The 144,179-nt window shown below is 42.9% G+C and overlaps 7 protein-coding genes and 1 long non-coding RNA gene across 12 annotated transcripts; 4 read left to right on the top strand and 4 right to left on the bottom strand.

The window, feature by feature from the left end:
• The first annotated feature begins 10,583 nt into the window (after window positions 1-10,583).
• Window positions 10,584-11,648, top strand: LOC134450286 (chemokine XC receptor 1-like). The gene has a single exon (XM_063200129.1). It carries the CDS (start codon window positions 10,596-10,598, stop codon window positions 11,586-11,588), a length of 993 nt encoding a protein of 330 aa, XP_063056199.1. The 5' UTR covers window positions 10,584-10,595; the 3' UTR covers window positions 11,589-11,648.
• Window positions 11,649-35,626: 23,978 nt separating this feature from the next.
• On the top strand, window positions 35,627-36,704 carry LOC134450285 (chemokine XC receptor 1-like). The gene has a single exon (XM_063200128.1). It carries the CDS (start codon window positions 35,627-35,629, stop codon window positions 36,632-36,634), a length of 1,008 nt encoding a protein of 335 aa, XP_063056198.1. The 3' UTR covers window positions 36,635-36,704.
• A 33,870-nt stretch (window positions 36,705-70,574) lies between these two features.
• LOC134450283 (uncharacterized) lies at window positions 70,575-71,973 on the top strand. Its single transcript, XR_010035061.1, has 4 exons — window positions 70,575-70,642; window positions 71,374-71,442; window positions 71,606-71,689; window positions 71,889-71,973. It is a non-coding gene; the product is annotated as an uncharacterized LOC134450283 (long non-coding RNA).
• An 8,484-nt stretch (window positions 71,974-80,457) lies between these two features.
• Window positions 80,458-88,234, bottom strand: si:dkeyp-82a1.6 (torsin-1A-interacting protein 2). Of its 3 annotated transcripts, none has more exons than XM_063200999.1 (10): window positions 87,702-88,234; window positions 87,023-87,142; window positions 86,630-86,806; window positions 86,465-86,488; window positions 86,210-86,368; window positions 84,226-84,510; window positions 83,445-83,531; window positions 83,290-83,334; window positions 82,430-82,866; window positions 80,458-81,767 (listed from the first exon to the last, which is right to left on the bottom strand). In XM_063200999.1, the coding sequence occupies exons 1-10, from the start codon at window positions 87,772-87,774 to the stop codon at window positions 81,378-81,380; spliced, it is 1,797 nt and encodes a 598-aa protein (XP_063057069.1). In that variant the 5' UTR covers window positions 87,775-88,234; the 3' UTR covers window positions 80,458-81,377. The 3 variants fall into 3 exon arrangements, with proteins under 3 accessions (XP_063057069.1, XP_063057071.1, XP_063057070.1); XM_063201001.1 differs by having other exon boundaries at window positions 87,023-87,115; XM_063201000.1 differs by lacking the exon at window positions 86,465-86,488.
• Window positions 88,235-89,046: 812 nt separating this feature from the next.
• Window positions 89,047-98,438, bottom strand: LOC134450939 (torsin-1A-interacting protein 2-like). Of its 3 annotated transcripts, XM_063200994.1 has the most exons (11): window positions 98,311-98,438; window positions 97,516-97,583; window positions 97,011-97,064; window positions 96,590-96,619; window positions 95,124-95,615; window positions 94,873-94,977; window positions 93,152-93,241; window positions 92,049-92,141; window positions 91,103-91,216; window positions 90,582-90,955; window positions 89,047-89,989 (listed from the first exon to the last, which is right to left on the bottom strand). In XM_063200994.1, the coding sequence occupies exons 2-11, from the start codon at window positions 97,529-97,531 to the stop codon at window positions 89,600-89,602; spliced, it is 1,758 nt and encodes a 585-aa protein (XP_063057064.1). In that variant the 5' UTR covers window positions 97,532-97,583; window positions 98,311-98,438; the 3' UTR covers window positions 89,047-89,599. The 3 variants fall into 3 exon arrangements, with proteins under 3 accessions (XP_063057064.1, XP_063057065.1, XP_063057066.1); XM_063200995.1 differs by lacking the exon at window positions 96,590-96,619; XM_063200996.1 differs by lacking the exons at window positions 96,590-96,619; window positions 97,011-97,064.
• A 5,070-nt stretch (window positions 98,439-103,508) lies between these two features.
• Window positions 103,509-113,441, top strand: psma8 (proteasome 20S subunit alpha 8). Its single transcript, XM_063200998.1, has 7 exons — window positions 103,509-103,706; window positions 104,360-104,486; window positions 109,438-109,562; window positions 111,382-111,504; window positions 111,964-112,083; window positions 112,961-113,023; window positions 113,205-113,441. Exons 1-7 carry the CDS (start codon window positions 103,605-103,607, stop codon window positions 113,298-113,300), a joined length of 756 nt encoding a protein of 251 aa, XP_063057068.1. The 5' UTR covers window positions 103,509-103,604; the 3' UTR covers window positions 113,301-113,441.
• Window positions 113,442-114,928: 1,487 nt separating this feature from the next.
• Window positions 114,929-132,389, bottom strand: taf4b (TAF4B RNA polymerase II, TATA box binding protein (TBP)-associated factor). Its single transcript, XM_063202035.1, has 17 exons — window positions 131,861-132,389; window positions 131,334-131,434; window positions 130,893-131,017; window positions 129,792-130,077; window positions 129,438-129,545; window positions 128,753-128,875; window positions 127,747-127,836; window positions 126,495-126,728; window positions 124,889-124,991; window positions 123,757-123,853; window positions 122,696-122,865; window positions 120,092-120,222; window positions 119,109-119,234; window positions 118,372-118,422; window positions 118,022-118,114; window positions 115,775-115,933; window positions 114,929-115,290 (listed from the first exon to the last, which is right to left on the bottom strand). The coding sequence occupies exons 1-16, from the start codon at window positions 132,387-132,389 to the stop codon at window positions 115,793-115,795; spliced, it is 2,508 nt and encodes an 835-aa protein (XP_063058105.1). The 3' UTR covers window positions 114,929-115,290; window positions 115,775-115,792.
• A 421-nt stretch (window positions 132,390-132,810) lies between these two features.
• LOC134451528 (uncharacterized) lies at window positions 132,811-143,906 on the bottom strand (the record flags this gene model as incomplete). The annotated part of the gene is made up of 7 exons (XM_063202033.1): window positions 132,811-133,002; window positions 136,057-136,237; window positions 138,451-138,555; window positions 139,272-139,472; window positions 140,476-140,620; window positions 141,461-141,645; window positions 142,404-143,906. Coding segments are annotated over 6 exons (2,310 nt in total), but the record flags the coding sequence as incomplete, so codon positions are not given.
• Window positions 143,907-144,179: the final 273 nt, after the last annotated feature.

Here is a 144,179-nt window from a genome sequence, read left to right as displayed (position 1 = left end):
TGTTGACTATCTATTTTAGTTGAACTGTATTGTTTATTGGGTCAGAGGTGGGCCACGAACAGTTATGAGACTTTCAAGTGGATCCCAAGTTGGAACAGTTCATCTGAGAGTTTTCTGTTTCTTTGGCAGCACAGTGAGGTACCCACATGGAAACAGGACTTTGCTTATGAGTTCAGCATTAATGCTTGATAAACAAAACGTAGCTGGTTATGGCTTACTACCAATATGTACACACCCATGAGTGTGAAATGGCAATCTGCTATGCTTGCAGCTACACACATGAAACTTGGTAGCCACAGCCAAAAGGAAGTGTAATATTTGGACCTCAGTGTGATTATCAACATAATGGAGACTAAGCACTCTTCCTAAACTGTACAGATCGATTTGTGTCAGTTTTAGTGACATGATCTCAGCATGATACCTGCATTATTGCAAATGAAGGTTTGATATTTATATGTAATAGCCTATTTATATATCAGATAATAAAATGGCAGGTTGATTAATTATTAATAAAGTATCCAAAAAGGAAACCACACATTTGTGACCATTTCATTGTCCTGTGTGTGAGAAGACTGAACACAGGTTACTGTGTATTGTGACTGGTCACTTCTACAGTATGTGAGTGTACTAGTTGCATTTTGGAATAGCGATCACCATGTTGTTGGTAAATTAACAGCTTGGAAATGCACAGCATGAATTTAAACTACATGCACAAAATTAGAAATGGTTGTGTATATTACACAGACAAACAAAAGAATTGTCAATAAAATTGCATGGGCATGCCCAACAGGAAGTGTGATGGGGCACCTAAGTCACACCCTCTACTTCCTAGTTCATGGGGCATGGGGAATCAAAAAATAATTACTGGGCTTGAAATGAGTGGTTTTTTGACACAGGTGGCCAGGTGCACTGTGTATGATGGTGGCCAGAGAAAGTATTACAACTATACTGCTCAATGAAACTGCTGCCTATTGCAATATTTGAACTTTTCATGAATATTTAAGTCTACTATATAATAGACTAATATTTACTAGTATGACCAATGTACATTACGTTTTTCAGCTAAAAATGTATATTTCTGAACATTCAAAATGGTGGAGAAGATGCCCCCTTTCATGAAAAATTGGAATTTAGAGGTGGTGGTAAGTATTTGTGGAAAAACTAACATTTGTGAATGGGTAGCATGAATTCTGGAAGATTTTTTTACACAGAGCACCTTTTAAATTTTGTTACCAGACAACCAGCCAATCCCTGAACAGTGGAGGGAGGGCGACACAATTCAACAGAATTCACCCCTCCCACCAGGAGTTGTTTTTAGATGTCAGATCCAAATGTTAGCGACTGCGTACAATAAGACGGGCATCTCAAATTATAAGGCAGTTCACTCCTCCCTGTAGATAACGCGTCTCAATTTGGCCATGCCAGACCCACTGTATGAATGACATTTACATGGATATGATGAGATGACCCTGCGCCTGCCTTCACTTGTGGCTTGAATTTTTCTTTTGTAGCCCCTTAATGCGCGCCGTACCTCCAATGGTACGCTGTAATACACATTGAAATGTAACTACCATAGCACTACAATACTATGACACGCCTCAGGCCCTTTAGTAATGCACCACGACTTGGTCATTACCATACTGGTAACAATGAATTTATAAAGCCGCGCCTTAAGGGGTTAAAGAACTGGATATAGCCAACAGCAAGTGTGACGTCTCCACACCTGGCAGTGGACAGTAAAATAAAACTATTGAATGCCAGGCAGAAGTGAAGAGGCGATAACAAGCAGAACTGAAAACCTCAGCGGAACTATGTATTACATGTTCATGGCTTTATGAATACAGAAAGTAGAAAAATGTTCTCTATTTGACATCACAACATTATTAATTTACCACTTGTGTCCGCAAAGCACACCACACAGTCACAACAACGATCAAATTTGAAATGAGACTCAGAAAGAGAGAGAGAAACAGAACTAGGGAGACAGAGAGAGTGGCTTCAGGTATATACAGCAGAGTAGAGTAGTGATTTTTGTTGTGATGTCACACCCACTCTCTCTCTCTCTCTGTCTCTCTCTCTCACACACCTACACACACACACACACTAAAATGGGGGAAGGACGAAGGGTGAAGTCAAACAGAAAACAAAAGACCAGTAAGAAAGTAAGCTAACATTCAGTGGATCCCTGAGATCAGGTACGAGATATTACACGTTTTTTTGCATCAGTTGCCTTTGAATTCCTGTGTGTCGATTGTGGTTTGTGTGAATTTTCACACAGTAACATACGCATCTTTTTTTTTTTTAATATCAAGGCAAATGCTCTTGAAAAGTGAATGATTGATTTGAGAAGCTGTAGCAACACAAAAAAGACGCCTTTTAACTGCCTGCCCTAAGAACAATTGGAAATTTGTAATGCCATGCATGGGCAATCAGGCATTTAAAGTGTGAGGATTTTAAAATACTCATGAGAAGTGTCTGGTTTTTGACTATGGTTTTTTTTTTGTTGAGAATGTTAACGTTATTTCGATGTTTTCTATCATTTCAAGCCTAGGACCAAGGGCCCAGATTGTAAATTTGGTGCCAAGGGCAGGTGTATTACAGAACTTGATGTATGCTACCCTCTGAGCTAACAACTCTGAGGCCTTGCAGAGCCATAGCATTTTCAAATACTGAGGACAAATACTGCATGCTGTACTGCATACTGTACATTTAGAATGCTTCAATCACTTCAGTCAAACTCTTAAGTTTGTTTTCATTAATAATAATTGTATTTGTATAGCACTGTATCATACACGGCATGCAACTCTTATCATGCACGGCATGCTTAACAAATGGGAAAAAAACATCATTGTTAGAGATGGATTTAAAAAGAGAGGTAGAGAGGAGAGGCAGAAATAGCAAGAAGGTAGAATAAGAAGAGATAGATAGAGATTGTAGAGTCATAGGGTCCACGTAGGTTGGGACCAGGATTCTTAGAGGCGTAAGGTCCATAGTGGCTGGGTCTAGCATAAGTCATAGATAGTCACACTGAATTTGGGCTCTCAGATGCGGCCCCTGGTGGCTTCAGGGGTGAAGAAAAACTCCCTTTCGCTTGAATCATAGTTTGTAGGGGGGAAAAGTTCAATGAGGTCTGAGGAAAAAAACCCTATAGCCAGGAAGAAACCTCAGGAAGAGACCAGCGGCCACCTAGGGGAGCCCCCTGCCAGAGCTGGTTGTGAACAAGGACGCTGCGGTAGCTGGGACACCATGACGCCTTGGCAGCTAGGAGTGGGCAAGGGTGAAAAGGTGGGTCTTCAGCTGCATCTTGAAGGAGTCGACGGAGCTGGCTGATCGGATCTCGATGGGGAGGGCATTCCATCTCTTGGGCGCATAGCAAACGAACGCGGCGTCGCCAATCTTCTTTTGCGGGGGGGTGGGAGTCCTTAGCAGCTTGGCATCAGTGGACCTGAGAGCTCGAGCAGGGGCATAAAAAGAGAGCATGTCAGAGATGTAACTAGTGGCAAGTCCATTTAATGCTTTAAATACTTTCAGCAGGTTCTTACAGTCAATTCTGTATGAGACAGGAGAGCTGTGCTCTCTCCTTCTGGTTCTTGTTAGGATTCTTGCCGCAGAATTCTGAATGAGTTGCAATTTGTCAATTAACTTTTTTGGCAGGCCAGAGAAGAGAGCATTACAGTAGTCTAGCCTACTGGTGACAAAGGCATGAATATGTTTTTCAGCGTCTTGTCAGGGGGCCAAGCTGCGCACTTTGTTGACATTTCTAAGATGGAAAAAAGCAGATTTTGTTATCTTGTTGATGTGAGGCTCAAAGCTCAAATCCGAGTCTATGACCACACCATGGCTAGAATCTTTATCTTTTATATGCATGCTTAGGTCACCTAGGCTTGAGTTTTGCACGTTTTTCCTTAGGGCCAATGAGCAACACTTCAGTTTTATCCTCATTTAATTTTAGGAAGTTACTGTTCATGCAATCTGTTATGGCAGGCATGCATTTAGTCAAGGCATGAATGGGAGTGGTTTGGCTAGGCTCAACTGAGATATATAATTGTGTATCATCGGCATAGCTATGAAAATCAACAATGTGCTCTCTGATGATGGAGCCCAGGGGTAACATATATAGAGAGAAGAGGAAAGGGCCCAAGCAACTACCCTGAACAACTCCAAAAGGCACATCATACTAAGATCACTTATTATTTTGGTTAGTGTTGTTTCAGTGCTATGATTGGCTCTAAAGCCTGATTGGAATTTGTCCAAGATATCATTCCCAGCCAGGTGTTGATTAAGTTGTTTAAATACAACTTTTTCTAGTATCTTGCTTATAAAGGAGAGGTTTGATATAGGTATATAGTTTTAAAAGAACTCTGATCTAAATTAGTTTTTTTTGGGGAGTGGCTTTACCATGGCTGTTTTGAATGAGCTTGGAATAATAGCCGTAAGAATGGAGGTGTTAACAATTTGCAGTAAAGGTGCTGCTAAGCAACCAAGTATGTTTTTTAGCAGATATGTGGGAATAGCGTCAAGGCTGCAGGTAGACTCTGGAATTGGACTAAAATCTTGGACGCTCTCAGGTCTTCTTGGGGGGTTTAACCCTCCCCTCGGTATGTCGCCTGAGTGGGCGCCAGAGGTTGCTGTGTTTTCACCTTGGATGCCTTCTCTAATGTCTGCAATCTTTTTATTAAAAAATTTAGCTAATTCCTCGCACTTAAGGGCGGGTTATGCTTCCTACTTGTGCCACAGAGTGAGCTTGTCGCAGCCATGATGCAGTTAATTCTTGTTTATGCCCTGTTTTGAAGCACGGTCTGCGCGATGTCATTCCACGCTGAAACTGCCTTCAATACAAAGAGTAAACTAGACGTGTCGGTTGTTTTTTAGCATCACAGACTCGACGAGAATGAAAATGAAACATTAAATCTTTATATCACGTGCATGTTTGATCGCACTGGCAGCCACAGTAGTAGTTTGGAACAAAGAAGTGGCTCATTTGTCGAGGACGAAGCGGAATGTTTCCTCGACCTCGGAACCACTGTTCAACTGTCCAAATAACTTCAGCGTCGTAACTTGCAAGCACATGTGTTGTCTTTGGTTCGTGTAAATAAATCAAACAACAAAGCACAGGCAACTTATTTAATGAAGAGCTCACAGTCCGTAGACCGACGAAGGTTAGAACAAGGAAGTAGCGCTTGTTCTCGACTCGAGGACAGAGCAGGCTGGTCGAGAGGACCAATCAGAGACCTATTTTCGCCCTTTCACGCCGTCGCTCCCTGCGTCGAGACACAATTTTGGGGAGGTGCCCCAGAGTACCTGCGTGATGGGGGGGGCTTCACTACGTTAACTGCGCGGCTCACTGCATCATGATGCAGTGACGCTGATCTCGAGGCATAAACCACCCTTTAGAATGCGATGCTGCATTTAGGTAGTTATTGCTATGTGTTGGATTAAGCAGGTGATCAATAGTGGAAAAAAGAACTTTATCATTATGCTGGTTGTTGGTTATGATTTTGGAAAAAATATGCTTTCCTTTTTGAGCATACCGCATTAATGTAGGAGGAAATCTTATCCCTAAGGGTTTGTCTGTGAATTTTGTTTTCCTCCAAAGACGCTCGGTAGCTCTGCACTTTCTTTTTAAGGCTCTAAGCGAGTCATTCATCCAAGGTGAATACCTAGCTCTGGTTCTTGTTGTCGTTATAATTGGAGCTATGTTATCTAGAATTCCTCCTAAGTTGTTGTTGGAGCTATCAACCATTTCATCAGGTGTGCGGTGACCATTTAGTTGGTCGCCTGATTTGATGAGGTCTGAAATCTTATGCCCAGCAGATGCATTAATGCGTCGTCTGTGAATGACATTGTTGGATGTACTAATTTGTGTTGAGATGTCAAAATCAAAGCAAAGAAAGCTCCCGCACACTGTTCACATTTGCATGGTTTAATGCAACGTTTCGGTCTACTGACCTTCTTCAAGCAAGTCAAACAAACAAATGGTTACAGACTTGGTTTAAAATAGTTTGGTTTGTGGTGTTGGACCAATCGTGTCCCATTCCTGAATGACGTCGGTCATTCACAAGAATAGAGCGCTCTGTCGGCGCGCTAGACGGCTGTCAGACCCGTCAGTCTCCAGTCTGGCCAATACCTGGAATAGGAGCGTGATTCAGAGCGTGCACCAAAGACAGAGAGAGATAGAGTGAGACCGCACGCGTGCGTTAGGGAGAGAGGTGGGGAGAGAAAAAATTCCTTTTGGAAGTGGGTTTAATAATCTCTGAGATGTGCGCCTCGGTTTATAGTGTGTGAAATCCGCGTGAACTAGCATGTCTCTTAAATTCTTTTCCGTCTTGTGGACAAATAATGGCATCTCTTGAATGGGACACCACAAACCGAACTATTTTAAACCAAGTCTGTAACCATTTGTTTGTTTGAATTGCTTGAAGAAGGTGAGTAGAGCGAAACGTTGCATTAAACGATGCAAATGTGAACAGCGCGGGAGCTTTCTTTGCTTTAACGTTGGTGACCTAGGGGTTCAACTCCTACGCACCTGACCAAGGAGGTATGCAAGAAATCTTCACTTACTGAGATGTCAAAATCAAAAAACACACAGTGGTGGTCGGAGAGTCCGACATCCGTGACCGATATATTGTTGATATCAAGCGCATGTGATATAACAAGGTCCAGTGTGTTGCCTTTCCGATGAGTAGGCTGTTCTGTAACATTCTGGACGAGACCGAATCCATTTAATATATCTAAAAAAAGACTTGGCTATTGTGTCATCTGATTTGTTTACGTGAATATTAAAGTCGCCAGCAATTATTGCTTTATCATAGTTAAGTACTTCAGACATGAAGGTGGAGAAATCAGACAGGAACAACTGAGAGAATTTCGGTGGGCGGTACAGAACAATAATAATCAGTTTGAGGTTTGCTTGGACCCTCATTGCCATGTATTCAAATGAAGAGAAAGAGCCCAAATAGTACAATAAAATTTGTTGGAGAAAATTATGGCTACGCCTCCGCCTCGTTTATTTGGTCTCGGGGTGCGAAGGAATTTGTAATCGGAAGGGCAAGCCTCAATAAAAGTCGTCGCCCCGTCATCTTTATGCCATGTTTCGGTAAGAAACATAAAACTAATGTTTTTGTCCGAGACCAGCTGGTTTATTACGAAGCTTTTGTTGGTCAAGGACTGCACGTTAAGTAATGCAGCATGAACATTCAAAGTAGTAGAGCTATTGTTAATGCGTTCAGGTGCAATCGTAATTAGGTTGTTGTGTACACAACCGGAGGGTCTACATCTGCGAGCTTTCCTACGGGTAATGACAGCGTGGATGACTAGTGGAATACTCTCTGTTGGGCACACAGTGTCTATGTTGGTGTGGTGCTTTGGATTTGAAACACCTGTTCAAGGACCAATGAGCTTCGAGGGTCAGCTCCATGTTGGGCGCGAGGAGTCGTGCGCCAGTTCTGTTCAGGTGCCTTCCAACTCGGGCGAAGAGGTTTCGACGGTTCCAGAAGGTGGAGAAGTTGTCTACGTAGGGAATTGCTTCTCGACGGCAGTGTCTCATCAGCCAGACGTGCAGTTGGCAGATTCGGGAGGACTGAAAGTCAGAGAAACAAACAGAGGGGATGGGGCCTGAGATAGCGTATTTTTCCCAGTGCTGTTTAGGGTAGGCTATTAATAAGGGAGAGGAAATCGGACTTAAGTTTTTCGGACTGCTGCAGCCGGATGTCGTTGGAGCCTGCATGGACGATGAGAGTTGTGGCAGTAGGGTACTGGGACAGCGTCACAGCGCGTCTCCCGACTGAACATCAGCTACGAGAGCTCCAGGGAGGCACCACGTCTGGGCATCTCGTAGGGTTACATGACGAACCATCGAAGATCCTATGAGGACTGTTGACGGTTGCCAGGGTTCTGAATGGGCAGGCGGCTCTCGGGCGATTTTCCTGGGGGCAGTGTGGGTCCGGCGGCTACTGGGTTGCTCCCTTGGTGGCAGGGGCTTGGGCACCTGGTGGGAGAGGGGGACAGGGTCAGTTTCTGATTCGGTGACTGTGTCTAGTACAGAAAAACGATTGCTAGTTTCCAGAGGTGGTGAACATTTCTGCGGTACTCCCCTGTCGCCATTAACCATGTCTGTTCAGCTGCAATGCTTTGCGACGGGAGTGGAGCACGCTGGATTTGGGGGGGACTTCGGCTGCTGTTTGCTGGGGAGAAAAGGTAGTGTAGTTAGGAGGTTGGCGCTAGTATTACTGGTTTGGTGTTTCAACGTGGTGTTATGGGAGTTTATGACTATCTCGCAACGTAGCCGACGAATGTCACTTCTAAGTGCTTCAATCGTCATGTTGGCTTTAGCTAGTCTTTCGTTAGCATTAGCTAGATCGCAGGTGCATGTAGGGGTGGCCATAATTAGGTTTACGGATGCAGCAGAAAAGGTTATTTTTGTGAGATAGTTGGCGTAGTGTTGTAAGATTGACTATGAGGTGAGGCTAAACTAAAGCCGAGTAGGGTTCGGCACGAAAAATATGGAGGCTAGCCTGGTGGAGAACAATTATCAATTTGGATGGTGAGGAGGTTAGCCTATGTGTTTATGTGGTTGTAAGAGTGAGAACAAGGTAACGCAAAGGTAACACAACAACGATTCAGTTGTTTGGAGTTGTAAATTCAGACGAAAATTTAGAAGAAAAACGAGAAGAAACTTAATTTGTCTGAGTAGCTCCTCGACAGGAATAGCTTAAACACTGCCTTGAGGATACATGGGGGTGGCGGTGGCGTATACAGATTGAATTTATCATTGTTGATAATAAAGTGGATTCCAAAAAAGTTAGGACACTTAGTATACAAAACATTCCATCCATGCATAAGATGCACAATGGCACAAGGTCAACATAGCAACAGTCAAAGTGAGGTTTTGTAAAGTATTGTTTTGAGGGAAATAGGCCTATGTGTTCATTTAAAATTCGACCCATGCAATAAAACTCAAAAAAGTTGGGACAGGGCCAAAACATGTTGTAATAGTTGGATAATTCTAAATATAACACAAGGAAGAATATTATAAAAGGAGCTGTATTGACTGCCAACATGAAGGCACAAATAAAATACCATCACAGAGAGGCTGTGGTACTCAGCAGGGAAGATTTTGAGGGACTAATTACTGATCTATTACACAGAAAGATTGAATTATCAAAATTGCAGGCATATGAGCCCTATTTCCCTAATGTAGAGTTATGTGAAATCATTGCACGAGTCATGAGATCATGACATACCCATCGTGAATAAGCAAACTATGACACATCGATCAACAGTGATTGCTGTTGAAAAAATGACCATAAACACAAAACTTTATTAATGCACATGGAGCAGACATTGAACAGTGTTGTATGCAGCAAAGCTCTTTCTAGATGGACCTAGGAGACTGTCCGCTGGTTACAGAATGGAAAATATTTCATGCACCCTCCAGGATATATAGAAAATGAATACTTCAGCGTGATTTAGTGGTCAGTCTGAAACACAGCATATATCATGGTAAGGGGGTGCAGAGGTGCCTTGGTTATGGTATTCTTACTTATGTAGAGCATTAAAATTAGTGCTGAATGATATATACAGACTTTAAACACCATGCATAGCTACCAATAGCTACCTATATTTTGGAGCACAGCCTTTAGATATAGCCCCATAACGATGGCAAATTTCAATCTGTACTATGTTCCAACAGTGTAGTTCCATCATAAGAGTAAACAGGTGACAAAATTGTTTTCTTGCAGTCAGGAATGGATATGCCACTTATTAAGCAAAACAAGAAGGTAAACAACACACATATCAGTTGAACTGCTGAAATCATGTCTCGCACATCAACATTTCTATGCATTGAATAAAATCATGCCATCAGTCAAAGTATTTAACTGTTAAGTCTCCTCCCTTGTGTTGTGTTTTGTCTTAACCAACATAAGAATCATTGTATTGGCCCTGGCCCTGTTCCAACTTTTTGGGGATTTGTTGCAAGGGTGACATTTTAAATGATCACATCAACTCAAAACAATAATTCTGCTTGACTTTAACAATTGATATGTTTTCTGTACACAATGCTCTACCTTATTAACATATTTAATGTTTTGAAAATGCCAGAATTTTTCACAAAACCCCAAGTGTCCCAACTTTTTTGGAATCCGCTTTACATATTGATTTTCATCATAGAAACATTTTACATTACTGACAAAAAGGTGAAGAGGACATCACCTTTGTGTCCTCAATGGTAGTTATGACCATGAGGCTTTGCATGGAGAGTTTGGTGAAATCACTGTCTGCTGGCCTATTTAGAATCCGCCTTTGCAGACTTTCAAAAGCGGTATTATCCATGAAACCAAGAAGTTTCCAAACCTACACGTTGTTATGAGTGGTAGTGTACCGTAGTGAATAAATTAAAAACAGCAGTTTGTGTCTGCAAAAAATTACCCATGGGAAGTCGTTTCATGGTTGAATGTCTTCTGCAGAGCTCCTAATGACACACAGCATACAGGGGTGAGTAGAACATGAGGTCATGTGAAATCAAGGGCCCAATGTAAAAATAAAAAAGCTTTTCTCCTTCAACTATCATTCTTTTTTTGTCTTTTAGGAAGGAAATGGAAAATACATCCAACTACAATTATGATACTGACTATGAAAGTGATGACTGTGACAAGAGTGATGTCATCAAATTTGGAGCCATAGCCACTACGCTGTTCTTCTGTGTGGTGATGGTCCTCAGCCTCATTGGAAACCTGCTGGTGATTGTGCTCCTGCTCAAGTATGAAAACCTCAAGTCCATCACCAACTGCTTCATCTTCAACTTGGCTCTGTCAGACCTCATGTTTACCTTTGGATTACCCTTCTGGGCATACTATCATTTGGACCAGTGGTTGCTTGGAGACTTCACCTGCAAAGCTGTCAATTTTGTGTTTTACGCTGGCTTCTACAGCAGCGTGTTGTTCTTGACTGTAATGACTCTGCGAAGGTACAGGGCGGTGGTGCATCCTCTGTCTGACCGGGGTGAGAAACGAACATGTTTTGCTCTGAGTTTGTCAGTCTGCATTTGGGTCGTCAGCTTTGCTGCAGCGATGCCGGCAACATTACGTAACACGGTACAGGAGTATTACAAAGTGATTCACTGCCAGTATGACGACGTTAATTGGAAACATGCTGCATCATTTCTACAAAATGTATTTTTCTTCCTTGCCTTTGGAATTATGTGTTTCTGTTACTCCAGAATATTGAAGACCGTCCTGAATTCACCAACAAGTAAAAGAATTCGGACAGTGAAATTGATTTTTGTCATTGTGGTTGTGTTTGTGCTAGGGTGGGCACCATACAATATAGTGATATTCCTCAGGACCTTTGCAGATCGTTACCCTTTCAATGAGTGCAATGTGAACATAAACCTGGATTATGCCTACTATGTTTGCCGACTAATAGCCTACTCACACTGTTGCCTCAATCCTGTGTTCTACGCCTTTGTTGGAGTAAAGTTTAGAAAACACCTTAAAGTGATGGCTCAGAAAATGACGCTGCCACAAGCCAGCGTGGAGTCTCAGCGCACCAGAATGGTAATCATGCCATCACAAGGGTCTATGTACTAGCCTGTGTGTGCCGCCACTCTATGACAAGGACTTGTTTGGAGATTCTGATGATATGCAGGACACATACTGTGAAGGAAAAATGTCTGTACACTTCAATCCTTTTGTTCATCAAATATCAAAGCTGTTGGTTGATTGACCTTCCTTGGCGCTCAATTGTTTGGATGCAGGACACATAGTGAAACAGGGATGTCGTTACACCTGAATAACTGGAGCTGGCAACACAAGGACAATCACATGATCTAAACCTTGTGAATTTAATCATCTGAAGTGTATTAAAGATGGCAAATGTGCATTAAGAATGGTATGTAGCAATGGTAATAGAATATGGGTTTGTCTGTGTATGTGTATGGGGCAATAGGTATTCTTTTGTGCTGGGCTGCCTAAAGGCCTCAGTTTACATGCTACGCCAATGGAGAGGCACATTGACGGGTGCATCTGTAATCCTCAAGTATTGGCAAAGGACGCGCTCAACTTCTTGGAAAAACGAAAGTCTTTGGGTGCGAGATAAAAAGCGTCAACTTAAGGAAGAAAAATCCGCACTCACAAACTGCGTCTCATTATTTATTTATATTACCACCATGTCCAAAAAGCAACCACGTACCACGCACTGATGAAGGCTTGTTAGCCGAAACGCGTTTGCTTTTTGGACATGGTGGTAATATAAATAAACTAGAATGGGCACTCGGTAGAGCGCAAACCTTCGCCTACGCCACTTATTTTTTTCTGGCCATCTTCAGAGTGTGGGACATAACATTCTCCAAATGTTGGTGTTAGTTTCATTGAAATCGGACCAGAATATTGTAATATTACATATTTGGCCCAGTCTTGACCTCTTACTCAATTCCGCATGCACACGTTGTTCTGGCATGTAGTGCTTGGCAAAGAAAAACGTTTTTGACCTTTTCGTGACCTTGACCTTTGACCCAATCACTCCCAATAAGTAATTGATTGTTCCTTGAGTCATGACCAATCATCCCAGTAAATTTCATAAAAATCGGCTGAATTTACGTTTTTGACCTTTTCGTGACCTTGAACTTGACCTTTGACCCAATCACTCCCAAAAAGTAATCGATTGTTCCTTGGGTCATGACCAATCATCCCACTAAATTTCATAAAAATCGGCTCAATTTATGTTTTTGACCTTGACCTTTGACCCAATCACTCCCAAAAACTAATCGATTGTTCCTTGGGTCATGACCAATCATCCCACTAAATTTCATAAAAATCGGCTCAGTTCTGACTGAGTTATACGAAGTACAAACAAACATTTTGACCTTGACCTTTGACCTTTGACCCAATCACTCCCAAAAACTAATCGATTGTTCCTTGGGTCATGACCAATCATCCCACCAAATTTCATAAAAATCGGCTCAGTTCTGACTGAGTTATACGAAGTACATACAAACAAACAAACAAACATATTCACAAATAAATAAATAAATACACGGCGGTCAAAACATAACCTTCGCCGACTTTGTCTTGGCGAAGGTAACAAAACATAACCTTCGCCGACTTTGTCTTGGCGAAGGTAATAATGAGACGCAGTTTGTGAGTGCGGATTTTTCTTCCTTAAGCATCTGTAATCCTGTCAGAAGCAATTGTGCAAATTTGCAAATGAGACCCTGTCTTGATTTTGCACAGTGCAAATGGGTTCCTTTCCAGCGCCCGGTGCTTGACTTGTCTACCACACTTGTGGTCTGTGCAGCAGCCTGATGTTTTTTTTTTTACTTGATCTTTAGTTTGAAAATGGATCGCACACAGTTTTTTCTTCTTTCTTGTTCTTTTCTTTTTATTTAAACATTGCAGGGACTGATATGATCCATTTCCTAACTACTTGATTACTACAGAGACGCACCAACAAGACGGAAGAGCGCGGTGTGTGGAAGATAACTTTTACTTGATCTTTGAAATGATGCAATGGAAGGCGGAGCTCAAATGAACTGAAAAATATGTTTTGGTTAGACATTTCATACTTTCCATCGAATGAAAATGACAAGACAAAAGGAAAGTGAAAATTTGTGGGCGTTTTGAAATTTTATTTGAAAATCTGAAGAAAGGAAATAAGAAAGAATGACAACAGGTGGTGTTTATGTTCCACTTACAGTAAGTCGCAGTGTCAGTGACTTATACAGTAACAATGGTGTTATGTCTGCTTTGCCTGTCATTACACATCCACACACCAAAAAGGTTTTCTGTGTGAATAACAAGGATGACAATCTCTTACAAAACATTTTACTTTTATGACTTAACAATTCTCAATGGTGACACACAACAATGTTTTTAACTTTTTGTACTATTAATATATTAGATTTGTCATGGATTCCCTCTGCCTGCCTGGTAACTACACTCAATTGGTTCCAATCATCTGTCACCTTGCTCTCCACTCTCTCTGATTACCTCCACCTGTCCCTACTCTGCTCCACTCTGCTCACTGCTCTGCCTAATCACCCTCACCTGTCTCCACTCTGCTCTCTCTCACTCAGCCTCGTTACCTCTCCAGCTGCACTGCATTTGCCAGTAACCATACTCTGCATATAAAGCCCTGTGTTTCAGTCATTCCTTGTCAGATCGTCTGCAAGTTCACACTCATGTTACCAGTCTGCTCCTGCTACCTCTGACTCCTGTACCCGGACCCGCCTGAATTCTGTTCTGTTCTCCAACCCCGGAAACCCGACCCGCCTTTGACTTCGACTCTGATCTCTCCTCTGCCCCCGGTAATTTTGACCTGCCTTCTGCTTTACACTTTTGACTTGGATTTGCCCTGAACTGTGCCGCTGCCCTATTTTCACCTGCTGTTGTGTGTGTGTTTTCCCCAGGACTCCCGGACTCCCCAGCTCCCGTGCTCGCTGCTCAGTTTCCTGGGGAGGCACACACACACAGCCCCTGGGACCCCTGGAGCCCCAAGACCCTGGTGACCCCCCGACAAACCCGAAACCCTGGTAACCCCCAGAAGCCCAGAACTTGGAACTCCTCTCCTTTCCCACTCCCCTTTCCCTAATTCAATAAATACCCTTCTGGGTTCGAACGCATCTGGTTCCTCCGTCTCGTACTTGACAGATTAGATTAGATTAGATTAGATTAAACTTTATTTATCCCCAAGGGGAAATTGTTTTTCCAGTTTGCTCTGTAGATTAAAAAGAGAAGTAAAAATAAAAATAATATAAAAATAAAAAAGTAAAAAAGTAGATACAAATAAATAAGGTGATCATGCAGAAAAGTCCAGGGGCCTCATTTATCAAGCGTTCTTACGAACAGATCTGTGCGTAAAGTGTGCGTGCGATCATTCCTGAGCAAAGTGTGGGATTTATGAAAATGTACTTGAACGTAGAAATGTGTGTTATAGACAGCCTGCCAAGACTCTAAATAAAACTTTTGATGGCATTTTTTGTTAAAAGTTGGCAACCATGCCAGAAGTTATCAGCATGGACTAAGGTTTCAGAATCACCTGGTTGCCAACATGGAACTTGACCTTTAGGGTCAAATTTCAAGGTCAAAAGGTCAAAAACGGTGTATTTTGTGGTTGTTCTTTTCTGGGGGCTTCATATTCATGGAATTTGTTTTTCAAAAGTTGGGAACCATCCTAGCAGTTATTAGTAAGGTCTGAGGTTTCAGAATATTGTGGTTGCTAAAATCATATTTCAGATTTAAGGTGAAATTTAAAGGTAAAATCAATAAATAAAGCAATAAAATGTGGAGTTTGCTTGTTTATAGGGGTCTTTTTTGTGCTGTTCTTTTTTTAAATGTTGGAAACTATGCTAGAAGTCATCAGTAGGGTCTGAAGTTACAGACTTCAGTGGTTGCCAAAGTCATATTTATGATTTAAAGTCAGATTTGAAAATAAATGAAAAAAATCAGTGTGTATCTTTGTCAACCAGTCAATGGCAGGTAGAGTGCTTAAATAGACTTTTGATTGTTAAGTCTTGTTAAAAGTTGGCAACCATGCTTTCAGGATGAACTAAGGTTTCAGAATCACTCTGTTGCCAACATGGAACTTGACCTTTAAAGGTCAAATTTGAAGGTCAAAAGGTCAAAAACAGTGTATTTTATGGTTATTCTCTTTTGAGGGGCTTTATATTTATGGAATTCTTTCCCCGATGTTGGCAACCATGCTAGCAGTTATCAACAAGGTCTGAAAATGCCATTTCAAATTTAAGGTGAAATTTGAAGGTATTATAGAGGTCAAACCGTCAAAAATATATACATATTGTGATGTGCTTTCATAAAATATAAATTGTTTGCAATAAGTATTGGAGAATTAGTACCTGGGGCATGGGGTTTTCAAATATATTGATGAATCATGTGAATTAATGAATATACAGTATTTAGAATCCACATGGCCATTATTATTGTGGTCTGAATTACAGATTGTTTCTTTATTTCAAGTCAATAATTCATTGAACTGTGTAGCGTTGCACTTACTGTTGCAGTCCTTACAAAACATTTATCTCATGCTGATCATGTTCCATCCCTGTAGTGTTTAAACAGCCATCTGCATTACAACCACATGCAGGCATACTGGGCAGTCCATTCTTCAGGCAACTGCAGGCATGTGTACGACACTTGGTTCTACAACCACATGTAATCAGTTCTAAACAACTCTGTGGAACTGGAGGCTTCCTTTGCCACACAGCCACCAAGTGTTGGTCTACCACTTTCCAACCACCTGTCTCCTCAGGGCTTTCATTAACATATACCTTGTCAGACAGCAGCCATACCTTTGCCTGATGATTTGCACATGCAAGATGCAATGCCAATGCATCACTTGTCGGTGGTAACATGTCAATTGCTCTTTTGCCTTTCTGAAACACAAACTCCTCCATCTACTTCAGGCCCATCCCGACCAACACCATGTAAAAGTTCTGGGTGTTGCAGGTATACAGTCCAACATGACTTTTTCCCATGTCCAGCAAAGGAGGAGACAGTATCACAACCAAGTATGTTTTCCACAATCTGTTTAGGAAGACTCTCATTGATAAGGTTTACTGGGTAGCTCTCATGTTCCTTGGAAGTCCCACTCATCATCCACACCTTGCAGGCTTGGTCCCTTGTGAAGTGAAGAAGCAGAGGGAGAACCTCAGTGTCACGGCTCTTCGCAATGATGTTCTCGTAACCAGAATTAATTGCTTCTAGCATATGCAGGATGATACGTGTATCAGCCTCTTCGTGGTTTACCTGAAGACCAGGAATAATTCCATGTGTCGTGGAAAACCCACTGGGGATGCTTCCACCAACAACAATCTCTTTGTTTGTCTCACTTGTTTTAGAAAGTCTGCCACTCAGGAACATTGCAAGATCCTCCTTGTTTTCATCCAGTGCAATGAAGTTCTTCCAGACATGGGGAAGTTGAAAATCATCCCTATCTATCACCTTGCGAATCAGTCTCTTTTGACCAGCTCTTTTGTTCCTTGTAGCCGATTTGATAGACAAGGGTTTGTACTGTTCAAACACGACATCAACCCTGGACACTTTGCCACTCTCTTTCATCAGAATATTCTGAAAGTTTCTGGCATAATCACCAAATGTCCTGCAGTGGGATGGGTTTCCTAGTGACTGAATTAGTGCGTGGCCGTCTATGATGAGGCAGGTTTTCTCTGTGGAACAACCGATAGTTCATGCTCCAAGACCTTGTGGAGATTGACTTCCCGGCCAGCTTGTGCCGCATTGAAGAGTCTCTGCATCAGTCTGCCTTGATTGTACTGCTGGCTTTCTGTTTCTGGTTCTGAACAGGAATCTCATACAGTGTTGCAAAAGTCTTAGACATCTGCCTTTTCTGGCTTGCAAAGTCCAGTCCCAGTCCCCCTCCTGGTAGAGAAGTTGTCCTCTTTGTCTTCAGTTCAAATGACCAGTTCAAATGACACATTTCTGAATGTACAAGGTTGACTAGCCAGAGTTGCTCCATGATTTGCTAAATCAAGCATCTCACTATAAAGTATTGAGCTAATTATAATACAACAGTGATTTTGACAACAATTGGAATCTAAAACTTCAGGCACTACTGATGATTATTAACATTATTAACACTTATTAACATCTTTAAAAGAAGAATGGCATTACAATATATCCTCACAGAAAGATGAATCAGACAAATCACAAATAAGACATGTATTCATTTTACCTTCAAATGTAACCTTAAATTCGAAATTTTACCATGAGATTCTGGAATATGAGAGCTTACTGATAACTGCTAGCATGGTTGCCAACATTGGGGAAAGAATTCCATAAATATAATGCCCCTCAAAAGAGAATAACCATAAAATACACTATTTTTGACATTTGACCTTCAAATTTGACCTTAAAGGTCAAGTGCCATGTTGGCAACCAGGTGATTCTGAAACCTTAGTCCATGCTGACAACTTCTACCATGGTTACCAACTTTTAAAAAGAATTAACAATCAAAAGTCTATGTAAGCATTCTAGCTGCCGTTGACTGGTCTACAAAGATACCCGCTTCTTTTTTATTTATTTATTTTCAAATCTGACTTTAAATCACAAATATGACTTTGGCAACCATTGAAGTCTGTAACTTCAGACCCTACTGATGACTTCTAGCATAGTTTCCAACATTAAAAAAAGAACAGCACATAAAAAGACCCCCATAAATAGGCGAACTCCACATTTTATTGATTTATTTATTACTTTTATCTTTAAATTTCACCTTAACTTTGAAATATTATTTAAGGAACCACTATATTTTGAAACCTCAGACCTTACTAATAACTGCTAGCATGGTTGCCAACATTTGAAAAACAATTCCATGAATATGAAGCCCCCAGGAAAGAAAAACCTCAAAATACACCATTTTTGACCCTTTGACCTTGAAATTTGACCCTAAAGGTCAAGTTCCATGTTGGCAACCAGGTGATTCTGAAACCTTAGTCCATGCTGATAACTTCTGGCATGGTTGCCAACTTTTAACAAAAAATGCCATCAAAAGTTTTTTTAAGCAGTTTAGCTGCCCATGGCAGGCTGACTATAAATCTACGCACAGCTTTGACCATGCTTACGCACATTACCTAGTGGTAGAATAACCAAACTGCAAATAGGCTAGTGTTGATCGGTGCGCATGGGAATATTTCAATGCTCATTCAATTGTTGCATAACAGTGTGCCTGACGGCATTTAGGGTCGTGTACACAATGTAATTCCGAAGCACTGTGTTAATTGCGCTGCATTAAACCTACCTGACGTTCATGCATTTCATTCAGAGTGAATTAAATAATTGTTTCACCTGAAGACCTCACAATAATCAACCTAGCTTAATTAATATGGGTATAAAAGGCACACGTAGGACATGCCATTCAGAATACAACATGGCCCATCTTGCTTTGCTGGAGGATCTGGGAAACCGTGCGCTACGGAGGGAGCGCGTGTTCAGGGAGCGTGCCGATTTATTGGCAGAAAGTAGTGAGTGGCTCCTAAGCAGGTTCAGATTCCCTAAATACAGTCCCAGGAAAAAGTTTGTACACCCTTTGAAATTTCTTACATTCCTGTCAAAATTGATCATAAAACATGGTCTGATCTTCCCGGAAATCTCAAGAAGGAACAATCAGAGTCTGCTTCAATTAATTCCACCCAAACATTTACATGTTATCATATTTTTATTGGTCATAGGGCCATAACATTTACAGGAGAGCAGGGCATAAGTAAGTACACCCTTGCATTAAGTAGGTTTTAACCCTCAGTTAGTTGCAATATCATCAACCAGACTTGTCCTGTAGTTGCAGATCAGATTAACAAAACAATCTGTTTGTATCTTGTCTCCCTCTTCTTTAGAGAACTGCCTCTCGTCAGCAAGGTTTGTGGGATGTCTGGAGTGCATAGCTTTCTTGACTTCATGCCATATAATCTCAATTGTTTTTTGTCAGGGCTTTTACTGGGCTATTTCAGAATGTGTATTTCATTATTATGAAGCCATTCTAAAGTTGATTTGCTTCTAAAGGATGGGTTGTTGTCACATTTCAGGACCCATACTCTTGTGTGCTTCAACTGTGTGACAGACTTCCTCACGTTTTTTTCTGTAAAATATCACAATAAACTTGAGTTCATTGTTCCACTGATAATAGCAAACTGTCAAGGGCCTGAGGCAGCAAGGTAGCCACATATAATGATGCTCCCGCCACCATACTCAGAAGAGGAGATGTAACCAAGAATAGCTAAAAATGGGATTCATTCTGCCATTTTAAAATTAATGGGGTTTCTGTCCAAAAAAATATTGCTGCACCTTTGAGGTTTGCGAAAAAGCATTTTTATGCTTCATAGAATTACTGCAAAATATTCTGTAGACCAACGTTGAAACCAAAGTTGAATTGTTCAGGGGAACACACAATGTCATGTTTGGAGGAGAACTGGAGAACCACACCTTCACCAAAACATCATCTCCACCTTCGAGTATGGTGGCGGGAGCATCATTATATGCGGCTACCTTGCTGCCTCAGGCCCTTTTCAGTTTGCTATTATCAGTGGAACAATGAACTCAGAAGTTTATCGAGATATTTTACAGAAAAAAAGTGAGGTAGTCTGTCACAGTTGAAGCACACAAGAGGATGGGTGCTGAAATGTGACAACAACCCATACTTTAGAAGTAAATCGACTTTAGAATGGCTTCATAATAATGAAATACACATTCTGAAATAGCCCAGTCAAAGCCCTGACAAAAAACAATTGAGATTATATGGCATGAAGTCAAGAAAGCTATGCACTCCAGACATCCCACAAACCTTGCTGACGAGAGGCAGTTTTCTAAAGAAGAGGGAGACCAGATACATCAAGATTGTTTTGTTAATCTGATCAGCAACTACAGGAAACATCTGGTTGAGGTTATTGCGACTAACTTAGGGTTAAAACCTATTGAATGCAAGGGTGTACTTACTTATGCCTTGCTGTCCTATGAATGTTTACATCTTATGGCCAATGAAAATATGAAAACTTGTAAATGTTTGGGTTGAATTAGTTAAAGCAGACTCTGGTTGTTCCTTCTTGTGATTTCCGGGAAGATCAGACCATGTTTTATGACCAATTTTGACAGAAAGGTAAGAACTTTCAAAGGGTGTACAAACTTTTTCCTGGGACTGTATATATTGCTCGATCTCTGCCGTGAATTGGGGCCTTTTCTCGAGCGAGAAACTAAGCGCACGCAAGCCATACCTGTCCATATACAGGTGCTCTCCACTCTGGGCTTTTTGGCTACAGGTACATTTCAGCGCGAGGTAGGAGATCGATGCGGCATTTCACAGCCGTCCATGAGCCGAATTCTGCCCACAGTGTTGGATGCGATTATTTCTTTGGCACTGACTTATATTCGATTCCCTTATGGGGGTCCACGACAGGCAGAAATTAAGCGAGGCTTTTATGGTATGGCACAGTTCCCCAACGTCATAGGAGCTATAGACTGCACTCACGTCGCACTAAAAGCACCATCAGAGCAAGAATACAACTTCGTGAATAGGAAGAAGCAGCACTCCATTAATGTGCAGCTTATATGCGACCGTGATATGCTGCTTCTCAATGTCGTTGCCCGATGGCCAGGGGGGACACACGATTCATTCATTGTGCAAAACAGCTCTGTGGGCCTTTGCTTACAAGGTGGGGCTGTTGAGGATGGATGGCTCATTGGTGAGTGTTGCGCAGAATGTTTGCAACATTGGTTATATTGCAACATTGGTTATATTTGTGTTTAATGTCGTACTGCAACATGTATGTTAACTTCCTGAATGCAATACTAACCTACGTGTCTCCTAGGTGACCAAGGTTATCCGCTGAAAGAATGGCTCATGACTCCACTAACTAACCCGCAAACGCGGCAGGAGAAAGCTTACAACCGGGCCCACACGTGCACCAGAGTCACCATAGAGCGCGCAATTGGTTTGCTGAAAGGCCGATGGATGTGCCTGTCAAGCGCGGGTGGGACGCTCCAATATCGACCTGAAAAGGTGTGCAACATTGTGACGCCGTGCTGTGTGCTTCATAATTTGGCCATCGGAAGAGGCATCCCCCTGCAGGTACCACCAAGACCAGACGACCCTTTGGAAGCTGGAGAGCCTTGCGCAGAGCCCATTGCACCTGGTGCCATGCGGTTGAGGGCAAGGATAATACAAGGATTTTAGGCCAGTCTACCCATGTTAGGCATATAATTTACCCAGTGTGTGTTGCACAATGACAGACTCAGACGTTTAGCACTTCACATTTTATTTATCATTTCGGATGCACACGAGGCAATCGTTTTCAGCGACTCACTAATCTCTGTGAGCACGTGTGTCAGACTCTCCAGTTGCCCATTGATGTTTCTAACAGCCCCAGCGATGTCTTCTTGATTTTGCAGGACCTCTTCCGTCAGCACCCTTGGTGCCTTAGGCTGACGCACAGCGGAGGATGAGGACAAGTCGGGCTCCCCCTGCACCAGCTCTACCACCACGACAGAAGCGCACGTGTCTGCGTAAAGAGACAGATGTGTTAAATGACAATCAGTTTAAACGTTTGTACAATAAGTTGAAATTCTGTGGCTCCATTTCTATTTTTTGTTTTTGTTTTAAATAAATGTGTGCAAAGACTGCTTACCTTCATCTTGGTCATCGTGTGCTTCACTGTTTGACCTGCTCACTGTGGGTTCAAGGTCCGTGTCTCCGGCTGTACAGTTTATACCGGAGATCGCGGAGTCCCCAATAATTGCTGCAACCTGTTCATCCAATGCTGATAGTTTTTCGAGGTTTTGCCCTCCGCCGGTCAAACTAACAGCCCTCTTATGAGCGGCTAAACGTTTTTTTTTTGCATTTAACTTAACGTCGAACCATTTCTTTTTTATTTCTGAAACGGTCCGTTGTTCAGACCCTACAGCATTTACGCCGCTCGTCACCTTGTCCCAAGCAATGTTTTTCCTTTTGTTTGTCACGCCACAATCCAAAGTGCCAAATAATATTTTTTGATTGTGGCCTACCTCTGTTACTAAAGCTTCAATTTCTGTCTCAGAGAAATTGCGTTTCTTGGCGCGCCTCTCCATGATTCCAACAAGGATTTAATTGCGAGTTCCGGTGACTTTTAAAGGGATTAGATTGTTGATGCCATATTTGGTTAATTGGGGGCGTTCCATGATGCAAATTAGCCTGATCGTGCCCGCGCAAGGTGAAGTAGCAGGTGTGGGATTTGTCTTTGCAGATTACCTACCGGTGTGCGTACGACCAGTGTTAGAACGTTTGATGAATGCCGATTTTTCTGTACTTGCGCACATTCTAAATTTCACTCATACGGCAGAATTTAGAAGGGATTCTACGAACTAATGATAAATGAGGCCCCAGGAGTTTCTCTTTGTCCTTAATGGACAAATTATAGAGTTGCATGGCTCTAGGGACAAATGATTTCCCCAGTCTGTCAGTCCTGAATTTCAGTGCTCTCAGCCTCCAGCTGAACACACTCTTTTGTTGGATGATTGTGTTGTAGAGTGGGTGCGCCTTATTGTCCAAGATGGTGAGCAGTTTGCTCAAAGATCTTCTATCTGACAATGAAGTGAAGTTCTCCAGCTTTCCTCACCAGTCTGTCAAGCCGCGCAACATCTCTCTTCCTTATGCTTCCACCCCAGCAGACCACTGCATAAAAAAGTACACTGGCAACCGCAGACTGATAGAACATAGTGAGGAGTGTGTTGCACACATTGAATGATCGTAGTTTCCTCAGGAAGTATAGCCGACTCTGTCCTTGTTTGTATACTGCATTTGTATTGGCAGACCAGTCTAGTTTGTTATCCAGATATACCCCCAGATACTTATACAGTGAGGAGAATAAGTATTTGATCCCTTGCTGATTTTCTTGGTTTGCCCACTAATAAAGACATGATCAGTATTTAATGTTAATGATAATATGTATTCTAATATGGAGAGACAGAATATCAAAAAGAAAATGCAGAAATTAACTCTAAAGAATATATAATAATTGATTTATATTTAATTGAGGGAAATAAGTATTTGATCCCCTGCCAACCATTAAGAGTTCTGAGCCCGCAGATCAAATGGCACTTCCAATCAACTTGTTATCTGAATTGAATACACCTGTTAATAGTAACCTACACAAAAGACACATTGAATCTGCAGAATCAGTCCATAGAATCAGTCAATCAATCAAACTAAACTCGCCAACATGGGACAGACCAAAAAGCTGTCAAAGGATGTCAGGGAAAAGATTTTTGAACTCAACAAGGCTGAAATGGGCTCCTGGTTATTAAAGAGCAAACTGTTGGTGTATTTCTTCCCAATTTTAGGACATACAAAATGATCATCAATCATCAATCTTAGGCCTGTCTCTGGTTCCATACAAGATTTGACCTTGTGGGAATTTAATAACCATAAAAAAAGGAGATAAAGCACCTTAAAACTGTATGGGAGGAGCTAGGAAATGATCTCAAGGCAGCTGGGACCTCAATCACTAAGAAAACTATTGGAAACACTTGATACCACAGCGGATTAAAATCCTGCAGTGCATGTATGGTACCCCGTCTTCAGAAGGAACCTGTTCAGGCTCACCTGAGGTTTGCTAATGAACATCAAACTGGATTAGGATATGATTGGGAGGTGCTGGAATCAGATGACACCAAAATCAAACTGTTTGGCATTAACACAACTCGATGTGTTTGGAGGAAGAGAAATGCTGCCTATGATCCCAAGAACAACACCTTCTCCAACATCATAAATGAAAGTGGTAACATAATGTTTTGAGGTTGTTTATCTGGCCAAGACACAGGACAACTTCAAATCGTCAAGAAATGGATGGAGGGAGACATGTAAACATACAATGCTGCATGCCAACCTCTTTCCCACCACCACTAGACTGAAGTTGGGTCATAGATTGGCGTCCCAATATGATAATAATCCATAACATACAGCCCAAGCAACGAAGGAGTAGCTCAAGCAGAAGCACATTAAGGTCATGAAGTGGCCTAGACAGTTTCCAAACATTAACCCTATAATAATCCTGTGAAGGGAACAGAAGCTCCCATTTGGCAAGCTGCAGTCATACAACTTAAGTGATTTAGAGATGATCTGCATAGAAAAGTGGACAAAAATCCTTTCTAATATATCCACAAACATTGTCATTAACTGAAAGAAACATCTGACCTCTGTATGAGAAAACAAGGGCTTTGCCTCCAAGTATTTTGTCTTCTTTGACTAGAGGGGTCAAATACTTATTTTCCTCAATGGAATACAAATCAATTAAAATATATTCTTCAAAGTTATTTTCTGGATTTTCTTTTTGATATTCTGTCTCTCTATATTAGAATACATTTTATCATTAATATTATAGAATGATCATATCTTTATTAGTGGGCAAACCAACAAAATTAGCAAGGGATCAAATACTTATTCTCCTCACTGTATGTCCTTACAATCTCCACTTCAACACCATCAATGGCGGCAGGTTCCAGAGCTGGCTTGGACCTCCGAAAATCCACCACCATCTCCTTGGTCTTTGTGGTGTTGAGTTGAAGGTGGTTGATTTTGCACCAATGCACAAAGCCTTCCACCAGACTCCTGTACTCCCCCTCCTGCCCCTCCTTTATACAACCTACAATTGCAGTGTCGTCAGAGAACTTCTGCATGTGGCATGACTCTGTGTTGTAACTAAAGTCTGAGGTATACAAGGTGAAAAGGACAGGAGAGAGCACAGTACCTTGGGGCGCTCCTGTGCTGCACATTAAAGTGTCTGAGAGGCAGTCTTTGAGTCTGACAAACTGTGGCCGCTCTGTAAGGTAGTCAGTGATCCAGTTGACTAGGAGGGCATCCACACCCATCTGCAGGAGCTTCTCTCCCAGTCTGGAGGGTTGGATGGTATTGAAAGCGCTGTCAAAGTCAAAGAACATGACTCTCACAGCGCTATTCCCTTTATCCAGATGAGAGTGTGTCCTGTATATGTAAAATATTGTACAGTAATATACCACTGTAATAAAGTCGCTGTAATAAAGTGAAATGGAACATGACTGAAATGGAAAACCTGTAACCTTGAAAACCTGCAATCTCTAGTCATCCCTAAAACACCACGATATTACAACAAGATAACATAATGTACTGTTCATTGCATGTCTATATGCTGTACATGTTTTTTTAGTATGGTACATTCTTGGCCAGTCAAAATACAACCCACTGTTTTTAAATTCCGTTTTGAAGAATTAAAGATGTATCGGCAACTGCATGTGTGAAGTCTCAGCATTTTCTGTGCGGACTAGAGGTGAGAGGCCGGCGATCAGGGCTGGACTGGCCATTTGGCATACTGGGCATTTCCCGGTGGGCCCTGCACCCTTGTGGGCCCCTATTTTCAGAAAAAGATTTTTTGTTTTCACATTTCTGAAAATAGGGAACCCACAAGGGTGCGGGGCCCGACGGTGATTAAGTTCTGCACCACCGCTAATAATGAGGGGACCCTTTAAGTCAAAACTGCCCGGGCGCCATTCATATCGCCTACCCCTACAGTACCTGAGAGTCACGGAGGTGCGCTGGAGGTCCTCCACGGTGGCCTGCTCGGGCACGCCCAGGGTCAGGGGGAGCACGCGGTGCCCCCGATGGAAGACGTGGATGTCCGCCCCGGGGAGCTTGTGGTCGGCCAGGGAGCAGGCGATGAAGCGCACGCCTTCCCCGCGGTTGGCCTAGATCAGCTCTTGGAAGACGTGCAGCTTCTCGCGCATCTTCTTGGAGATGTTCCGACAGCAGAACCACGGCTTCTCCTCCGTCTCCTCCTTCCCCTTCTCCTCCGCCACCACAACCACCGACGTTGTGGGTCTGGCGGCTCCGCCGTCCACCGATGCTGTGGCATCAGACCCCTTTGCCTGTGGGGCGGGTGGCAGTTGCCTGGCGGTCCACTGAGGTAAAGGAGAAGGAGATGACGGTCTCCTTCTGGGGGTCCAGGTGGAACTCCTTCAGGTGCTCTTCGGAACAAACGGTGGCCATGCTGCCAGGGTTGCGCACGTACAGCTTCAGCACCTTAGCCTCCGACCGCCTCTCGTTCAGCCACTGTAGCAGCCGAGTGGCGCCGAACGGCGACCCCTGGTGAGCGTTCAGGGCGCTGTCCAGCGCTGCCTCCATCTGTTCGCCTCCTCGCACTGCATGCAGGAGCCCTGGGATGGTGTGCCGAAAGGAAGACCGGTAGTGGCGCAGCAGCTGCTGCACGAGCGTCAGGCGTTCCTGCAGACAGCCAAGCTGGCTCAGCAAGGGGACCTTAAAGGATAGTTCCGGTGTAAAATGAAAGTTTCACCATCTATTTCCCATGCCCCAAAATGTATCTAATGATGAGCCATTCCGGGAAATGCCGCGCCGTTATGGAGTTAGCTAATTTTAAGCTTTTTGGCAAAAAACGCAGCCAATGCATCATGGCGGGGCCAATTTGTAAATATTATTTTCTGATGTTTCCCCGCTATAAACAACCTCAAAAACGCTACACACTTCATCACAAAGGTCTCGTCAATCAAACCGAGGCACAGAGAAGATAATCGGACCACGCAGTCTTTCACTGGCCAGTGTTTTCAGAGGTGTCTCACTGTTGCAACTCTCTAGTCTGACACGGATGCAGACTACTCAATCAGGTGGCTAGGTAGGCTAAACATGGTCCGCGGTTCTTACACCGGCTGTGGCCGTAAAATGAAAAGCTGGAACCCCGACCGTTTTCACCGACTGCCACTGTCTAAACCAGCCATATTAAGGGAATGGCTAATAGCATTAGAAGTGGACGAAACTGACACAAAAACCCTGAGGGATCCCGACTACCGTAATATGGCACAGGTTGGAAAGGTATTGGCGTCAGTGCGCGTAATCTTGTGCAAAAAAGTGTCCTGTCTCCCTCCTCCAATGGGCAAGGTAAAAAATAGTCTAGGTTTCTTTAAATGAACAAGATTCAATGTCTGCTCAAATGTGAAATTGCCTAATTAAAATAAATAATAAAGAAAGAAGTGAAAGCCGAAATAGGCTAACCCACACCACGGCGAGACACTTTCGATTCTGTTAATTCCACGAAGCGTCAAAAAGTCAAAAGGCCGTTCATTGCACAATCCTCTCTGACAGCTCAAAGTTTGCGTGGCAGCTCTTGACTTGGGCTTAGTAATGAATCTGCTGTTCGTAAATTCAAGACGCTTTTCTATAGGCTGCATGTGGAAACGCAGTGCGGGAACAACAGAAATTCCAGAGCCAGACAGAAAACTTTCCAGTATCACGCAAAATTTGTGGAAGGATTGCCATGTTGGGGCACTTAGACAAGTACAAGGGATACAGATTCAGTAACTTGAACTATTTTGAGTAGCCTAACCGCTGAACACCTATTTCTAACTACTAAAACGTGAGGATATTAGGACACAGAAGACGTCGCCAAATCAGCTGGGAACCGTCATTTCTCTCTTTTCAAATAGCCCACTGCAAAGGGTGTTACCATAGGCTGTGTTACTGTCTTGTTCTTAATGAATCTCCCCCCAACAACAAAAACATGAGGTGTGGTCATTGCGTTATGACAGAGTTGCGTTTGAGGGAAAAGACGCATATTCTATTTGATAACTAGCGGTCCCGCGACCCAATGATGCGCAACTGCAAGTTGACTGCGGGCCTGGAGGTTGTGAGCGCGGCTTTGGGACGCGGCACTATGTTTAAGAATCCCTGCGTATGCGTCGGGAAGCTGAGAACGGCATTTGTTTCACTGAGGCTATCACTCCATCCATTGACTTATCAACCAGCTCCTCCAAAGCAGCCACCATCACTTCCTTAAAAACCTCTGCGTCCATAACCTGCCTAAATGGTTTGTTGTGACGGGTAAGAACCCATGCTGCTTTAACGGCCACACTGGTAACCCTCTGCTGCTCGGTGAGTGACCTGACAAGTATTTTGTTGCTGTGTGCATGTCTGAAAAAAATTGGCCCGCTTCCAAACTTAATTGCTGACCCCTGGTCTATGTACTATATACTATGTACTATGTACTACTCCACTAAAAGAGTGCCCTTTTCGATAGACTTCTGATAGGCCTTTTGTATGTCTTCAAGGAGGAGAAAGCCTGAAAGTGAAAGCCAAACAGGGAAACTGCAAATTCCATTGTCATTGTGACACAGCACTCTACAGCACATAACGAAATTGCATTTATGCCAGCCTCATGCAAGGGGGCAGCCCCCAATGGCGCCCGAAAGGGAGCCGTGTGGAGGGACGGTGCCATGCTCAGGGTACTTCAGTCATAGAGCAGGATGGGCAGAGAGGTGAGGTGGGCCGTACTCACCTGAACTGAAAAATAAATGTTTTGGTTAAACACGAGCCTTTCCATACAGCGAAAATGATATGTCAAAAAGCGAAAATCTGTGGGTGTGTTTTGACCTTTTTTTATTCGAAATTTGAACAAAGAAACGTGTGCTGTTCATTTACAGTAAGGTCACATAGTGTCAATGACTCATATCAATGTTGTTATGTCTGATTCGCTGTCAACCTGTCATGGGGATCCTTCTATGGCAGGTAGCCAAATGGTAGGCTTAGTTATAAGTACTGTATAGGGAAGATGGTTTTGCCATAGTAGATAGGCCTTAGGCTGCACTAATGCAGTGATTCCAAATCTGTGGGCCTAGGTCTATTGATAGGCTGCAAAGCCATTTTCCAGAAATATATTATTTGTGTGCGTACATCAGGGGTGTAAATCACAGTCTCCATGACGATACGATTCAATATTGATATCTTATTATTCGATGCGATGCTATTCGATTATTCTCGTTACTTAAGAATGCCCCATGATACGATGCAATACAATTAGATTTACAATACAATTTTTTTTTTCAATATTTTCCACTTCTATTATGTTATTGAGCTGGGGAATTGGGCAGGGGCCAGCGATTCGATTATTTTAGATAGGCCTACTTAAGAATGCCCCACGATACGATGTGATTTGATTCAATCGTCAGATTATATCTTGATATATGGATACATTTTCATTATTATTTACACCCCTTGCGTAGGCCTACATGTGTGAAAATGATCTCCTTTATTATGCTATGCATCAGAATTGTACGAAATTCCGAATGGAAAGAATTTCAATTCAAAATAATTTAATCTACACCACCCATTGAAAGTACATAGAACACCACCACCTAGTGTTCGTATTATGGCATTACTTTGAATTGAAATTCTTTCCATTCGGAATTTCGTACAAGTCTGTTATGCATTGCTGAGTGTGTCTTTCAAAGAGAAGGGATAGCCTGAATGTTGGAACCAGTGGCGGTCTTACAATAGAGGCGTACTTAGGCAACCGCCTTAGGCCCCCCCAAATTTAGGGCCCCCCAGACTAGCTGCGAACTTCCCAGAGGCCTACAGCTGGTAATTGGGGCCCTTTGGACAGTAATTCACAGATATTGCATTCATAAATATTCATTTTTGTACATCAGAAACGAAACAAGCATCATAATAAAGCACAAATAAATATACATTACATGCACACCCCCTAACTTACGCGTGAAAATGGTATAGTCCCTCTATGCCATGTGCGCGAGACGAAATACTCAAAACAACATTCACGATGACACACTTGTGCAAGTCGGCGCAGTGCAAATAAGTGCATTGCCAATTGCAATGAAATCAGAATGCAGTGTGGTTTTGTTGTGCTGTGCTGCCTGCGCGCGCATAATTGTGCAGCATGTGGCATCGCGAACGTGTTTTGCGAGAGGAGGAAGTTCACGGCAAGTCGGTTGTGAAGTTGTGAAATTATCAAAATGAAGCGCCAATAGGCCTATCCTAGTAGTGTTACCAAACGGAGGGAAAGGGAAGAGGCTTAATCAAAGACAAATGCACTTCCGAAGCTGACAAGCCTTTTTAATGTGTCAACACCGGTTATCCCGAATGTTGTGGATGACGCGCTGACAAAACAGTCCATAAAGATGACGAGCGGATTACTAATTCCAAAAATGAAGTGGTGGGAGAGGAGGACGTGGTGACTGGTGAGTAGGCCTACCAGTCCTGATTCTGTTTACCATCATCAAGAAGAAAGTGTTGTTCTTGAAGATGATCTGGCGTTGTGGTTAAAAGTAATCTACCGGTGTAACAGACTATCTTGGGCCGTAACAACTGGCGACTGCAGATATTAGAAGCAATTGGTCGTAAGTAAATGTCACTCTTAATCTGGGGCGTATGTCACAAGTGGACCAGGCCAAGTTCTGTGCTACGTTATGAAGTTTGGGCCATTTTTTACAGTGTGCCACAGTTACTAATTTTTTGCAGTGTTTTTAACCCGTGTGCTTTTTTTTAACTGAGTGAGTGTTTTTAACTTAGTGTTTAGTGGTTTTACCAAACGTGTTTGCAGTGCATTTTAAGTTTTTATCTAACCTGCTTGCAGTGGATTTTTACTAATGATTTGCCCAAGTAAATTAATGAGCACCTGGACTTGGCTTTCCACCAGAGTTCACAAAATGCCTCTCCCCACTCTGGCCACTAATTGAGGATGCCCATATATGGGCGCAGCTTCCTGTGAGCTGTGACTGGGACTAATTAGACACCCTTTAGTCTGTGCACGAAGTAATAGACAATTATCAGGGCTATGCCTGCATGCTGGAATTGTCCAATCACACGCTAATGTGTCTAACCGCCCCCACCTGTACAAAGGGGTATAAAAAGGCCAGTCTTTGTGCAGATGAGGAGGAGAGCACACCGGAAGAGGATCCCCTGTCGGCGGTGCTGCTGCCAAGTCTGCCTTGCTGCTCTGCTCTGCTCTGCTCTGCTCTGCCCGGCCCTGCTGCTGCGAACCCCCGACGGCGCTGCGAACCCCCGGCGAACCCCCGACGATACGGTGAACCCCCGGCGAACCCTAAACGGCGCATCCCGGTCCAGACAGACGGCGGCGCATCCCGGTCCAGACAGACGGCGGCGCATCCCGGCCCAGACAGACGGCGGCGCATCCCGACATCGTCTTGGTTTCCAGCCAAAGCTGTCCTTGCTAAATTCGCCTTAGGCCCCCAAAAGGCTAAAGGGCTCTGCATACTTCACGTGCGCACTTTGTCGCGAGTGGCGCGAGAACCATTAATGACGTCATCACTTGCGACAGACTATTCATACTTCAAAAGCGCTTTCGCTCGCATTGTCGGAAGTGCCCTCTGCTGTTCATGAGAGAAACGGCAGTATTTTTCGCAACTCGCAGCGTGAGTTCTATGGATGTATAAAATAGAAAGCCAAACACGGCTGCTGTAGGGCTACTGAACGTCTGACTTGTGACTTACCACATTGAAACATATATTTTTTGTTGTAGCCTACATTGCCAGATCATTCCAAGACCATGTGAGAGCATTGTTCTGGTGGCAGAATTTATAAATAGATCGCCGAACACAACGTGCTTCTGAACAAAGTAAACAATTGTTTCACTGAACAACATTTAAGAGAGAAGATAAAATAACTCTCTATGACATTTTATTATCCTCAAAATGATACAGGATCCATTCTGTAGTAGCCTACAGTAGTTATAGCCTCTCTTCGCAACTCCTGCTTTGTCTGCCTACCTGCGTGGTTGCTGGTGGCGCACGACAAGTTACAAAAAATGTGAGGTGCACGACGTCGCGACAAGGCAGCTCGCGCCACGGCGTGTGACGTCATTTTGGGTCACGTGACGGCGCGAGTGAGGTCGCGAGTGAAGTATGAAGGAGGGTAGCGCCAGTCACGACAAGTGTGAATCCCCCTTAAGTCCGCCACTGGTTGCAACACCTTGTTGCCTGTTGACTATTTATGTTTATTGGGTCAGAGGTGGGTCATGAACAGTTATGAACAGTTATGAGACTTTCAAGTGGGTCCCAAGTTGGAAAAGGTTGGAAATCCTGGCCTATGGCATATTTGGCATTGTTGGAATCAGCCTCCATTTATTCAATTGAATGAAAATAGGTAAAAACATTTGGCAAAAGACAGTTGATCTGAGACTCTTTGGTTAGGCCCTACGTATCCACACCTGGCAGTGGACAGTAAAATAAAACTATTGAATGTCAGGCAGAAGTGAAGAGGCGATAACAAGCAGAACTGAAAACCTCAGCGGAACTGTGTTACATAGTACATGGCTTTAATTAGGCAAAGGCAAAGTGTAGTAGGCCGAACTACATATTTGGTCTAATTTGAGTTTAGTCTTAAATTTGTCTTCATTAAACCTTTATGTTGTGACAAAGCCTTATGGTCCACATGGATCCTGTTTTAGACATACTGCCATGCCAAATTTGCAAACTACAATATCCAACCTACTTTGAAGGTCTTTTTCTCAGTTTCAATGTGGGCGTAGTTACTGCACTTTGCCTTTGTAGGGGAGAATACAGATAGTGGAAAATGCTTACCATCTGACGTCATCAACAACATTATTCATACGTACCTATTATTTAACAAAGCTAAAAAAGCATACCATACAGTCCCAAAAATATGGCAAATAAATATGAGAGAGAGAGAGAGAGAAAGAGAGAGAGAGAGAGAGAGAGAGAGAGAGAGTCACTAACTGAACTAAGGCGAGAGAGAAAGAGAGAGTGGTTTCAGGTAAGAGGAATTTGTGACGTCACACACACACACACACACACACACAGAGTAATATAGGGGAAGGGCGAAGAGTGAAGTCAAACAGAAAACAAGAGAGCAGTGAGAAAATAAATCAGATTTACATTCAGTGGATCCCTGAGATCAGGTAAGAGACAATGATTTTGTTGCCTTTGAATTCAAATAAGTAGCCTAACATATAAATAAGGGTTTTTAACAATGAGTATGCCCTTGTGAAAAAAGAATGATTGATTGATTTGGGAGTACAAAATAATCACAAAAGAATTGTAATATTTGTATCTGCCTGAGCATCATTTGAATCGTTGATACAATATAGTATAGGTATTTAGAGTGAGAGCGTTTAAAAAAATCAACTGCCTCCAACTATTTTCCCTTGTTGCTTTTGTGAAATGGCATTTATGTTTTCAAGTCTAGTATAGTCGAGGGCCAGGATCCTGGGCTGTTCATTTGGCTGTAAATGCATGTGTATTACAGAGCTTTATTAATTTTCCCTCAGAGATAATTGATGACATTTCACCTCCAGCTGTCAGCTGTATGGCCTTGGTAATGGACACAATAATAACTGTAATGGGAAGCATAATCCCCCCCCCCCCCCCCAACCCTGCCCACAGGCTACTGCTTATTTCGGTCGTACATTGAAACTACCGTAGTGTGGTCTAGAACTTGTAGGCCTACAACACCTGTTTCTGTGATGCTAGTGCCTGACAAGCTGGTTTACTTATCCATGGTGAATTTCGCCCCTACTAGTCAATCAGGGCTTATACTACAGGCAGACATGGGTAAGCGGTTAGGGCATCAGACTTGTAGCCCAAAGGTTGCCGGTTCGACTCCTGACCCGCCAGGGTGGTGGGGAGAGTAATAAACCGGTGCTCTCCCCCATCCTCCTCCATGACTGAGGTACCCAGAGCATGGTAGCCTACCGTCCCGCCGCACTGTTACCTAGGGGCGCCATTGGGGGCTGCTCCCTTGCATGGGTGAGGCATAAATGCAATTTTGTTGTGTACAGTCTGCACTTGTGTGCTGTGGAGTGCTTTGTCACAATGACAATGGGAGTTGGAGTTTCCCAGTTGGGCTTTCACTTCACGCTTTCACTAGCAATTGTGCGCTGTGATTTTCTTTGTTTTGATTTTGTGTGTTACTGGCATTTATTGTCTTTGAATGTTGTTTGTAGTGTTTTGTATTACTTGTTTGATTTTCGTTGGATCTGACTCACCTTGTTGGTGCTACCTGTCATTTGGTTGTATAATTCTCAGCCTAATTCCAGTTTTTGTACAGTGTATGGGCCTAGCCTCAAAGTCAATTGTTTTGTCCTATTAATTGGTACGTTTACATGAGGCATTTAAATCCGATTTAACTCACTTTAAATCTCATTAAAACTTAATTCCACTTTAAAAACATCATGTAAACACTTACCGAACAGGATTTAAGTTTATTCCGATTTAAACTTAAGTCCGATTAAAGTGGGTGGTTTATTCCTCTTTTAAATCCGATTAAACACGTTCCTCTGTCATGTAACCTTTTAATCAGAATTACAATAAATCCGGTCGTTCCACGCATGCTCGTTGACCACATGATGGCGCCAAGAGCCCGTGCTCTTTGTCAGTGAGAAAAAGATGGCGGCACTTCCTGTTGATTTTCACATGAAAGTTTTGCTTAATTTAAAGTCCCTAAGCGACTATAAATGTTGTGGCTTCCATATATTGATGTAAAAGTGCCCCACGAAGTAATTAAGCACAACAAAGTTACTCCACATCACCCTTTCACCAGTTCGTTTTTCTAAGCTAGGAGGGTGCTAACTAGCATTTGAAAGAACCAGACCCAAAGGGGATTTTACCAGCCTTGAGTCCACTGAGGGAATTCATTTTCGGGCTGAAGATAAGCTTGTGTCCCAGTAGTTCCCCGGAGGTTTGGCGACCACGCCCCCACGCCTTATTTGGCTCACTCAGCACGTGCGTCCTCAGTCCAATCGCAATGCTTTATTTTCCCCAGACGTTTAATCGCATTTAAGTGAAATTGCCATGTATACACGTCGCAAAATCACTCTTAATCCGATCTACTTTAATCTGATCTATTAAATCCGACTTAAAAACATCATGTAACCGTAGCAATTGTCTGTCCTCTTTGTGACTTAGCTCATTTAAAAGACTCTTTTATAAAAAAGAAAGACTGGAAATAAATGCCATGATGTGACAGCTGTATGTCTTTTGTTGAACTTGTGTGGCAGATTTAGTTAAAAGGTATACTGACAGGCCTGTCTCAGCCTGATTTAATCTAACACCACCCTGTTACACCTGTAGGGCAGGCCTACTCTGGCCACAATCCCACATACTCTACCTTTAAAAGGAGGCCTACCACTCCGAAAGGTATACACTATAGTGGTTCATAAATGATATACTTAAGATCAATAGATTCAAAAGTCATAATATTGAAAGGTGTTTTGTGCATAATGTGTATGTGTATGTGTCGTATGCTGTGTGGTCACAATGACAAACGGGAATGACTTTGTATTTCTTGTGTATAAACACTGATTCACTTTTTATGGTATTTTAGGATGAATCTGGTAGAAAATACAACCTTTGAATATGATGATCCAGAAAAAATAAAGAGTGATGCATGTGAGAAGGGAGATGTCATCAGATTTGGAGCCATAGCCACTACGCTGGTCTTCTGTGTGGTGATGGTCCTCAGCCTCATTGGAAACCTGCTGGTGATTGTGATCCTGCTCAAGTATGAAAACCTCAAGTCCATCACCAACTGCTTCATCTTCAACTTGGCTCTGTCAGACCTCATGTTTACCTTTGGATTACCCTTCTGGGCACATTATCATCACTTGGGCCAGTGGTTGCTTGGAGACTTCACCTGCAAAGCTGTCAATTTTGTGTTTTACGCTGGCTTCTACAGCAGCGTGTTGTTCTTGACTGTAATGACTCTGCAAAGGTACAGGGCGGTGGTGTATCCTCTGTCTGACCGGGGTGAGAAACGCACATGCTTCGCTCTGAGTTTGTCAGTCTGCATTTGGGTCGTCAGCTTTGCTGCAGCAATGCCGGCAACATTACGTAACAAGGTACAGGTGCATTACAATGTGGTTCACTGCCAGTATGACGACATTAATTGGAGACATGCTGCGGCATATCAACAAAATGTATTTTTCTTCCTTGCCTTTGGAATTATGTGTTTCTGTTACTCCAAAATATTAAAGACCGTCCTGAAGTCACCAACAAGTAAGAGAATTCGGACAGTGAAATTGATTTTTGTCATTGTGGTTGTGTTTGTGCTGGGGTGGGCACCACACAATATAGTGGTGTTCCTCAAGACCTTTGCACATCGTTACCCTTTCAATGAGTGCAATGTGAACATAAACCTGGATTATGCCTACTATGTTTGCCGACTAATAGCCTACTCGCACTGTTGCCTCAATCCTGTGTTCTACGCCTTTGTTGGAGTAAAGTTTAGAAAACACCTTAAAGTGATGGCTAAGAAAATGACGCTGCCACAAGCCAGCGTGGAGTCTCAGCGCACCAGAATGGTAATCATGCCATCACAAGGGTCTATGTACTAGTCTGTGTGTGCCGCCACTCTATGACAAGGACTTGTTTGGAGATTCTGATGATATGCAGGACACATACTGTGAAGGACAAATGACAGTACACTTAAATCCTTTAGTTCATCAAATATCAAAGCTGTTGGATGATTGACCTTCCTTGGTGCTCAGTTGTTTGGATCCAGGACACATAGTGAATCAGGGGTGTCGTTACACCTAAATAACTGGAGCTAACAACACAAGGACAATTATGTGATCTTAACCTTATGAACTTAATAATCTGACGTGTATATATTAAAAATAGCAAATGTGAATTAAGAATTCTTGTAGAGTTATGTAGCAATGGTAATATCTTATGGGTTTGTCTGTGTATGTGTGTGGGGCAATAGGTATTCTTTTGTGCTGGGCTGCCTACATCAACATTGTAACAAGGCCTCAGTTTACATGCTACCCCAATGGAAGAGCACATTGACGGGTGCATCTGTAATCCTGTCAGAAGCAATTTTGCACGTTTGCAAACAAGACCCTCTCATGATTTTGCACAGTGCAAATGGGTTCCTTTCCAGCACCAGCTGCTTGGCTTGTCTACCACACTTGTGGTCTGTGCTGCAACCAGATGTTTTTTTTTAAATCTTTGAAATGACGCAATGAAAGGCAGAGCTCAAATGAACAAAAATATGTTTTGGTTAAACATTTCATACTTTCCATCGAATGAAAATGACACGACAAAGGAAAGTGAAACATCTGTGGGCGTTTTGAAATTTTATTTGAAAATCTGAACAAAAGAAATAAGAAAGAATGACAACAGGTGGTGTTTGTGTTCCACTTACAGTAAGTGGCAGTGTCAGTGACTTATACAGTAACAATGCTGTTATGTCTGCTTTGCCTGTCAATACACATCAACACATGAAAAGTGTTTCTGTGTGAAATATCAAAGGGTTAAACTGCAGGATGACAATCTCATTTTTACTTTTATTACTGAACAATTCTCAATGGTGACACACAAGAATGTTTTTAACTTAGTGTACTATTAATATATGTAAAATATTGTACTACCACTGTAATAAAGTGAAATGGAATATGACTGAAATGGAAAATCTGTAACCTTGAAAACCTGCAACCTCCAGTCATTCCAAAAACACAATATTGCAAGATAAAATAATACACTGTACATAGCATGTCTGTCGGTACATGTCTTTTTAGTATGTGGCCAGTCAAAATAAAACAGGCTGTTTTTAAATTCTGTTTTGAAGAATTAAAGATATATAGGCAACTACATGAAGTCTCAGCATTTTCTGTGCGGACTAGAGGTGAGAGGCCGGCGATCAGGGCTGGACTGGCCATTTGGCATACTGGGCATTTCCCGGTGGACCCTGCACCCTTCTGGACCCTTATTTTCAGAAATGAAAAAAAAAGTTTTTTTTTTACATTTCTGAAAATAGGGGCCCACAAGGATTGCGGGGCCCGACGGTGATTCAGTTCTCCACCGCTAATAATGTGGCGACCCTTTAGTCAAAAGTGCCTGGGCCATATTTCTCCCCCAGTCCAGCCTTGCCGGCGATGGTCAAAAGAATGAAACAAAGGGTCATATCATTAGCGAATGTCAGGCAGAAGTGCGGAGCCTAACAAGCAGAAGTGAAAAGCTGAGCAGGAACTCTGTTACAGTAAATGGATGTATGATTACAGAGAGCAGAACAACACTCTGGGCCATTTGACGTCGATATCACAACATGCTGTTTGTTGGGGATTGTTTGATGATTATGATTTTTTATCAGTAATGTTAACACAGCTTAAAGACACCAGACAATGAGAAATAAAGTAATAAAAAAACAATAAATCACTTCAACTAATGAGAACTTGTAAGGGCACAAGGGCATTTGTGAAGGCAAAGTAATAACATAAGCCACGAACAAGCCCAGAATTGTTATGACGATAAGTTGAAGAGCTTTTAATGAATAAACTCAAATTTTAAGTCTTGTATGAAGATCAGTATGTGTACTGGCATCTAGTGGTTAGGTGTAAGATCACAACAAGCTGTTGTACTTTATACAGTAGGTTTAGAGGATGTGTGTAAGAGAATGTTTAGCCAGCCAGAACTGTTTTAAATTATTAAAATTAATTTCATAATCATATCAGATTTTATATATATATTCTTTTAGATATTTACATTTGGGATTGTGCACATGGGTTTCTTTTGCATAAATTTCTCTCAATCTATCATTTTTAGCAAGTTTTACAGAATTTCATTGGCATGCCTAAACCTTAACCGACCCATATGCATGCAGCAGGCAGTTTTGCCTATCACATTGCGTCCACTGGCACCCTGGGCAAGGATTCATTCAAGAATTCGCTCCTGTACTTTTCCTATCTAATCAGCACCACCATTTAAAATTCTCAGGCTCAGGCCAGATGGGAACGCAACGAGGGCTGTGTTGTAACCAAGTATGAAAGTTAGTTGGCTCACGGTGGCCAACTCTATGCAGTGTGGTTGCTGTGATATATTCACATTATATCAGCCTTACACTATTTGAGGTTTCTCAACAGATTCTTAAGGCAACCATGACTAAAAACACATTTTTTCCACATAATAATAATAGTAATAGACCTAATACTAATAGGACTAATACTGGACCTAGTAACTACAACTACTAGTAACTAGTAACTACGATAATTACTACAAATAATAACAATGATAATACTAATCAGAGCAATCAGAAGAATATGCTTTTGTCGGCAACGATAGCTAGTGAAAAAATCCTTTGGTTTGGAACTGGGTGACTTTGCTGGCCAGGCCCACCAGGACGTCGGTGACGGGCCGGTACCTGAACAGGTAGACCCTGCGCTGGTAGAGGTCCGAGTAGGTCCAGGTTTGCGGCGTGTCCTGGGTCTCGGTGACTGTCCACTTCTCTCCAGAACCAGGCTGCTGCTGATCATCGCTCCTCTCTGCCAGCTCCAATCGGTAGCGCACCGTCCCCTCCAGAGGCACCGCGGGCAGCCTGAGGGTAGGGGTGGGCGATATGGTAAAAAAAATGTCACATCACGATTTTTTTTACATAAAATCTCGATTTTGATTTTTTTTTTTTAATCACGATCTTCCTTTGAAAAAATGGAACAAAAAAACAGGCATTTTATATACTTGCAATTTGTAATTAGCAATTCATTAAATGTAAACACACTGATGACACTCAAAGAGCACATATGAAATATACTCTGATACTGATATTAAACATCCTAACTGCAAGACAATCTACTGTATACTATTTCTCCACTTTGGCAGATTTGAGACGATCTTGAACTCTTGTACTCGATATCACGATTTCATATCGTCATATCGCCCACCACCCCTACAGTACCTGAGGGTCACGGAGGTGCGCTGGAGGTCCTCCACGGTGGCCTGCTCGGGCACGCCCAGGGTCAGGGGGAGCACGCGGAGCCCCCGGTGGAAGACGTGGATGTCCGCCCCGGGCAGCTCGTGGTCGGCCAGGGAGCAGGCGATGAAGCGCACGCCTTCCCCGCGGTTGGCCTGGATCAGCTCTTGGAAGACGTGCAGCTTCTCGCGCATCTTCTTGGAGATGTTGTTGCAGCAGAACCACGGCTTCTCTGTCTCCGTCTCCTCCTTCCCCTTCTCCTCCGCTGCCACCACGACCACCGACGCCGTGGGTTTGGCAGCTCCGCCGTCCACCGAGGCTGTGGCATCAGATCCCTTTGCCTGTGAGACGGATGGCAGTTGCTGCTGCTGCTGCTGCTGACACTGGTCAAGGTAGTCCTGCACCTGGCAAGGCAAGGCAAGGCAAGTTGTATAGCGCATTTCATACACAGGTGCAACTCAAATGTGCATCACAAAAAACAAACACAAAAAGAAAGGAAACAAGAAAGAAAGAAAGAAACGTTAAGATAAATAAAAATAAAAGAAAAAGAAATGAAAAATAAACGTGAAAATAAAAATAAGAATGATAATTATATAATTTAAGCTAGGGGAAAGTATCTGCGAACCTGCTGCAGGTACGGGTCCTGGCGGTCCACCGAGGTGAAGGAGAAGGAGATGACGGTCTCCTTCTGGGGGTCCAGGCGGAACTCCTCCAGGTGCTCTTCGGAACACACGGTGGCCATGCTGCCGAGGCTGCGCACGTACAGCTCCAGCACCTTAGCCTCCGACCGCCTCTCGTTCAGCCACTGTAGCAGCCGAGTGGCACCGAACGGCGACCCCTGGTGGGCGTCCAGGGCGCTGTCGAGCGCCGCCTCCATCTGTTCGCCTCCTCGCACCGCACGCAGCAGCCCTGCGATCGTGCGGCGAAAGGAAGACCGGTAGTGGCGCAGCAGCTGCTGCACGAGCGTCAGGCGTTCCTGCAGACAGCCAAGCTGGCTCAGCAAGGGGACCTGAAGAAGGAGATGAGGATGATGAGGAGATAGATGTAAGGTTTTTTAAAATAAATTGTTTTTGACTAGGTTGCTTTTAGTTCATTTAATGTCTAGGTTAACATGTATGCTAACTATGCTAACATGCCAATTTTACTGAAACTTCCCCATCATCTCACAGGGATTTCAGTTTGACTTTGCTAAGTTAGGTTAGTCCTAGGTTATGCTAACTATGTTAAGTACGTTAATTATGCTAACAGCGCAAATTAAGCAAAAAAAAATTGAAAAAAAATCTTGGAGTTATCCAGTGCTACTTAGCTAAGGTAGATTAGCATGTATGTTATCTATGCTAATTATACAGGTTAGCGCTTAAGTAATTATGCTAACTATGATAACAATGCTAATTTCGTAAAGTAGGCTAAAATGTTTAGGATACACGGCATTCCTTAGCTACTAAGTTAGGTATACATGTAGGCCTATGCTATTTTTCCTGAAACTGCTATCCTTTCGCGCAAATAGGCAAGCCCAGTTTTTGCATTTTCTGCGAGAATGCAGTCCAATTTTTTTTTTTTTTTTTAAAAAAGGTCAGCCCATAGTGGGTTAACCATGTGACCCTCTGAGTCTGAACTGATACATAGGTCACCTAATAGGACTCTTTTCGTGTACGCCCTGATGAAGACCCAGTGAAGGAGGAAACCGCTTGGCATTTGTACTAGTGTAACAATGCCCCAGATTTTTATATAGGGCTGGAGCTGCCTGAAGTTGGTGCTTCCTTTCTGCTTCCAAGTTTCAAAATGAAAAGTACCTGGAGAAGGTCGGAGCACTGGAGCAAGGCCTTGCCCAGGTCCTCCATGGCCGACTCCACCTCCGAGATGCCCATGCTGCTGATGACGCGCTCCAGGCGGGCGGCGCGCGGCTCCAGGGTGGCCAGGGGCAGCAGCCAGACGCGAATGGGCACGGCCAGCTCGCCCTTCTCGCCCAGCATGTTGGGCAGCGCGTTGTAGACCTCCACGGCCTCCTCGAAGTTGGTGGGCAGCTTCTTGAGCTGGTAGTCTCCGTAGAAGGTGCAGCTGAAGGTCTTCAGCTCCTCGCGCTCGGTGGCCGAGAACTTGGCCACGGCGCCGTCCCAGTCGAGGGACAGCTGGGGCACCTTGCGCAGCGCGGCCTGCAGCTTGGCGTCCACCTTGCGCTTGGACTCGGCCGACTGGGTCTGCTTGTCGAAGACGAAGAAGGCCTGGGCACCGAAGAGCACCGCCACCACCACGTGCGTGGCTGACTTCTGCTCAAACACCTGCGGGTACTTCACCTGGAACGCCAAGAATGAAAAGTGAGTCGGACACAATCACACTAACCTAATGCTATCGGCTATCAAAATTTTACTGAAGAAAAAAGAAGGACTATTATGATACTACATTATTACTTTAAACCCTTAAGACAGGGCATTATAAATGAGCTGTTACCAGAATGGCAATGACTAAGTCGTAATGTATTACTAAAGGCCCTGTGCACTGTCATAGTAGTGTAATACTATAGTAGTTAACTTTCAATGTCTATTACAGCGTGCCACAGGAGGTACGGCATGCATTAAGGGGATATAGTAATAGGTAAAATACTAACTAAATGCCATTGGAAAAAGAAGTAAGTCATACACAATAATAAGCAGTAAAATAAATGCAGTGTTGATTCACCACTTACAGAGTATGAGACCAAATACACTCTACTGTATAATGTCTATCAACTCTCTAAGTGTTGAATTAACATTTATTTTCACTGTGTACTAATCTAATGCTGTCAGTAAAATACAGTAATATCGGTAAAGTCAACAAACTAAATGCTGACGAAAAAACGGTATGAAATAAAACTAAATTATATCAGTCAGACAAACAAATGGGACTTGCCTGAAACATTTCCACATCTCATCATCATTCCCAGATTTCAGCAGAGGTGTCAAAATCCCAGTTAAAGTTTAAAATCATGTCGAAAATGCAAAAACTACAAAAATCGATGTTACTGGGTTTTTTTGTTTTGTTTTAAAAGGTTACGTCTTTCAAGCCAAACATGCAGTAAGCCATGTAACAGTGCAGTAACTCCATTTTGTGGTGAAAAGACATACGAATGTTATTACATGGAAGTGTCTCCACAACTTTACCTACAACACAGTTGTCCGACCAGAAAGGAAGCGTTAAAGCCTTTTTTTTCTCAGTTTACCAGGAGTTACTGCGTTCTTGTTTCGTAGGGCAGAATACACTCCAAAAGATGTTGAATTGTCTCTCTCTAAAGAGTTGAGTTTGCACTGCATTTTTTCCTGTGTATAATGGTATGTATGCTAAGTAGGGATGCACCGATACCGATACTGGTATCTGTATCGGCACCCGAACTGCTCATTATACTCGTACTCGTACTCGTCAAGCACTTGCCGATACCAGGAACGATACTGCTATTACCCAAAACATGGGCAAAATCTTGTCCCGTTCTATGGACTTGAAAGCAGCATGGGAAAAAGTGCCACATTTACTAACATTTAAATCTACATGGAAATGGACAATAAAAATATCACATCAATATCAAAAAAATAGTATGTACGTATTCACCTGGCCCAGGTGTGTCATGGTGAGCTGCTCGAAGCGCACCGTCTGGCCGTACTGCAGCGCGATGCGGCTCTGCAGCAGCGAGCTGGTCTGGTCCTTCAGGTACTGGGCCGAGCCGCACACCTCCACCAGGCCACCCATCACACTGGCCTTCAGCGAGGAGCTCATCTCCAACAGCTTGGCCTGCTCATTACATTACAATTACATTACATTGCATTGCATTATACTACATTACATTGTATTACATTGCATTACATGACATTGCATAGCATTACATTACATTACAATACGTTACATTACACTGCAATACATTACATTACATTACATTGCACTGCACTGCATTACATTACATTACATTACATTTGGCAGACGCTTTTTAACCAAAGTGACTTACAATCGAGGACCTAATCATAGCCATCATCACTAGCACATACAGCGCCGCCAGTTAGTATTGGCACCCCTTAATTTTATTTACAAAATGTGCAGTAAATCCATAAATAAATGAAAATATAAACAACTTTTACCAACAGGATCTTTTAATTGAATGTCCTAAGATATTTAGAATAGCAAAGTATTTTTTTCCAAATGCATTTTGTAATTTCAAGCAAAAACATGAAAAAGGGCATGTCCATGAATATTGGCACCCCTCCTTAACAGATTGGTCTCACACCATTAGACAGCAAAAGCAGCCTCCAAAGGTTTTGGTATTCATCTACGAGCTTCTTGCACTTCTCTAGTGGCATTTTTATGTGTGCATTTGGATGTGTGCTTTGGGTTTTTGTCTTGATGGAGTGAACATGATCTTCACCTCAAACCAAGTGTTCTTGCACATGATTACACATTTTCCTGTAAATTATGATACCTGTGATGCCTGTCATGATACCTGTGATATGGTCAAAGCCTCCAATACCTAATGCATCAATGGGGTGACATAATATCATAGATCTGACACCATGCTTGATTTTTGGTAGGGTGTCCTTTTCCTTAAAGACTTTCTTGCAGAATATGCAAACATGCTGTTTGTGTGCATCACTGAAAAGCTGTACTATTGCTTCATCTGACCTTAAAACATTCATAAAATGACTGTGCTTTCCCTGTATTCTCTTAAACAGACTTCAGGTGTTCCCTTTTATGACTTTCATGAAGCAATGTGGTCTGCCTTTGCCGCCAACCAAAAACTAAAACTTTGTGTAGTGTTTAACTTGTGATGCGTATTGCAAAAAACTTCCCTAAATAGTTCAAAGTTGACCTTCAGGTCTGTAGATGTTAGACCCTGTGTTTTGTCATTATTTGCGCCGACTTCCACAGACTTCTATCATCATTTCTTCCCTTAACCCCACATCCAAGGATGACCTTAACAGCTCCATGTTTGGCAGAATTCTGAATAACACAACATAGTGTTGGAAATGGTATACTAGGGTCTTTTAAGATGACCTTTTAATTATTTGGAGGTGTTGTTTTTGCCAATTATTGTATTTGTGGTGTCCTCAGGCAGCCCATCTGTCTTCACATTTGTCAAAGACGCACAAGATGTAACAGGTGGCTATTTAAAACACAAATATAAAAAATCCTTGCCTAATTCATGTCCTATGGGCAAAAGCAATTTGTCAAAGGTGATTCCCATTTGTTATCTACCATATTTGAGTCAAATTAGGTATCCACAATGATATCCAGTAAAGGGTGCCAATACCAGTGATTCCAGGAGCTTTACCTTCTTCAATTTTTTCCCTCTCGTAGTTTAGTATTCATTGCTGTTGATATTTTTTACATTTAGCATCAGCCACAAGCTATCTATAGAAAAATCATGGTTGACCTTATTATTTGTTGTATGGAGATATGTCCCATAATGTGCTTAAGCTTTAAGGGTGCCAATACTAACTGGCGGCACTGTATAAACTGCACCTGAAATATACAACTGCAGATGCTAAGTAAGGTTTTTTTTTCAAGTATGTTAGCACAGGGTTAGGTAGAACACACACACACACACACACACACACACACACACACACACACACACACACACACACACACACACACACACACACACACACACACACACATCATGCCATAGAGTCTGGCCCGGGACTAGGGCAGCTCAAGCATTAGTGTAGTAAATAGTCAGGAAAGAGAAGAGTCTCTACTGATACCTTCTCCTGGATGCTGTCCGACGTGCTGATGTTGAAGGTGGTGTTGGGCTTCACGTGGCTGTCCAGGTCCTTCTTCAGGGCTCCCGAGTCCCACAGCGTTACCCCTTGTAAATGGTAAATGGACTGCATTTATACAGCGCCTTTCCACTCCTTCCAGCACTCAAAGCGCTTTACATTATATGCCTCACATTCACTCATTCACAGTGTCACCCCTTGTAAATGGTGATGGGTGACAGTAAATGAACTACATTCACTCATTCACAGTGTCACCCCTTGTAATGGTAAATGGTGATGGGTGATGGTAAATGGACTGCATTTATACAGCGCCTTTTCACTCCTTCGAGCACTCAAAGCCTCACATTCACCCATTCACACTCGCATCCACACGGCAGTGGCTCCCACGCAGGGTACCACCCTGCCACCAGAAGCAATATGGGATTAAGTATCTTGCTCAAGGACACATTGATGGGTTAGGCAGAGTGGGGCTTCAAAGCAAACTTCTGGTTTCAGAACAGTCTCCTTTACCATCTTAGCCACGATTTCAAATTGCCGTTGATAAATACATTTCACCTTATTATAATAGAATAACAACAAAAAAAGAAGCAGAACATGGGTCTGTCCAAATCTAAGCCTCCAGGTCTCACATCATAATCAAGGAGATAAGCATATGGGGATTGCTTTATTGTGCCATGCTTAGCCATACTGTTTAGCATGGCTGTAGCACCCAAAGTCTGGGCCATATGCACACTGGGATCACATATGGAAATTACAGTGTATATCGGAAAGGCATATCATCCCGGAGGCAAATAGGTTTTTTGTTCTTCAGCATTTGTTTTTTTTGTTTTGTTTCGATTTCATTTTTCACTGTTTGCTTGTCAATGCTTGGAAGGCTTATAAGAGTTACTTCTCATTTCTAATAAGTGGGACCCTGTGTGTGTGTAACACAGTGACTGCTCAATAGCAGCTGCTGGGCACAGATAAGAAAAGGAAACATTCATTGTTGAATCCAAGGCGCAAGGGCAGATTTCTGCACAGGCCTACTGGGCTCAGGCCCAGGGGCCCCAAGAGTCATGGGGACGCTGAAGCCCGAGCCTCCATATTTCAGTCTCATACTGTGTTAACCCCTTAGTGCAGACAGAGCCTACGTTATAACCTTACTGTCACCAAAATGGTAATGGTTATGTCTTAATCTGTTACTTAAGGCTCTTGGTACTGTCATAGCAATGCTGTTATGATGTATTTTATATGAAGTATTTTCAGAATATAGTGAATACCGGTAGGCCCACCTGCAGTAAGAGGCCCCATCTGCAGTAAGAGGCTACGATTGCACTGTGAACAACACTGTATTTTCAATATTTCTCAGTGACAAATCAACACAAGGTCTCCAACATCAACCCCATATCTTTTGGTAAAAGGGCAACACCCATGGAGCGGGTGTCTTTTTCTTTTCTGGCCCAGGGGACCATGGCATCATAATCCGTCTCTGGCAAGGCAACAGAGGCGGAGCTATAAAGGGCGCGAGCAAGGCTTCCTGTATTTATAGAGGGGGCCCTATTGTGCCCTTCGCAGGCCATATGGGGGGCCCTATCAGTGTTTTGGTCAGCAGCCCAAGTGCATTGTTCCGCCACAGCAAGGCGAGCTTACTGCTCTAATGTCGCCTACTCACCGGGGATGTAAGAGTCATTGCGACAGTCATAGAGCATTCCAGCATACAGGGGACGACCCAAAGCTGCCATCTCAATCCACTGACGGTCCATCTGTGAATAATAACAATAAAAACACTATGTATAGGCCAACAGTGTATGATTTAAAAAAAAAAAATCAATATTATGTCAATTGGTTTGACAGAAGTGCTGCTCATTTGCAAGCGTGGAGTTTGCATGTATACTAATTTAGGCTACTAATAATGATTTACTTTACTGTTTCTTTCATGAATCCATAATACATGGATTTGTTTTAAAATTTGAAAGTGGAGTTTATATGTATAGTATTTATGAGCAAGTATAGCCTTAGATTGAAAACAATTATATTGCATTGCATTACACTTGCAGTAGCAGACCCTTTTAACCAACTAACGGTTATTTAGGCCTAGGGTCGATTACCGTCCCTGCCTGGAGGAATGTGAGATTAGGCCCCTTACTCAAGTCAAGGGCACTTCAGCCATGGGTGAAGGTGCGCTGAAGGAGACCAGCCACATTATTTCAACTGAAAGGTAGGACTTGTAACCTTTCCATCCCTAAATGTGTTCATAACACATTATATATCTGATTGTATCTACATATGGTGTATTATAACTAAGGTTGGGGTTAGACGTAATATGTTGTATGTCTTCCATTCTTCACTTACCCCTCCTGGTGAAATTAGATCGCTACATCACATGTTACACATAGTAGATTTTATACATGCATGACAGCAAAGTTGAGCATAACCTAATGTAATCAAGGGATAATGCTGTGTCAACACTGTCTGTGTTTGAGCTGTGATTAAAAAGAATATGGTACGCACCTTTTTAATAGCTTAATTTTGAGAGAAGGTGGATCTTCTTTTAGCAGGTTGTCACATAAGGTTCTCAGAGTTGAAATGGACAATGCACTGTGTCTGCAAATGGCACATCTTCTTTGAAACAGCACGAATGTACTCTCACAGTCACCATGAAGCAGCAAATTCATATTTCCCAATCTCATCCTTTTCTGCTCAGAGGTTTTGCAATTGCAAGCAAAAAAACCTCGCCTTCTTTATATGCCTATCTTTATATCAGAAATGGTTGAGGCCATCACAAAAACTTTTTTTTCTATCACAAAAACTTTCTTCGTTTTTGGTCTGGTTCTCATATGCTAAATTAACTGTGTGTAGCCATTTACTTCAATCCTAAATGATAAAAAAGACAAACATTACATCACAGAAAAAAGTGTCTCAAAACTATGATGGCTTGTAAACAAACAAATTATGAATGAATTAACAAATAAATGTTAGTAAGAAATAAGGAACACATTTCAGAATTATGTTCATTATCATTATCATTAAAACAACAGTACTCAGGCATTTAATTTGTGTGTTTTGAAGACCGTGTAGACTTGTCTTCAAACTCTTATCATGACACATCTCTGGCCAAAGTCTCGTAGCTAAATCCCTTACTCATGGCAGAGCCGCTGTTACAGCAAGATGCCCAGCTATGTCACATCACATCTTATATAGAGTATATGTAATGCAGCACTTAACTTGAATTAAATGGATGTAATTTACATTTAAACCTGAGGTCATAAACATGATCAAGTTTATCAGGGCATTTTTCAATAAACATTTTGCATGTGCAATGCATGATATAGGCTGGAGCTCACACTCTCACCAACAAACACTGTCGCAAAGGAGTGTGTGGGTATGTGTGTGTGTGTGTGTTTGTGTGTGTGTGTTTGTTTGTTTTAGTAACGCATTGTGTGTGTGTGTGTGTGTGTGTGTGTGTGTGTGTGTGTGTGTGTGTGTGTGTGTGTGTGTGTGTGTGTGTGTGTGTGTGTGTGTGTGCACAGCATGAGGACAAGTCTGAAGAGCATGAGGTGACGCAGTCTGTCTGTGTGTGTCTATGTGCAAATGGATAACCAGCTGTGTGTGTGTGTGTGTGTGTGTGTGTGTGTGTGTGTGTGTGTGTGTGTGTGTGTGTGTGTGTGTGTGTGTGTGTGTGTGTGTGTGTGTGTGTGTGTGTGTGTGAACAAAGTGTCACTGTGCTGCGAGTCATCAGGGTGTCACCACAATGCACTGGAAACTGTATGGTTATTTTGCTGTTGTTACGAAAAACAAACAGTTACTCCCCTGAAATAACTATGAAATAACTATGAAATGAACATGAAATTACCACCTTATTAGCGATCCATAAAGTAAAGTGTTACCGAATCATCCCTTATTTACGTATTGAGCTGAAACCAAACGGGACGCATTTTGGTTAAAATGCAGGAAATTCCATCTAAGGAATCAATACATCAATGCGTAGCCTACAGCCAATCAATTAAGTGCATTTCATTTGTTGAAATCACTTGAATGATCAATTGTATTCAGTACTGAACTTGAATGAATGACATGCAGTGAAGTGATGCAACCTACAGAGGCATGACATGTACAATGTTAGAAATGGTTGTTGTTCTGACAAATTAACCTTTTTTGCTCCGCCCTTCTCAATGTGTTTCCCTTTACCAGAGGCTGGTTGGAGAGGAGGATGCCGGAGAGACAGATGGCTGATTGCGATCTGAATAAGTGGGCTGGCCTTCCTGGGCTCACTCTCTCTTTCAGCGCGCCACGCTGGTCTTTCTCGCCGGAGCTCTCGCTGTTATCATGCTAAACTTGAACAAAAATAAATACATCATGTGAATCCGACGCTGCGGTATGGTCTCCCGTTTATGTGTTAGCTACCTCGAGCCAGGCGGTCTTAACAACAACCAAAAATAAAACCCTAAAAAGGGTATTCAATTAAATGTCACCGAGGGCCAGTTTTTCAAATTCCTCCCAGTAAAGGGGCCAAACATGGAATACGCATGTAGGCTATGTAACCACAGGCAATGTCCAAAGTGAGGGTGCGAAACAAGCGGATAACTTTCCAGACAGAAGTGATATTCACTTTTCTATTTCTTAGTAGATTTGATGGTCTATTATGAGACTATTTCAGATAAGATACCACTCTCATGTGCATAGGAAAAATATCCATAACCTGAAATGTTAGTGTTAGTGATCGCAAATTGTGCACAGACACTGATCGCACACATAGGCCTATTTGTTTTCATTTTGTTCTGACCTTGTGGGGGGCCAGAACCTCAAGGGCCGCATCTGGTCCCAGGGCCGCCATCTGAATAGCTCAGCCCTGCTAAAGGGTTTCTTGTGTGCACCTGAAACTTTCTGGTGCACTAGCACTGCACAAGAGGAAGCCTTCAGGATCCCAGTTAATCACACATGCCATCTTGGGCTCTGTAGTACACTGTAAAAAATAGCTGTTAATTTAGGGTAATTCTGCAACAGCATTCTACTGTTTTTTGAAAAAACAGACAACTACTCTGAAAATATTACTTTGAGTCACGTATTGAGCATAAGCAGTAAGTAATTCACAATAGCAGCATTGGCCGTTGCGGAAGCAACCAAGATATTTTAGGCAGCACCATTGAAACCCATTCATCCTCCACTTGTCCGTGATCACCATCAAGCTGCAATAGCCTACCACCTGAAGAACTTAAGTCATTCTCACTGGTTAAAGATTCTCTGATACTAACAAGCATTAAACAATTTCCAAAGAAACTACAATACTTAAAAAGTGTTTGATGCAGCACAGTATGATGATTTTCATCACTATGATTTTGATAGTGATGAAAGTGTGAATGGCTGAAACATTTTAAGAACTTGAACACTCTTGCAACAAGCAGACCCATCTAAACCAATCTGCTAATCAGTGCCTGGCCTCACCTGAGTAGGGCTGTTATGCCATTATTCAATTACGGCCTTCACCTGCCAAGGGCCTGATGACTCTGGTCACATGGTACTCTTGCACCTGTATATAAATCTGGACTATCAACACTTCAGTTGCTTGCCTGTCTGCTGGCTGGCCTGCATGGCACAGCATAGCACTTGCTTGCCTACAAGCTTGCTTACATGCTTGCATACTTTCCTATTTGTGAAAGCTTGCTTTGTGGCAATGTGCCTGCTGCAAATTAGGCATTGCTTTGAGAGCTAGCTTGTAGTGCTGCTTGTTTGCTGTGCTACTTGGTGCAAATTTCGTTTTTAAAGACTGACCAATGCTATATTCATCATTGGCTCATCAAGAGATACAGTAAAAAGCCCACCTCGCACATTGTCATTGTAACATAGCACTGCGTACTCTGAAATTGTATTCATGGCCACACTTTCAAAGGACCACCGCAAACCATTATCTCAATAAAGCATAGCGGCATAGTATCATGCTCAAGGCACTTCAGTCATGGTGAACGATGGGAGGGTGGGGTGGTAACATGGCCAGGGTACCACAGTTATGGAGAATGATGGGTGGGGTGGGAAGTTGCCATGGCCATATTCATGAATGCAACTATGACCCAGTATTTGCCTGTCATCTCACAGTACAATTCAACTTTTTAACTGAAATGTACTGTTATTTTACTTATACTACTGTATAAATATTGTAGAGCACTTTTAGTTTAACAATACTAATACTGTGAACGTTCTGTAGAGTACTGTTATTTAACAGTTCAATTGCTGCTGAAAAAATGTTATATACTGTGATACATTAAACAGCACTGAGCTGTATTTGATGTTTGGTGTGAAATAACAGTAGAATTACAGGTAGGCCTAAATATAATTTCCAGTAACTGCCGTTATTTTGCAGGGGAATTTTCTTACAGTGTAGGAGACAGAGGACAGATGAACAAACGGATTCAAAATAGATTCAACATGGGGAAAAAACTGTAAAAACCACAGAGAATTAACATAGCCTACAGGTGTAACTAGATCTAGATAGAAACAAGGGATAAGACGAGGCAGGTAGACAGAAGCAAGCACAGCCCAAAGATGAGGCATGTAAATCATCACCATAACGGATTGGACAGACCAAAAGTCAAGAGGTGGACTAGCTCAAGACAGCGAAAAGGTGGAAACACAATGTCGATCCAGGATTCACCAGGTACCAAGTCGGAAAAAAACAACAACAAAAGAAACCTGACAGCTTATACACAAAAAGGTGGAGCATTACAGTACAAAAGCCATTTGGGAATATTTACAGTGTTCCTAATATTTTAATAGCAGAGACATGTCAACAGGTGGCGCCACATCCTCATTACAGTGTCATCAACACTAGACCGTCTCATAATGACTGGGCATATAAATCCTAAAGATTTATGATTCTACATCATTAATAATCAGCCTACCACACAGAGCGTTTAAGTGCCGATGCTGTATGGACAAGTATGGACATTTGTACAACATAAACATGCATGTGTGTGTGTGTGTGTGTGTGTGTGTGTGTGTGTGTGTGTGTGTGTGTGTGTGTGTGTGTGTGTGTGTGTGTGTGTGTGAGAGAGAGAGAGAGGGGGGGGGAGGGGGGGGGGGGAGAGAGAGAGAGAGAGAGAGAGAGAGAGAGAGAGAGGGAGGGAGGGAGAGAGAGAGAGAGAGAGAGAGAGAGAGGTCGGGGGGGAATTCCATCTGTTTAATCTGTCTCTATGAGTAGCCAAGATATTGCAGTGTAGTGCTGTATCTTTATAGTCCTACTTTATAGGCCTATTAGCCTTGTGACTTCTTACAGTCACAGGTAGGCTACATAACAGATTGTTGACAGCACTGAGTCACATCGCAGCCTAGGCTGGTCAGAAGTAGGATTGCTTCACATTAGATTTAAATACTTTTCAGAAAGCCGCTCTGACAACGGTAAGTGTGTTCTTCATTTTATAATCCAATATATTTTTGTTAAGTGGGTGTGTTTTTTTCTCTCTCGATATTCTCAACTGTTCCGACTTCATCTGACTGAACGGCTTCCTCTACTGATAACTTGGTGAATGTTTGCGCAGTTTGAGGCTATATAGATACTCTTTACATAGTTTTCAGTAGGATACCACTGACACCATTGTATTCTGTTTTAAAGGATGGCCTAATATTACATAGATATCAGTAACCTCCACAAACTGCCTACCTATACCTATACCTTACGGGGGGGAAATCATCATACAATAAGAAAAGGAAAGAATGAAGTGAGGTAGGATCTATATTATCATACCGTACCCTTTAAAAATGATTGTGCTAAATCACCTTATACTACGTTGACAACAGGTGGGTACAGTATAGATCGTAGTTGTACTCTATGTAGCGGCTAGCCTATCATTCACTGTGCGAGTGGAGGCTAATGGAAGCTGACTTGTTGTAGTGGTATGTCTTCTCACTTGCATTATGTGAGATAGTTAACAATTACTGGCAATTTGCCAAATAGTTGTTGACAACTATGTCTATATCCCTGGGGAATTCGAGACGATTCGTGTAATGAATTGTTGAGAGGGGACCATTCGAACAAAACGTTGGACCATTAGTAGAAGGCATGGGGCGTTTCGTGCAGTACCTGAGGATTTTTCGTCGAAGACCTAAGGACGTTACGTTCAACCCATGCAGACCTTTCGTTTAACTGGGCAGATGTTTAGTTTAGTCTGCCTATTTTATTAGCCTATTATTTTTATATTTTATCAAACTTGTGTGCCTACCACCACAATGCAATGAAAACAAAAATCGAACCGTGTAGAAAGTGCGTGCGTGCGTCTCTATTTTTTTTAAATTAATTTTTCATTTTAGTTCAGTTTTTTATCAAGGCCATTTCATAGCCTATTTAATAAATATACTATATCGTAGCGGACTGCCTCTGCCTCCTCCGGAGTGAGATAGCAGCGTTACCCCCTGTGCACTACATCTGTCTATATATATATCTGAGTTATTTCTAATGTGTTGGTTACTGATTTGTATTCATTTTTGGAAAGGTAAAGGCAGTCTTATTGTTGCCTAGCTGGCGCCCATGTCATAACTTAAAACAGTCGGTTGCACCGCCGCTACAATACCGACGAAATGTTTTAAAATGTAGGCTTACAACAGTAATTTAAAGGTAAGGGATAATGTATTGTCCCACATGACTATAAGAAAATATTGCCTATACGGGACGAATAAGACCCCCGATGCCGAAGGCAGAGAGCTGTTATTCCGCTCCGAAGGAAATATATTTCCGTAGTCATGTGGACAATACATTATCCCGCTTATCCCGCCTTTACCAACATTAGAAAGCATACACAGTTAACCAGTAGTTTATAGTAACAGGTTTATTGCCATTTTATAGCGTGCGCAAAGAAAGATAGAAAAGAAAGATGTAAAAAGATATAAAAAGAAAGAAAGGAGTCGCACACTGGAGCTGAATGCAGAATCAAAAGCTGCCATTTACAATTGTCCTAAGACGTCAAACTGGTCCTGGATTAACGCATCACTGTTACGTTATTTGTTCTACTGTACGCATCTAGGCCTATATTCGTTATAAAAACAGATATCTTAGAATGAAGTCTTATGAATGGTCCACCATGCTTAATTCCATAAAGCATGCCAAATGAACTTGAAAGAAATGCGAAATGAAAACAGCGTGTCAATGCAAGCTCTTTTTTTTTAAATCATAAATACAGTATGAAATAGTGATGTGAGCTGTTCCAAATTGAGAACAAGCGCACAAGTCTGCAAACAAGGGTTTTGCAAAAGTGCACTACTAAAAATAAGACAAGATATTCGTTGTGATGATCTGAGTTATTTCTAATGTGTTGGTCACTGATTTGTATTCATTTTTGGAAAGGTAACGGCAGTCTTATTGCTGCCTGACTGGCGCCCATCTCATAACTTAAAACTAAAGTCGGTTGCACCGCTACAATATCGACGATTTTTTTTAAATGTAGGCCTACAACAGCTTTAAAGGTAAGGGATAATGTATTGTCCACACGCAGTGGTAGAACGCAGGTATACGGAGTATACCCACTTCTAAATTTTAGGGGATTCAGTATACCAACTTAAAATTGATTGATCCATTATTTAGAATGGCATAAATATATACAGTATACCCACTTCAAAAAATGCGAGAATATACAGTATACCCACTTCAAAAAAGTAGACTACACCTAGACTACAAATATTTTCCTACGGGGCGAATAACACCCCCAATGCCGAAGGCGGAGTGCTGTTATTCCGCTTCGAAGGAAATATATTTTCCGTAGTCACGTGTGGACAATACATTATCCCGCTTATGCCGCCTTTACCAACATTAGAAAGCATACATAGTAAACCAGTAGTTTATAGTAACATGTTTATTGCCATTTTATAGCGTGCGCAAAGAAAGATAGTTCGTGGAACGCTCATAATTTAAAAAGAAAGAAAGGAGTAGCACACTGGAGCTGAATGCAGAATCAAAAACTGTATTAAACAAAGCCGAAAAAAGTAAATAAAACCGACAGACAGGGGACAAACGTTTCGGTCAGCCCATCATCTTCCTTTTCTTCCTTTTCATACAGCTCTTGGAATTACGCACCGAGCAATACGCTCAGGATATGACATTGGCGCGGACGCCACCCCACCATTACGCGCATAATTTAAAAAGGTTAACAAGCAACAGAGTTTGGCTACTTTCTAACTTGTTACAGCCACATTGCGCTTCAAACTGTTTGCAGGCTGCCTCGTTCACTGCGCGATATCTACTAAACTCGGGTTCATAACAGGATCATTTCTATCTGATCTGCGACAGTATTCCAGAAAAAAGCATAGACAACCACTGATGTGCGCCCTGACCATCATTAGCTATCTATCGATCCTGCTACAGGCTGAACACTTTGAGCCGGATGGTTGGCTGGAGGAGGCAACGCTAGCCTAAAGAGTAGGCTACTTCACCCTTAAGGAAACTATCAAGGAACTCCTCACTTGTTACTCACATACTAGTGTTAATAAAATATGTCACGACAGCGGCCGGCGGACAGTGACAGTTTGCTTTCTTGAAATAACAACATTCGGACAATAGTGTAGACTTGTGCGCTACACGCTGGGGTGGGGCAGGGCTGCTGTAGGTATCCATTGCGCGCGGCCCGGTCGCTTTGGGAACTGTGTGTAAGTTGCATTTGGGTAGGCTATTGCGCGTGTTATAGTTGATTAAGTAATTGACGGGCCAACGTCCGGCAGCAGTGGCTGAGTGTGTAACTTAACTTAACTTAACTTTTGTAGGCTACTATCGTCCGAGTGTCTCCAGATTGTGATTATTTATTCATTTATTCAAAGACGATAGCAGTTTACAGACGCTGCTGGTTGCATGGATATTGTGGTGGTTTTCCCTCCTAATTGTATTTTATGAAATTGTAAAAATAAAACTACCATAACCTTTACTCCCGTTGTCTGTCGTTCCTGAATCGTGGTCTAAATTTCACCTCTTACAATAGTGTCCAGTCCAGTGAATGATCCTGCATCCATGGCTAATTGGATAAAGCATACTAAGTGGATTTATCACATGTGAAACGAGAAGGCAGAAAGTGCAATTAGTTAATAAATGAAACAGTGTACAGGTCAGTGCTGGTAAAAAAAAGAGTTTTAATGACTTGCACAAAGTTGATGCTCGTTTGGTGAACTTCAAAACCTGCGCTGTATTCAATAAAAGCTGGGCATAAAAGCTGCATTTTTGTCGAGTAATGTCCATTTGAACCTCACGTGAAAGTAACGGGGATTGTGCTGCACTTGGTGGATGGAGCTGATATTACGCACATAATTCTACTGAATAAACATCCAACTGCGACCCAAACGGTAACTTGTCGTGGTAGTCTATGTCGAATATGCCTTAATTTGGCTGTTTGCTATTCGCCTCTGGCATCATCCGAGCATGTGTAGTGCGAGACGCCATTATGACCGTTGCGCGTAAATATTTGCAAGAAGATGGGGCCGTCAAACACAGTAGGCTATGGATACTTATTTAACGACTTTAATGAAGATGTCATGTAGACTGTTTGACGGCCCCTTCCATAGGACAGCATTCATCCATCTATCCATCCCTTCCTCATCTTTACGCGCAACGGTAATACAGTGGAATCCGCTTATAGTGGTCACGGATATAGTAATCAACCGCTTATATAGATCAAAAAGCTTGGGACAGAATCATTTCTATACAAATGCTGTTTAAATAATTCGTTTACAGTGATCAAAAATCCGCTTATAATGTTCATTTTTGTCATTTTATGAATGTAAACATGTGCAAAAAGTATTGAAAAACTCAGTGTAGCCATTTCATTTTTTACTCCCGCGATTCCTTTCCCGACGTCTGCTTCTGTATATGCCAGATAGGTTGTAAGGGTATTGCGCGAGACTCAACTCGCCACTTTTCCGGGTGGTAGCCTACTGTAGCCTACTCTAGGGGCGCCAACCGAGGAGTGCAAACTCCATACAGTGAATGGGCTGCGCTCTCCCGACAGCACCCCAGTGAACTGCAGGCATGGCTCGACTGAGTGGGGACGCAACCTGTTTACATAGAAACTCTCTGGTGATGAGGCTGTGTACACATGCTTCTGTCTCGCTAGCCAATGTAGCCTAACGAGTTAACACCGGGCAGCAAGCACGTGAATCATGTCTCTCTTATTCTGGGAATGAAAAACATAGGCTCTTCGAAACGTATGAAAATTGACCAAAAACGAGCAAACGAGATGTTTTGGCGAAGCTTGGCATTCCTCAGGCTACCTTGTGTTTAAACTGCAACAGCTGTACAGGCTGCGTCTCCCCACGAGTCCCTCCCACTCCCCCTCGCCCTTCTCATCTCTCCTATGCCAGCAAGCCCAGCGCGACTTTCCCAATTCCAACCAGTTCTTTGCGTGGCTTTTTTTAAACGGTGTCCAAAAAAAAAAACACGTTGTAGGCTACTACTGTACAGCAGGCTATGCAACAGTGTGTTATTTATCGGCGTGGCAATTTTAAGTGCGCATTTGCGGCGTTTTGCATGCATAACCTGAATCACACTGTGCAGAAACTCGCCAGAAAACGTTTGTGGAATGGGAACTTTACAAACTTATTTGACATCATAAGAGATGACGACCCGTGCGTGGTCTATGCTTTGAAATGCATGTAAGCCTCGTCTTTCTCAGCGCTCATTTTTGCCAGACAGGCAGAGACAAAAAAAGGGGTGAAATAATACAAATTCGGTTTTAGTAATCAATCGCTTACAGTGTTCAAATTGGCTCGGACAAACGTGACCACTATAAGCGGATTCCACTGTAATAGCCATTACTTTTCTTGTAGACGTTGCGGTAATATTTTATTCATTATCGACTTATTTCAAGCAGCATTCCACTGTCCACTCTGCGTGGCCCTGTTGAAAGGGTTGCCTTGTCTATGCGGGAAGGGGGATCCACTGAACACGGCAGGTCATTTGCATGACAAGACTTCATGCCCATTAGCGAACACTTTGTTCTCAACAACTTCCCATTAAGAAATGTGTATTCTGAATGTGTTTGTCGCCGTTTTCAGCAAGCCTGGCGTCGCCATGAGGACCTGATGTTTTCCACAGAAAACATGCATGGTTGCCACCACTTAAAAAGGTGCTTGGAGAGGAGGCAAAACTGGTACAATTTAGGCTGCATTAAAGCATACACGTTAGCTTTCACGTTGTGCAATGGATGGAGAAAAGTTTGGAATCGCTCCCTCTCTCTCCCTCTCCTGCTCACACACACACGCGCGACGTAATTCTCTGCACTCTTTGCAAGACTCTACTGTCACTTGACTCGTCTTATTGGATACCAGCCAAAATTGTAAGCTAGATAGCCAATAGTTTCGATTGTGCTGCTTGGACTGGAGGTATTTAAACTGCTAAAATTTAGGCTGCATTAAAGCATCCGCACGTTTCAACTTTCACGTTGTGCGATGGGTGGAGACAACTTGGGAATCGCTGTAAGTTAGAGATTTTTTTTAAACATAGGCTGGCAAGATGTAAATTACCTGCACTGCTTGAAAAAGACGATCGACTATGTGCCTCAGGCATCTTAAATACTAAAAACTAATAGGCGGATGGCGGGTGGATTCGGTTTTGGAAATTGGAGAAAAAACATTAGGGCGGGTGGATAGCAGGTGGATTAGAAATTCTAAGAAGCGGTTGCGGATGAAATAATACATCCACCGCGCACCTCTAGGCCTTCTACGCACGTAGGTATATTCCAGACCTACAGAAGACGGTAGCTAGAAGCGTTCATCTAAAAAGTTACCGGAAAGTCAGAAAACTCGCTGCATGACAACCAAATGTGCTCAGTAGACGCACGCTGCCCTGATTCAAAGCGACAAGGCTGTGCTTGGTCCCGCCTCTCTGCCCGCAGCTGGGGATACTCAAATACTGTTCCAGAAATGTAAGGAGTAGAAAGTAACATAGGCCTACAGATATTTGTCAAAAAATGTAACGGAGTAAAGTAACGGCGTAAAAGTGAAAAAAAGCTTCTCAAATATTGTTCCAGAAATGTAAGGAGTAGAAAGTAACCTAGATAATTGTCAAAAAATGTAACGGCATAAACGTAAAAAACCGACAACATACCAGTTAAAATGAGTAGGCCTAAGTACATTTTATTTATGAAGCACATCTGAAAACAGCACAAAAAAAAACAGTTGATTTACATACTAGATTACTAGATACTAGATACATTACTAGAGAGAGAGAGAGAGAGAGAGAGAGAGAGAGAGAGAGAACGCGCTCCTATGCCGTGTTAATATAGCGATTTCACTTCTCTCTCTTGCTCTTAGTGTTTTTGTTTTTGTTTTACTGTAGCCATGGACTTAACACGGGTGCAGGGGTTCTATAATGTTTTCCGACACTGTTTTTCTGCCTCATGCGCGAACTATTGATTGTCATTCAGTTTGTGCCATTATTAGGACTATATGAATCGCGGGTAAATCAGTTTTACCACATATTTAGACTTCGAACAAAAGAAATAGGCCTAGGACACACGGGAATAATAGGATATAAAATAGGCAGCCTGACTGGATCGATGGACGATTTCCAACAATAAAAGACAGGAAAGAAACAAAATAGGCAGCTACCAGCTTATTCAATTAATAAAACTATAGCCCAAGAACATTGCCTCGCCGGGCAGAGAGAGAGAGAGAGAGAGAGAGAGAGAGAGAGAGAGAGAGAGAGAGAGAGTGCGCGGTCCTATGCAGTGTTAATGTAACGATTTAACTTCTCTCTCTCTCTCTTTACTGTAGCCATGGACTTAACACAGGTGCATGGGTTCTGTAATGTTTTCAACACTGTTATATGCTTAGTGCTCTGGCTCATGCGCGAACTTTGTTGTCATTCAGAATCAGAAACATCAAAGTGTCGGCAGACAGCATTCTCTTGTTGCTGGTGCTTCGCATCTAAAAAGTTACCGCCCAAGAACATTGCCTCGCCGGGCAGAGAGAGCGAGAGAGAGTGATAGAGAGAGAGAGAGAGAGAGAGAGAGAGAGCGCTCCTATGCAGTGTTAATGTAACGATTTAACTTCTCTCTCTCTCTCTCTCTCTCTCTCTCTCTCTCTTTACTGTAGCCATGGACTTAACACAGGTGCATGGGTTCTGTAATGTTTTCAACACTGTTATATAAGCCTAGTGTTCTGGTTCATGCCGAACTTTGTTGTCAAAAAATGTAAGGGCGTAAACGTAGGCTAAATTGTCAAAAAATGTAACGACGTAATCGTAAAAACAACAACAACATACCAGTAAAAACGAGTAAGTACATTTTATTTATAGATTTACATGTTTAAATCAACAAAAAACAAAACTTAACAGCTGATTTAGGCCTATTTAAATAGGCTAGACAAAGCCGTTAAAATGAACATATTTAAATAGACAAAACCGTTAAAATGAGCATTAAAAAAGCTGATTCTAAGAAAACCCGCATTAAAAAAGCTGATTTACATTTCTAATATAGGCAGACTGAAGGGACCTTTAGTTGAAACCTAAGGATCTTTAGTTCAATTTTAAGGACCTTTCGTAGGCTTTTGCGGTAGACGGACCGTCCTCGACTAAAGATCCCCTGCCTTATACTAATGGTCCAACGTTTTGTTCGAATGGTCCCCTCTCAAGAATCCATTCGACGAAAAGACCTGTACCCTCCCTGGGTGCGAAACTGCTACCACTTTCATTTTTTCTTGCCTACATGAAACATGGTGTATCTTCTATGGCAGTGTTGTAGTATAGTATTATACATGTTAAGTGTTGACCCTGATTTAACAGTGTGTGGGTTTGGCGTAAGTGGAGAGGTAGACTGTTCCAAAAGGTGGGAGCAACAACACAGAAAACACTGTCACCAAAGGTCCGTAGCTTGACAAGCTGATCCTGGTGTAAGACTCAAGATAGAATGCCTATTGCCTACCCAACAAGCAAGGGCTTACCAATAGTAATAATAATAATAATAATAATTGTATTTTTTATAGCACTGTATCATACAAGGCATGTAACTCAAAGGAAAAAACATCATTGTTAGAGATGGATTTAAAAGAAGAGGCAGAAATAGCAGGAAGGCAGAGGAAGAAGAGATAGATAGAGATTGTAGAGTCATAAGGTCAACGTAGGTTAGGACCAGGATTCTTAGATGCGTAAGGTCCATAGTGGCTGGGCCTAGCATAAGTCATAGAAAGTCACACAGAGATTGGGCGCTCAGATGCGGCCCCTGGTGGCATCAGGGGTGAGGAAAAACTCCCTTTCGCTTGAATCATAGTTTGTAGGAGGGGGGGGGGGAGCTCAGTGAGGTCTGAGAAAAAAGAACCCTATAGTCAGGAAGAAACCTCAGACAGAGACCAGTGGCCACCTAGGGGAGCGCCCTGCCAGGGCTGGTTGTGAGCAGTAAGGACGCTGCGGCAGCTGGGACACTATGACGCCAATGAACGTGTAGCACCATAATGCATGCCGTTCAACAAGTGGAATGCTGTGGTCGTTGAAAAGACTTAACTTCCAAAGCTTTACACTACAATGATATCACGCAGGGTCTTTAGTAATAAATTCCGACTTGTTCATCGCCATTCTGGTAACAGCAAATTCATGACAGGGGCTGTGTCCTGATGGGTTGGTGCTGATGGGTTGTCGTTGATGAGTTGTTGCTAATTGAAGTTGCAACAACGCCCAGTGTTGCGCCACACTAGACAACACAATCTCATCCCATCTCATCAATTTCTGATTACCTTTCAGTAGATTGCAATTTTTGACGTCAAGGGCATACCAGTCACATGACGTCACATGTTGACTAGGTGTCCTAAACCGAGAGTAAAAAAAAACGTCTTTGATCATGTCAGAGTATCTATGACTGCCTTACTGAAATTGCTGCTTTCTTTTTTTATAGCTTTTTTAATAGCTTTTTATCTTTATGCGGATAGGGAAGTTTAGAGAGAGAGAGAGAGACAGGAAAGAAGTGAAAGAGAGAGTTAGGGAATGATTGGAACATGACCCAGACCAGATTCAAACCCTGCAGCAATGTTGTACGTGCAGTATATGATACGTGCATATTGCCGTGCTCAGGGGGCCTCTTAAATTGAGGATAAAAAAAACATCATGGAAATAAATACTGAATTACATGGCAACACATATGGCCTATTTATTAGTTAGTAGAATACTATCATTATTATTATTGTTATTATTATTATTATTATTATTATTATTATTATTATTATTATTATTATTATTATTATTATTCAATTATGAGGGTGGCCTCATCATTTGATGATCAGAGGTCTTACATTTCCCTGTGTTATCGATACTAATGGACATGGTGCAGTTACTATGACAGCAGTTAAACTGAAAAGCGGAAGAAACCTGCTCACACGTTCACCTGTTAGGTCTACTCGTTCTTCATTACCAGGCCGAAACTCAACCCGAAACTTTTGTGGGTGAATAAATAGGTAAAAATGTGAAGAGTGTTGTCCTTTACTTATTCAGCAATGAAACTGAAGAAAAGTGAGTTCAAAGCTGTCATAGGCCTATTTATTGTCAAGTCAGACAGTCATAGACATAGGGCTTTATGTAGAAAGAGATTTAGTGCCAAGGCAAAGGAGGTACATTCAAAAGGAGCGTCCATTCCACTTAATTTATTTTTGAGCCTGATGTTTTTTCCTGATTTTGAATAGCCTATGTTGATAGGATTTTTTTTCACATTGCATGATGACAGTGTTACAGTTAAAAGGATATTTTGCCCATGATTTGATCGTTTTGATTTCATTTGGGGTTCTGCCCCATCTGTCCAGGTGTGCCAGGTGTGCATTTCACATTTTCTTTTCCTTTTTAAACGCTCTCTGCTCTGTCCATTTATTTCAGATGTTGTTACCTGCATTGATCCTGAGCTTGGTGCTGCAGGGCGAAGTATCTTGCTTTAGTAGTGGAAGCTCTCTTAAAGTACCATACTGTGAAACTATGGAGGTCCAACATTTCTTTCAGACCGAACAGACAGACAAGAGAGACTTTACTTTAACAATCTATAAAAACGGCATAGAAGAACTCCCTCCTGATCCATTTGATCTACACCAAGATGAATTTGTGGAAGGTAAGGCAAAAAAAACCCTGTCGTTCCACTTGAGACATTACAGTTGACTGTGTTTACGGAAAGTGTGTTTGGGCGTGCTTCTCAAGGTGATGGGAGTCATGCATGGGATATCGTGGGTAGTCACAGTTAGTTAGTTAGAAACTTTATTGTCCCTAATGGGGAATTTTTGTCAGCAGGTAAGGTACACATCAGGCAGGTTGTATTGCCTATGACATGATAAAAACAAAGATTTAACACATAAAATACACATTCACCCAGATATAACAGACATGACATAACAATAGACAGGACAGGACAGGACGAACTATTCAACAGTTCCACTCAACTTTCAACTTCAACTTCAGTGGTGTCACACAATGACCAAATGCAATGGTGTGCAAAAACGCTGGACTTCTGCATCTGATTTCACCTGGATTGCATAAAAAACTTTGTGAGACGTATAACTACCGTACATTCTGTGAATGGAGTGTATACAACATTTCTGCGTGTGTGTGTGCGTGTGTGTGTGCGTGTGTGCGTGCGTGTGTGTGTGTGCGTGCGTGTGTGCGTGCGTGTGTGTGCGTGTTTGTGACAGTGTGGCTTGGCTTGAGACATGCATACATGTGATTTTGTTACTGTGTGTGTGTATGTATGGGGGGGGGGTCTAGCTAGCTGTTAATATTTTTCTGTCGTGTCAGAAATTTCTGCTCTCTTTTGCAGTACACATAAATTCAACCACAGCTGGCTTTCGAGGATTCATGTTAAACTTCCGGAATAGTGACGGACTCATTGTTGGCTCTTTTGTCAGCTCAACTATTGACAATGAATATATCGTTCCCTTGGACTGTCGCGGATCCCGTGTACGTGTTTTAATTGAGTCATATTATTGATGATCTATTTTGATGATCTATTGATCATTTTTTATTTCACCACCAAATCAAGTTTTTTTTTTACTTTGGCTGTCTCCCAAATATTTGTGAGATGACTTAATGTTGGTATGTCTAGTCAAATTTGTGTTGTTTTCTGGGTGCAGGACACTTTGACCCAGCGTGATAATAGGGAAAAAATTTCCATCTCTGCTCATTGGAAAGCTGGCACTTCTGGCACCTTCACTTTCAGGTAATGCACAGTAAAAGTCAATAGCCCAATAAACCTTTCTGCATTCATTACGATCAGTAAGGATAATTATGTTTGGCTTTTTAACAATGCTGCAATGTATGCCCACTATGTTAGATTCCTCCGTCTTCTTCAACTGAGGTGATTTAACTTGATTTGATCATTAAGAGTTACTAGTTTACTCCATCTTACATAGGTTACTGTATACATGGGCTCACCGTGTTTGTAAACACGATATTGTGAGGAGGGGCAAGACATTGGCAGCCAACCTCATGAGCTAAATTTTTGACCGACAGCGGTTTACAGCAATCAGAGGTTGAGTTGTGCGCAGTTAGTTTTGCGCTGTCTGGGGAAATCAAAATTGTAGAATCCATGTATATACAAAGAATATACATCTCTGACAAGGGGCGAAGGTCAGGTCCTTTATGGGAAACAGTCAATAGGGGACGTTTTGAGTCAGTTTTGAGTCAAATCCGCCATTCTGGAATGAACAGGCAGTCACGTCAGAGAGAGTAGAGAGACTTAAATACTTAAAGAATCTCTGGTCATGTATGCCACTTTGTTATGAACAGTAGCCATGGCAACGTTCTTTGGCCATAGGAAAGAGTGCGGCTCTAATGCTAATGTTAGCATAATATGGCTAGCTACTTTGGCAACTTTAGCCTTATAGATAACTAACTGCTGCACTGATTGTGCCAAACACACATGAGATGGTATAAGCATTCATAAATGAAGAATTTCCTATAGCTACATACATTTATTTTTTACCATATTATGTAGAAATCCTGTACACAGTAATTTGTCCGATATTCATTCCAGAATGGCTGCCACGCCCGAAAATCATGGGGCAGGATGTTGCTATGGGACGTTGTATTAGCCTTCGCTACTTGTTAGCTCCACCTTCTTTGGTATACAGCAGATTGTTACAGTGAATAATGAGTCTAATTAATAATTGGTCTCTGTATGGAAATAATTAGGATCCCCATTACACTGCCCTGTGCCAGACTGCCAGACAGCTTTTTGTTGCCTATTTTTTTTAAACCTCATGCATGACAAAGACAAAGGATAGGCTATGCTTTAATTTTATTATTTAATTGTTTCTTTGGGTGTGTTTTTAATTGCTTTCAGAACTGTAGTTATTGGACCAAATAACCACTACTGGCATCTTGCGAGTGAAGCCCCCCCAACCATAACTGCAGGTACCACTGTGCAGCAGGACTGACTATTGCACCCAGGGCTGGACTGGCCATCTGGCATAGCGGGCATTTCCCGGTGGGCCCCACACCCTCGTGGGACCCTATTTTCAGAAATGTTTTTTTTACATTTCTGAAAGTAGGGGCCCACTTAATGTGCAGGGCCCACCGGTGAGTCAGTTCTGCACGGCTAATTATGAGGAGGCCCTTTAAACGCTAACTTCCGATAAAAAACACTCACTCCTTTTGAAAATCGGACGGTCACTCCAAGTTGAACTCACATGCAAGGCTTCATAGTGGTGCGTCACCTCGCCTGGCTGTGTTTCCCTGTGCTTCCCAATTGACATAAACAATGCAGAGCCATGGGCAAATCACGAAAGCCTTTCTGTTGGTGCCCCTATAGTGCAGTACCATCCCGGGATGTGGCGACTCTAACCTTACACAATCTCTCTGCAGAGCAGGAGGAGCAGGGCTGGACTGGCCATCTGGCATACCGGGCATTTCCCTCATACCGGGCCCGCACCCTCGTGGGCCCCTATTTTCAGAAATGTAAAAATATATACATATATATATTTTTTATTTACATTTCTGAAAAAAGGGGCCCACGAGGGTGCGGGCCCACCAGTGAGTCAGTTCTGCGCCCCTAATTATTATGGCGGGGGGCCTTTGAGCCAGAAGTGCCCGGGTCCTATTTCTCCCCCAATCCAGCCGTGAGGAGGAGGGAGCCAATGAGAAACGGATATACGCGACAAACTCGGAAAACCTTCTTGTTTCTCCACAAGTCACCTTGCTGCAAAAGCGGCTTGAAACAACGCAACCAGAACGTTTTTTTAAACAGGACCAACGCGTAACACATTCAATAACAATGGGGAACACTGAACACGTGCCTGGGCCCTATTTTCTGCACCGCTAATTATGAGGGGGGCCTTTAAGCCAAACGTGCCCGGGCCCTATTTTTCCCCCAGTCCAGCCCTGATTGCACCCTCACTTGCATATTTAGGTCCGCCAACCAAAAAAAAACGGCTTTATTTTGATTAAAAAAAGCCAACCAAACAAGATTACAATCGACGTCCAATCCATTGACAATCAACTAACAAAATTGTTACAATCAACTTCTCACACCAGCAATTTTTGAGGCTGTTTCCCCATTCAGTTTGAGAGGGTTTGATGACTCTGGTCTTACTCACCTGAGATAGATTCCCTAAGGCGTCACCAAAAGCGCTGCCAAGTGCAAGGACTTCCTTAATGAATAGCTTTGTTTGCACTCACTGGTTTCTCTGACTGATTATTACTTTACTGAGCAGTTTTTGGTTTGCCATGAACAAAGAACCTCTGGTTTTAGAAAGCACTCGTAGACACATTTTGTGAGTGTGATTGCCATGACTTTGCTTTCACCCTATACAGCTACAACACACATGCCTGTCAGCAGTTCGCCAGCCACCACCGAGTCTTTCACCACTGATGACCACACTGAGACAGGTTGATGCATAACTAAAATACACTGATAAAGGTGTAAATGTACTATAAATCACATGGGGGATGGATGGATGGATGGATGCATGGATGGATGGATGGATGGATGGATGGATGGATGGATGGATGGATGGATGGATGGCTTGATTGATTCATTGATTCATTGACCTGAAATAGGTGCAAAAGGGTGTCACCAAGAGGTGAACAGAGGTGAACAAACGACTTCTAGGAAGAATCCAGGAAGCGTTCCATGACACATTTTGTGATTACTGACATAACTTTGCTCTCATTCTCAACAGCTACAACACACACTCCTGTCAGCAGTTCTTCAGAGCCAACCACCACAGCCAAACCAAGCACAGGTAAATGCAAGCATTACAAACCTGAGTAAAGGTGTAAAATGTGCTATAAATCACAAAGGGGATGGATGGCTGGATGGCTTGATTGATTGATTGATTGATTGATTGATTGACACCCTAGATAGCACACCCTACACATTGATAGCACACCCTACACATTGTGTGTGTGTGTGTGTGTGTGTGTGTGTGTGTGTGTGTGTGTGTGTGTGTGTGTGTGTGTGTGTGTGTGTGTGTGTGTGTGTGTGTGTGTGTGTGTGTGTGTGTGTGTGTGTCTGTGTGGGTCTACCGTCTCAGTTCTATTAGTCACTTTTAGTACCGGTGCAAACTATTCCACACACCACTGTTGCCGTGTATAGTCTTATCTCCACCAAAGACTTTAGGAGACAAAGCACCTCAGAGAGACCAAACAAGATTACAATCGACGTCCAATCCATTGACAATCAACTAACAAAATTGTTACAATCAACTTCTCACACCAGCAATTTTTGAGGCTGTTTCCCCATTCAGTTTGAGAGGGTTTGATGACTCTGGTCTTACTCACCTGAGATAGATTCCCTAAGGCGTCACCAAAAGCGCTGCCAAGTGCAAGGACTTCCTTAATGAATAGCTTTGTTTGCACTCACTGGTTTCTCTGACTGATTATTACTTTACTGAGCAGTTTTTGGTTTGCCATGAACAAAGAACCTCTGGTTTTAGAAAGCACTCGTAGACACATTTTGTGAGTGTGATTGCCATGACTTTGCTTTCACCCTATACAGCTACAACACACATGCCTGTCAGCAGTTCGCCAGCCACCACCGAGTCTTTCACCACTGATGACCACACTGAGACAGGTTGATGCATAACTAAAATACACTGATAAAGGTGTAAAATCCCCACATAGGGGATGGATGGATGGATGTGGATGGATGGATGGATGGATGGATGGATGGATGGATGGATGGATGGATGGATGGATGGATGGATGGACGGACGGACGGTCGGATGGACGGATGGATGGATGGATTGATTGACCTGAAATAGATGCAAGAAGGTGTCACCAAGAGGGCTGCCAACTCTGAACAAACAACTTCAAGGAAGAACCCAGAAGCGCTCTGTGACACATTTTGTGATTATTGACAACTTTGCTCTCATTCTCAACAGCTACAACACCCACTCCTGTCAGCAGTTCTTCAGTGTCAACCACCAAAGGTTTAGATAACCACACATAGACAGTTTGATGCAAACTTAAAAACGAGTGAAGATTTCATTAGACCTACTATATAACACATACTGTATGGTTGGCTTGCTTGCTTGCTTGACTGATCATGGTTGCTTGACTGATCACTTTAATCATGGCATTATTATAATCTTTTAAAAATATGTTTTCTCTACGGGCCGCACTGAGTGAGGAAGCGGGCCGCATGTGGCCCCCGGGCCTCCAGTTGCCAAACCCTGTTATAGACTATCCAGTTTATGTCAATAGACTATCCACCTTATAGCTCCCATGATACCATCTGTGAAAAAGGGGTGACACTTCCACTAAGTTACGGTACATACACACCAAGATATTCGTGGTCGCTTAAAATGTCCGGGTGCATTGCGAGTTCGAGAGGTTTGCGGGCTGCCTTTCACACTGCACAGTCAGCGTCCACATTCTATTGCACGTGGGCGTCCGTGCAGGAAAATAGACTCAAGTACTATTTTCAAGGAGCATCGCCGACATGTCTGGTCTGCCACTCGCGGGGTCGGACATGCGCCGTGCTTACACCGCGCTCCTGTGTGCAAGGCATGATCTGTTTTCATGTATTCTAACCATTTCGGAGTGATACCGGACACGTTAAGTGGACGTGCCGCGCTTGCGGTGTGTAAGCACCGTTAGGCCTGGTTATGAGTGACTCTCTGTTAGCTGTTGCAGCATTTTAAAAATAATCAATCATCATATTGTACATTTTTTTGGACCAAAGGCCATCATACTTGCATCTATGCTTCTGATGGCAGGACGGTATGCAAAAAGTGGCATTGGATAACATTTGACTCATATATGCAGTTTGCTTTAGTTATCTGTGCGGTGCAGCCAAGAATGAAGGAAATAGCGTGTGTTTCACACAAACATAGAAAGTTAGAAAGTTAGAACTTAGAAACTTAGAAAGTTGCTTCTTAGGTAGTCCATTTGTTCACATGAGTCTTCAGCCAAACTGAAAATTGCACCCATTTTCCATTCGCATTTCCATTGCTATAGTGGTGACCCCAAAATAAGGTGTAAAAGGAAATTAATCAGACCCTCAGAGTGAAGAGGTTTAGAGTTGTATTTAGTTAGTGAGTTGTAGGACTCTATCATTATTGTTACTGGTTATCACTGGTCCATCACTGTCACTCACCAATGTTCAACGTTCAGTATTATTCATTACTTCATCACTTTATGGGTATTGGACCACTGTAGCTTGTCCTGTCTTGCACTTTGATGGCAGTCGGTAAATGTCAGTCCTGTGTATGTCTATGTCATTTCATGGTTTATGAGAGAAAACACAATTTCAATTTCATTGTATGACCTATGAAGAAACTGAAAATAAAAGCTGACTTGACTTGACTTGACCATGTATGACCAAAAGTTGACCAAATAATGACCAAAGTCCAGTTGCAGAAAATACCTTTATGTGGCCATTCAGTTCACCCTTTTCATACGGAATTGTTTTCTTTACTCTCTTTTTGCTCTCTTTTTCTCAGTTCCAACCACAACCAAACACAACAACAACCAACCCAACCCATACCCAACCCAACCCACATCCAACAACTCAATCCAGGTTGCCCATCACTATCACCATTGTTTTGTATTTTCATGGGCCTGGTGGACCCAGTAGAATTAATCTAAATTTCAACACATTTTCCACAGAGTGATTTTACTGTGCATAGAACATTTTTATCACACAGCTGAGGCAATATGGTCGGGGGGATAAATAGGGCCCGGGCACTTTTGGATTTAAGGGGGCCCCCTCATTATTATTAGTGCCGGAGAACTGACTCACCGGTGGGCCCCGCACCCTCATGTGCCCCTATTTTCAGTAATGTAAAAAAAAGTTAAAAATGGGGGCCCACGAGGGTGCAGGGCTCACCGGGAAACGCCTGCCATGCCAGATGGCCAGTCCAGCCCTGTTTCTATCCAAGATTTTGACTATCACCATTATTTTCTATTTTCATGGGGCTGGTGGCCCCGGTAGACTTCATCCAAATTTCAAAATATTTTACACAGTGTGTTTTTACTGGGTGTAGAACATTTTTACTATAGGGCCAAGGCAATATCTTTTCATAGGGGGCATTTGATGCACCCTAGCCTACAGTACAGCTAGATTGAACTTGCCGTCTGAAAGCATATCAAATTAATAAAGAAATGCACATTCAACAATGATATTACTGTATTTTACAGTCCCATGCTCGTAACATGTTTGTGAATGATTGTGGCTACGTAGGCTATAATGATTGTTTTGACATGTGCCTATTTTGCTTCAGTGTTAGACTATTGTTTATCTCCCTACAGGGTTCATTACCACTATTGGCCGCGCCACCAACTCTATTGCTACTCAGCACACAGGCCAACTTTCAGAAAGTAATTCAATTTTAATGTAGTTTGAAAAAAAATTCTCTTCATTGTCTTGTAAGCACATTAAGCAGTAAGCTTACCACACATCACAATGTATTAATAGCCTACAAAAGAAAACATGATTGTAATTTTGTGCTGCTGATTTTTCTATCCTATATGGTATCAATAGGTCTATTTGCTATGGATGCAATGCAATCTGGGATTACTTGTATGTAACACTTGTGCCTTTGGAGTACTGGTATTTGTAGACCACGTAAGTATAATTTCTCATGATAACAATCACTATTTCTCGATTCGGTGTTTGATGTTGAAGCTGATTGAAAAGTGAAGATGTGCTTGCAATAATGATTTTCAAAAAGCTGTCATTGCCTAATCACCACAAATAAAATGTGTGTGTGCGTGTGCGTGTGTGTGTGTGTGTGTGTGTGTGTGTGTGTGTGTGTGTGATATAGAACACTGCTATGATATCACTTATAGGTTTGGCTGCCTCTCTGAGCCTGCTCCTAATATTCATTGGATTATGCTTCACACATGAATGGTGAGTATCAACCCATACTGTAGATGTAGAAGCATCTCATGTACTGTATATAGACATTGGTGTTGCCTGATGTTTCTTTTGAATTGATAGCATTTGCTGTTTTTTCCCAGCTGAACAGGCTATGGTAGCCTACTATTTCTAAACCACAGTGCTAACCACCAAGTTAGCAAATGTATCACTCATTCACAGACTTTTGACTTTAAAATTTTCAATACACACAATTCTCTGCCTATACACACAAGTATTGATATAAATGGAAATGCCTGGTTTGACACAAGTGCGTGAGTGAGAGAGTGAGAGCCTATTTTGCATTTTGTGTGAGCTGTATTTGAAATTGTGTGCAGAGTTTTGCCGAAAACACGACGGTTGTGAATTTGTGTATAAACAGTTGAGGATAAACTGTTAAAAGCTGTGTTTTTGATGAATAGTATGTGACCCTGAAACTGTTGAATCTGCCCCAGGCTGGACGTTTGTCTCCTGTGTGGTGCATATTTGCTAGCACTTCTTACAGGTAAACAACACACATAATGCTCAGCTGACTCTCCTCTTAAGACAGCGTTTTGCATTTGCTGTTACTAAAGGCCCTGTGTTATGTCATATTAGTGTAGTACTATGGTAGTTCACTTTTCACTTGAAGGACAGGATCATGCACATCCCAGGGAAAGGTGCAGGACGAAGGTCAACTGTAGTTTTCAGAGTGAGGAGTCCGCACACTTAGAATCCTTTTTGTTGTGTTTTATTTTTTCATGGCAGGATAACGTTTCGACCTCGAGTCTTCTTCAGATTAACCATTTGCCACACTCGAGAATCTAAAGAAGACTGTTGAGGTCGAAACGAAACGAAACAAAAAAATAAAACACAACATAAAGGATTCTAATTGTGCGGACTCCTCATTCTGAGTTTACTTTTCACTGACTATTACAGTGTTCCACTGATGGAGTGGCGTGCATTAGTATGTGGTTGAGGGAAAAAGAGCATCTATTTCCCATTGTATTGATCTTTGAGGTGAAACTAGGGAAATTACAAGGTGATAAAGCCAAGCAGATTGAGGAAATGTGTCTTCATCTTATCTCTACTAATAAATGTGGATGTGTTTGCAGCTTCCTTCATTCTTATACGGTTGGATATTTCGGAGGGGTGGTTGAAGACTGCAGATACATTCTATGCAAGCTTCAGCTTGGTGTTTGTGTGCGTGGTGACAATCTGTGGTAGGTATTCAGGACCTACACTTTGTATTTATGTGTCCATTATTGGGTTGTTATCAGAATTGTTGTTGTTATCATTATTTACAATATCAGTTGTACATTTCATTTACACTGTTACCCTTCTGCCACTCAAATACTTTGTGTCCTATAACATGGACATAGGGTATGACAGTATGACTTTTTTATATACTTTACTATACTATTTTATTAACACTTATGCACATCTGCACCTATACTTCATTATATTTTTTATTTTTTTACATAATCCAACTATTACACTGTGGCATACTGCGTACCATATTATGTTTTCTACGGGCTCCTCCTATCACTTCTAGAGGTGCCTTTACTTCGGAAATATACATGTTTAACCCTCCTGTTATCCTCAGATTTTGGTTACATCTGTGATCCTTTGGGTCATTTTGACCCCAGCCATTTAAATATCTACAAAATCAGTAGAAGCAAAAACTTTTGCACCGGTTTAGGCCTCAGATATTTACTGTTGCTCTGTTGGGGACATAAACAGCCCTTTAGATAAGTCCTAGCACCCCCACACACAGCCCACACACCAAAAGAACTAATCCATGACCAGGCGAAAATGTGCAACAACTGCCCAAAAGTTGCCTTGCATTAGTTTTGGCTCTCGTCCACATCATACATATTGTTAGCTATCAGAGCCCTAATAAAGCAAAATGTTATGTTCTAAATAACTTATGTTCATGTATTTGACATAATCTAGACAGATTGGAACATGCATTAGGAAAATATGGATGTTCCATTTATGTTTAATACACTTAAAATAAATTGGGGTCAAATTGACCCCAAGGAACACAGATGTAACCAAAACATGTACAGCAATTAGGGAAAACATTTTTGTTGAAATTTCACTTTTTTTCACTTTGACCCAATATATTTAGGAAAAGTCATCAAATATGAAACAAAAGAATTATGTACATCATGTATTTTTAACAGATGTTGAAAGGGGTCAAATAGACCCCAAGGATAACAGGAGGGTTAATGACAATGCATTTGCATCCAACACACATATGGACACACAAACAGATCTCCAAGCAGTGCAAGAAACAGTTTGTTGTTTTCATATTTGGGTTACGTGTTTGTGTTATTTCAGACATTATCATGCACTGTGGACTGTGCTCATGGGTAAGATCATCTTTTCTTTTGTTATCAAGAGGCCTAAATTAAAGGATTAATTACATAAGCAAACAAAAAGAAATGATATTGATTATTTTGACATTAAATTGAGAGATATGTGCACTGAAGTTACTGTATAACTAACTGATAATGACTAATTCTTTCCCCCCCTTATGTTTGTTTCTTTGTGTACGTGCTTACTAGTTTGAGGAAAAATGCTTTAAGATCATCTGTGCTTATATCAGTGTCATATTTGTACTTCTATCAGTGGCCCTCTTTGTGCAGCTGCTGGACATTGTCTTGACCTAAGCAAATCTGTCTTTGTCTGTATGCAGTGTGTGTGTGTGTGTGTGTGTGTGTGTGTGTGTGTGTGTGTGTGTGTGTGTGTGTGTGTGTGTGTGTGTGTGTGTGTGCGTGTGTGCGTGTGCGTGTGTGTGTGTTTGTCTGTGCGTTTTTTATTTATGGATTGAAGTACTTACATTACAAATGTAAGTACTTAGTGAGTGTATACTCACTATTTGCCGTTACTATTTATTTTCTCCTGTGCATGAAAATGATATTCAAAATGTTTTGAAATTGTATTCGAAAAGTTTCTTCTGTAATATTCTGAAATGTATCATAAGGCATGAACTGACTTGTTTGTAATGGCATTAATATGTAGTGTCTGTGGAAATGTGGTGCCACAAAACTTTGGTACCACAAAAAAGCCAATGTAAAGTAACTGCTAAAATAAAGTGCTTCTGAGTCATTTCTTTTTTTTAAATTTGCATTGAGAAATACAAGTAGAAGATAGGAGCTGTTCAATCCATTATGTATGTATGTACAGTATGTATGTATGTAGTTGTCATGTGTTTATCGTAGACACAAGAAATTCAGAATGGGATGAAATGATGAAAAAAATGAGAGGAAGGATGTGAGAAGGAGACCAAAACCCAGGCCGCTTCTATGGACAGTGACCAGAAGTGGCCAAAGTAAAAGTAGAAGCACAAAAAAACCCTGAAACCCTGAGAATTTATTTAATCCTTATTTCCTTCTTTCTTCCCTGTTTCCTTTCGTTTACATTTGTTAACTTTGTGAAGCACATTGAGTTGCACCTGTGTATGAAATGCGCTATATAAATAAACTGGCCTTGCCTTGCCTAATAACAGTTTCCTTCCAACACAAGTAACTTGAGCTACACTTGACCTGCCTTCACAATGTTTTTGTTGGCCCTTTATATCTTGGATTGTGAAAATTGTGCAAATGCATGTTAGACTATCTAAATATTCCACCAGGATAACGACTCATATTGCCTATTTAACTTGTTTGGTCTTGTGGTTTTGTAAGTACACAAGGTATTGCTACGTATACTTTGTTGGACTGTACTTACTAATATAGATATAACATCAGATGGACTGTGACATTCCCTCATAGTAAGACCCATCCCATGCCTTATGCCTACTATTCATTAAAAATACTTCACCTCAGTCCACAACATTACACCGTCTTAACAAATGCATTCTGATTTGGTTATTGGGATGTTGGTAAAAAAAGAGTAGGCCTACCTGATACCAGGGGCCGTGTCAGTCTTAAAGGATAACTTCTGCCAATTTCAATATGCTGTTGTATTGCTCACGGTACCTGACTTGTCAGTACCCGCTGATGCTGCATTTTTCGACTCAGCCCTTTCCAAGATCTGAGCTATTCTAATGTCTTGTTTACATCAAAAACTTTCTTAACATAAGCCTATCCCAAAAGGTACCACTGTTTATTTGTTGTCTGCTGATGTTGCATAACCATTTGGATGTTATTGGGAATAAATCAAGATGTTTTTTTTAAAATGTAAACGAACACCTGCCCCCATTACAATGACTAGGATCTCGGAAAAGGCAGAATAAAAAAACAATTCAGATAGTGACAAGTCCAGGGTAGTCTGGGCACAACTGTATGCTAAAATTGGCAGAAGTTATTCTTTAACACAATGAACTGTAGCCATGTGTTTCCCCAGGAGCCACAACAACACTTCCAGGGAACTGCCCTAGACTCATAAATCTACACAAGAGCGTGTGGACTTTGCAATGACCCAAATAACGCAGACACAGAGAGAACATACCCTGACCCTTTCATATCAGAATCTCCTTCCAGAGAAACTCGCAGCCATCATAAAACACGTCAGACATCAACAGGCCTTTCAGAGTATTTTCACGCTTTCCCTATACAGAAATAGAATCAATGGGCTTGCTTTGTTTTGATGAAGAGGTGTGCAATGGAGTCTGTGACGGTGGAGGTGGATTTGTATTTTGAATTTTTAGAAAATGAAGCGAGTATTACAAAGCTTAAAACAGACAGTATGTGGACTTGATTGCTGCCTTTATATGATGTTTAATGAAAATAATTGCATATACAAACAGTATGCACATACACTACATAAAGACAGACACATTAAGACATAATAAAGACATAATAGACACATAAAGACATAAACACAGTGCTGGACTGGTACAAAACAAAAGGCCCATGAATTTTTGTGCAGCCCCTTCAAAATTTTGGGCCAGTCTCTAAGAAAAAAAACTTAAGAGCATGTTGCATGTGCATATTCATAAAGAATGCATGTGTAGAGGGATAGATAGAGTCTATTCTCTCGCACTTTTAATACATTTACAGTGTTTCCATAATTGCTGTCATTGCTTGTACAACACAGAGGTGTGTTCAGGGCTGGACTGGTCATCTGGCACAGCGGGCATTTCCCGGTGGGCCCCACACACTCCTGGGCCCCTATTTTCAGAAATCAGGAGGATGTGTGGCTCACCGGTGAGACAATTCTGCGCCGCTATTATGAGGGGGCCCTTTAAGCCAACAGTGCCCGGCACCTATGTTCTGCGCCGCTAGTTATGAGGGGCCCCTTTAAGCCATAAGCGCCCAGGCCCTATGTTTTGCGCCGCTAATTATTAGGGGCCCCTTTAAGCCATGCGTGCCCGGGCCCTATTTCTTCCCCAGTCAAGCCCTGGGTGTGGTCGACTCATTTACACAGTAAAGAGCAGGAAGCCACTGAAGATGCTGTAACTGTTAGGATCGCCAAAAAGCCTGAAGCATTTCTTGATTTTCATCTAAACTTCATCTCCCTCCTCCAGCTGCAGAGTGACTTCGTTGGACAAAGAGGTCTGATGTCCTGGCATTGGCATACTCATGCATGTACATCGCCCTCTGCCTATTCTTATACATCATGATTCCCATTGTGCGTGAGTGCAGATAATCTCTAACAGATCATCATGCGCGTGTGTTCAGATCATCTCTAGTTATATAGAACAGGAGGGGGTATTCATGGTACAACAAAAAAGCTAAGGAGGTATACCAGACAGAAAAGGTTAGGAAACACTGCCTTAGCCTATGACCGTGTTTGCCAAGCTGCTAGCTATCTCCCTGGCAGCAATCATCAGTTGAAGGTGGTGCACTGATGAGCATGAGGAACAAGGAAGTGATCAATGTCTACACAACACTTTTCACCAGAGATGTGGACTTGAGACTTGTGAGTTAGACTTGAGTCAGACTTTAGTCACAGATGACTTGACTTGACGCCATTGACTCAAGACTTGACTTGACGTTACAGTTTTAGCTTGCAATGACTTGCAATAGTGAGCCTAAATATATACATTTTTTTGCATGTGTATGAAAAATTACATGATACCCTTAACGACTGGCAAAGGGGAACAGGCACAGCATTGTGAGAGGTGAAGTATTTATTAGCAAAAGTAATTTTGCATAAAATACAAGGTGACTTGTTAAGGACTTGGGAAAAAATTAGACTTGGACTTGACTTGGCTTAGGCACGACTTGGTCAAATGTGTCTGAACTTGTTGACTTGACTCGGACTTGAGACTTAGGCCTACTTGTGACTTGCAAATTAGTGACGTTTGTCCCATCTCTGCTTTTCACATTTCAGCATCTTACTTTTGAGTGTTAATCCTTTCATGCAGAGTCTGTTATAACCATATTGTCACCAAAATGGTATGGACTTTGGTCTTTATCTGTTACTTGAGAGTCTTGGTAATGCCATCATTGCCATATTGTTTTTATGCCTACTGTAGTTAATTTTTTTCAGAAATAAGTGAATGGGATCGCAAGCGGTCCCATCTGGATGAAAGGGCTACGTGAGTATCACAAACAGAAATAGCAGTGCGCAGATTGGCTAAACGTCACAAGCAATTAATCTTCAGTTGTGCACACAGTATCTATGCAATGACAAGAAACACACACTGTATTCTGACAAGGAAACTGCACCAGAAAATGAGTGCCATGCAGAAGTAAGGACTTTCCGCTTTCTCCTCTCTGTTGCACATTAACTCTGCAGCTAGTAAATCAATCACAGTCTATCTCATTGTGTGCTCCACTCCTTGTGATTTAAATTGTTTAACCGTGATTAACCTGCACTGCATCGAAAGGGCTGACCTGCTTGGAGAACCAGGAAACACAATGTAGCCTATAATAACTATGCTATACCAACATTTGTACTTCCATTTGAAAGGTTGGCTGGCACGTAGGTGCATGTTTTGTCACCTAGTTGTGAACTGGAAATTGGGGCTGCAGTGGCGCCTGGCGCAAACAGTAGGCTAGGTCACTCGTCTACCATGCGGCTGACCCGGGTTTGATTCCCGGCCCGGGTCCTTTGCCGGTCCTTCCCCGTCTCTCTCTTCCCACTCATTTCCTGTCACCACCTTCACTGTCCTATCCTAAATGCAAAAGTAAAACAAAGACAGCCCCCCCCCCCAAAAAAAGAAAAAAAAAGGTTGGATAATGGAAAAGAATGTCCAAGGCAGCATGGGTACTCCCAGGCTAACGAAACATACAGTTGATTTTCTGCAAGACTGCTCGATTCGCTTATTCGCCGTTTTCTGGGGGGGCGTTGCGCATCAAAATCCTACCGCTCCAGACACTCCATAAAAAAGCAAAGCCAGACTACCGTTTGGGGCCAATCCTTTGACGGAAGTACGTAGGATGGCTCGCGAGGCTGGTGCTGTGATGCAGCGCAATAAGGCACCTAACCACAAGTGGTCTTGCAATGGCCATGGGGACCCGATTTGATTTCTCAGCCCTGCACCATCCCACTCTTCCTGTCATAATATCTACTGTCCTATCCTCAACCATTTCGTATATTCATTTGTGGGCCGCCGTAGCTTAGTGGTTAAAGAGATGGGCTTTAGTTGCAGGTTCGAATCCCACCCATAACACTCCACCACACTCCATGGCTGAGGTGCCCTTGAGAAAGACACCGACGTCACCTAACCCCATACTGCTCCATTGCTTTTTTGGACAAAAAAGTGTCAGCTGAGTGTAATGGAATTTGTGGCTTGATTGGTGGGTGTTCAAAATAAACTTGTGCCCACGCATGAATGTACCATTTTGAAATTTGATACAGCATGTAGGTATGCACCATGGCTCTGACCCCTCTGACTCTAAGAGTGTATTAGCTAATAATTACATTAATAAATAATGCATTCATAAATAATGTCCTCAGTTATTAACTTCTACCGTCCTTTTTTTGTAATTTATGTGAAGCACATCCAATTGCACTTGTGCCTGAAATGCACAATACAAATCAACTTGACTTGCGATAAAAGACAGAAAGCAACCATGACATCAGTCTATGTTGCTAACATATTGTCCAAGAGACCGGTTACAAACATACAATATAGATTTTTAATTAACAAGAAAAAAACCCAACTCAACAGCATTAAAAGTCAACCGAAAGTCAAGAAACAAACCGAAAATGTATTTTTTGACATTCTGACACAGGATGAAGAACTCAGTGCAGTCGGGAGGAAAGATCCATTTGAATGTATGCAGGCTTATGAACACAACACAGCCTTAAAAGGACCACATCTGACAATTTCAATATGCTGTTGTATTGCTCACGCTACCCTTGACTTATCAGTACCCGGTGATGCTGCATTTTTCGGCTCAGCCCTTTGCGAGATCTGAGCTATTCTAACGGGGGCAGATTTTGTTTACATCGAAAACATTTTCTAACATAGGCCTACTCCAAATATTTTCCCAAAAGCTATCGCTGTTTGCTAGTTGTCTGCTGATGCTGCATAACCTTTTGGATGTTTTTGGGAATAAATCAAGATATTTTTTTGAAATGTAACAATTACAATGACCAGGATCTCGGAAAAGGCTGAAGAAAAATAAAATTAAAAACATCTCATGTACTGACAAGTCCAGGGTAGTGTGAGCATTACTACTGCATGTTGAAATTGGCTGAAGTTTTCCTTTAACAACATGGCTACTACTGTAAACAATCAACCAATTCACTAATTAATCAAATAATCAAATGATGTACGAGAAATATATACACAAACTATGTACACACTAGAAAATATATTGTTTTTCAACACGTTTCACGAGCATTTTTTATATAATAGAAACATTTGAGTCCAATAATAAAAAAAAAAAAACGAACAAAGAAACAAACACAAGGTCTGTTTTCACTGTCTTTTCGGAAATTATTTCCTTCCAAATTGCCTCCATTGGGCACCTCGGGCCACCGTAGGAGAGCGGAGAGTTGAACACCCCGACCCCCCTCTCCGGCCATATGGAGGTCTGTTGTCGGGGTGGGGGGGTGGGGAGTGTCCACCCCACGGCCATTTGCTTCAGTCCATGTTCTTAACGTACAGCATTGTACAAACCTGATTTGGGTTGGCCAAAGCACAGTGCATCCTTGAGCACTGGGACCTCGAAACAACCTACTGTATGTCCGGTAATCAGATTCAAGTCATCCAAATAAAACCATCCTAAAACTCACCATCGCACACTCAAAACCATGTGCACATACGCCCAACTCTCACTCACTCTCTCGCTCACACACACACAAGCGCATGTGCAGGTACACACATGCGTGCATGTTAAGACATGTGAATATTAACACACACACACACACACACACACACACACACACACACCGTAAATTCTGATGCTCTAACAGGATGCCATCGACGCGTCTCCTAGTCTTTGGACCACATTTGGACAATGCCTCTATTACTCTTCGCTCACTATTACACCCTGGCTCTCCCATCTCAGTCTCTCTCGCAGCCCCCTTTCTCCACATGTTCCTCCGCCTCAACAGGCAGGATGAGATGCGATATGCGGCTCCACAGCCCGCTCAGCTTGTCCACATCCATCTTGTCAAACGTGTCGCGCTGATCGGGGATCAGAAACTTCTGGTGAATATGGCCGTGAACCAGCTCCTCGACCTGTGGCAAGCTGACGTCCGGCCCCACCGTGTCCAGGGGCAGGAGGACTGTGAAGGCCAGGAGAGGATGCTTGTAGGCCGCGTTCTCGTGGTCGCAGTAGCGGTAGAAGATCAGGCTGGAGCTCGGAGGCAGCTCCTCCAGACGGTGGATGACAGCAGCTGGCTTGTCCCCCTCAAACGCTTCCTTCAGCTTGGTGTCCAGCTCGAGTTTCACCTGAGAGACACAGGCATGGACACATGAATTCCTGATGCACATTAGTAAATAAACAATCAAAGAAGTGCAGCATTTGGGATACACTGAAGATATCAACACCAGTAGTCAGCAGGTTACTACTACGGAATGGTGCATGGAAGAATGAATACATGATCGACATTAGTTAAGAATTTAAAAGTAGAATGCAATGACATTGAAATGATATGGATGGGTGACTGAATGAATGAGAATATATGGATGCATCAACATTTTGTAATCAATCAGTCATAAACAACTCAAAATTGACAATACAAGAACCCGTTTCTAGAAAGCATCATTGCTAACCAGTTAGCAACTAAGTAGCTTGCCAATGGGAAATTGCATTGCAAACAAGTAAGTTGTTAACTTGGTTAGCAACAACACTGTCGAGAAACGCACCCCAGAATAGGTGACGGGGGTGGGAAAATACAGAGCAGGTGACAAGGGAGGTTGGTCTTGGCATTAAAACAAGCCTGATAGTAGAAGAAAGTTCTGAACCTGTAACTTCTGAAACAAACGTTTTTTGTTTTTTTTTTTAAATAAGAGAAAAACCTGATGATTTTATTTTATTCTTGTAAGCTAACTCTGTTGAGCCTCAATAGTCCTGCATTAAATACACAAAGTGCATGCAGTCCCCTGCCCACCTGATCGCTGTCCATGCCGGCCATGCGGCTGCCGTCCAGCTCCAGCGCGGACCCGTTCAGGGCGGTGGAGAAGGCGGAGGCCAGGCGTCTGGCTAGGCACCCCAGCGTCGCCTCGGCCCCCCGGCCCCCAGCCAAGATGAAGCTGACCGGCTCGCTGGGCTGGGCTGCCCCCAGGTGGCGCTGCAGGTGTATTTGGGTGCGCCGCCACAGCTCCTCCCTCTGGCTGGGGAAGTGCTGCTGCAGCGCCCTCATGTGGCCGGAGAAGGTACTGACGGTGGCTTCCTGTACGGGCGATGAGGGGGTTGAGCGGTGGCGGAGGCGCTGGTAGAGGGAGGACCAGGGCATCCTCTGGTAGGCCAGCACGCCCACGGCCAGCAGGGAACAGAGCAGGAAGAGCCACAGGATGAGGGTGTACAAACCACTCGCTGCACCTCCACCTATGCAGATGAAGAGTGAAAACTTCTATCAGCATTTTGCACTTAAACTATAATAACAATGATAGATCTGTTTTGTATAGTGCTTTGCTTAGTGGGCCTACTCAAAATCGGAGATATTTCTATCACAAAAAAATCTTTTCATCATCTTATCTTACTTTTAAAAAGTCCAGCTTGTTTTGACCCAGAAGGCTCCTAACGATACATTTTGACTACATCAATTAGGTTTAATAAATTGTCCTTAATATAGTGATAATTTGCAGGTTTAGATGAGACTTGTGTACACCTCCAGTCACAGGTAACACTTAAGATTATACTAAAGGGAAGATGTTAGACGTATGTAAGTTATGTTGCATAATGCATTTACTGTATACTTTTGGGGTATTTTTTTGCCATTGAGCCACAGCGGGACAACAGACAGATTACCTGAAGATGGAATGTTGGTCTTGGCATTCTGTGCTTCTCTTTTGCCTTTTGAACAAACACACATTATTGACAATTTGCTGAATGGACCTCTGGAGGAACGTAAAATCTATGAGAACCAAGTTACTGATGGAGCAAAATTAGACAGCTGCTTATACCTGTTTTTCTGGGAGGATCTTTTTTAACGGAGACATTGTTTTGGTTCTGGACTGGAATACCTCCCGTCCGTCGGCTTTTGGACAAGTCTACACAAAAGAGCACAAGCACAAGTCACAAAAAAAGTCAGACAGCAGACTTCCCATAGACGTCACAGAACTTATCATAACCACATGGAAAATTCACGGCTTCACTCCAGAGACTTTTAGTACGCAATTTCTGCATTTCATACTGGGCATTGCTTACTTGTCTAGGTTAATATGCCCTTTTTAGTCTGATGTGCACGTATATTGCGCACACATTCAAAGAATAATGATCTTGAGGGGCAGATTTAAGTAAGGTGTCTGAAAAAAGTAATATCTACACATAGCTCTCTCACTGTGATTTAATTGATCATTCAAGTTGCAAAATGCTTCATAAGGTGCACCTGACAAAGACGTTTGTTGGTTAAAACCTTGAGCAATTTGATTTAAAAACTCATGTGAAGATGTTATTTGTACTCTTGGTGTTACTCTTTATTATTTCTATATTCTATATCTTCCAGCTTGGGATCAATCATGAAAACGAAGTTGTATGTCCACACACTTGCTCATATTTTTTTTTTCTTTTTCTTTTAAGCAAAACGGGAGCAAAAACATTTGTTTTCATGATTGTCTGACCCTTTTGTCTTCCACCTACGTTCTGGGTGTGTTCACCTCTACCTTACTTGACTAGCTTGGAATCAATCAAATAAATCAAACATTCGATCCATCCACCAATTAAAAGGGCAAGGTGCGTGCGTACCTTGGACAACAGGGTGTGTACCGTGGGACTGCCGGCTGTCCCGGGGTGGGAGGCCCTCCCTCATCCTCTGTTGGTACTGTTGCATGGTGCTTTGTATCGTTTGGTGATCCGGCGGCTTGGCTGTGGAGACGCCTCCCTGCCCCTTGACACGCTTCTGCCTCTGAGCCTCCGTAGGTCTGGTCGCTGGGACGCCATGCCGACTCCTGCTGTAGGTCTCAGTGCTGGCGTAGTTCTGGACACCGATGGGGACGTGCAGTGAGGTACCAGAACCTCTCTTTGAAGACTCTGAAATACAGGAACCAGAAATTTCCTTTCAATTTTCGGATGAAACACCACCAGCGCCTCTTTTTTTATGCACACAGACCAAACACAGATACTGTACACATGGACAAAGACGTGGGCAAAGACTTGTCTATCAGGTTAAGATATATTAGTGATGGCAGTCTGGCACAGCGCACCGGAACGTGTTTCAAACCATCAACAGCGAAAACCATAAAACCACTGTTCCGAAATTTGCTTCAGTGCGGGAAAAACCACGTGATCTATTACGTATGAAACAGTAAACTGTTTCAGTTTTCCGAAAGTAGCTGCAGTGTTTCGCGCTGCCACACGAACTAGCAGGCGCATTCATGCGTTTGGCCCGTTGCGAGCTGTCTGCCAGGTTGCAGTGGAGAGAAGAGAGATTTCATTTCATGATTGACTGTCATTATACGTCCCACTTTATAGACAGGTAGACAACATCATCTAATTTATGAATTCAACAAGGAGAAGACAATGTTCTGCAATGCTTTATTCTGATCGCCCAAAAAAACAATAGTAGCCTAATAATAAATAAATAGATGTCTTGTGGCATTGTTATATGACTTTGTAATGTCGTCTACCTCAACTGCCTCTTCAGTAGTGGGGGTAATGTCGCAGATGATGAGAGCATCATCTCATTTTATCGAATTGAGCCCATTTGCAAACATGGCTTTTCACCAGGAGAGGGCACTGTTACTGAAGCTTCAAGTACTAACCCAATTTTTGAAACAATGTGCCTAAATGGTTCAGAGCTTCAACGAAGCTTCATTTGCCCATGGATGGCCATGGTGTTTCCTGGATTTGTGTGATGTCAGGTGAATGCCCCTTTAGAAGACCTTCAGTTAGGAGACCTTTGGAGACTTAAGGTTCACAATAAATGGAGTTTCCTTTGCAATGTAGCGCCCATCTTATACAAACCGTCACCAAATGTATTGGGGTATCTTACTCTAATAAACAATTATTTGACGTGGGTTTAGGGGACGGCAAAATTCAGTTCTTGGCAAGTCACTTCACTTACATCTTTGTAATACCTCAAGGAAGCTACTAGCCAGGCCATGCCCTCCTAGTGACGCAACATCTAGTCAGGCCAGGAGCAATACAAATATCGTTTCTGAGCTCCAGAAAAATCTGGAACTCCTCCCACTTTGTCGGGAAGCAAAAAAAAATAAAAAAAAATAAAAAAAAAAATAGTAGCAAACAAGGGAGGTGGGTCAACTATGCCATTTGGGAAATGTTAATTGTTATGCTTTTGGTCAGGCCAAGGGTCCATTCCAATATGCAGACTTGCATCCTCCACTTGTGCTTGTGGCCTCGTACCAGGAAGTAATATGTTGTGATGACATCACTGACAACAGCATTGTATTTCAATATCTCACAAAAGCTCAATTGTAACGTCATTTTCTCATTTGCAAACTGGATGGTGATTGAAGAATAGTCCCCCAAAAGTTGTTGTGGCTAGTCTGACTGCTGGGAAACGTAATTGTTTTCTCCACGGAGGCGGGGCGAGGCTACAAGCACAAGTGGAGGACGGGAGTGTGCATATTAGAATGCACCCCTCGTCTCGAAGAGATTCGAAAGTCAATAATGAATCAAGTTAGGAAGCTACAGTACTTAGGAATAAGAAGACAAAAGCTCTGTCTGAATGAGAGAGGAGGAGAGGATAAAAAGAAATAGGCTTACACACCTGTACTGTGTTTCAGTGCCTCGCCATCCATTCCTGCACTTGCTGGACCTTGGCGAATAGCTGTGCGATGCCTCAGTTCAGGCTCCACGAGGTCCGACACTAGCACGCTGGAGGCGTGTAGAGGCATACCCTTCAGGGGCTCCAGACGGACTGATGATCCTGTGCGAGGGGCAAGGGGCAAAATAAGCTTCTGCCATTGGGTTTACACAGGGCGGGCAGGCATGCAAATCCACTTGAACACATATTGAAGCCTACCTGAACCATGAGTCTGCGCAAGACCTAAAACATAACACATGTCGACATTTCATGGAAATTGATTGAAAACCAAGGACAGCTGCATGTCTGGTATTTCAAAGAGCAACACATCCATTTCCATATGTTTGAATGACTTTGACTTTAATAAAATGTGAAGTGTCCTACTTTTGATGAGTTTGCGTGGTGAAACTTTCTTCTGTCCTCCTGAGCTCATCTCTCCGTCTTCATCAGACTCCGAACCATCTCCGCCATCAGCATCCGACTCCATGTCAACCTCGCTCCCCGATGTAGCTTCTCCCTCTTCTTCCCCTGACTGCATGCTACGCCTTTTCTTGGGTGGCTCTGTTTGGATTTGGCATCCCAAGAGAGTTAACAACACAGCCGTCCAACATAACTCTCTGGTTAACACATCCTGACACATTTCGTGTAGTAATGTAGGCACGCACTTCATAAAACAGATGACCACTTGAAACTGTAATTTTAGATAATGACTAAAGCTGCGCCCATGTGTTTACAAAGAGAACATTCCTACCAACGATACAGACTAGAAGTTCCTACCGTCGGAATCGGTGCTAGGACGTCTTTCTTTTGCATCGGACCCATTGATAGTAGTTGGATGATCGGCATCTTTCCGTGTTCTCTTCAACGGATCTCGTGGTGTCAGGAGAGGGGGGAAATCTTTAGAAATAACAAACAACAACGCAACTAATGTAACCGTTTGCTAAAGTCAGCCAACTCTACCACTTTCTCCAACAATAAGGAAAGTGAAACTAAACTGACGATTCCAAACACGCGCCTATAGAGGCTGAAAAGTGCTGCTTATAGCTGTTGAGTACATTTACGCGAAATAACATACATGAGCGATTCCACACAACCACCACATGGATCGATGGTTGTGCCAGTTGCTGAAATGACAGATGTGCTAGAACTGAGAATGAAACTTGCCTGAGAGACTTCACACACTACTTCCGTTTGCATAGGGAAATGTCTACATCTAGAGATATTTTACAATATTCTGAACTCAGCTCATCTTAAGTTTGATATGAATATGCATTGCTTTATAGTTAGGGGGAAGACGGTGAACAACTAATTACCGTTATGCGCTACATTTGTTTAAAATCACATGTCATAAATGTCCCGCTCAATGTAAAGTGTGTGATCAACCTGACGATAGCAAACGTTTTGATATAGCCGTGGAAGATCCAATATCTATAAGCCAAATCCAGTCGACCCTCACCTTTTGCCGACTGTCTTGTGAGTCTCCTGTTCGGTGGATCAGCAGTTCCCGATTGATCATCGCCAGAAGCCATTTTCTTCCACTTTGAAGCAAAACAATAGTGGCTACATTGGCGAATAAAAGTTTTCAGACCCCATTGACGTTAGCTGCTTTCGCTACGGCTGTTTGTTTCTCCACGGACCATTTTCCTGAGTACCGCCGCCGTTATCTCCCGGAAGTGATATAGGGACAAAATAATAGCAACAATAAAAGTCAGTGCCAACACATTAATATAGCAGAATTTCCAATAGATACGTTTTTAACGAGTAAACCAGCAGGCCTTAATAATAATGAGATCAGATTTCTTATTTTCCTCACTCACATAAGGCCAATGTCTTTTGAATTCTCACAAAATATGAAAATATTATCACATATTTTCATCATTGAACTGGCCCAAGCTGGTTTACAAATATGTTTCATAAATATCTTCTCACAAGTACGAAAAGCAGTGAATATTAAGTTCAAAGTATTTTCTGTTGTGTATGCCTACTGTACATAACCATAGGTAGGCTTACGTAGGGCAGTCCAGAGCCATCTAATATCAGAGTTACGCCACTCCCATAGACCTCTATGGACCAATCTTTCCACAGCAATGGCGGCTCTCATGGAGCCTCACGGAGCGTTAACATGGAAATCCCCATTGACTTTAGTTCTATTAGAAGTTACTTAGTTCTAGGAGGTGGCCGTATAGAACACAGAAAATGTGGCAAAGGTAATGTAATTTGTTTGTAATTAATCTTTGTTTGGTATGTGATGGTTCTGTGTTAGTTTCCAACGAACAGAAGTTTACTGTTAAGAAACATTTTAATCTACGTGAATCACATCACCAACCGACTTCCTGGTCCCCGGTTTGCGCAACTCTGTTATTAGATGGCTCTGGGGCAGTCATGTGTAAGCGGTAGGGCTTAAGGGCGTCAAACTTGTAGCCCAAAGGTTGCCAGTTTGTCTCTCGACCCGTCAGGTTGGTGGTGGAAGTAATAAATCAGTGCTCTCCCTCATCCTCCTCCATGACTGAGGTATCCTCAGCATGGTGGCTACCGTCCCGCCGCATTGCTACCTTGGGGCGCCCATGGGGGCTGCCATCTTGCAAGAGTGAGGCATTTCATTGTGTGCAGTGAACCCTTGTGTGTTTTGGAGTGCTGTGTCACAACAACAATGGGAGTTTCCCAGTTGGGCTTTCACTTTTCACTTAACGTAACTGACAGGTGAAGAATGACCAATCATAATCATAGGCCTATATCACAAAAACAAAACAAAAAAACAAATCTAAAAAGGTAGTTGGGCCCTTTAAGAAACCACAGAAATCTAACTTAATTACAAATTTATTTCATTTAAAAAGGCACTTTTTAAGTTAGCAAATGTATATTAGCTACTATTAGGCCTAGGCTACACATTTCAATTTTCCTCCCGAACGCTTCATACATATTTTACACAAACCCTAAACCACATCCAAAGTGCTGAATGTCTCTTAATAGTGGTACTAAAGTGCAAGTAAGGTCACAGAGGCAGCACTCTTCTCTGTTTTTTTTTCTCGAATATGGAAGGCCAACACAGAAAGGAGGAACGAAATTAGTTAAGAGATCTTCATAAGATGTTTAAAGATATTTAACATCTTCGGGATGAACATGAAGGTAAACAGGCATGCCCATGTCACCAAAAATACTTTTTCGACTGGGGTGCATTTCTCGAAAGTGTCGTTGTTAGCCAGTTAGCAACTTGGGGAGTCGTCCATGGGAAAGTGGATTTAAAACAACAAAGTAGCTAACTTAGTTGGAACTATGGTTTCGAGAAATGCACCCCTGATTTAGTTCGGAAAAGCCAGTCCATCGTCTCCCACCCCACCCTGTTTAGATGCCTGCTCAGTTCCGCTCACAGCCTCTTTTCTCTATGTGTTCCTCCATGTCAACAGGCAGGATGAGGTGTGAGATGCGGCTCCACAGCCCGCTCAGCTTGTCCACGTCCATCTTGTCAAACGTGTCGGGTTGATCGGGGGTCAGAAACTTCCGGTGAATGTGACTGTGCACCAGCTCCTCCACTTGTGGCAAGCTGACGTCCGGCCCCACCGTGTCCAGGGGCAGGAGGACTGTGAAGGCCAGGAGAGGATGCTTGTAGGCCGCATTCTCGTGGTCGCAGTAGCGGTAGAAGATCAGGCTGGAGCTCGGAGGCAGCTCCTCCAGACGGTGGATGACAGCAGCTGGTTTGTCACCTTCAAATCCTTCCTTCAGCTTGGTGTCCAGTACGAGCTTCGCCTGAGGGACAGAGGCATGGAGAGACATGAATTGATGGTGCACGTTAGTAAACTATTGAAAGGAAGAGTACAGTATTTCAGAAGGAAACACAGAAGATATCAACATATCACTACTGTACAAGAGAGAAGGAGGCAGAGAGAGAGAGTGAAAGAGAAATATAACAATTTCACATAATAATTAGAAATGCACTCAGAGAGTGCAGACCTCCGACATGGAAGCTGTTTGAAAGAACATTTGACTATAATACACCCTATTTTTTTTTCAAGTCTTTCTACCTTGTTTTTGTGGAGTTAGATACTGTAATGTCAAAATTAGCCCTATCCTGCAATGGTGCAGAATCTTTGAAAAAAATCCTGGATCCAGATCGTGATCCGGATCGCCACCAAAATGTAATCACTTGTTCCTTTTGTCATTTCCAACAACTCCGCGAAATTTCATCAAAATCCATGTAAAACCTTTTTATTTATCCTGCTGACAGACAGACAGACAGACAGACAGACAGACAGACAAACCAACGCAACGGAAAACATAACCTCCTTGGCAGAGGTAATAAGGTAAGTGTAAACAACAGCAACTGGACTAAATGGCTCACCTGGTCATGCTCCACATTGGCTAGCTGTGTGCCGTACAGCTGCTGCACCGACCCGTTGTAGGCTGTGGAGAAGGCTTCCGCCAGCCGAGCCGCCAGGCATCCCAGCGTCTTCTCCGCCCGGAGACCTCCCGCCAGGATCAGGCTGACCGGCTCGTTGGGCTTGGCGGACTTGACGTGGCGCTGGAGGTGGATGCTGCTGCGTCTCCACAGCTCCCCCCTCTGGTTATGAAAGCTCTGCTTCACCTTCAGCAGCTCCTGTTGCAGCACCTCTGTTCGGTTCAGGGTTGGTCTCGCTGGCTCGGGGCTCTGGCGGAGATACTGGAACAGGACCATGGCCAGCACGGCGACCAACACCGCCACAATAATCAGGCCAACTGGCGTTGCATGGATGGATGGATGATAGATGGATGGATGATAGATAGATAGATAAAGTTGTATTTCAAACAATAACAAAGCATTGGCAAGTGTGTGTTTACCATTAACAAGCCATAATATAAAGTGTAGCAAATATACATTCTTACTCTGCTGAGTTGGTTGTGTGTCTGGAGTATATGCTGGATGTGGGCTCTCCTCTCCTCTTTCTGTTTGTTTCGCTGGACGTTGTGGCGTGGGCTTCTCTTGTGATTTAGCAGATTCTAAAATTGACGTCAGCCATTTTAAGATTCACATGTTTGCCAAGAGATGTACAGTACATGTTGTTGAGGACAGGGGTGAAAGGGAGGAAATGTGCGTGAGAAAACGTTTCTTAAAATATTCAACAAACTTTTTTTTGCTTTATGAGCAAAACGATTCTATATTAGTATATTTCCCTAACCCATTTCTAGTTGTCTAGGCTAGCAATAGTGAAGAATCTTTAAAGGAATCCTGGTTCCGAATCGTGATCCGGCTCACCACCACAATTATAATACTAGAAGCACTCAGAGAGCGCAGACCTCCGCCAAGGAAGCTGCTTGATACATTTGACCATGTTACACCCTAAGTCTTTCTGCCTTGTTTTTGTGCTGTGCCCGCAATTCTAGATAGTGAAGAATCTTTTGAAAAGTCCTGGTTCCGGTTCGTGATCCGGATCACCACCAGAATTTAATCACTTGTTCCTTGGGTCATTACTAACAGCTCCACAAAGTTTCGTCCAAATCAGTTGATTAGTTTTTGAGTTATCCTGCTGACAGAATCTTTAAAAAGGTCCTGGTTCCGGTTCGTGATCCGGATCACCACCAGAATTTAATCACTTGTTCCTTGGGTCATTATCAACAAACCCACAAAGTTTCGTCCAAAAATGTTGATTAGTTTTTGAGTCATGCTGCTGACAAACACACAGACAAACAGACAGACAAACAAACAGACAGACAAACCAACGCGACCGAAAACATTATCTCCTTGGCGGAGGTAAAAAACATAAAATGCTAATCAAAGGTGTGTTTGCCACTGGAAACTCAATTATTAAGTGTGGCCAACAGAAAGTCTTACCCTGTTGAGCGGATTGTGTCTCTGCAGAAGGTTTTGGATCTGTCGGGGGAGATACTGAACCGGGCCTCTCTTCTTCAGGTGGTGCTTCCTCTTCTACTTCCGTAGGTTCAAGAAATGAAGACAGCCATTTTAAGATAATGAACATATCGGCAAGAAGATGTACGGTATAAAACATATCAATGACTATTTGTGAGAGGATAGGAGAAACTGTATAAGGAAATATCAGACCTTTTCTTCAAAAATAACTTAACTTCTATGCTTTATGAGTTAATAATTAGTGAAAGTGAAAGCCCAACTGGGAAATTCAAACTCCCATTGTCACTGTAACACAGCACTCCACAGCACACACTGCACACAGCAAAATTGCATTTATGCCTCACCCATGCAGGGGGGCAGAACCCAATGGGGCCCCAAATTTTACAGTATATATTAATCATACAGTGTAGATAGTCTGGATCCTCAGTGTCCTGGAGCACTTGTATTGGGCGGGAGAAGTGAGCTCAGCTCTGGTTTGAAATGAGCTCTGACCAATCGCTGACAGTTGACATATGTTATTATGCTCCCAAGTGCGTTTGCTTATTGGCCAGTTGTCAGTGTTGCCAGATGTATGACAATTTGTACCATAATTTTGTCCTCTGTCCGATCAAAAACATGATAATTTCAGTTTTCCTTCAGTTGACTTAAGGCAACCATTTGGTTCATGTATAATCATTTCCTCCCAAAAGCCCTCCGAAACAGTAATTTTGAGAATTTGATACGATAGTTCAACGTTTTACATCTGGCAACACTGCTGGTTGTCTGAATGCCGTCTGAAAAACCCTTCCCATAGAAGGGTAATCAGACCATTGTGGATTATTATGTAATTCAAAATGAATGGTCTGACCTGTCGGGCTATGTCAGCAGTAGGAGCCACTTATTTTTGCCCATTATATGCACACATCATGCAACTTTCATGAGCATTCAGGACGTTGCAAGGAGCAATCATGGTGTTCTCAATCTTCCTTCAAAACCATTTAATTAAACTTTTATGCTTTACGAGTCAAGAATTATACAGTATATATACACAGTAATTATATACATTATAAATAAATAGATTTCCTTACCAGGTTGCCGTTGGTCTGTCTTTGTCGTTTCAGTGTCTAGAAGTCTTTTTTGCTGCTCACCTCCATCTGTCTCAATTGGCTTAATTGCATCTGAAACAGGCAATCGATGTGTTGCTATTCCAGAGATAGGAAAGTGTAGTTCGTATATACAGTATGCAGACACAGTTTGGTTGCATTGCATATCATGAGCATAGTAACAGCAAGATGTTACAGCATGTCAAAACAGAAGTTGTTGTACAGAAGGGGCCACTTATTTTGTTGCCCATCCCATACACACACAATGAGCCTACCACGAACATTTCGAGGTGTTTCGAGCTGGACCTAGTGTAATGGAGGCCAACAAGCAGAAAGTGGCGTGGAACGCTAGTAAACCTCCCTCCTGAAGACTCATGGTGTGTTCCATTATTCGCCCTCTGTACTGTGTACCTTGTTTGAGTGCAGTGAAGTACCCTTTCCACCCTCCGCGATTCACGAGGCGAGTACATTCCGATTCCCGTTCTGTCTGATACACTTAACGGAAATGACGGTTGGTTTAAAGTTACCCCTGGCTCTAATACACATGGCGATTGTCTTTGGAATCAAAGCTATGCCGTTATCACAGAGATTGCACACAAGCACACTGCACTTTCTGCACTAAACCCAAACATACACACACTGACACACACACACACACACACACACACACACACACACACACACACACACACACACAGACACACGAACACACACACAAGACGCACACCGCACCTTCTACCTGCACTAAACACATACACACACATACACATACACACACACACACACACACACACACACATACACACACACACACACACACACTGCTGCTGGTGTACTTGACAGACCTTTTTTAATATTTATTTTCTTCAAAATGCTACTATTACCATGTCAGAACGCTATAAAGGACTTTTTTTAGGAAAAGCACAAAAGCACAACAGATACCTCTTAATGTATGTCCTCTACAAGTCTTCTGTTGTCCAGTCTTGCACTTTAAATGTCTGTATGAGCACTGTCTATGTCCATACTGTCTTAAGTCCATGTATAAGTACTGTCTATGTCTATACTGTCTATGTCCTTACCTAGATTAGTCTATGTCTAATGGGAAAGCAAGAAATGTAATTTCAAATTCTTTGTATGACCAGTGCATGTAAAGAAATTGACAATAAAACCTACTTGACTTGACTTGACTTGAGATTCAACCGTTTCACAGATCTGACACTCAACTACGTAACAAACATGGCGGCCGTTGAGTGCGAAAAGTGTACAGTAACTCCACACTTAAAAAAACGGCCGTTTTGGGGGCGTTATCCGGGTAATTTACAGTACACTTTACCGTCGCGATTAGAAATGGAACACCCTGCGTACCCAAACACAGTGCGGAAAGGGCGGACAGTAAGAGTATTGGAACACACCATCATACAGCATCGGTAGTGCTGAGCCATCAGACTGGTCCTTTAGCTCAGCGGTATCGTGCTGTGCCTCCCATATCCGCACTGGAGTGTTGTTGACTACAGTAGGAGGTGGTGGGTTCGAGCCCCGAATGGCGTACTGCGCAGGAGCACCTCAGTTACACTAGCAAGGAGCCATCATGATGCAATCAAGAAAACGGTAGAAAAATCAATGGCTCCTCCCACTGTACTAGCAAGTGGTGTAGTGTCAGATTGTTGTGGAGATGAAAGGGTACGGGTAGGAGGACAAACTTTTACCTGTTGCTGACATATTTACTAGCAGTTCTTCTGCTATTGGTTTGTCCACTCTACTATCAGCCGTCTGATTGGCTTCTGCTCCATTTGAATCATTAATTGTTGATCCTAGAGAAATAAAGGTGTTACTTATTGTCACATTTACTGTTACTTACAGTACACACAATACCATGGGATTAGTAAACAGCATATAGCTATGAAGAGACAGAGAAGCTGTGAAGAAACTAAGAAGTGCAAAACTGTTTCTGATGTACCCGAACTTTTCACACAGTCAGTCGAGTTGTCACCCTCCTGCTGTTTGTCATCCTGCTGCTGCTGCTGCTGCTGCTGCTGCTGCTGCTGCTGCTGCTGCTCCTGTTGCTTGTAACTCTGCTGCTGCTCCTGCTGCTTGACATCCTGCTGCTGCTCCTGCTTGTCGTGCTGCTGCTGCTGCTGCGCCTGCTCCTGCTGCTGCTCCTGCTGCTGCTCCTGCTGCTTGTCATCCTGCTGCTGCTCCTGCTGCTGCTCCTGCTGCTTGTCATCCTGCTGCTGCTCCTGCTGCTGCTGCGCCTGCTGCTGCGCCTGCTCCTGCTGCTGCTGCTGCTGCTCCTGTTGCTTGTAACCCTGCTGCTGCTCCTGTTCCTGCTTGTCGTGCTGCTGCTGCTGCTGCTGCTTTACATCCTGCTGCTTTACTTCATCCTGCTGCTTTACTTCATCCTGCTTGACATCCTCCTGCTGGTCTTCCCCTTGTTCTCCTGCTCCTCCTCCTGAGAGAGAGTAAAGTGTTATTCGTGCATGTATGACACTGCATGAGTTTGTAGTGCTGGCCAACACCGCCAGTGATGAACTTCTCCATGTTGAATGAATACATGGTGAGAATGAGAGAGAGAGAGCGAGCGAGAGAGAGAGGTTAGTGTTAGTGATCTCTCAAAAATACAAAATAATTAAAAGTCAAAAGTTTATACTTTTGCACTGGCATAAAAGGTGTGCAAGTTCTCTTCGATTAGTCCTAAAATTTTTTTTGGAACCTACGCACCCACCAGGCAAGTTGTTAATACATGATACCTTCTTTGGAAAGTACCTCTAAAAATTACACAAAATATGTGTTCCATTCTGTATAAGTCAACCTTATAAACACATCACTTCTTAAAGGTGCACTATGTAATATTTTAGCAGCCCCTTTCCAGAATTCATGCTGTCAATTCACAAATGTTACCCTTTTCACAAATACTAATCACGACCATCAAATTCTGAATATTCATTATGACTCGGAAAATTGCACTTTTCATACATGAAAATGTGGATCTTCTCCATTGCCCGCAATTTTTAACGTCCAGAAATAGACATTTTAGCTGCAAAACGTACTGTACTTTGGTCATACTAGTAAATATTATTTTATTACTTGGTAAATATTCATGAAAAGGTCAAATTGGGCAATAGGAAAAACACAGTTTTAATGCGCAGCATAGTTGCAATACCTGCTTGTGTCACCATCCTGCATAGTGCACATTGAAGTCCTATACCTGTAGGTCCTACTAGAAGGGCTGTGACTCAAGCTTAGGGGCTCGAAGTACAATGTTCAAAGTAACTTAATTTAAAAAATAAATAGAGTAAATAAATAGTGTTGTTGAAAGATTTCCCTCAACAGTGCTCTCCACTTTTGCCAAGTTATCCTCAAGTACTGCGTCAGGCTCATTATCACCTTTTTTAGCATCTATAGTGAGTTTGTGCCAGTCATTACCAGTCTCATCTGTTTCAGCTGCATTTGAATCTGATAACCAGAGAAAGAGAGAAAGAGAGTTAAGGGTTAGTTAGAGTTAGTTAAGTGTTAGTTATTCGCGCATGTATGACACCGCATGGGTTTGTAGCGCTGACCAACATCGACTCGCCAGTGATGAACATCTCCATACTGAATACAAGTGAGCATCATGGATGGCAATAGCATGCATAGGAACTAAAAACAGAGAAAGGAAGTGAGAGAAGTAGCAGTAGGAAAAATGTGGATGACCTAACCTCCAACGCCTACATTCACCTTCATGGAGTTCCTTTAAGTATGGCATCAAACCCCTGATCATAAGTCAAGAAAGACTGCCCATCTCACTTGGAACAAAAGAATGAATGATTTAAAAGACAGAATGAAAAACAGATGCTGTATTCCCTACCTTCTTTGTTTGCTTCATATGACTGTTCGTTGTTTTGTGAAACCTCTGCTTTTGCTTTTTCATCAGGTGACGGTAATTCCCATTAAAAAAAGTGGTACAAACAAAACATAAATGCATTTGCCAAGATAGATAGGATTTAAAACAAATAGATTTACATTTAATTGTGCTGCTCTTAGCGATTTCACAACATCCTCATATGCAGTGATGGGCAACCTGTCCAATGCAACCAAGTGATTAGGTACCTTGTTGAATGATCACCTGGTTGAAATGGACAGGTAAAGCCAGGTCATTTGGAATGTAAGCCTATGTCATTGGATTGTAAACTAATGAATCCAGGTTGCCCATCACGGTTCATATTCCTTATAATAAGATGCATATTTTAAAGTTGTTCAGTCAACTGTTCTGCAAGTGTATGGTGCAGCACTTTCAATTAACTATTCTCATCATGTTGCAAGTACTGTTAGACTGAAGAGAACATTTTATAATGTGTTGCAATAACACTAACCGTTATCAGAGTCCATCCCTCCTCTGTACAAAGGTGACAGTCAAAGCAAAGAGTTACCTTTCAGTTACCTGCAGATAAGATAAGAGAGGCACGGCTGATCACATTTGACCAGTTCCTAAGTACAATAGTTAAAATGCATTACTGTGTTTCTGACAACCCAACAGATGAAAGATCTGCCTTTGGCTGTGCTTTTAGTGTCCCCAAGGGGAAATTCGCATTAACCACCACCATCACAACTTGCCACAGCCAACACCACGATACAGTATGGCATATTATATAACACAGACATGGAGACATCAACACCAGTGAACCTCAGACACGGTCAGACGACCTAAGCACAACATGTTATTCTTAAGAATTCCAAAAGATATGTGCATTGGTGTTATTTCATTCCGTTGTGCATTAATTGTTAATACTTTATAATGCATAATCAACAAGAGCGCACGCACACCACAGAGCAGGACACACAGCAGGACACGTGAAATGCTTATTTCATTCTTCCCGACTGCTGTTTACTTATCCGCCTGGCCTGCTACTACTGCAAATAACACCCATCTTTCATATGTCGAATCAACGTTCACTTCGTTACAAATGTACAAGCTTACTTGTTATCATTACACTGATAAAAGCCAGTGGCTCCTTAGCAGTTGAAACCCCTGAACACAAAACTGCCGTATCCGTTCACAGCAAAATTTATGAAGTTATGCGCTTAGCATTATGTATAAGAGGCTAACTGTCATCACAACAAATTAATTGACTGTAGGCTATTTATGCCGTGTTGTGTTAAGCACTTACCAGAGTTAAATTGCTTCTCGTGTTGACCGTTCAGGTGAAGTAGTTTCTGGTGAGAATTAGGTTAAAAACACACTCAAGGTTGAGAAAACGAAACTAAAACAGTCACAACTGTCCATTACCACTCTGCATGGACTTCTTCTTCTTCTTCTTCTTTGGTGTTTATTGGCGGTTGGCTACCGACGTGGAGCATTACCGCCACCAACTGGTGCAGTTATGTACAACTCTTTGCATGGCTTGTTCAGGTCAGAGGTACGGAGCATTGATGGAGTGTGCGCACTAACGGGGGTGCTAGATAACAGAAATAAATAAAACAAAAAGCAAACAAATAATAATGAAAAGAAAAATACATAAAAGGAAGGGAAGCCATTAGGGAGGGAAAGAGAAAAATAAATGATCACTCAAAAATAAATAACTTAAATCCTGTCAAATAACTGGGTTGACTTCAAAAATCTCATAAGGGGGGCCCATGCAGATGGCCTATTGGAGAATGCCAGCAGGCCTTCCAGAGTTAACCTTGTCATCCCTATTGGCCTTACATTTTGCATCAGTATTTCCCTTTCACAACTATATGCTGGGCATTCTAATAACACATGTTCTACTGTCTCTCTGTGGTTGCAGAAAGGGCATTGTCCAGTGGCATGTTTCCCTATTATGCTGAGGGAGTGATTAAGTTGCGTGTGTCCTATTCTAAGCCTTGTGGTGACTGTGTCAGCTCTTCTGTCCCTGCTGTCTGGTCTTCTTGTGGGGACTTGTGGTTGGATCTTAAACAGGAACCTCCCCTTTGTATTTGCTACCCACTGCTCTTGCCACAGTTTACAAACTTTAGTCTTGATTAGGCTCTTTACCTCCTCTCTGCTTAGGGGCACCACCAGGTTGCCTAGCTCCATCTTAAGGGCGTTTTTGGCCAGTATGTCAGCCACTTCATTGCCTTCCACTCCTGTATGAGCTGGAACCCAGAGAAAACAAAAACATATGCCCCTGTGAGACAGTCTATACAAGCACTGGAATATTTCACAAATCAGGTCAGGTCTGCAAGCAGACTTAAAATTCATGATACTAACCAAGGCTGCCATAGAGTCTGAGCATAAAACATATTCATTTGGTCTAAGGTCCTCCGCCCATGTGAGTGCCATTAAAATAGCTAAAAGCTCAACTGAATATATTGCCAAGTTATCTGGTGTTCTCTGTTTAAGTGATGCGTCAGCATCTGGTACATATACTGCTGCTCCTGTCCTTCCAGTGTCTGGATCCTTAGAACCATCAGTATACACCTGCACCCTGTCGTAGTACCTAGTGCTTAAGTAATGTTGTACCATATTGCTTAGTCCACCATACTCTTTGCTCTTTTTAGATTGTCTGGCTATATCCAGATCCACTTTAGGCATTGGGAAAAACCAAGGAGGAGTGGCTGATAGTGCTACTGTGGAACAATATGATAGCTTATTCAAGTCTAGTCTCTCAGCCTCTTTGTCTCCCACCCATCCAAAACTGTTAAAATCCTTACGGCCATGCTCCCAGCACTTATTCAGCACACCTTTGGATGGATGATCATGTGTATGCCCCTGTAATGTAACCCAGTAATTCATGCTTAGTTGTAGACGACGCAGTGGCAGTGGCATTTCACCAACCTCCACCTGTAACGCTGGGACTGACGATGTCTTAAAGGCCCCACAGCATAGCCGTAGAGCCTGTGCTTGCACTACATTGAGCTTCTGCAAGTGCGACTTTGCGGCTGACCCATAGGCGATGCAAGCATAATCCAAGGCAGACCTAATAAGAGCAGTATAAATATGCCTAAGGGCACCCATGCTCGCCCCCCAGCTGCTCCCCACAAGGCATCTCATCACATTAACAGCCTTTTTACACTTGGTTGTGACCCTCTGGATATGTTCTCCGTATGTCAGTTTACGATCCATCCACACTCCAAGGAATCTGACACTTGATACTTGCTTAACTGACTGCCCATAGAGAGTGATCTGTACCTTCGGGTTAACCCGCTTGTTAGAGAAGCACACCACTTGAGTTTTGTCAACAGAAAAACGGAAACCCCATTTAATTCCCCATTCCTCCACAGCACTAACTGCTGACTGTAATTTCAGTTGTACAGCTACCGCATTACGCCCTCTCACCCACAGAGCCCCATCGTCTGCATATAATGACCTGCCAAGACTAGCGTCTACACCCACAAAGACATCATTAATCATGATATTGAAAAGAATAGGACTACAAACGCTCCCTTGTGGAGTTCCATTTTCTATGGAGTAAATACAAGAGTGAGATGACCCAACCCGTACTTCGATACTTCTGTCTCTAAGGAAGTCCATCACCCAGTTATACATTCTACCCCCTATGCCTATTGACTCTAGCTTCATGAGAAGACCATCTTTCCACAGCATGTCGTATGCCTTTTCCACGTCAAAAAATACTGCATTTACATGCTCCTTATTGGCTTGAGCCTTCCTAACTTCGTTCTCCAGACAGACTACTGGGTCCATTGTGGTCCTCCCTTTCCTAAAACCGCTCTGGTGGCATGAGAGCAAGTTTCTACTTTCTAAGACATATGTTAATCTGCTGGTAACCATGCGCTCCATAATTTTGCACATGTTTGAAGTCAAGGCAATAGGTCGATAGCTGGTAACTTCGCACTTATCTTTCCCTGGCTTCCCTATGGGTATAACAACAGAGTGCTTCCAGATCAATGGAATTGTCCCTTCCTTCCATATTCTATTATAAAGCTGCAAAATTATTTCCTGTGCCTCAGAGGTTAAACATTCCACCATCTTATAGGTTATCTCATCCTTTCCAGGGGATGTGGTTCTCACCCCATCCAGGGCTCTTTTGAGTTCAAACAGGGAGAAGGGAACATCCATTGCTTCGCTAAAATCTGTCTTTTTATTATGTATGTTAGGGTGCTGGCTTAACATAACACTTCTTGCTGCTCTAGCTTCTGGTGTCAGGTTGACAGAGCTATGTACTTTAACAAACGTTCTCGCCAATGCTTCTGCCTTATCCTTATTACTAATCATAACTTTATCCTCAAATCTTATGGCTGGAAGGGAAAGCTCCCTTCGTATACCACTCATCCTCCTAACCATACCCCAAACTTCAGAGATTTGAGTTTCCCTCCCAATTTCATTGCAGAATTGTTGCCAGTATTGCCGCTTTGTTTGCCTTATAACCCTTCTTACGTGAGCCTGGGCTCTTTTATACGCCACCATGTCACTAAAACAAAAAGTAGTCTTCACCTTCCTAAACGCTTTGTTCCTTTCCTGTATGGCCTTCTTGCACTCCTCTGTCCACCAAGGAACCATCTTACGTCGTCCTACACCACTCCCCTTTCCTATTATCTCTGTTGCGGTTGAATGCAAGACTTCAGTTACTTTTGAGGCAAACTCGTCCACCCTGCTAAAGCTATCTGGCCTAATAGCTTCCATCCTAACACTACAGAACATACTATAGGCCGTCCAGTTAGCATCTTTTAATTTCCATCTAGGAAAGCCTATGTCCTCCAGTTGCACTGACCCTACTCCAATGTCACAGCGAATCGGATAATGGTCACTACCTACTGTAGTATCATCAAGAACTTCCCACTTAGTAACACTAGCTATTTTCTCAGAAACCAAGGTGAGGTCAATTGACGACTCCACCCCTCTCCCCACATCTATCCGGGTACCCCTCCCATCATTCAGACACACCAGTTCCATTTCCTCTAACAGCTCCTCAACCACACACCCATTATAATCTGTTTGTGCACTACCCCAGAGAGTACTATGGGCATTGAAATCCCCACACCAAACTATTTGATTAAAATCCTCGCCAATAATGTTACTAAGGTTCTCTTTACTTAACTTCTTACAGGGGTTATAGAAATTGGCTACCCGTACATTGCTGTCGCCTATCCATACCTCCACTACTACTGCCTCCTCATCTCCGCATGTGTTCATTACCCTGTACCCCAGCCCTTGTTGGATAAAGGTTACGACGCCACCCCCCACACCCCCTTCCCTGTCTCTACGAATAGCAACATACCCATACAAAATGAAGTCCAGCTGTGGCTTAAGCCATGTTTCTTGAACACAAATTCTGCATGGACTGTACAGTTCAGGAACGGATATTCAATTACTTCGTAGTACTGGGACATATATTGTAGGTGCACATTTCAAAATAACGGCATTTCCTTTAGGCGATGAGAACACATAATAATAATAATAATAATAATAATAATAATAATAATAATAATAATAATAATAATAATAATAATAATAACAATAATAATAATAATAATACGTTTTCATCGAGTCAGGTCTATGTACAAACTTATGGCCTATGCATGAAGACCAACTTGGGGCTAATTAATTTCTTTTTCTTTTTTTATCCCGCCTGTCCTGTCACACACACACACACACACACACACACACACACACACACACACACACACACACACACACACACACACACACACACACACACACACACACACACACACACACACACACACACACCTATCGGGTGAATTAAAAATGTATCACAGGGACAGTAATATTGTGATGTACAGTGGGATGTGGTCGTCAAAGCTCTCTTGGTATCAATAAAAGGCTAAATGACTTTGCCAATATCCCACCTCCCTCTGTCTGAGCCTGACATTCTGGGGGAGTGCTATGGTGTCACAATGACAAAATTACACTTTCACTGGTTTGATATTCTGTGACTGTGACTCCACGACTCCATCCATTAATCAAATTTCTGTTCATTCATGCCTGACCTCAGAACAACACTAGGCCTCTCAGTTAGGCTACTGTTAGTTAGTGCTGTTGACCAAAAGTCAAGTCAAGAGTCAAGTCAAGAGTAGGCCTACTTTGTTGTTAAAAATCTATGTAACGGGGTTAGCACAGAAGTTTGAAATTGCGTTTGATCAGTCTCCAATGTGCAGTTTGACTAAAAACATTTAAATAAGACGTTGACAATAATTTATCTCAAGAAAATGCTTGCATAATTTCCTATGCTTATGCAAACTGCATGTAACAAAATAATAAAAGGAAATCACAGTCAATGTTTACATCAGGTAATATAAGTGTGATGCAATGTAATGGACTACACAGGCTTTATCACTACGCTGCGTGATCTAATAGTGGCTGCAGGGGGCAGCAGTGCTCTCGTGTCTTTGAGAAAAACGCAAAAGAAGAAGTTCGCGCATGCGCATGATTGTCATTTTTTCGAGCAGCCTGGAGACAGGCATCAGAAAACACAGGTTTTTTTGTCTGAATTAAAGTAGCTGAAATAAGTTTATTAGCACAATGGCTGCGCGATATGACAGAGCTATCACTGTCTTCTCTCCTGATGGACATCTGTTTCAAGTTGAATATGCACAGGAGGCCGTGAAAAAAGGGTCCACAGCGGTAAGAACCAGGGGAACTTGTGTAGATTATTCCTAGCGGATAGCGCACCTGACTAGCAAGGCAAGCTTTGAGTCAGTTATAAACACCTATCGTCTTGTGTGATTGAGAAGGATAAGCTATTTATCCAATGTTCAACTCTCCACTAGTATGCAGGAAGGAAGCCTTTATTTTGGTGTCGTCGTTTGCGCACCAGCCCATTGAGTATTTAGCTAAAGTAGCTAACTAGCTAGTTAGCTTATCATGACTTGCATGTTGTGGACAGGGCGGCAGTGCCTACTAGCTATCATCAATACTTACAATTACTTAAAATAAACTATTCCTCATTAGTCTCACCTGAGACGACACACTTTTCAAATATTTTCTTGAAAACATCCCTGCCAGTTAGGACTGCTCTCGTGTATTAACTTATATAAGGGAGATAGCCAGCCTTTCAGAAGGTGAATTTGGTGAAGATTTTTTTGGTCATACCTGCTCAAAAATGAAATTGTTAACAGCAAACCGGTGCAGAAGTGGTGCTACCAGTAATGGTCGTCCAGTTCAGGGAACGTTTTGTTCAGGCAAAGGTGTCTACTTGGTAGCAGTTACGTGACCATGGTCTTGGGGAGGAGTAGCGAAACACTGTGGTAGAATCTGACATTCTTGTGTTTTGACAGGTTGGTATCCGCGGGAAGGACATCGTTGTCCTGGGTGTGGAGAAGAAGTCGGTGGCCAAGCTGCAGGAGGAGAGGACAGTACGCAAGATCTGTGCCCTGGATGAGCATGTCTGCATGGCCTTTGCAGGTACGTCATGTGGTGTCACCTGTACAGCTTGAGGACTGCTGGTTCAATTCCTGACACTGACAGGTGGGTGGTGGGGATGTAGGAGTGGCTGACCAAAACTCTTGTCCATCCGCACCATGACGTAAGTGTCCTGAACATAAAGCTGTGTGTGTTTCAGGATAACTCGCTGGGCCCTTGTCATGACTGCCCTCAGCTATCATATGGGTGATTCTCACGAAGCTAAAAAAACGATGGCAATGAGGTTTTAATGGTTAAATATGACAGGTATTCTTTTGATAATATACATTACTGTAGAGCAAGACGTGTAGCTTCTGGCACACTAGTTCATTTTAAAAAATATTATTTTTATTTTCCACTTTTTATGCATTTTATAGGCAAATTCTCATTACCGAAATGTGTCCCGAACAAAATTTCTGGTCTTTGAATTAGGGTAAAACATAATAAAAATGTTAAAAATACGTAAATGACACTACAAGAGCGTTCGTCTATGTCCGAAGTTTCATTAAGTGTTCCTTGTTGGCAATTTAAATAATGAACACTCATGAATATTTCAAGAAAAGATCGTGTCCCCAAGTTTTTCTTCTCATTACCGCAATATATTTCAGAACTACAATTAAAAGCCATCAGAATTTCAATATGAGCTGAAACTACCTACAATTCATCTGTACTAACAGGAGATTCAAGATGGCTACATGATTAGTCAGCCTTATTGTTTGTGCCTGTAAAATGTCACAATTTGTCTCAAAAATATGCAAATACGACAAAAGTGGTTCTCATTACCGAAATTAGTCAATATTTCAAAATAAATAAGATTTTTTCATTTTAAACTTGCTTGGTAATAGGGTATTCATTTTCAGAATTCAACAATGGTCATGAATTAGCTATGTCATAATTACTGAAGTTACAGTTAGCATTATTGTGCTGAGCCATCTCATTACCGCAATACACATTCTCATTACCGCAATGTTTTAAGTACCTTTCGGTAATGAGGATTGTCAATTTCGGTAATGAGACTCTATGGTGATTTACATTTAGAATATATTATCATGACATATATGTATTTCACTTTTTATTTATTTACATTTTTAAACATGCAACTGCAACCTTAAATACAAATGATATTTTTGCAGTATAAATATTGTCACTATGTCACTTAATTATAGTTAAAGGACTTGATGAAAGTGTGAAGTGAAATTGCATCCATTTCAGGTTGAAATATGCAATTGTATTGAATCGATATTCGATATACAATATTGTAAGTAAACAAAGCAAAAGTAAATGCCTAACATCTGCAATAGCTCCTTCATCTAATGGGGGTTGTCTGTAAAGGTGATCATCTCCCTATACATTGCATAGGCTAAATTGAGTGGTCATACAGGTCTTGTTCATAGACCATTTTTCTGTTCTCATCCTTTCTGGCTAATGTTGTGGTGACATTTACATTTTTTCCCAGCCTTGGAAGAACAATAATCGACTATGGGCCAGAAACCCTGTTGTGAGAGTTCATTGAGAGTAGCAAGTCACAACTTAATTCTTGCTCATATGCCAACCCATGAATCAATATTCTGGCTGTTTCCACCCTCGAAATGTGGTCTTTTGATGCAAAAAAATAATCGAACTGCCTGGTGATGTCACCCAATGCCAAGGCAATTGCAAACAACGAAGCCAGCACTCGCAGTGAAGTTGTCAGATTGCGTAGATGGCAAAAAGGGAACAAGTTTGGAGACAAAATCGACTCACTTCAAGTGAGTCGATTTTCCAGAAATTGACAGATTTTTTTGCTTCCTGTGTTTGGTTGTCATACCCTCAATTGTAGTGGGTTTGAGTATTTATCTTTTTTTACTAACTTGACTTCCTTCCAAAATCTTTGTTTTGGATCCAATTTGATCATTGTTAAAGGGTGGCACAAAAGGCTTGGCATTTGAAATAGCAGTGAATAGGCCTTTATAGCGAATTCAGTGAGAAGTAGTTTTTAGAATATTTCAATCAAAACTAGTAAGAAGAATTATTTAGAGCAATGCTCTAGTTGCCTTTACACTTTCCCAAATTAGAAATTCCTCATGCATGTTGCAGCCTTTAGCAAGGTTTCAGCCCCCATACTCTGATCCTTTAGCCATGCTCAAACACCCATGTACCTTTTTTAGTCTTTTAGTTATGCTGTGGGTTCTTGATGTCCTGGGTAAGTGGAAAGGCAACTGGATCAAAACAGCCTCAAAATGCACTTTGCACTGATATAGGGCCTAGCTGAAAATGCCCATTCACAGCAATTCAAAATTCCAAGTCTATTGTGCCACCCTTTGACAAGTATCAAACATGCTAGAAAATGACAAGGAAGTTAAGGTAGTGCAAAGGAACAATACTGCAAGAGAAGAGCAGGATTTTGCAACGTTTTAATTTTGTGTTTCATGCACCCTATACTAATTATGGGCATGTCTGATATTGTCCTGAAAAACAACATTTTTTCTTTTTCAAAAATGTGAATGAAGTGAAAGGCCACTTGGGAAACTACAACTCCCATTGGCATTGTGATCCAGCACTCCACAGCACACACATGAACACTGCACACTGCACACAACAGAATGGCATTCATGCCTCACCCGCATTTATGCCTCATCCCCAATAGCGCCCAAATGGGAGCACCATGCTCAGGGTACCTCAGTCATGGAGGAGGATGGCGGAGATCACTGGTTAATTACTCCCTCCACCAACCTGGCGGGTCGGGAATCGGGAGTCTGATGCCCTAACCTATGACTGCCATTGATGTGCAATGTGCAACTCAAGCAGTTAGAGGTGTTCAGTGATATTTCATAACACATAACGTTCATAGTGAATTCCGGCTTTGGTCCGGACAGTATTACGATGATACTGTACCGAAAGCCGAGGTGTACCGAACCCACATACCATACAAGCTACTTTAGTCATCTCCTGTTCCTTCTACCTACGTCCTAGTTGCCGGTGCACACCGAGTCAGAAAAAAAGTCCAGTGCACGACCTCGCACTGCGACATGATTTTCCTTCTCATGACAGATTTAGATTTCTGGTCCACTATAGATTTTTGGCTGGAGAGATCCGTGGCGAGTTGTGTCATATTCAGGGTGGGGATGAGGAGTGGGATGTATGCGCTTCATTGAGGTCATCAGGTGGCTACCCTCCGGTGTTTTGATGATGGACTAACTATAACTTCAGAGTGCAATCCCTTGGCCTTCACCCCTTATACTATGATGTTACTTTGATGGTGCCTACTGGAGGGCTGGGGAACCTTTTTCATTCAAGGGGCCTCTTCAAATTCATCTGAGGGCCGTAAAAGTTCTCAGAGAGCCGTACTAAGAACACAAACCAGGATTTCCTCCTGCACTTTAGGCCTATATTGAAGTCAGACACCTTTAAAACAGACCCACCTTCTCTAGTTCCACTGAATATAACTCAATTGTATTGCAAAAGTATTTTCTAAGATTCCTTTACAAAATATGTAATATTTCACTTGAGGCTGCATAACATTAAATTTATATCGGGGGCCTGATTAAACGGCCGTAAGGGCCACAAACGGCCCTCGAGACAGGTTCCCCACACCTAACCTATGGTCTTTTATGGTCTTTGGCTGGGTTAAGTCTTGAATCCCAATATCCTTCAGTAGCTTAATGAATGGTTTATATAGAATATATTTATCATCTTATTAGGTGTCATTTGATTAGTTCTGCCCTGGAGGCTCTGTCGTTGTGCTAATAATAATAACAAATCACATAATTTACTAATATTTGGCTTTAGTTCAATTTATTTCTCCTTATTCTCATTACCGAAAACTCATTCTCATTACCGAAACATATCCCTCATTACCGAAATGAGCACTTAATTGTAAAAAAAGTACTAAAGGAAAACTCTATTCACATATATTTTTTATGAACACAGTACCTTTCATGTTTCTTTCACTTCAGTATATTTTCAGACCGAAATTGTAGGTTTTCACGGATGTATTCTAAAATTAAAGAGGAAAACAAATGATCCTATTGCGGTAATGAGGTAAAATGGTAAAATTCTTAAACTACAATAATAAGGAAAAAAACTTTTTTGAGTGTTTTATGTAGCCCCTAGTACAACTATCAATATTCAATGAACAAAACTGCAAGAACAATTAAGTTTCCTAATACATTTCATGAAAGAAAAAAATTGCGGTAATGAGCATTTCAGCAGACATGGACCTATAAAACGTAAAAAAATGTGTTTTAAATAGTTTTCAGGTAAGTTGATATTATTGTGCTTAGTAACTGTACACTTTGATGTAACTGATTCAAAAAGAAATTCAATCAAAAAATCATTTTGAAAAAATGGTTGTCAAAACACCTTTGTTGCGCGTTTCGTGAGAATCACCCATATGACACATTAAATGCGGAGGTTGAATCAGATGGTTTAAACCAGTGTTTCTCAAACTTTTCATGCCATTCCCCCCTTCAGAGGAAGGGTGTCTGTCTGTGCCCCCCTCGAGCAAAATGGTTAAGAAAGTACAAATAAAAAGGCCTTGGTAAAGTTTAATAGAGCCTAATATACATGTATATATATGGGATATGATGTTCTCTAAATATTAGTGAATAAATTAATGAATATATTGTGATTATAAAGCGAATGTGTTGACTTAATAGCAAAGCAGAAAAGTATTAAAAAAGAAAAAACTTCTGACTTCACTCGCCCCCCCCCTCGAATACCTCCGCACCACTTTGAGACACCCTGGTTTAAACAAAGGTGTTCTTATAGGATCTTTGGCTGAATTATATAAATGTGCACAGTGCTGCTGTGTGAACACCATGCAGAGTGGTACTGAAATTCTCATTCAGATGAAGGACTTATCTCTCTCTCTCTCTCTCTCTCTCTCTCTCTCTCTCTCTCTCTCTCTCTCTCTCTCTCTCTCTCTCTCTCTCTCTCTCTCTCTCTCTCTCTCTCTCTCTCTCTCTCTCTGCAGGTTTGACAGCAGATGCTCGTATTGTGATCAACAGAGCTAGGGTGGAATGCCAGAGCCATAGGCTAACAGTGGAGGACCCTGTTACTGTGGAGTACATCACACGTTACATTGCCACCCTCAAACAGGTGAACCATGGCTTTTAAAAATTGGTGTGCCATATGAAACAAACACAAGTCTGTTGTGGTAACGAGGTATTGGCGTCGTAGTTGAGTGTTGATGTCTTTTTAAAATGTTTTTAATTTTTTAACTTACAGTGAGTCTAAATATGTATTTGATCCCTTGCTGATGTTGTTGGTTTGCCTACTAACAAAGACATGATCAGTCAATAAATGTTATGATAATATCTATTCTAATATGGAGAGACAGAATATCAAAAAGAAAATCCAGAAATTAACTGAAGAGAATATATATTAATTTATTTCCATTTCATCGAGCAAAATAAGTATTTGATCCCCTGCCAACTGATTACAGTTCCGGGCCCACAGACCAGATGGGAACTTCCGATCAACTTGTCATCTGAATTAAAGACACCTGTACATACTAATATGCATAAAAGACACATTGAATCAGCAGAATCAGTCCATAGTATGAGTGAATCAGTCACACTCCAACCTCACCATCATGGGAAAGACCAAAGAGTGGTCAAATGATATCAGGGACACGATTTTAGACCTGAACAAAGATTAAATGGGCTGCAAAGCCACAAGAAAGAGACCGAGTATTAATGACCCAGCTGTTGATGCATTTCTTCCAAAATGTGAGGAATACAAATTGACTATCCATCAGCATATCTGGGGTTCTATACAAGATTTGACCTTTTGTAGGGATTTGATAATCATGAGAACAGAAAGAAATCACCCTAGAACTGTACGGGATGAACTAGGCAATGATATCAAAGCTACTGGGACCAAAATCACTGAGAAAACTACTGGTAGCACTTAATGCCACAGAGGTTTAAAATCCTGTAGTGCACACATGGTACCTCTACTTCAGAAGGAACCTGTGCAGTCCCACTTGAGGTTTGCCAACGGACATTAGACTGGTTTAGGATATGATAGAAGGTGCTGTAGTCAGATGAAACCAAAATCAAGCTGTTTGGCATTATCACAATTCAATGTGTTTTGAGAAAGAGTACTGCTGTCTGTGATCCCAAGAACACCCTCCTCACCATCATGCATGAAAGTGGTATCATTATGGTTTGAGGGTGTTTGTCTGGCCAAGGCACAGGACAACTTCACATCGTCAACGAATGGATGGAGGGAGACATGTAATGTGCAATCCTGAATGCAAACGTCCTTCCCTCCACCACTACACTGAAGGGTGGGCCATTTTTAGATCTCCCAACATGACAATAATACACAACATACAGTCAAAGCAACGAAGGAGTGGCTCAATAAGAAGCATATTAAAGTCGTGAAGTGGCCTAGACAGTCTCCAAATATTAACCCTATAGTGATATTATGGAGAGAACTGAACCTCACATGTACCAAGCTCAGCCACAAACTATTAATGTTTTAGGGATAATGTGCAAAGAAAAATGGGCAAAAATATTTTCTACTATATGCACAAACATCGTCATCAACTAAAAGAAGCATCTGACCTCAGTGCTAGACAACTAGGGCTTTGCCACAAAGCACTTTATCTTCTTTAGCTAGAGGGGTCAAATACTTATTTGCCTAAATTAAATACAAATAAATTAAAATATATTATTTTAAGTTATTCTCTGGAATTTCTTTTTGATATTCTGTCTCTCCATGTTTGAATACATATTATCATAAATTTATAGACTGATCATGTCTTTATTAGTGGGCAAACCGGCAAAATCAGCAAGGGATCAAATACATATTGGACTCACTGTAGTTGTGTTTTAGGTTAATAGCATTTTAACTTTTTTCAAGTTGTTGTTGGGTCTCTCATTTTGCCACTTCTGTTGACTCCCTCCAGCGATACACCCAGAGCAACGGCAGGAGGCCCTTCGGCATCTCTGCCCTGATCGTCGGCTTCGACTACGACGGCACACCCCGGCTCTATCAGACTGACCCCTCTGGAACCTATCATGCTTGGAAGGTGAAGGGGCATCTTTTTTTTAAAATCATGAATTAATGGAGTAGGAATGGAATATTGCATTTTGACGAGTTGGAGTTTTTAGTTGATGCTTTCTTCATATGGTTGACCCTTCAGAACTTGCCATGCTTGGAAGGTGAAGTAGTACTGAACATTGCAAAGTCATGAGTCATAGATTATAAAAGGAATTAAACGTGAGGGGGGTAAAAACAATATGTGGCATCATGAGATTGTATATAGAATCGTCAGTTTGAACCATTTTTTTCTGTTGTGTTGACGTGCAGTGTTCTGTTTTCCGTTTTTTTTTTTTTTTCCCACCATTATGATGGGCATTGCATGACACATTGGGCAAAAAAGTGGAATGCATCAGCATAATTTAGTGAGGACGGTCTGCATTCCATTTGGGCTTGTATTTTCTTTTGAATTTCCTAACATTGATGCCCGTGATGTAACCCCACACAGGCGAATGCCATTGGCCGCAGTGCAAAGACGGTTCGGGAGTTCCTGGAGAAGAACTACACAGACGAGGCCATCGCAACTGACAACGAAGCAATCAAGCTGGCCATCAAGGCACTGCTGGAGGTGAGGCAGTCAAGGGGTGTATTCCAAGGGGCACTAGTGACCCAGTGGTTAGGAGGTGGACTAAAGATCAGTGGGTTGCAAGTTCGAATCCTACCCCTACCAGTCCTCCCTACACTTCTATCCACGGCCTGAGTGCCCTTGAACAAGGCATCTAACCCCACATTGCTCCAGGCCACAGAGAATGTAACCAATATACCCTGTAAATATATGTAAGTCGATTTGGATAGAAAAAGTGTTAGCTAAGTGTAATGCAATGACTCAAACTAGTACCTTGTGTCCATCCCTGTTGCCTCATGAGACTAGGCGTGTCATAGATGATCAAAGTGTTATTCAATATCTCACAAAAGCACAATTTAAAGCTTATCTCATTTGCAATTTGAATGTTGATTGGGGGAAAGATTAGGTTGATGGCAGGGAAACTTTTTCTTTGTGGAGGTGAGATGACGTCAAGGCACAAGGCCACAAGCAGCAGAAAAGGTTGGGAGGAACTACACTAGTTTGACTTTCACATCATGTGCAGTCTTGCTTGTCTTGTATTGAGACACACTGGAATGATGTCAAGCATTGAGTCATGTGGCCAAAGGACAGAGGAAGCTACTTGAGGATAGATATTGATTTTTAGACAAGGTCAAGTTCACACTCCCAATCCTGCCCCATCTCTCTCCCCACTTTCCTATCAATAAAGGTACAAAAAACCCTGAGACATATCTTAAAAAAAACTTTTATCAGATCACACACAAAATATAATTTACAAGCGCAAGGCAGATGGTAAGCATACATTCGTGTTCAGTGTGTGATTGTGCCCTATGGTGGTGGAGTAAAATGTTTTTAGTCCAAAGTGATGCTGTTTCTCATCACAACACTTGCTGCTCCATAGGTGGTCCAGTCAGGAGGCAAGAACATCGAGCTGGCCATCATCAGGAGAAACCAGCCACTGAAGGCAAGTAGTCCTCACCGTGCATCTTCATATGGGCGCTGAATGTTTTTAATGCATATTCCTGAAGGAAGCCAGGAAGGATTTGAACTTGGATTGGAAATGATCATCCCTGATCGCCCTGGCCTTGCTAAATTAGATCCCTCCCCCCTAAAAACTATATCCCTAAATGCTTTTTCTGTTACAGATTCTGGAGTCCAAAGAGATCGAGACGCTGGTGGCTGAGATTGAGAAAGAGAAGGAGGAGGAGGCAGAGAAGAAGAAGCAGAAGAAGTCGTCATAAACAGTTTCTGGAAATGTCTTTTTTTGGCGACTTTGACCACATGCACCTGATCACTCTTCTGGTGGTTCTGATTGTTGTGTGTTAGTGAGCTGTTCCACTGAAAGCTGCTCAATAAAACATGTTCTTTTTTTCTAGTTTGTACCCCATGTGTCCTGTTCTCTGTGCTTAATCACATGTACACATAGGCGGTTCTAGACAGGGGCCAGAGCGTTCCAGGGCTCCTGTAGAATAGTTCCTGGCCCCCAAAGACTTAAAGGTGCACCGTGTAATATTTTTGGTAGTTCATTTCCAGAATTCATGCTGCCCATTCACAAATGTGACAATACTTACCAGCGCCATCAAATTCTAAGTATTCAATATGACTGGGAAAGTTGCACTTTTCATACATGAAAAGAGGGATTCCCTCCATGGTCCGCCATTTTGAAATTCCAGAAATATATATTTTTAGCTGCAAAAATGACTGTACTTTGGTCTTACTAGTTTATTACTCGGAAAATATTAATGAAAAGATCAAATTTGGCAATAGGCAGCACAATTTCAATGAGAAGCATAGTTGCAATACCTATTCTGGCCACAATCTTACAAATTAATATTTTAAAGGTGCTCTGTGTAACTGCAACATGATATACATTTTTGTATATTATATATAAAAAAAATCCCTTTTTCCAATTCATGTGCCCACGTGAAAAAAAAAACAATGGCCTCACCTTGAAATGTGATGATGACTACAAGAAATTGCCATGCCTGTAATTATTTTTCTCGTATCAATGGCATAGGAGGGTTCCTCTCTACCTCTAAGAATTGAATATATGGGATGTGTTAAATTAGTTTCAGTTATGCTTTAATACTTCTTGATTCCGTAGCCGGGTGTACGAGTGGAACAGAATATGAAATTGAAAAAAATGTGGGGGTTAGTCAAGTCTTCCTCCGCCTCTGCCACAATGGTAAACAATTTGTTTTTCAGTGTTTTAAACAGACTTACAATCAATAGAGGTTGAGTGCACACTAACTTAAGTATTTTACCTTGCCCTTTAATTGTGGGCCGTACAGTAGCCTAGTGAATTGGGAGCTGTTAGAAATCAGAGGAACTGTGTGGAAGTCAAAGTACGTCCATCCTTTCCTGTTAGTGGTGTTTTGCCTTGTTAGAGAAAACAATGTTTCCCTGTTGTGAGACTCAGAGCAAAGTTTTCCTCTTTCAACATCCTGTCTGCAAATGGGAATGACCTTAGAATTATGTTTTAGCAAGATATTGTATAAAACGTAAAACAACAAACTAAAACTACAATTAAAAACTCCAGTGTCATTGAAACTTAAGCCCTGCAGCCATAAGCAACATGGGAGGAACAAGTATTTTGACTGGTAATCTAAGTCATGCCCCCTCGGGTAGGGTTCAGAACACTGACGTACATACTATTAAGTGTCAATGGTACAGAAGCTTTTTTAATCCTTTTACTGGTTGATAGAATGCATTTACTGAAGCAGACTGGATTACATATGAAATATTCCACCTTATACTTTGACATAACTTGTTCAACCCGAGTAATGTTTTTGTACTCCCAAGTAAGTGAGGAATGAAAGAGTGACTCAAATGTCCTTAAGGTATGAAAGAAATCAGTAGACAAGAAAAGTAGATGCAATAATCATTTTAGTGTACAACAAAAAAATACAATGCTCATTTCACATTGTTGAATACAGCAGAAAAGCTGCCAAAATAAACAAATTATAATAAAACAAAACAAAAAAAATAAATATATAATTTAAATAAATTATAAGGTGTATATATCATATTGTGCAACCCACATATTCCTCTTTTGTGTGTGATACAGATACAAAGTGCTGTGCTTTATCAATAGTGCTTAGCTAGTTGGAGACCCTGGTTTCCGTTTGCAGCCATTCTCAGGAGCCGGTGTCCTCTCTACTGCCCTCGTCTGGTTTGGTCTGGTCTTCTCACTTCATCAGGGTGCTAGACTAGAGTACAACAATAATGCACCTAACAAGAGAAATGGATGCCATAGTCATTGGTTTACTGTTCACCAATACATGTTCATGTCATATTAATACACAACAATATTTATGTTGCTATGCATAAATTATACCATGACTTATTTGCTCTGTGCAGGAGCGTGTGATTTAATCATGGTGCTGTAGAGTAGTGTAAAAGGGAGAGTGAGAGGTGGACATGAGCCAGGGATGGAGTGGTGAGTTGTGACAGTACACTGTGATTACGCACAACACATGATACAATTCAACCTCTGTATTTACAACACTAAATGAACGCGCCAGTGGAGGGTGAGGGACATTGTCCACCAGCCACAGATCTATAAAAATTCCAGTAGTGTGCAAAATGCACATTTCATATCAGAGAAAGAGGGTTTTGGTGACGGTGGTTTTATGCATGCATTTTCAAGTCTGAAAATCAGTAGTTCTTGATATATGAAGAACATAAATGACATGTACATGTACAGTATGATCACCTTCCAGGTGTGATGTAGTCACTTGATCATGGCGCTGTAGAGCAGCAGGGAGCGTGAGAGGTGGGCGTCCTGCTCCATGCAGAAGATGAGGTCCCTCATAGTGACCCTTGTCACCGTCACCGGCCTCGCCACGCTCCTCAGGCCCAGCAGCCCACTGCCCTGAGAGGAGAGGGGAAGGGAAGGGTGAGGTTGTTGGTAAATGTTAATAAAAGCAAAGTCAAAGCTTCATTTAATTCTTTGTTAAGGGTTTTCATGATGCTTTGAAAGCTTTCTTCCGAATTGAAGTGAGTTAATTCTGAATTAAATGTCTTGTAAATGAGGACAATGTCCTGTCAATAAAGGCATAAAAGAAAGAAGAAGAAAAAAAGCAGAAAAGTCCAGGGGCCTCATTTATCATTTGTTCGTAGAATGTCTTCTAAATTGTGTCCTACGAGTGAAATATAGAATGGTCACAAGTAGGCCTATAGAAAAATCGGGATTTATCAAACGTGCGTTGGCTGCTCCTACGCACACTTCTGCATGATAAATCCCACACTTTCCCGAAATACCTCCAAGTAACCATATATGGCATTAAAATATATTCAAATGCCATGTTAATTCAAAGGCGCCACCCTGTTTGGACACACATGAACACACGCGCCACTTGAAGCGCTGGCGGGAAGTGTGGAGATAGAAACATTTCCGCGGCAGAAATGGAGGTGCTTTCGACATAACAGGGTGAGGACAGTGTTTCAAAATAAATAAAAGAAGGAGACACACATGGAAGATAACACTGCCATATAGCACACTGTCATACTCCATTGCCATTCAAAGCAAAATGTACCTTGCACGGTCAATATTATTTGCAATTTCATATTTCTTCCACTCGCACGCATGGTCTGAGGTGTGTATAGATTTAGGCACATTTCTCTATGTTCACGTACATGTACCTAAATCCCACACTTTTCTCAGGAATGATCGCACACACGCTTTACGCACAGATCTGTGCCTAAGAACGCTTGATAAATGAGGCCCCAGGGGTGCCGTGGTCCACTGGGCTACTCCGGGGACCCAGGTTCAATTCTGACGGTTTTAAATAAATAATTACATATACGTTTTAAAAAAGCAGCTTCCCTCCCCAAGCTGTAGCATGCAAAGCCATCAATAACACCCGAATCAAAAGCGTCATTTTCATGCGTTTAGACTTGCAATATAGTCATAGAGCCCTACACAGGAATTCCAGGCTTTGCTGGTACAGTAGCCCATCTAAAAAGGCATCTTGCCTTTCACAGGGTAGGCCATAGCTTTCCAATTCTGCTTCTAGTTTTGCTCATTGCAGAATGGAGTTTGAATAGATTTGATGAAAACAGGGACAGTAAATAGAAATTAATTTACAATGAAAATCTACTGGTGTAACATTCTCAAGGTCCAAGTAGCTTGCAATTCAGCATCACATCTTTTATAATTCAGCATCCCCAGAAATTCTGTTTGAGTCTTCATTTGTTCTAACCTCTTGTTGTTATATGTTCTCTCTAGTTTTCAATTTCTATATGACCTCCTTTGTCTATATACTAGTCTGTATGTAAGTGCAAACGCCGAACAGCTCGGCATGAAACCAATGCATCGTTAGTACTGTATTATCTAAATGTTCCTAAATGCATGACCACGGAATGAAAATGAAATTAACCCTACTACTGCCTTAAGCCAAGCCACTATCGCATGTTCTTGGCCCTGGCTTTGAGTAGTATTTCTAATTTACAACATCACAAAACAGGACTTATTCTGTTATTTCCCAGCCCTGCCTAACTTGGCATGTACTTATCCTCTGCCCACATCCTCTTCAACACACACACACACACACACACACACACACACACACACACACACACACACACACACACACACACACACACACACACACACACACACACACACACACACACACACACACACACACACACACACACACACACACACACGCAAAAGCCTAACATTATTAACACAGTAGCCTGAGGACAGGAGAATAAAATGAATGGAGAATTATGAACAAATTAAAAAAGACATGCTCATACACAGGAGAACACACACAGACACACACACACAACCAACATTAATGCCTCATGCTGAAAAGATGCCTTGGGGACCTAAAACACACACACACACACACAACCTCACACACACACAAAAACAATGCACGCTGACACGCACGCACGCGCGCCCACGTATGCACGTATGCACATACACACCCCACACCCACACCGTGCTCACCTCCAGGGGCCTCTTCCTGCGGGGGCCAATGGCGGCCAAAGCAGCCAGGTTTGCCTGTCGGTGCTGTGCCTGAGCCAGCTCCAACTGCTGCATCTACACACACACACACACACACACACACACACACACACACACACACACACACACACACACACACACACACACACACACACACACACACACACACACACACACACACACACACACACACACGAAACAAGTAAAGATACAGTGCAGTATAGATACAGAAAAAGTGCACGTTCACTCACACACAGAGATACACATTATCATATGTTTTATGATCAAATATGTTTCCAGCATCCAGAAAGGGGGGAGGGGGGAGTACTTACCTCCTTCGCCTTCTGCTTTAGACACTGCATTTCAGCATTTCCAGATCGACTCTGGTAGAAAATAGGAGAATTATGATCCATGTTATTACATTTGTACAAATGTCAATATGGCCTGTAGGTGAAATCTGCTGCATTTGAAATGTTACACGAGTCATAACACTATTTACTGTAGCACCCTCTGGTGGCCAGATTATATCATGCAACATTTCCTTATATCCGCTCCCAATAAATAAGTGAAATAAAAAAGTGAAAGCCCAACTGGGAAACTCCAACTCCCATTGTCATTGTGACACAGCACTCCACAGCACACAAGTGTGCACTGCACACAACGGAATTGCATATATGCCTCAACCGTGCAAGGGGCCAACCCCCAATGATGCCCGAAAGGGATCAGTGCAGCGGGACAGTACCATGCTCAGGGTACCTCAGTCATGGAGGAGGGTGGAGGACAGCATTGGTTAATTACTCCCCCTACCAACCTGGTGGATTGGGCGTCGAACCGGCAACCTTTGGGCTACAAGTCTGACGCTTTAACCGCTTACCCATGACTGCCCACAAATGGAGAGAAGTTAGATGATTAAGTGGCATGTGGCACATGGGGTTCCCCACCCATGGTGTAAATCATCTAACCCCTATTGGACAAAATGTCCTCAAGCAGTGGAATGCAACTGGAGGACAGGCCACTCCTGGTGGAGTTGTGGTACCCAAATCCCCAGGGAGGCGGCTGGGCTGGTTACCTTGGCGATGCGCAGCAGCATCTCCCTCTCCTCCTCCTCCCTCCGCTGCTGTTGAAGACTCTCCACCTGCTCCAGGTAGCGCAGCTGGCCCCGCACGTCACTCGCCTGCTGGTACTGCCAATAGTCCTGTATACAAAGGACCGAAAGCTTGCAGGTCAAGTAAAGCTTCTTTGCACAAAAAAAGGGCTGAAGTGTACAGATTGTCTCCTTTGTGTACAGAAATGGCAACTGAATCCTGCACCTTCTAAACAGATAAGCGGTGACTTATAACAACTGCCAATAGTCCTGCCAGTGGACAAGTGCGTGTGGTTAGGTAGACAGGCAAAACAAGCGTGTTAGTCAAGAGGGAAGCATAAAGCACAAAGGGAGCATAGCACATGATGGAAGTGTGATGGAAGTGTGAGTGTGCGCTCTGGAAAACCAGAGGACAAATACTGTTTTATTTATTGCAAGGGTGTACTGTATGTTACCATGAGCTGCATGTTGCAGTGTGTGTGTGTGTGTGTGTGTGTGTGTGTGTGTGTGTGTGTGTGTGTGTGTGTGTGTGTGTGTGTGTGTGTGTGTGTTACCCTGAATCGCATGCTGCCGTGCTGTGCAGTGACAGTGATGATGATGATGATGATGATGATGATGATGATGATGATGATGTTGGTGCGTGTGTATGTGTGTGTGTCTGTGTGTGTACCCTGAGCTGCATGTTGCGGTGCTGTGCAGTGAAGGTGATGCTGATGGTGTGTGTGTGTGCGTGCGTGCGTGCGTGCGCACGCGTGCGTGTGCGCGCGTGCGTGTGTGTGTGTGTGTGTGTTACCCTAAGCTGCATGTTGCGGTGCTGTGAGGTGATGGTGACAGTGATGATGGTGTGTGTGTGTGTGTGTGTGTGTGTGTGTGTGTGTGTGTGTGTGTGATACCCTGAGTTGCATGTTGCGGTGCTGTGCAGTGACGATGGTGGTGTGTGTGTGTGTGTGTGTGTGTGTGTGTGTTACCCTGAGTTGCATGTTGCGGTGCTGTGCCGTGATGGTGAGTTTCTCCAGCAGGTCTCTCAGTCTCTCCTCAGTGGCCGCTGACATCAGAGCCACCACCTCGCCCTCTACACCCGCCGCACCACTGGACTGAGCTGAACACACACACACACACACACACACACACACACACACACACACACACACACACACACACACACACACACACACACACACACACACACACACACACACACACACACACACACACACACACACAGAGATTGAGATGAGCATGCACACTCACTCACATACACGCACGCACACAATACCAATACAAACTAGATGACTAGATGTAAGCCAATGCACTTCAAACCCAAGATTAAAACAATGCTGAAAGGGCACACAAAAAGTCCTGACTTGATGCATAAAATATATATAAAAAACTAGATTTAACACAACGTATCAGTAGCAGGATTTTTACAATCTACTACTATCTAAATCCCATTATAAACCTTCAGCCTTCTCTACCCTCATCTGCCTTACTCTCTCCCTCCCTTTCACACACACCCAGACACATATCTTTCTTCTTCTGCATCACTCACTCACTCACTCACAAGTGCACGCGTGCAGAATCACACACACACACACACACACACACACACACACACACACACACACACACACACACACACACACACACACACACACACACACACACACACACACACACACACACACACACACACACACACACACACACTCTTCTCCAAATCCTGCTGATGAGGACATGTCTGATGCTTCGTTTTCTCTCCTCCTCTCTGCAGTGCATCTCCCTTCAAGGTGCGCACAGCACAGCACAGCACAGCACAGCACAGCACAGCACAGCACAGCACAGCACAGCACAGCGCCGCACAGCGCCGCACAGCACAGCGCAGCGCAGCACAGCACAGCACAGCGCAGCAAAGCACAGCGCAGCACAGCACAGCGCCGCACAGCACAGCGCCGCACAGCACAGCACAGCGCCGCACAGCGCCGCACAGCACAGCACAGCACAGCACAGCACAGCACAGCACAGCACAGCACAGCACCTCTTCTCACCCGGTCTGCCCTCTCCCTCTCCCCCTTTTACTCCTCCTCACTGGCTTTCTATTCATCTCTATGCTCCTCTCCATCCTCCTCTCCCTCTTACTACACTCAACCAGTTTGCCCTCTGTCTGCCCCCTCTAGTCCTCCTCCCTTGCTTTCTTACTCATCCCTCTGCTCCTCTCTATCCTCCTCTCCCTTTCTTCACATTCTCACCCAGTCTGCATTGTCTGATGCCCCCCTCTACTCCTCCTCCTCCTCATCACTCCCTTTTTATTCATCCATCTCCTCCTCTCCATCCCTCTCTCCTTTTCTTCTTCTTCTCACCCACTCTGCTCTCTTTCTCTGTTTTCCTCCTCTTCTCCTCAACCATGTCTTTTTACTCATCCCTTGGCTCTTCTCTATCCTTCTCTCCATTCTCCCTATACGAATATACCTGGTCTGCCCCCTCTGCTTCCCTCCTCTACCCGTCCTCCCTCTCTTTCTATTCATCCCTGACATCCCCTCTATCCCTCCCTCACCACCTCCATATCTGTCTATTATATCTATATTTATCCCTTTCCTCCTCCTCTTCTCCATACTTCTCCCCTCCTCCATCTCTCTTCCTATTCATCCACTTCTCCCTCTCTGACACTCCATCCTTTTCTCTGTCTTTTCCTCCTTCCACTCTTCTGTCTCTTCCTAGTCATCCCTCTCCTCGTCTCCATTTCTCCCTGCCTCTCTTCTCCCTTCCCTCCCTCCCCTCACCAACCTATCCTCCTCTCTATTCTTCCCCGTCTCCTACTCTTTTCTTCAGGCCTTCTCTATTTTGATTCAGAGTTAATTTACATACATCATCACCACATTCCTTTTGTAACACATACACACAGGTAGATTTAAAAAAGAAACACCCGCCCACCAGCCTGCACGCACGCACACACACACACCTTGCACAAAAAGAACTTGCTGATCAAAGCTTTCAGTGTCATCCATCTAGAGTGTTTTTTTTCTTTCAGCTTTTCTGCTAAAATGAGAATGTGGTTGAAAGGCAGACTGTGGGAGACTGTGTGAGCGTACGTCTACACAGAAGGTGAAAATTGTTTTTGAATGCACATTCTTCTGACCCCATTTCCTCTCTCACCCAAACAGGGTGCTCTCGCTCGCTGACACACACACACGCGCACGCGCACACACCTGTCTGAGTTTATAACACACACATTTGCCACACTCACACACACATTTCGTTAACATCTAAAGACACCCGCACACGCACACACACCTGTATGAGTGCTGCCTGAATATGTAACAAACACACATGCACACACACACTTTGTTAATATCTAAAGGCACACACACACACACACACACACACACACACACACACACACACACACACACACACACACACACACACACACACACACACACACACACACACACACACACACACACACACACACACACACACACACACACACACACACACACACACACACACACACACACACACACACACACACCAGTGCTGCCGGAGTTTAACACACACACACACACACACACTACCTGTGCTTGTGATGCGTGAGCGTAGGGCAGTGGGACAAAGCCAGGGCTCGTCTCTGCACGACCTGATGACCCGGCCCACCGACTCGGACCCAGTTGCCAGGATACGAGCTCGCTCCTCACTCACACTCACGCCCGCCATGGACGCCACATCGTTGATGTCATCATCATCACTAGCACACACACACACACACACCAGGGGTGGAACTTACATTTTTCCCGCACCAGTCACTGTGGCAGGTAGATTCTAAAATCTACCAGTCACACACAATTTTTACCAGTCATCATTTTTACCAGTCAGTGGTGCGCCATAGTTTCCAAAAATGTAAACAAACAAACAAAAAAAACTTTTCCAAACCATTCCAAACATTGTAATGCCAAGTAAGATCATTTTCTGATCAATACTTTTGTTTCAGAGGTCATAAATTCAGTTATTGTGATGCCAATAACTCTTTTCATGACCAATTTGCTTAAACCTTTGATGTTATAATTCAGCCCCTCTAAAAAATGTCACCCGTCCAGGTAACTGGTGGTAACTTCACCAAGGTAAGGTGGGTTGACATTTCACCTGCCAAAGGCCAAATTCCCCCGTCATTGGCAGGTGGACGGGACGGGGGTGCTTATTTCCATCCCTGACACACACACACACACACACACACACACACACACACACACACACACACACACACACACACACACACACACACACACACACACACACACACACACACACACACACACACACACACACACACACACACACACGCGTAAGCATTCAGTGAAAAGTTCACCGCTACAACTTTCCCACACGTAGACACACAAGCACAGAGAGTGAGTAGATAATGAGTATTTGTATCGCACGCACGCACACACACACACACACACACACACACACACACACACACACACACACACACACACACACACACACACACACACACACACACACACACACACACACACACACACACACACACACACACACACACACACACACACACGTTAGTTTTATGAATTGAGGGGCAGGTTGCTGTATCGTTTGTGTGCGTGTGTGTCGTCTTTACCGGAATGCTCCGCTGCTCTCCCTCACACTGACAGTAGGCTGCAGGGTACCCGGTGGACACTTGCTGATCTGCACTGAGGGACTTATGATCACCCCAGCTGAGAAATACACAATATGCTTTAAAAAATATATACAGCCATGGAAAGAATTAAGAGAGCACTTTGAAATGATCAGTTTTCATCGACATTTGGAGGAAATGTTGTCAGTAGTTTATAGACTGAAACAACAATGTTCATTTCAGTCAAACACATGCCTGTAAGTAGTAAAATCCGAAAAACTGTTCTCTGATTTTTTTCCGCAGTACACATGCCCATGCCTTATTTGATAGTGCTATTGAAGAGACAACAAGTGATGGTGAAGAGACAGCAGGAAATGATTGGGAGAGAGAGAAGGGGGAAGACCGAGAAATGACCTTGGGACAGAATCGAACCTGGGACCCTGGCGTAACAGCACAGTGGCATAGCCAAGGTCCATAAATTCACTTTGCAGGAAATGGTCAAAAAAGGTACTGCAACTATGCTGCTCATTGAAACTGGGCTGCCTATTGCCAAATTTGATCTTTAATAAACAAGTTGAGTAATAAACAAATATTTTCTAGTATGGTCCAAGTAGAGTCATTTTTGCTATTTTTGGAAATTCAAAATGGCGGACAATGGAGAAGATTCCCTTTTTCATGTATGAAAAGTGCTATTTTTCCAGTCATGATGAATAATCAGAATTTCATAGTGGTGGTAATTATTCATTAAAAAGGTAACATTAGTGAATGGGCAGCATGAAGTCTGGAAATAAACAACTAAAAATCTCACACAGTGTCCCTTTAAATACACATACGTATATAGACATAGGTTTACACAAAATGTAATCAAATAAATCAATACATGGATAAACAAAATTTAAATATAAATGTACTTTGCGTAAATACTAAGTACACTAAACTTAACAGTTCGTATGTACGTAATGTGTGTACAGCATGTGCATGATGGAATGAGAGACCAAAAACAAAGGCAGAGAGAGAAAAAGGGAGAAAGGCAAGAGTAAAATGCAAGAGTAAAATGCATACATAAATGATCAGTGAGACATTGTCAGCCTAGTAAAATGAATCTGTTCACACACAGGTTTTAAAGGCATCTCACCTGTTTTGGTGGTGTGCAGTTTAGATACACCTCTTCCCAGTACCATGGGCTGCAATGCTGCTGTTGGCCTTTGGATAGTCACAATGTGCTGGCCCTGCATCCCCTAAAAGGGCAAATGTCTGTCATCATCATCAACATCATCGGCTAAGTCTTTTTAGACAGAGAGACAGAGAGAGAGAGAGAGAGAGAGAGAGAGAGAGAGAGAGAGAGAGAGAGAGAGAGAGAGAGAGAGAGAGAGAGAGAGAGAGAGAGACAGAGAAACAGACAGACTGACAGACAGAGAAACAGACAGACTGACAGACTGACAGACAGAGAAAGGAGCATTAAGAGTTTTGAGAACTCTTTGTGTGTGTGTGTGTGTGTGTGTGTGTGTGTGTGTGTGTGTGTGTGTGTGTGTGTGTGTGTGTGTGTGTGTGTGTGTGTGTGCAGACGTCATGGTGTCATCTTGTGTAAACACTCGGCAGAGACTAGTGCAGAAGCTCAGGAGAGAGGAGATGAGAGGAGAGGAGAGGAGTAGAGAGGAGGGAGGAGAGGAAAGGGAAGGAGAGAAGAGGAGAGGACAGGAGATGAGTGTGATGATGAAGTTTGTGACAGACTCGAGCATCGGTCCTGCTGAGCCATCAATCTCTTTATCCCACAATGCAAAGCTCCTGAAAAGCCTCACAGGCGCCCGCTGGTAGAGATCAAGACCAACTGCAGAAAATCCAATTTCCATCTCCCAAATGAGCTTTGGGATGTCTTCAAAAATTCCACAAAACTCTCAAATGGAGATGTGTGTAATACAATTTTCTGTATTACATTAGAAAACACAAGTTACTGTTTTGTTTATCTGATGTGATGGGTGTAAAGTTTTCAGACAGAAAAAAGCAGATGAGGCCTGTCAAGGTGCGTGGATGGATACAGGAGCTAAAGTGTGTGTGTGTGTGTGTGTGTGTGTGTGTGTGTGTGTGTGTGTGTGTGTGTGTGTGTGTGTGTGTGTGTGTGTGTGTGTGTGTGTGTGTGTGTGTGTGTGTGTGTGTGTGTGTGTGTGTGTGTGTGTGTAAACAGATGAAGGTGTCAGTAAGTGAATTAGCGCTACCCTGCAGCCTCGCAGTGTTACTGGGGTAATTAAGACGAAGTGGAAAGAAAATCACACATTATGAACTCCACTACAGAGGACCTCCCCAACAACAACACAGGGAGGGAGGGAGAGAGAGAGAGAGAGAGAGAGAGAGAGAGAGAGAGAGAGAGAGAGAGAGAGAGAGAGAGAGAGAGAGAGAGAGAGAGAGAGAGAGAGAATCAGAGCGAACAAAAGAGAGGAGAAAGAGAGAGAAATGAGTGAGTGAGAGTAAGAAAACAGCACAATGGAACACACACACACACACACACACATACACACACACACACACACACACACACGAGAGAGAGAGAGAGAGAGAGAGAGAGAGAGAGAGAGAGAGAGAGAGAGAGAGAGAGAGAGAGAGAGAGAAAATAAACAAGAGAATCAGAGCAAACAAAAGAGGAAGAAAAGAGAGAAATGAGAGAGCAAGAGAAAGGAAACTGCACAATCGAAATATAAAGTACATGCACACGCGTGCACACTGAGTACATATAACGGGGCGACTACCAGCTGTTGGGCAATGGCCTTGGGTGGCTGTTGCTGAGCAATCCTCAGAGATGAAGATGAAGATGAGGAGGGCTGTATGGAGATGGAGACAGACTGAGGAGCCTGCACTGAGGAAGAGGAGATGGAGGAAGAGGAGAGTGGAGTGGAGGTGGAGGCCTCAGAACCAGTCTGCTCACACTGCCTGATGAAGAGCTCGGAGTCTGGGGTCAGCTGCCGAACTGCAGGAAGACTCCTCTGCAGAGAAAGAGAGAGAGAGAGAGAGAGAGAGAGAGAGAGAGAGAGAGAGAGAGAGAGAGAGAGAATTAGAAGCACGAGAAAGAGGCCATAGGACGGAGGGAGAGTGACAGAGAGAGACAAAGAAAGAAAGAAAGAAAGAAAGAAAGAAAGAAAGAAAGAAAGAAAGAAAGAAAGAAAGAAAGAAAGAAAGAAAGAAAGAAAGAGAGAGAGAGAGAGAGAGAGAGAGAGAGAGAGAGAGAGAGAGAGAGAGAAAGACAGAGAGAAAGACAGAGAGAGAGAGAAAGACAGACAGACAGACAGAACAAGAATGAGTGAATTCTATTAACTTCGTCTTTATTCTCAACACTCCTCCTTCACACTTCATTAGCTTCATTGTAATGTTCTCCTTTTGTAACTGTGGTTAAGTGTAATATGTGGAGTATGAATGTTTCTAACAATGACCAGTGTGTTCACCTTCAATTTTGCTGCCCATCTAAGATGGCGAGGAACATAGGCGACTCTAGGGTCAACGAAAGGAAATTCAAATGAATGAACATTCAAAACAAAATCGCCACTTCTGTGATAAAGTGTGAGCTGTTATTCACCATCTAGGGCAGGGGTGGGCAATTGTTTTGGCCTGAGGGCCGCATTGGCTTATTGACCAAAGGGCCGGATGCCACAGACAACTTGCCTGTGTCAATAATAAAACATGATGTACGTTTACATAACTTGCTGCAATGACATTTCTGCACATTGTACTGTAATTAAATGTACTTAGATGAATCTTAAATTCGCAATACTATTGTTATAGGTAGTATTTTAAGAATGTTGAGTAACCATTTGAATTTGGATTTAAAAGTTTTCTTTCTTGTAAAAGCTCTGGGGGCCACATGAAAAGGCTCAGTGGGCCGTATGTGGCCCCCGGGCCTGAGTTTGCCCAAGTCTGATGTAGGGGCTTGGGGGCCCCCCAAGTGGCTGCCTGTCTAGCCTGGTTACAAGCTGCACCTAAAAAGAGGAATAAACTTGTACCTCTTACCTTCAGGAATGTCACCAAGTACGGTTGAGGAGAGGACTTCAGCTCCTTATAAAGCTTGTCTGTGAACTCCTCCGGCTCAAGCTTCCCATCCTTAAAAGAGCACACACACGCGCGCACACACACACACGTGTGCACACACAAACACACACACACACACTTTTTCATTGTGATTTCTAACACTCAAAAGCATCATTCACAACTTCACACTTGTCCCCTTCCGATAACACAGGAACACCCTGTGTCACATGACAAGGATCTTTCAAGACACAAGAGGAAGCAGACAATGTGTGTATTACTTTTTTGGTGAAAAGTGGTAAGCTCTGAACCTTGAGACCTATGTTGTAGAGTTGACAGATTGTATAGCCATTGCAAGCTTCTGGCTATAAGGTACCAAATAGAAATTATACATTACCTTTTGGGGAGTTTATTGACAATCCACAGCACTAACGCCAGAGGACATGGTTCAAATAAATGAGCTATGCCACAAAAGGAACCGGATTGGGTCCAATTCTTAAATAAATACCTCTACATAGCTCATGCTAAGCAATAGGCAAAAGAGTATTAATAACAGGATTTCAGGCCTAACAATAGGCAATGCTGCATTGGAACTGGCAACAAGGATTCAAAAGAAGTGCCCAAGGCATGGTAAATGGTATGCAAGTGTGTGTGTGTGTGTGTGTGTGTATGCAAGTGTGTGTGTGTGTGTGTGTGTGTGTGTGTGTGTGTGTGTGTAGTGATGAATGGTTTCGGAGAGCATTCTGGATGAGGAAAAATTATGTTTAACACACCTTTACATACAGACGTACCAGCAGGCTTTTGACAAGGTTGCGTACCTTCATGCCCCCCAAACACACACACACACACGCACACACACACACACGCAGGCTTTTGACGAGGTTGCGTACGTTCATGCCTACACACACACACAGTACGTACCAGCAGGCTTTTGACAAGGTTGTGTTCGTTCATGCCTACACACACACACACACACACACACAGTACGTACCAGCAGGCTTTTGACGAGGTTGCGTACGTTCATACCCATGTCTGTGGAGTTGCTGCTGCTGGAGGCCAGCTTCATCAGGGTCACCAGGAAGTTCTTACACTTCTTCACGTTCTCAATGGTCTTCTACTCATATCACACACACACACACACACACACACACACACACACACACACACACACACACACACACACACACACACACACACACACACACACACACACACACACACACACACACACACACACACACACACACCTTGGAGGTTTACTAATATTTTGCCACCAAATCTGACAGCCTGCTTTCAGGGAATTACATGAATGAGCATATAGCAATAGCAATGTTAAACACCATGCAGGCAAAGACACTGGATATTCATACAGTATGAATTAATCATACCCTGAGTAATGAAAAACAAATTACGAGACACCTGACCTAGAGTCATTTAGAAAACAGGAGAAGATGTCTGCATATATTGGACATTTATTTATCAAAGTTATTGTAGGAATTAAGTAGCAATTCACAGGCATTTGGTGTTGGTGGTACGGCACCCACACCCACGGCACGCATATGAACTATGCAATGTGAACTTTGCCATTACAATGCATTCTGGTTAGAACTTGTATTGTAATTTGCATTATATTTCGTCACCAATGCGGCCATTACTGGGATGGGGTGGCGTCTTACCTGATTGACTGTATCGGTGGGTGCGGCCTTAGGCTTGGTGGGCACATTGACTGATAGAAGACGAGGAGCGAGGCCTGTAGGACGACTCACTGTAGTTCCATCTTTAGCCTGATACACGAATAATAACTTAAATTTAAAATTTTAATAAATGTATCAGCTATCGTAACGCAACATTGTTTAGAATATGCAACGCTTGCCACATTGAAATCCTAACCACCCACTTGTGGAGGTTAACTCTCAGTTTTCACTACTTTAAAGTGAAAGTTAATGCATGATATGTTTTTATATTATTATACGTTAATCGTCTGCAGGTCTAATAATAACAATATCAACTGTATTTTAATTCAAAAGCACCTTAACAGTACTGGCTCCTAGCGTGCTGCTGATGAGCTGCTGTCCGGTGCCCAGTGTAGAGCTGAACCTCTGGGGGTTGGTCCCTCTGATGGCCCCCATGACTCCCACACCAGAAGCAGGTCTCTGGGGGAGGAGCCCTGTGGCAGAGCTGGGCCTCAGTGTGGTGGTGGTGGTGGCGCCCAGAGCAGCGGCAACAATGGTGGGCCTTAGTGCACCGCTGCCCACCACAGGAGCGGTGATGCTGGGTCTGAATGGGACCTTGCCTGGTGCACTGGGCCTGTGCATGCTGGGAGAACAAAAACACAGTGGCTGAATCTCAAATGGTGCACTTGTGCACTTAAGTGTTCATGTTTCAGTGCGTATGCCGTATTAGTTACGCACTGAAACATAGTGCCCGAAGTGCACAAGTGCGCCATTTGAGATCCAGCCAGTGTTTCTGCGACAAGTCTGCGACACCAAGGCTTTTCTTTGAGCGCTGGCCTTTAGATCAGAGGGTTGCAGGTTCAAATCCCACCCTTACCAGCACCTTCATCCATGGCTGAAGTGCCTTTGGGCAAGGCACCTAAACCTGCATTGCTCCAGGGCCTGTAACCAATACACTGTGCGTAAATAACTGTAATGTAAGTGTAATGTAATTCGGGCAGCGTGCCCTTCATCAGTATCCTGGCTCTTGGCAGACCTGTGTAGTTCCACACCGCTCTGCCAGGGAGGGGTACTCTCCAGTGAGTGAAGTTTGCGTAGTTGTGCGCAACTACGTCTGGCGAGAGTCAGGCTACTTCATTAGATGATACAAGATTCAAGAAACAGTAACCTTGGCATCACTGATTTTAACTTAGTTTTCTCAGTTTACAGCACCAAGTACATTTATATTGATGTGCATGTTTTTTTTTTTAAGTTCTTGGAATGAGAAGTCTCCTCCTGGAAAATCTGATGAAGACTGTCGAAATCGAAACGTGATGAATATGATGAAATAATAATTTAAAAAAAAAAAGGATTTCAAGTTTGCGATCTTCTCACTCCAAAAACTACAGTCAGTGTTTGTCCTGCACCTTTTCCTGGGATGTGCACAATCTTCACCTTCAACTTTTGAAAAGTTCTTACCTCTGCATGCTGGGTCCTGTGGCGGAGGTGGAGGGCCTCTGTGGGGTAGCCCCGCTGACCGGGAGGCAGACCCTGATAACCGGCTGAGCAGACGCTGGCTTCCTGACCGCAGGGGCTGCAGATGGCTACACAGAGTAGTAGGCAATGGGTGCAAATCAAATCAGTTCCTCCCATTCTTTCCTGTTGCTTGTGGCCTTATGATGTGATTGTGAGGCAAGATGTCATTGATGATCTAAGTGTTATTCATTCAATATCTTGCAAAAGCACAATTTCAAAGGTCATTAACTCATTTACAACTGGAATGGGGGAAAGCCAGTCAGTGCTTTGCGTTTTGGGTAAAGAATTGCTGTTTTTCCCTCACTGTAACCATTGATAATATGGTAAAAACATCATAGACACACACATACCACTACATACCAATCTCACATACAGACTACATACCTGGACCATGTTTGTGTTGCCAACAGCCTTCTGGGCCTGAGCCAACGCTTGCTGAGAGACAAGGATTAGCTGGCCACTGTCACTGCGGACCAGCACCATGCCTGGCCAGGAAGAGAGTTTTTAAAAATGTATTTTTTTTTTTTTTAGAAAAACATGTTTGCAACTGGGCTTCTTTTTGGATCTTGAATTTGGTCTTGTTAATAGAGAGCAGGGAGGCTAACATAGGGAAACAAAGGGGTCAGCTGTCTTGGGCCCTTGGATAAGGGCTGCCCAGACTTAGATCATAATTATGTTCTACTTATTGGGTAGGAGGGCCCTTTCAGATGACTTTGTCCTGGGCCCGGACAAAGCTGTCAGTTGCCCTGATATAGAGACTTCTTAAAGAGTTTTTTCTGATGTGGAAAGGGCAGTGGAAGAGAAGTGTGACATAGGAGGATGTGACCCACACAGCAATAGGTAAAGGCACAACTATCAGCACAATTATAATTTGTACTGTAAATATTTATTTTCATCTGAGAGGGACCTACCTGGTGGGATCTGAAAGGTGGCTGGGAGCTGAACTGAGGCTGTCGGCCTAGTGGTTTGTTGCGGTGGCCTTACCATGACCATGGTTGATTTGGGCGCAGGTGCCCTTGGGGGTGTAGGGGCGACCGCCCTCAATGTCGTCGGGACAGGCGGTGTGGTGGTAGTCTGGCCTTTGGGCAGCGTGATACCAGGCGAGGAACAGATGGTTGAACCAACTTGCGTGGGTGTCGCGGTTGTTGTTGAGCCACCACCGCCAGTCGACGGTTGACTTGGTGGGGCTGGCACCTGCGTGGATGCGGGCTCAGTGCTGGATGTTGCCTCGCCATGCTTGCTTTGCGCGGAGGTCGGCGCAAAGGTGGCCTTGAGTGGTGGTTCTTGGCAGTCTGGTTTTACTGCTGGTAGCTCTTTTCCCTCTCCAGTCGAAGAGGACGACGATTCCACATCAACAACATCTGATTTCGTCGTTTGGCTTATGTTCTCTGATGACTGGCCTTTGTCCTGTTCTGAACTGCTGTTTGCTGCTGTAGACATTTGCAACTAGTGGAGTTTCAGCTACGAGATGCATTAAATGTATTCCATCCCATATATTGGATATAAGATAATTTACTAATTATTTACGTGAATTTTTGCAATCTGCGTCTTGTACGAGTTGAATTTAATACCTGAAGTTTTACGAGGCCGCTCTCAGGCGCGTCTGCTTCACCTGCAGCTGAACTGGCTGCGTGTTCAATTTACTGAATCAGGCCTACGTGTGGCGCGGTAATCATGAAGCCAAATGCAATCAATTTACCGTCCAGTGAAATATAAACTGAACGCGTATGTCTTGGTATAGATTCTACATGTAATGTCACATGATCATTTGCTCATGCTATAAGAAAAGCGTTGAATAAAACCGATGATTTATCAGTTGATGACGACGACACAAAATGCAAATGTTATGTCAAACATTTATTGTCAAACTATAATTACATTCCGATTCCATGAGACGTCTTTAGTATCTCCTTTCTTTCATTCTGAAATGTTCGTCTTGAGAGAAGGCATGAACGTCTGCGAAGCTCACTAGTGCAAGGGTTCCCAAACTTCTCCATCTGGTGGCGCACTCGAATTCTTAACAAACGTGGTGGCGCTCTCGAACTCTCCACAACTACAAATAGTTAACAGCAACATACACACAAAGAGCATTTTGATTTTTAGAAAATTATTTCAAACCCCACTCGGAATACCTTCAGGGTCCACCAGTGGGTTCCGGCACACAATTTTAGAATCACTGCACTGGTGAACTATGGTAGGCCAATGAATGAATAGGCTGGAGTTTGTGTTTCACACCTGTTTGTAGCCTTCTACAACTTCTAGATCTTTTGCTTGCGCTACCCATCATACCTCAAAATTGCACTTACAACTTTATGAGCTCTGTGCCAGCTCTTATTCACAAGTCAAATCATAATTACAGACCAATCAGAATATAAAGGTCATTGTGTAACCGTAAATAAACATGTAGAAAAGCAATATAGAAATGATTTCATTTTTTTTGTCAGTGAGCACTCATGTCACACAGAGTGCTATTATTGTGTGTGTGTGTGTGTGTGTGTGTGTGTGTGTGTGTGTGTGTGTGTGTGTGTGTGTGTGTGTGTGTGAATGGACACAAAGGCTGGCGATCATTGCAGAAGAGAAAACTATGGCATTAGAGAAACACGCATCTGTACAGTGAGTATACACTCAGAAGAAGAGGATGTAGTACCATTGAAATGTCAGTCAGTAGCCTACTAGTTTGCATGAAAGAAAAGTTTAAGTTGCTGTGTGCTCCAGCTCATCTGAGAATCAACCTGCCAGCTTCAGGGTGATGCATACAATCCCTTCTTAACAAACACTAAGGACCTACAAAGTGTGTGTGTGTGTGTGTGTGTGTGTGTGTGTGTGTGTGTGTGTGTGTGTGTGTGTGTGTGTGTGTGTGTGTGTGTGTGTGTGTGTGTGTGTGTGGGTGGGTGGGTGTGTTTCTGTCTTTCTGTCTGCAGTTAAAACATGGATGATTCAGTGTTTGTGTCAGTACATAATTGGTGTGAATTGAAGTGGTAGCTGCCGATTGTAATAATTTAAAACAGATGAAGAAAATCATTTTAACAATTCACCTGTAAGCACACAAAGTCATTTTCACAAATGAATACATTTCTTGAATATCAAAAGTCTCATCGCTTTTTTATAACAGATGCTCACAATCATCTGCGCTACTTCCTTCTCAATGAAGACAGTCTTAATCATGTGGAGTCTTAAAGTTTTAAAACAAACTTTCATTCATTTTCCTGCGTCCATTTCTTCTTTATATTGGAGACGTTTGGAGATATTTGCCCCGGCAGAATACAGCAAGAGTTTCTGACGGTAGTGACCAAACTGCCAAATTGTTTCTTCATCGAGGGAATCCAGGTTCAGTCCAATCTGGGCCACCGACCTATATCATTGATCTGGCTGGGCACATCGTTAAGTCACATGATGCTACAACGGCCATCAGCCTTTGGCACAAGTTGAGGGACCCTCAAAAATTCTACTGAAAGGATAGGTCTGGGGGTCCTCCCCCTAAACCTAAAAAACCCTTGTGTTTCTTAGATGCAATTCCCTGCATTTCAACCAAATTTCAGCTCAACACAAGCCATACTTTTCTTTGTAAATACGGGACGATTCCGTATTTCAAGGGACGGTTGGCAACCTTAATGTCATAGGATTATTACTTCGCACATCGTTGATATGTATGGTAGATTTTTGCATGAATTACACTTCAAAATGATACCAATATTATAGACTCGGTCTTTAACCATAATGTTCCAGTCACATAGTGAGAGATGTAGGATGTAACAAAGACCATAGATTCAAAGGTCCCATCTACCAGTCCTCGTTATTCAAGATGGGCCCCCTGTATGATGTCCTGCATGATGTCCTGCATCCATATTCAAATAGATAGATGGACTGGTGTTGAGGTGGACGATTGTGCTCATCCCGGGTTAAGGTGCAGGACAAAGGCTGATTGAAGTTTTAAAGTCAGGAGTTCACCCAGTTGAAGTCCTTTTTGTGTGTTTTTTTCCATATCAGAACTACGTTTTCAACCGTTGAGGTCTTTCTCAGATTCTCTACCTCTAGCAGTGTTTCCCACACATCGAGGAAACTATGGCTTTTAAATTTGGCCGCCATAGTTTCCGAATATATAAAAAAAAAATTAAAAAAATTAAACGATTTCAAAAACGATTTCCTTCACATTTTCCTCCTGGAGTAAATATATCCTATAGAGAAAACCATGAGTGCTTGAAAGACAGAGGGATCAAAAGCCTATAGTGAAGTTGTTGTTGTAGTTAACTTGGATTTGGGAGCAATAAAAAAAACCTTCAGAGAAAGGACAGTTGGGATGAGTTTACCGACACTCCCCAGGCTTTGTTTTACAATCGTATGATAATGAGTTAGGCGACAGGCCTTCATTGACACAGCAGAGGAGACATCGGGCTACGTATAGAAATTAATGTGTAATGAATGTGAATATAGACATACTTTGAAAGTGTGTAATATGTTGTTCAGCCCTTTTACTGGGAGGAATTTTGAAAAACTGGCCCTGTGACCTGCACCCCTCATGTAGAATGTGCACGCCTATGTATGTGGGGAAAAAAGCATAGCCTACTCTCTTAAACCCTTTTTGTCTGTGTGTTAAGAATTTCACAGTGCTCCTAAATTATTTGTGCTCCTATTTTGTTTTATTAACTTTTTTCATTACATAGACCCCCGCATGAGAGATGAATGAAAGTGTGTTGTAAACAGAAATGATTCACTGCACTGCATTTAAAAAAATATATATAAATGACAATGTACTACTATTCATTTCAGGGGTACAATCTCATGTAATTTCTCAAAATTGAAATGGCTAAAATGTAGGCCTATAGTTTCTCCATGCGCCATACTGTACTCATTGTTTTGTCGTTATGCATTTATGCCGCGTAAATTTCCACACACCAAAGGCCCCCCCAACCCCCCCCCCCCCCCCCCCCAATCAAAAAATCCCGGCTGCCCCCATAGTTTCCAAAAATTCTGTGGGAAACACTGTCTAGGGAATCTGAAAAAGATTCCAGTGGTCGAAGCATTGTGTTTCTGCCATGAAATAAAACACAAAAGAAGGATTTGAAGTAGATGAACTCTGGGGTCACATGATGCTGCAGTGACCTTTGACCTTTTGGTGTCTAGTTGAGGGGCTCCTGCTTGATGCAGATGACGGAGGTGACCCCCCTGCAGGGCCCCCCCTGTGGCCTCAGCTCCCTGCGCAGCACGTATTCGCTGAACTGGGACGAGTCCACCCCTCCGCCGCACGAGCCCACCATCTCAAAACCCCTCTGTTGAAGACGCTCCAGCACCTGTGAATATACGCACACATGACATGCATGCACACACACACACACACACACACACACATGCTCACACTAAAAAACCCGATAGAAGGACATGTGCACACAGAGACATAGACAGTGTCCATTTCATCAGTTAATGCACTTTAGGCAACATACAAAATGTAGATGAAGAAACATATGCAAACACAACCAACCAGAGAGACAGACACACAGACAACCCCACATACAGTATTGTATAACACACACAGACACATACAAAAATAATTTGCACACTAAGAGAAACATAGAGACTCAAGGAGTGTTTTAAAAATCTTCCATAGACACACACACACACACACACACACACACACACACACACACATACACACACACACACACAGAGGATGACTTTCTCCATAGCAGGCGTTTCACTGCAGAGCACAGCGCGATAACACTCCATCACTGTAGCCTGCAGGGATGTGTGTTCCTCTCTCTCCTTCAACCCAAATCCCCCCATTCTTCCCTCAAATCCGCCTTCTATCTTTCCCTCCTTCCCTCTCTCTCTCTCCCTCCCTCTTTCTCTCCCTCTCTCTCTCTCTATCTCTGTCTGATTCTGTCTCCTGCTTTTGCATTCTTCGTTCTCTCTGTTAGTTTCTCTTTCTCGCTTTTCATCGCTTTTCACCCCGAACATTCTCTCTTTGAGTCTCTCTCTCTCTCTCTCTCTCTCTCTCTCTCTCTCTCTCTCTCTCTCTCTCTCTATCTTTCTGATTCTCTCTCCCGTCTCTTTCTCCCACTCTGTCATTCTTCATTCTCTCTGTCTGTGTCTCTTTCTCGCTTTTCACCCCGAACATTCTCTCTTTGGGTCTCTCTCTCTCCCGCACTCTGTCTCTGTCTCTGTCTCTTTCTCTCTCTCTCTCTCTCTCTCTCTATATATATATATATATATATATCGCTGTCTGATTCTCTCTCCCTTCTCTTTCACCCACTCTTTCATTCTTCGTTCTCTCTGTATGTTTCTCTTTTTCGCTTTTCCACACCCATTCTCTTTTTGGGTCTCTCTCTCTCTCTCTCTCTCTCTCTCTCTCTCTCTCTCTCTCTCTCTCTCTCTCTCCCTCTCTAGCACTCTCTCCCTCTGCTGCATTCGTGTTTGACCTCTCTCTTTCATGTTGTCCTTACTCTGCCTCTGTGATTCCCTCCATTCTCTCTTCCATTAGTATATGTGTCTGCATTGGCCACAGGGAGAAAGCGTTAATAACCAAAGTGATTTCTGTAGCGCCCGAGGGTGGAACAGACATGAGGAGGATTCACATGCTCGCACATGCACAGACACAGATACAGACTTTTGGGCGCACACTGCAAACAATCGGGCAAACATTTAAAATCATTTCAGGGGGGATACTGGAAAAATGTGAAAAGGAGATGGGCGAGGAAAAAAAAAGGTTCTTCTATTCATGCTTGATAGTGTGTGTGTGTGTGTGTGTGTGTGTGTGTGTGTGTGTGTGTGTGTGTGTGTGTGTGTGTGTGTGTGTGTGTGTGTGTGTGTGTGTGTGTATTTGCATAGTCTCTCTTTGATGTCAGCATGTATAAAGGATAACTATGACATCCATGATGATTCCAGACAGACCTTAAGGTCTCATTTTGTTCACACCCATACCAAAAGAATCGCGGAAGCGATAAAGAAACATCAGAGTGTCTGATTCAATATCTCATTCATAGCACATCACTGGTGCCTGTGTGAGTGTGTGCATGGGTACACGTGTGTGTGTGTGTGTGTGTGTGTGTGTGTGTGTGTGTGTGTGTGTGTGTGTGTGTGTGTGTGTGTGTGTGTGTGTGTGTGTGTGTGTGTGTGTGAGTGAGAGAAAGACATACGTAGTAATAGGCTATGCATGTGAATGTGTGGATGATGTACAAGTACAGTGTGTCTGATTCAGTCTTCCAATGATAGCATAACACTCTTGGGACATTGAAGAACTCTTGACATTTTCTTTCACTCCAATAAATTGGAAAAGAATTCCACTTTTTTCCAATAGTTTTCATATGTTGTTTACCTGCCTACCCGTGTGTGTTGTTGCTGTGTCTCAGATGGTGCCCTTGTGCACTTCGGGCACTATGTTTTAGTGAGAAATTAATACGCCATACGCACTGAAACATGAACACTGAAGTGCACAAGTGCACCATTTGAGATCCAACATGTGTGAGTATGTATTGCAGGTGTGTGTTTGTGAATGCAGACATCTCACCTGCACTGAGTTCAGCTGGCAGTAGCCGTTGAGTGGGAACCTAATGACATGTGTGTGGTCCTGGTTCCACCCGGCGCTGAGAGCCTCGCACATGACGTCCCCCACCTAAACAGGTCAAATAATGGACACTGGATAATCAGTACTGACAACATACTGTAATTCTACGTAGTTGGTACTGGCAGTTGTTCTTAACTTATTTTTGTATGACTTATTTTAAAATGTGTGCAATATCTTCGGCTTTTTAATGTTATAATTGTGTGCAATACTTGTTTTTTATTTCTTTTTTTAAGGAACATCAAAACTGTCAAGGGACAAAAGATGGAAATTAGCCATATGGCTATAATCTTGTAGCCTGGGTGAAAGCCAACTGTTGACTCCGTCAGACAGTCTGGCGAAAGCTAAGAGGAATCCGTCTCTGTGGAGGGTGGGAGGTGGCCTGAACTTACTCTGCCATTTACATTCATTGGAGTTCCGAATTCAAATTATAATTCAAATTGTGCTTTATTAGCATGACTGTTACGATATGATGTTGCAAAAGCATACAAATAACAAGACAAAAGTGTGAATAGTGCTACATTAACCAATCAGTAACGGTGAGTTCTGCGTCACCACTCTCCACTGTTTGCTGATTGGCAGAACCGTGACTGAACTGAGCAAGGAGGCTTTCACCAGACTATGTGCAAAATCTTTTGGTGGAATAATACATAGGATGGCATCGCCAGGCTAATAATCTTGTATGTTTTTGCATTTTGTATTAAATGCTATTAACATAGTATGTTGGCCCTTTGTTAAATAAATAAACTTCAAACTTCAAACCTGACCTCTGGGAAGACGTCCTCCAGTAGGCCCCTCTCCCCGCTCACGGCGATACGCTCCCCCAGCTCCGGGGTCACGCGCACCACCACGCACTCGCACGGCCGGGCTCCTCGCCGCGCCTCCCTCTCCCCCCGCCAGCGCTCCAGGGCCTCCTGCATGGGCCGCAGCTGGAAAAACTTCACCTCCTCGTAGAGTAAGGAGAAGTCCTGAGGATGGAGATGGAGATGGAGGAGCTATCAGTGTGTACAGTACATGCTCACCAAGACATGGGTGGTATTACACATACACATGCGCCCATGCACGCACACATGCGCGCACACGCACACACACACACACACACACATTCTATTCACCTCCTCGTAGAGTAAGGAGAAGTCTTAAGGAGATGGAGATGGATATGGAGGAGTTGTCAGTATGTACAGTGCTTAATCACCCAGACATGAATGATATCACGCATACACACAGCCATGCTCGCGCACACACACACACACACACACACACACACACACACACACACACACACACACACACACACACACACTCACACACACACATACACACACACACACACACACACACACACACACACACACACACACACACACACACACACACACACACACAGGGTGTTGGGTATGAGCAAAGGAGCAAAGAGAGAAAGGGAGAGATAGAAAAAAGACAAGAGACAGAGAGACAAGATGAGAGTGTGACAAACTGAAAAATAAATGTGAGAGCAAGAAAGAATTTCTGCATAACTGTCAATGTGAAGGTTTATATAAGGTCTTCTGTTTCAAAACAGGCATCCAACTGTATAACAATCTTTTCTACTTTCTTTCTACGTACTTCGAGTTGGCTTCTTCACTCACCTAAGCCCAACACACACACACACACACACACACACACACACACACACACACACACACACACACACACACACACACACACACACACACACACACACACACACACACACACACACACACACACACACACACAGAAACACACACACAGCTTAAAAGTTGTTGGGAAGGAGTAGTCCGGAATTATGTAGGAAGTAAAGTATGTGTCGGAAAACGAAGCTATCTCTCTTACCTCTCTCTCTCACACACACACACACACACACACACACACACACACACACACACACACACACACACACACACACACACACACACACACACACACACACACACACACACACACACACACCTTAAAGTCGTCTGGCAGGAGTAGTCTGGAGGTGCGTAGGAAGTTGAGGATATATCTGAACATCAGGCCGTCTCTGTCGATGAAGTAGTGCTGCTTTAGGCTGTCCAGCACGATCGGCTCTGACCCGTCAAACAAGCGACCAATCCTGACCAGAGAAAATGTGCATTACAAAATAAGTGACCAATCCTGACCAGAGAAAATGTGCATTACAAAATAAGTGACCAATCGTGAACAGAGAAAATGTGCATTACGAAACAAGTGACCAATCGTGACCAGAGGAAATGTGCATTACGAAACAAGTGACCAATCGTGACCAGAGCAAATGTGCATTAGAAAACAATCAGCCAATGAAGGAAAGTGGTGGATTAAAGGTGATCGTGTTGAGAAAGTGACCATCTCCAGAGCTGTTTGTTAAAGAATTATACACAAATAGTTCCTTACTGATGACTGGGAATCTGGGTATGCCTGGTTATAACTTCTGTGTGTGTGTGTGTGTGTGTGTGTGTGTGTGTGTGTGTGTGTGTGTGTGTGTGTGTGTGTGTGTGTGTGTGTGTGTGTGTGTATGTGTGTGTAACAGTGTGCATTGACTCAGAGTACGATTTCAGCACCACGGACAGCGCTGTTACTTTGTGTGCTTCTACTGAATGTATTCCTCGACTCAGGGTGCTTGGCGTATGTGTGTGTGTGTGTGTGTGTGTGTGTGTGTGTGTGTGTGTGTGTGTGTGTGTGTGTGTGTGTGTGTGTTTTCATTGACTCTGGGTACTTGGTGTGTGTGTGTGTGTGTGTGTGTGTGTGTGTGTGTGTGTGTGTGTGTGTGTGTGTGTGTGTGTGTGTGTGTGTGTGTGTGTGTGTGTGTGTGCGCGCGCCTTGGCTCCTTTACTCCTTGTGTATACCTTGAAGCTACTTGCCGAGTGTGTGTGTGTGTGTGTGTGTGTGTGTGTGTGTGTGTGTGTGTGTGTGTGTGTGTGTGTGTTCGTATGTATACCTTGACTCTGGGTACTTGGTAAGTGTAGCGAGGCTGCTGGTATACATGTTTCCGCCCACGTCTATATGGACCGGCGCGTTGGTCTTGCTCAGCTGGGCTGGCGTGGGTATCCCGTGGCAACCGATGGGCGAGGCGGGTGACTGGACCAGTAGAGGGCGACCTGACATGGTGATGCCGTGACTGTCCTACACACACACACGCACACACACACACAGTGGGCATGACAGAGGGAGGTTTACTATGACACTATGACCGTGGGCATTTAGCAGTTGTGTGTGTGTCTGCATACATACAGACAGAGACAGAGACAGAGAAATTTACAACATTAAAGTTAATGGATGATAGAAAGGGATGGAAAGTGGAATTTAGAAAACATTCAAATGTATCTAGTTTATTTACAAGTCTCAAGTTCTCTCTCTCTCTCTGTATGTGTGTACTGCTGTGACTGTCCTGCATACACTCCATAGAGAGAAGGGGGGATCCTACAAAATGTCCTTTAGTGAAAAAAACAAAAAACAAAAAAAAAACTTGCTTTTAAAATGATGCACACACCTTAATCAGAAAAAAATGAAGTGGATTCTGCTTTGCAAGATCATCTTTGAAAGTTTGGTTAGAATCAACAAATCTTAAAGCACAATATGAACATAGCCTACTGAATACATATCAGTCTGAAATACACATTTCCAACTGTTCTAATGTCCTCTTGAACACACAAACAGCACTTTATTTCTGTCATTCACCTAAAACAAATGTTCAACTCTTATTCAAACAATGCCCGACAGGAATACAACAGCCTACACGATTTATGTAGCTAGGGCTCTCCTTCTGATCATGTCTAAACTGCAGCACACACACACGACCTGATTTTGAGTTGTTTAAAAACAGGCCGGAACAGCAGCATTCTTCCTGCGAGCCAAAAAAGGCATCTTCTTCAGTCGCCTACCTGCGCTGCAGGCACAACAGCAGGGGGTGAGGATGCCCGGCTATTCTGCTCCCTTCGTGAATCAAGCTGTGCAGCATTCTCCGCACCACCGCGAATCATGGCAGGACTGTCCTCTCGCCGTTTTTTAGGTGGTGGTGAGACCTCCGGTGGTGCTGTCACGTTCAGCGGATACACCACAGTTCTCGGCCGCTTGTTGTTAGCAGCTCTCTGACGTTTGAGCGCGGACGCATCGCTCTCCTCCTCATCCTCTTCTTCCACGTGCTGCACATACGGCAGCAATAGCTGAACGGTTTCCGGTGCGATGCGCTGAGCAGCAGACGGAGCTAACTTTGACCCAATACCGGCGATGCTGTTGAGCGTTGCTATGGATACCGCGCCGATGCAGTGGTTCGTGTAGGTCTTGGACAGTTTGCCCGCGCGCGACAGCATCTGCATCCTCGTGCCGAGCAGGTTTTTGCCAATCGCTTTGTTCTCGTACCAGGTGGCGTCTCGTTCTCCGCAGTGATCTCGGGGTCGTTGGAAGAACGCCTTGCACAACGGATTGCGCTTGGCCAGGTATTTGACGAAGCTGGCGTAAGGGCAAAACTCCGTGCCAGTTTCGTACATGCGCGGGAGATTGTCCTCGTCCGAATCGGACCTTTTTTTAGTCCAAGACGCAGAACGCGACTTGTGATAGGGGCCGAGTGCTTTGAAATACACAAACTTTCTCCCGTCCTCGTCCATGGCCAAGCCGAACGAATCCTCCTCTAACTCTCGCTGATTTTCGCGACCCCGAGTGCAGAAGTACATGCAGGTCTCGAACCACACTTTATTGAGTAGCCCAAAAGGCGAGCTGGCGCAGAACACCGGGGACGTGTAGAGTTTTCTCAAGTCTGCGCGAGTTATTGCCTGTTTTTGCACCACGGGACCTGCGCCCTGTTCCTCCAGCTTCCTGATCACGGCCGCGAGCGTCAAGTTCGCGCCGCGCAACTCGGGGTCCTTGGTGAGGTCCAGGGCGCGACAGTAAGGTGGCTCGTTCAGGTACCGGTTGAGCGAGCTACGGATGCTGATGAGCGAGGACTTGCTGTACAGCTGGCCGCTTTTGGAGCGCGCCTCTGCATAGAAGGAGCGCAGCACGCCGCACAGCGCCTCCTTGTCCATACTCTCAAAGTCGGGACTCTGCGACTTTTCGCTCAGGTACTCGCGGAAGATTCGGACCGCATAGCGCGTGGCCAGGCGCGTGTTCTCACTCAGCCGGGACCGGTCGTTTTCCACTCCGACAGCAGTTCCATCCTCCTCCCCCACTTCCTCATCCTCTTCCTCCCCCAGCTCTCCCATGTCCTGCCGGTCCGTATTGCGCATAACGACCGAGTTCTCTTCAGTCGGGTCTGATGCGCAACTCTCTGGGAGCCCCCTCTCTCCCTCCTCCTGCTCCCACTCTTCCTCTTCTTCAAAGTCCCCGTCCTCCTCTCCTGTGATCTGCACCTCCTGAATCTCTCCATCCTCCTCCTCTTCCTCCTCCTCTTCTCCTTCTTTTTCTTCTTCTCCTCTGCTCTCCTGATCCCCCATTCCCCGGTCACCACACTCGCTGCCGCTGCAACTGCGCTCCCGGCTGCCAGGCATTCTCGCCATATTGCGGTCTGTGTACTGTGTCCCAGTCCCGAGGCAGTGCGCATGCGCTATATTGGACCGCCGCAGCGGAGCCGAGAGTAGTGTTCGGTGCTTTAGTGACCTTCAGCCACTAGCACAGACACGCGCTCTTAAAGGTGCAGGGAGGGGGGAGGGGGAGGGGGGCAT

Source organism: Engraulis encrasicolus, chromosome 6, assembly GCF_034702125.1.
Source record: "Engraulis encrasicolus isolate BLACKSEA-1 chromosome 6, IST_EnEncr_1.0, whole genome shotgun sequence".
Taxonomy (NCBI): Eukaryota; Metazoa; Chordata; class Actinopteri; order Clupeiformes; family Engraulidae; genus Engraulis; species Engraulis encrasicolus.
The sequence above is the reverse complement of the archived record's forward strand: the minus strand, read 5'-3'. Positions and strand labels throughout refer to the sequence as shown.

Bases quoted from the DNA above. Each gene is read 5' to 3' on its own strand.
- LOC134450286 (XM_063200129.1), top strand. From the start codon at position 10,596: ATGGAAAATACATCCAACTACAATTATGATACTGACTATGAAAGTGAT.
- LOC134450285 (XM_063200128.1), top strand. From the start codon at position 35,627: ATGAATCTGGTAGAAAATACAACCTTTGAATATGATGATCCAGAAAAA.
- si:dkeyp-82a1.6 (XM_063200999.1), bottom strand. From the start codon at position 87,774: ATGGCTTCTGGCGATGATCAATCGGGAACTGCTGATCCACCGAACAGG. The intron at 82,867-83,289 runs GTAATCTGTCTG...TCATCTGCATAG, and splicing joins GACCAACATTCCATCTTCAG to GTGGAGGTGCAGCGAGTGGT. The intron at 81,768-82,429 runs GTGGGCAGGGGA...TGTGTCTCTCAG, and splicing joins CCGGCATGGACAGCGATCAG to GTGAAACTCGAGCTGGACAC.
- LOC134450939 (XM_063200994.1), bottom strand. The intron at 96,620-97,010 runs GTAGGGAATACA...TCTGGTTATCAG, and splicing joins ATATGAAGCAAACAAAGAAG to ATTCAAATGCAGCTGAAACA. The intron at 90,956-91,102 runs GTAAGAATGTAT...ATGCAACGCCAG, and splicing joins CACACAACCAACTCAGCAGA to TTGGCCTGATTATTGTGGCG.
- psma8 (XM_063200998.1), top strand. From the start codon at position 103,605: ATGGCTGCGCGATATGACAGAGCTATCACTGTCTTCTCTCCTGATGGA. The intron at 109,563-111,381 runs GTGAACCATGGC...GACTCCCTCCAG, and splicing joins ACATTGCCACCCTCAAACAG to CGATACACCCAGAGCAACGG. The intron at 112,084-112,960 runs GTGAGGCAGTCA...GCTGCTCCATAG, and splicing joins CCATCAAGGCACTGCTGGAG to GTGGTCCAGTCAGGAGGCAA.
- taf4b (XM_063202035.1), bottom strand. From the start codon at position 132,389: ATGTCTACAGCAGCAAACAGCAGTTCAGAACAGGACAAAGGCCAGTCA. The intron at 131,435-131,860 runs GTAGGTCCCTCT...CTTCCTGGCCAG, and splicing joins CACCTTTCAGATCCCACCAG to GCATGGTGCTGGTCCGCAGT. The intron at 118,423-119,108 runs GTAACCAGCCCA...ATTTTCTACCAG, and splicing joins TGCTGCTGCGCATCGCCAAG to AGTCGATCTGGAAATGCTGA.